At 46.3% G+C, this 144179-nt stretch overlaps 2 protein-coding genes across 2 annotated transcripts in view; one reads left to right on the top strand and one right to left on the bottom strand.

Moving 5' to 3' along the window:
* Nucleotides 1-17758, top strand: part of RASAL1 (RAS protein activator like 1) — a 270898-nt gene extending 253140 nt beyond the window's left edge. The window contains exons 18-21 of the mRNA XM_073554111.1: nucleotides 16599-16734; nucleotides 16813-16933; nucleotides 17162-17232; nucleotides 17324-17758. Of these exons, the coding sequence (XP_073410212.1) occupies nucleotides 16599-16734; nucleotides 16813-16933; nucleotides 17162-17232; nucleotides 17324-17445 (450 nt within the window). The 3' untranslated portion in view covers nucleotides 17446-17758. The remainder of the gene's footprint in view (nucleotides 1-16598; nucleotides 16735-16812; nucleotides 16934-17161; nucleotides 17233-17323) is intronic.
* Nucleotides 17759-35250: 17492 nt separating this feature from the next.
* On the bottom strand, nucleotides 35251-143900 carry DTX1 (deltex E3 ubiquitin ligase 1). The gene is made up of 10 exons (XM_073554110.1): nucleotides 143366-143900; nucleotides 142363-143001; nucleotides 124835-125525; nucleotides 58759-58820; nucleotides 55091-55252; nucleotides 53101-53162; nucleotides 52801-52959; nucleotides 44880-45041; nucleotides 44686-44775; nucleotides 35251-42040 (listed from the first exon to the last, which is right to left on the bottom strand). Exons 2-10 carry the CDS (start codon nucleotides 142616-142618, stop codon nucleotides 41813-41815), a joined length of 1872 nt encoding a protein of 623 aa, XP_073410211.1. The 5' UTR covers nucleotides 142619-143001; nucleotides 143366-143900; the 3' UTR covers nucleotides 35251-41812.
* Between the last annotated feature and the right edge of the window lie 279 nt (nucleotides 143901-144179).

Here is a 144179-nt window from a genome sequence, read left to right as displayed (position 1 = left end):
CACCTCCCACAATCCCTCTCTCTTGGCCCTGTAGTGGGGTGTATAAATGTAGACTAACTCTAAGGGGCACGCAAGTGAGTGGTCAGGACGCATTAAGCAAAGCATCGCATTAGCTAAGCATCTCGCAAGACAGTTACTCCATGACAGTTAGTCAGGACAGGAGTCAGGTAACCCACACTTTGCTGTATTTTTAGCCATGTGCTTTATTTTTATCCTCCTGTGTTCCCTTGCCATCCACATTCACCGCCCCATCTCTCCCCCATCACCACTCATACACATCAGCCCCTCTATGCTTTCCTCTCCCATGTACAGCTCCCATGCACTTCTCACCTTCCTGAAAAACCTCAGTCCATCTTGCCCAAACACATTCAACAAAAAAATCTGCTAACATTTCAAATAACTACCTGCTCTTTATGTTCTTACTCCTACTGATTTCAGGGGACATCTCCCCCAACCCTGGTCCACCATCCTCCAACCTCAACCCCTACCCTACCCCATATCAAAACCAAAATATTTTAATTAATATTACTTGCACTCCTTCATCTCCATCTTTCAATTGTGCCCTCTGGAATCCACGGTCTGTATGTAACAAGCTTCCTTTCCTGCATAACTACTTTCTGAACAACTCTCTTAATCTGTTGGCCCTCACTGAAACCTGGATTCAGGATTCTGATACTGTCTCTCCTGCTGCCATTTCCTATGGTGGCTTACAATTCACTCATTCCCCGAGACCCACAAACAGACCTGGTGGTGGAGTCGGCATACTCCTGTCCCCACAATGCACTTTCCAGGTCATCCCCCCAGTTACATCACTCTCATTCCCTTCTTTTGAGGTCCATACCATCAGGCTCTTCCGTCCCCTCTCCCTCAGCGTAGCGGTCATATACTGGCCCCCAGGCTCACCCACCCACTACCTTGACCACTTTTCAGCCTGGCTGCCGCACTAAATGTCCTCAGAACTACCAACTCTTATCCTGGGAGACTTCAACATCCCCATTAACAGCCCTACTTCCACATCTGCATCCCAGCTTCTATCACTAACCACCACTCTTGGCCTCTCACAGCTCTCAACCTCTGCGACACACAAAGACGGTAACACCCTTGACCTGGTCTTTGTCCGGCTTTACTCAATGTCCTACTTAAATAACTCACCGCTTCCCCTCTCTGACCACAACATTCTCTCCTTCACGCTCACAAATCCTCGCCCACCCCAGCACACTCCTACCTATCACACATTCAGAAATCTACAAGCCATTAACCCTCAAACACTTTCAGACTCCCTACAATCTTCCCTGTCCCCAATCTCCTCTTTTTCCTGTCCTGATCTGGCTGTTCATCACTATAACAACACTCTTACAACCACTCTTGACCAGGTAGCGCCCCTCACCCTCAGAACCTCCAAACACAGAGTAAAACAGCTCTGGCCTACATCGCAAACTCAATTTCTCCAAAGATGCTCTAGGAGTGCTGAACGCCGATGGAGAAAAACCCGCACACCAGAAGACTTCATCCACTTCAAATTTTTGCTAAGAACCTACAACTCTGCCCTATACCCTTGCCAAACAGACCTACTTCACCACCCTGATCTCCTCACTAGCCAACAACCCCAAGAAACTTTTTGACACCTTTCACTCCCTCCTCAGGCCAAAAGCACAAGCTCCTATCTCAGACTTTTGTGCAAATGACCTGGCCTCCCATTTTATAGAGAAAATAGATAATATCCGTCAGGAAATCCGCTCCCAACCACCAAGTGCTGTGACTCACATCCCTTCCTGCATCTCCCCTGGCTCACTTTCCACATTTGATCCCATCACAGAAGAAGAAGTCTCCAGACTCCTCTCTTCTTCTCGCCCAACTACATGCACTACCGACCCCATTCCCTCACAATTCCTCCAGTCTCTCTCCCCAGTCATCACAACTCACCTAATTACAATCTTTAATCTCTCCCTCTCCTCAGGCATTTTCCCATCCTCCTTCAAACACTCTATCTGTTGTGAGTTCATTTTTCCCTTCACTATTGAGGTCTGATGAACTCCCTCCTCTGGTGAAGGAAGGTAGTGAGGCTGATTATCAGACATCTGGGAAGCTAGATGATGACTGGGTGGCTGGAATTGAGGACTGGATATAAGGCTGCCGACGCCCTTCTTCCTGGCTGGTGATTTTCCTGCTGGATTCTTGGAGACCAGTCTGATTCCTGCATCTCAAAGCTAAGTTTTTCTGCTCTGCTTTGTACTCTTCAGTTTTGTTTTTTGTTTTGCCTTGTTTTTTGGGAGTTCTGCCATCCCCGGCCGGGGGTGAGCTGAATTCCATTTTTGTCTCTGATCTGTTGATCTTTTGCTCTGTCTTCAGAATATACCTGAGTGCTGATATAGTCTTTTGAAGCCTAGCGACTTCAGGGCCTGTTTTTCCTATCAGTCGGTTGGCTCATTTTTATAGGGTTTTTGCGGATGGCAGACAGCAGCTTTCCTATCCTGTCCTATGTAGTTAGCTTGGGCCCCATCATTTGCTCAACCTATCTTTCTATCTGTGTTAGTGTTTTCATCTTGCAACTGTAAAAGATACTATGGTGGGATTTCCTGTTCCCTCTGGTCTTGACGATTCTATGTCATTAGCCATTCAGGTGAATCGGCGTTTACGTGAACGCAAAACTACACGAGAGATGTTGCCACCTGTTGAAAAAATGTCTGAACCTATGCAATGTGATAGAGTTTTGTCTAGGGCGCAATGTCAGGAGTTCAGAAGGCGTAATAAGGTGTTTTTTTTTTGTGGAGATGCCCCGCATATTATTTCTGTCTGCCCTAAACGAGAGAAACGTTGTGCACACACATTTTCTGTGGGTGGTGTTCAACCTAAGTTTCTACTGGCAATTACTCTGATCTGCTCCCTGTCCACATTTTCCGCCAAGGCTTTTGTGGATTCAGGAGCAGCTCTTAACCTGATGGACTTGGATTTTGCTAAACGTTGTGGATTTCCTATGACACCTCTGCGGACGCCTATCCCTTTGAGGGATATTGATGCTACTCCTTTGGCAAAGAGTAAACCTCAGTTTTGGACCCAGGTGGTAATGTCAGACCATCAAGAAAATTGCAGATTTTTGGTGTTGCATAATTTGCATGATACCATTGTTCTGGGGTTTCCCTGGTTGCAAATCCATAATCCAGTTCTGGATTGGAAATCTTTGTCTGTGGTGAGTTGGGGTTGTCGGTGTGCCCTTAGTGATGCTCCTGTTTTCTCCACCTCTCCCCAGTCGCATGATGTTCCTGACTATTTGGCTGACTTTTATGATGTATTTAGTGAGAATGAGTCTGCGTCTTTGCCTCCTCATAGGAGTTATGACTGTGCAATTGAGCTGAACCTGGGGTGTAAATTCCCCAAGGGTCGGCTTTTCAATTTATCTGTACCCGAGCACAAGGCTATGCGATCCTATATTAAGGAGGCATTGGAGAAGGGTCATATTAGACCATCCTCTTCACCCTTAGGTGCTGGGTTTTTTTTCGTGGCTAAAAAGGATGGTTCATTAAGGCCTTGTATTGACTATCATGCCCTCAACAAAATTACTGTTAAATATCAGTATCCGTTACCCCTGATTTCTGATCTATTCTCCAGAGTTAAAGGTGCTTGCTGGTTTACCAAGCTTGACCTCAGGGGGGCGTATAATCTTATTCGCATTAAGCATGGGGATGAATGGAAGACTGCGTTTAATACTCCGGAGGGATATTTTGAGTACCTGGTGATGCCTTTTGGGCTCACTAATGCCCCTTCTGTCTTCCAGTGCTTCATGAACGATATATTCCGAGACTTTGTGGATAAATTTTTGATTATCTATCTGGATGATATTTTGATCTTCTCCAAGAATTGGGACACTCATGTGGAACATGTTCGGACTGTGTTCCGGATTTTGAGGGAGAATTCCCTGTATGTCAAGGGATCGAAATGCCTTTTTGGGGTACAGAGGATTTCATTTTTGGGATTTATTTTGTCTCCGTCAACTATTGAAATGGACCCGGCCAAGGTACAGGCCATTTATGATTGGGTTCAGCCCACTTCTTTGAAGGCCCTCTAGAAGTTTTTGGGTTTTGCTAATTTTTATCGGAAATTTATAGCTAATTTTTCTGGTATTGCCAAGCTATTGACGGATTTGACTAGGAAGGGTGCTGATGTGCTGAATTGGTCTCCGGAGGCTGTTTCTTCCTTTCAGGAGCTGAAGCGAAGATTCACTTCTGCTCCGGTTTTGCGGCAACCTGATGTCTCACTCCCGTTTCAGGTGGAGGTGGACGCTTCTGAGATTGGTGCAGGAGCGGTGTTGTCCCAAAAAGATCCTGTGACATCTAAAATGAATCCTTGTGCTTTCTTTTCCCGAAAGTTCTCTCCATCCGAACGTAACTATGATGTGGGGAATCGGGAACTGTTGGCCATGAAATGGGCATTTGAGGAGTGGAGACATTGGTTGGAGGGAGCCAAACACCAAGTCGTGGTCCTTACTGACCACAAGAATTTGATTTACCTGGAGTCGGCCAAGCGCTTCAATCCTAGATAGGCTAGGTGGGCCTTGTTTTTCACACGTTTTGATTTTGTGGTCTCTTTTCTTCCAGGCACTAAGAATGTCAAGGCAGACGCCCTCTCTAGGAGTTTTCTTGCTTATTCTCCTGTTGTGATTAAGCCTGCTACCATCTTATGCGAGGGGGTAGTTCTTTCTGCCATCTCGCCCGATTTGAGACGTGCTCTGGAAGAGTTTCAGGAGGAAAAACCTGAGCGTTGTCCCAGTGGAAAGTTGTATGTTCCTGACCAGTGGAGGAAGAGAGTGATGTCTGAAGTTCATTGCTCTGCATTGGCTGGTCATCCAGGTATTTTTGGTACTAGAGATCTGGTGAGTCGGTCTTTTTGGTGGCCCGCCTTGTCTCACGATGTCAGGAATTTTGTGCAGTCCTGTGGGACTTGCTCCCGGTCTAAACCTTGTTCTCGCTCTAGTGGCTTGTTGATGCCTTTGCCGGTGCCCAGGAGGCCATGGACCCATATTTCAATGGATTTTATCTCTGATATGCCTGTCTCTCAGAGAATGACTGTTATTTGGGTGATTTGTGATAGATTCTCTAAGATGGTCCATCTTGTACCACTCCCTAAGTTGCCATCTTCCTCTGAGTTGGTGCCCTTGTTTTTGCAACAGGTGGTTCGCTTGCACGGGATTCCTGAGAACATTGTATCTGACAGAGGAGTTCAGTTTGTGTCTAGATTTTGGAGGACTTTCTGTTCAAAGCTGGGAATTCAGTTGTCCTTCTCCTCTGCGTTTCACCCTCAGACCAATTGGCAGACGGAGAGAACAAACCAGACTTTGGAGTCGTATTTGAGATGTTTTATTTCTGCCGATCAGGATGATTGGGTTTCATTTTTGCCCTTGGCCGAATTTGCTTTAAATAATAGAGCTAGTTCTGCCACTTTGATGTCACCTTTTTTTTGTAACTTTGGTTTTCACCCTCGATTTTCTTCAGGGCAGGTGGAGCCTTCTGCCTGCCCAGGTGTTGACACTGTGGTGGAGAGAATGCACCAGATCTGGGACCAAGTAGTGGATAAGTTGTCTCTCTCCCAGGAAAAGGCCCAGCGGTTTTCCAACCGGCGTAGGACCGTTGGTCCCCAGTTTAAGGTGGGTGATCTGGTTTGGTTGTCATCAAAAAATATCGCTATGAAGGTGGCTTCTCCTAAGTTTAAGCCTAGATTTATTGGACCTTACAAGATTTTGGAGATTATTAATCCGGTCTCTTTTCGGTTGGCTCTTCCTGTCACATTTAAAATTCATAATGTGTTTCATAAGTCCTTGTTGAAAAGGTTTGTTGAACCAGTAGTTCCTGTGGTGGCACCTCCTGACCCTATATTGGTTGAAGGTAACATGGAATATGAGGTAGAGAAGATACTGGATTCCCGTCTGGCTAGACGGAGACTCCAGTATTTGGTTAAGTGGAAGGGTTATGGTCAGGAGGATAATTCCTGGGTCTCTGCCTCTGATATTCATGCCGAAAGATTGGTGCATGCCTTTCATCGGGCTCACCCGGATCGCCCTGGTGGCATGGATGAGGGTTCGGTGACCCCTCCTCAAGGGGGAGGTACTGTTGTGAGTTCATTTTTCCCTTCACTATTGAGGTCTGATGAACTCCCTCCTCTGGTGAAAGAAGGTAGTGATGCTGATTATCAGACACCTGGGCAGCTAGATGATGACTGGGTGGCTGGAATTGAGGACTGGATATAAGGCTGCCGACGCCCTTCTTCCTGGCTGGTGATTTTCCTGCTGGATTCTTGGAGACCAGTCTGATTCCTGCATCTCAAAGCTAAGTTTTTCTGCTCTGCTTTGTACTCTTCAGTTTTGTTTTTTGTTTTGCCTTGTTTTTTGGGAGTTCTGCCATCCCCGGCCGGGGGTGAGCTGAATTCCATTTTTGTCTCTGATCTGTTGATCTTTTGCTCTGTCTTCAGAATATACCTGAGTGCTGATATAGTCTTTTGAAGCCTAGCGACTTCAGGGCCTGTTTTTCCTATCAGTCGGTTGACTCATTTTTATAGGGTTTTTGCGGATGGCAGACAGCAGCTTTCCTATTCTGTCCTATGTAGTTAGCTTGGGCCCCATCATTTGCTCAACCTATCTTTCTATCTGTGTTAGTGTTTTCATCTTGCTTCACCGTCATTATATGTTGGGGGCTGCCTATTGCTTTGGGGTCTGCTCTGGGGCAGTTTAGTTTTTCCCCTTTCTGTCTTTAGGCTATATAGTTCTCCGGCTGTGATCGAGGGGTCTAGGGCACCGAAGGAACCCCCCACGGCTACTGCTAGTTGTTGTGGATAGGTTCAGGGGTCTGCAATCCGATAGCTGCCAACCTCTCTGGTTTTTCTGGACTTAGCTGGTATTTTGTTTTTTCCTCCTTCGGTGACTCATCATAACATCTATCATTACTCCATTATTAAAGAAACCTGCTCTTGACCCATCCTGCACAACTACAGACCAGTCTCCAATCTCCCCTTCATCTCTAAACTCTTGGAGCGCCTAGTCTACTGCCGCCTTACCTGTTACCTCTCCACTCACTCCCTCCTAGACCCTTCACAGTCTGGCTTCCGACCCCTACATTCGACGGAAACTGCACTCATCAAAGTGACCAATGACCTTCTGACAGCAAAATGTAACCGTGAACACTCTCTGCTCATTCTTCTCGACCTTTCTGCAGCTTTCGACACTGTTGACCACCGTCTCCTACTCCATAGGCTCCAGTCACTAGGCATTAAGGACACCTCTCTCTCCTGGTTCTCTTCCTATCTCTCTGACCGCTCCTTCAGTGTTTTGTTCGCTGGCTCCACGTCATCTCCTCATCCTCTCGCTGTCGGGGTACCTCAGGGCTCAGTCCTTGGCCCCCTTCTCTTCTCTCTCTACACGGTCCCAATTGGACAGACCATCAGCAGATTTGGCTTTCAGTACCATGTTTATGCTGATGATACACAACTATATACGTCATCCCCCGACCTTACCCCCGCTGTACTACAGAACGCCAGTGACTGTCTGTCCGCAGTCTCCAACGTCATGTCCGCTCTCTATCTGAAACTTAACCTCTCAAAAACTGAACTTCTTCTGCTCCCACCATCTACTAACCTCCCTAAATCTGACATTTCCCTCTCCGCGGGTGGCACCATAATAACACCCCGGCAGCAGGCACACTGTCTGGGTGTTATGTTTGACATCAACCTCTCATTCACATCCCATATACAATGTCTTGCCCGCTCTTGCCGCGTACACCTAAAGCACATCTCCAGAATTCCCCCTTTTCTCACCATGGAAACAACAAAAACCCTCACTGTAGCATTGATCCACTCCCGCCTGGATTACTGCAACGCTCTATTAATTGGCCTCCCCGCTACTCGACTTTCCCCTCTCCAGTCCATACTTAATGCAGCAGCCAGGGTAATCTACCTGGCTAATCGGTACTCGGACGCGTCCGCTCTTCGCCAGTCCTTACATTGACTGCCCATTTATTATAGGGTCCAATTCAAAGTTCTTGTTCTCACCCACAAAGCTCTCCACAGTGCAGCACCCCCCTACATCTCCTCCCTCATTTCTGTCTATCGGCCTAGCCGACCGCTGCGCTCTGCAAACGACTTTCAACTAACCTCTGCACTAATCCGCACCTCCCGACTCCAAGACTTTTTCCGCGCTGCGCCAATCCTCTGGAATGCTCTACCACAAGAAATTAGGACTATCCACACTTTGCACAGTTTTAGGTGCTCTCTCAAAACACATCTATTCAGAAAAGCCTATCACGTTCACTAATCAGTAATTTTATGTGCAAGTGTGAGTATGTAGCCCATTCACTATCTCTGTCCCCCACCTTCTCAAGATGGCTGGACCATCATTGTAAATACATCATTGTAAATACACACCTGTACTTTGTATCTCCCCCACCTCATTGTAGATTGTAAACTGTCACGAGCAGGGTCGTCTTATTTTACTTTAATTACTGTATTGTTAACGTTGTTACTTATGACTTGTGCTTTGAAACTGCTAAACTGTAAAGCGCTGCGGAATATGTTGGCGCTATATAAATAAAGATTATTATTGTTATTATTAAAAATTTGCAGGCATTTAATCCATCCTGGTGTGGGATATTAGATATTAGAGTACAAAGATTCCACATCCATGGTGGCCAGGATGGTTCTGTTAGGAGTGGCGGAAGGCACTAAAAAAAACAAAACAATTAAAGTGCCCTCGCCACTCGGGGTCCACCGTGCGGCAGGTGATATGACCGCTGCTAGAGAGGCAGAGCACTATGGTATTAATGTGTATGGGGTTAACTGCACCCGGAGTGCACTGAAGCAAGCTCTGTTAAAGACACAGAGCCGCAACCTTAAAGCACACAAAAACGCTGTGTTTGTTTAAGCCACAGAACAACAGCGACACGGTAATAAAGGGTCACAGGAGCAATCTTAAATGTCAGAACTACTCAGTCAAGACCTACCGTGAAAAAGAGGTGCGAGACGTCGCAACTGCGAACGCTCGAGGAACTGCAATCGCAGCGCGGTGTAAACGGAGCCTCAGCGGAGACACTGCGATATCGCTGGCGCGATGCAGGACGCTAGCTTCTGAGACAGGAATAGCTGGAGCTGCTACTGGCGGCTGCCCAATCACTCACACAATCGTATTATCAGAGGGAAAGGGTTTCTTAATAAGTCAGTCACCAGTCCAAGCATCCGTCACCATACATACAGCAGCAGTATGAAAATACTAGCGCATGGCATAGCAGCCATGCGCACCTTTTATAGAGCCCTGAGCTAAGCCAATGGGATCAGGAGCAGGACCTGAGCACCTGACCCCTGAACTCCAATGGGAGCTCATTCCAGGAGCATGCTCAGAAGCTGGCTGAAAGGACTTAGCCTCTGGAGACAAATGTGAGGATCTGGATCTCTGCATAAGTATGGCAGGATACAGATTCCTAACATTACCCCCCCCCCTCCTAAGGCCCCCTCCTCCCCGAGCCCTCCGGGCGAATACCCTGTGCCCTACGGTGGCATAGGGCTCAAACTCGTCCGAGAGCGAGCTTGGTGTCCAGGTAGGGGTTACAGTAACCCGAGACACCTGGAAGGCATCAGAGGAACCGAGGTCACCAGATTTCAAGAGGGACACGTGGGAGATAGTAGGAGCGAGAATGACAGAGGCACGCTGCCGCGTGTCGGCAGATGTCGCCACCCTCTGTCTAGGAGGTTTAGGCTGAGCACATACAGTCATGGCCAAAAGTATTGACACCCCTGCAATTCTGTCAGATAATATTCAGTTTCTTCCTGAAAATGATTGCAAACACAAATTCTTTGGTATTATTATCTTCATTTAATTTGTCTTAAATGAAAAAACGCAAAAGAGAATGAAGCAAAAAGCAAAACATTGATCATTTCACACAAAACTCAAAAAATGGGCCGGACAAAAGTATTGGCACCCTCAGCCTAATACTTGGTTGCACAACCTTTAGCCAAAATAACTGCGACCAACCGCTTCCGGTAACCATCAATGAGTTTCTTACAATGCTCTGCTGGAATTTTAGACCATTCTTCTTTGGCAAACTACTCCAGGTCCCTGATATTTGAAGGGTGCCTTCTCCAAACTGCCATTTTTAGATCTCTCCACAGGTGTTCTATGGGATTCAGGTCTGGACTCATTGCTGGCCACCTTAGAAGTCTCCAGTGCTTTCTCTCAAACCATTTTCTAGTGCTTTTTGAAGTGTGTTTTGGGTTATTGTCCTGCTGGAAGACCCATGACCTCTGAGGTAGACCCAGCTTTCTCACACTGGGCCCTAAATTATGCTGCAAAATTTGTTGGTAGTCTTCTGACTTCATAATGCCATGCACACGGTCAAGCAGTCCAGTGCCAGAGGCAGCAAAGCAACCCCAAAACATCAGGGAACCTCCGCCATGTTTGACTGTAGGGACCATGTACTTTTCTTTGAATGCCTCTTTTTTCTCCAGTAAACTCTATGTTGATGCTTTTGCCCTAAAAGCTTTACTTTTGTCTCATCTGACCAAAGAACATTCTTCCAAAATGTTTTAGGCTTTTTCAGGTAAGTTTTGGCAAACTCCAGCCTGGCTTTTTTATGTCTCGGGGTAAGAAATGGAGTCTTCCTGGGTCTCCTACCATACAGTCCCTTTTCATTCAGATGCCGACGGATAGTACGGGTTGACACCGTTGTACCCTCGGACTGCAGGGCAGCTTGAACTTGTTTGGATGTTAGTGGAGGTTCTTTATCCAACATCCGCACAATCTTGCGTTGAAATCTCTTGTCAATTTTTCTTTTCCGGCCACATCTAGGGAGGTTAGCCACAGTGCCATGGGCTTTAAACTTCTTGATGACACTGCGCACGGTAGACACAGGAACAATCTTTGGAGATGGACTTTTAGCCTTGAGATTGCTCATGCTTCCTCACAATTTGGTTTCTCAAGTCCTCAGACAGTTCTTTGGTCTTCTTTCTTTTCTCCATGCTCAATGTGGTACACACAAAGACACAGGACAGAGGTTGAGTCAACTTTAATCCATGTCAACTGGCTGCAAGTGTGATTTAGTTATTGCCAACACCTGTTAGGTGCCACAAGTAAGTTATAGGTGCTGTTAGTTACACAAATTAGAGATGCATCACATGATTTTTCGAACAGTGCCAATACTTTTGTCCACCCTCTTTGTTATGTTTGGTGTGGAATTATATCCAATTTGGCTTTAGGACAATTCTTGTTGTGTTTTTTCATTTAAGACAAATTAAATGAAGATAATAATACCAAAGAATTTGTGTTTGCAATAATTTTCAGGAAGAAACTGAGTATTATCTGACAAAATTGCAGGGGTGTCAATACTTTTGGCCATGACTGTAAGGTGCAAGCCTGAATAAATTTTTTCATGTCCCGAGCTCTATGGGGCCACAATACGCATCAGCCAACAGTTTTGAGACCTGCATATAGCCCCGATGGTGGTGCGTGTTAGATGCGTGTTAGAGCACCTGAGCCCTGAGATGAGGAGGGACAAAGGTCTCGATAGCCGGTTCAGACTCCAACCTTTGCGGGGAACCGGCTTCCGGAGAAACCGCACAGACATAGTGACAACCGCAGATGGATTCCGGGTCTGAGACTGTATTAAAGTTGGTGTGAGACACTTCCATGGGCTCAGGGGGTAGAACCACCGGCTCGTCTAGCTCAAGGGCTACAAAAAATTTTGGAGCCGAAACAGATTTGCGCTTGGAGTGAGCATGCTCCATACCGCGCTCCGTAAAATGGAGATCGATACGTGAGGAGACTGAGATTAGCTCTTCCAAGCTAGTGGGAATCTCTCTAGTAGAGAGAGCATCCTTCACATGCTCCGCTAGACCTCGCCAAAAAACGGGGATTAGGGCTTTGTCGGACCATTCCAACTCGGATGCCAGTGTCCGAAAACGGACGGCATACTGGCTAACCGAGAGTGACCCCTGAGTAAGGGCGAGTAACTGCAGGGACGCATCATGCGTGACCCGAGGACCGAGAAAAACTTGCCTGATGGCAGTTAGCAAGTTAGCCGCGGACCGAATCTCGGGGTCACCATGCTCCCACAGAGGCGTAGCCCATTCCAGCGCCTTGCGCGACAGTAGGGAGATAACAAAAGCCACCTTAGCCCGCTCCGTAGGGAATTGCGCAGCCAGCAGCTCCAGGTGTATCGAGCACTGGCTGATAAAACCCCTACAGGAGGCGCCATACCCAGCATATTTATCGGGCAACGGGAGGTGGGTAACTGTCAGTGCAAGGACGGACATAGACATACGTCCTACCGCATCTGTAAGTGCCTCCTGAACGGCAGCATCTATAGCCTACGCAGCTGCGAGAGACCTCTCAAGGGTAGCAAGACGAGCCTTGAGCTGACGCACAAGCTGTAACAGCTGCTGCTGATCTGCCATCTCTAGCCAGATCCTGGCGTTAGTATTATGTTAGGAGTGGCGGAAGGCACTAAAAAAAAATAATAATTAAATTGCCTTCGCCACTCGGGGTCCACCATGCGGCAGGTGATATGACTGCTGCTAGAGAGGCAGAGCACTATGGTATTAATGTGCACGGGGTTAACTGCACCCGGAGTGCACTGAAGCAAGCTCTGTTAAAGACACAGAGCCGCAACCTTAAAGCACACAAAAACGCTGTGTCTGTTTAAGCCACAGAACAACAGCCACATGGTAATAAAGGGTCACAGGAGTAGTCTTAAATGTCAGAACTACTCAGTCAAGACCTACCGTGAAAAAGAGGTGCGAGACGTCGCAACTGCGAAAGCTGGCTGAAAGGACTTAGCCTCTGGAGACAAATGTGAGGATCTGGATCTCTGCATAAGTATGGCAGGACACAGATTCCTAACAGGTTCCTTCTGGTAGAGGACATATTGCTGCTAGTTTATTCAATAGGTCAGTTGTGTCTTGAATGTAGCTGGATGTATCCTTTACCAGGGGTTTAAGAATACCCTCTACCCATTCAGATACCTGCTCAGTAAGGGAGCCCACACATGAAATAATCGGCCTCCCTGGATTTCCTGATTTGTGGATTTTGGGAAGCACGTAGAATGTCCCTATTCTTGGACTCTCTGGTATCAGGTCATTGCCTCTTATGGATCCGTCAGGTAGACCAGATACCAACTTGTTTAGTTCCTTGTAATAGTCCTGTGTAGGATCCGACTCCAATTATCTGTAGTAGCATGTGTCCATCAGTTGTCTGTTTGCTTCCTTCATATAGTCTGATGTGTTCAACATGACTATTGCACCTCCCTTGTCAGCAGGTTTAATGATGATTTCTTTGTTGGTTTTCAGAGACTGTATAGCCTTTCTCTCCTGGGCACTGATGTTGGATGCTTGTCTCCTGTTCGTGTCTATGATGGTGGATTTTATCAAATGTCTGAATGAGTCTATGTATTTATCCAAATGAGGGTTGCATCCCGGTGGAGGTGTCCAGTCTGACCTGAACTTTCGACACATTCAGTGCAGGAATGAATGTGTTGCATGGATTTATGTCTTTTTACATCAGTCAGGCTACTTTCACACTTGCGTTTTTTTGTTGCGCGTTTTTTGCGCACACAAACGCATGAAAAAAACGCATCATGCATTTGTGTGCGTTTTTTTGCATTTTTTTAAAAACCGCATGCGTTTTTTGCGCATACGTGCACATTACATTGCGCACGTATGCGCACCCATAGACTTTAATGGGTGTTTTGCTGTAAAAAAAACGCATTGCATGCGTTTTTTGGGGGCAAGTCGGACGCACAAAAAATGCAACAGGATGCATTTTGTGCGCCCGAGCAAAAAAACGCATGCGCATACAAACGCGTACGTGCGCATATGTATGCGCACATATGCGCACCCATGTTAAAGTATAGGGGAAAAAACACATGCGTTTTTTTTCGCTAAAAAGCAGGGCAAAAAAACGCAAGTGTGAAACCAGCCTTAAGGAATTTGCTCTTCAGACCTCCTGGGGTCATCACAACACAGAACTAGACCCCATCAGAGGGCAATAAAACTTTCAGGCTCCTTATCTATGAACTGCTCCAATATTTATGTTTAACCCTCTCCCATAATGACAATTCTGCTTCACATCACTTGTCTTATCTATTGCGTTATTTCTGTGCTGTCTTGTATATAAATATGTGATTCTTCAGATGTTGTATTAGTGCAGCCTGATGAAGAGACCTGAGTAGTCTCGAAAGCTTGCAATTTGTTACCATATTTTCAGTTAGCCATTAAAGGTATCAACTACTGAGGACTCTCAATCCTGAATATTCTTCTATATGATTCTATAATAATAATAATAATAATTTTTATTTATATAGCGCCAACATATTACGCAGCGCTTTACAGTTTAACAGTTTCAAAACACAAGTCATAAGTAACAACGTTAACAATACAATAATTAAAGCAAAATAAGACGAAATAACCTCGTGAGAGCTTACAATCTACCATGAGGTGAGGGAGATACAAAGTACAGGGGTGTATTTACAATTGTATATTTACAATGATGGTCCAGCCATCTTGAGGGAGTGAAGGATGGATGGAGATAGTGAATGGGCTACACACACACTTACACATAGAATGACTTTGATTAGTGAACGTGATAAGCCGCTCTGAACAAATGTGTTTTGAGGGAGCACCTAAAACTATGCAAATTGTGGTTAGTCCTAATTTCTTGGGGTAGAGCATTCCAGAGGATAGGAGCAGCACGGTAGAAGTCTTGGAGTCGAGAGTGGGAGGTACGGATTAGTGCAGAGGTTAGTCGAAAGTCGTTTGCAGAGCGCAGCGATCGGCTAGGCAGATAGACAGAAATGAGGGAGGAGATGTAGGGGGGTGCCGCACCGTGGAGAGCTTTGTGGGTGAGAACAAGTACTTTGAATTGGATCCTATAATGAATGGGCAGCCAGTGTAATGACTGCCGAAGAGCGGACATGTCCGAGTACCGATTAGCCAGATGGACGACCCTGGCTGCTGCATTAAGTATGGACTGGAGAGGGGTAGTCGAGTGACGGGGAGGCCAATTAATAGAGCGTTGCAGTAATCCAGGTGGGAGTGGATCAATGCTACAGTGAGGGTTTTTGTTGTTTCCATGGTGAGAAAAGGGCGGATTCTAGAGATGTTCTTTAGGTGTAAGCGGCAAGAGCGGGCAAGAGATTGTATATGGGATGTGAAGGAGAGATTGGTGTCAAACATAACACCCAGACAGTGCGCCTGCTGCCGGGGAGATATTGTGGTGCAATTGTTATCAGTGTACCTATACCCATTATTGTTGTTGGGTTTTTATTAGATTTTCTGTTCCACAAGTAGCAAATGTCTTGACAAGTCTTCAAACTGATAAAGCTGGGATGCCCAGATCTTTGGAGATAGTTTTTGCACTCTTTTGACTGCTTGTTCTTGGTTATAATAGCATTTCTGGTGTTCTCAGACCATTTTCTTTATCTGTGTAATTATCTCAGAGATGCGCCATTTCTGGGGTGGCTGCGGGCTAGTATTTGTAGGTGGGGGGGCCAATATCCATGGCCCCTTCCTAGGCTATGAATATTAGCCCGCAGCTGTCTGCGTAGCCTTTCTGGCTATAATATATAGTGGGACCCCACGTCATTTTTTTTTTAAATAAAACATTGTTCATTGATAAACATCGGCCTTGTCATTATTTATCTATCTATAACTATTCATAGATATATCTAAGATAGATATATCTATGTATTCTACCTATCTATCTATAGATCTGTCTATCTATCTATCTATCTATGGGCATTTTTAAAAACGGATCCGTCGAAAAACGGAAGTAACAGATGAAAAAACGGATCCGTCGCATCAGTTTTTCACAATCTGCGACGGATCCATCGAGCCGACGGATTGTGACTGATGTAAAGAAACTGATTCACTCCCTTCGCTGGTATTGTACAGTGCAGCATTTCAGTGCAGAAATTTCTGCTGCAAATACTCAACATATACACATACCCTGAGGCGGGATGAACACCTCCATATTTTCATGATGCCCATACTGGCCACAGGTCCAACACTGGACATTCTCATAAGATTTCTGAAACCGCAGGCACACGTTGCTAATTTTTTCCTTGCAGATTTGAAGCAGTTTCAATTCTGCAGTATGTACATTTTTTCATAATCAGGTAAGTTGAATCGCCCATTCAAATTAATAAGAAAAAACATTAAAACCGCATACAAACGCATGAATTTTAAACAGTGTTTTCCATGTCAAGAGATGCATTTTTGGTGCAGAAATGTCTGCTCCAAATACCGAATGTGTGCACATGCCATTTGTCTGATTTTGTCCTTTATTTGAAACTGAACAAAGGGTGCCCTTAATTGTGTCCTGACATAGTTTTCATTTTTGTGTCCTTTTTAACAGTCAGATATTTATTTGATATTTTTGTGTCTTATATTTTTCTGTATCAAACATAGAATTTATATATATATGTATATCCAAGTAGCTCCACTAAATACTTTATTTAAGCAGCTATCTCACAGCCTACTAAACATTCAGGGATTCCAATACTGTCGACCACAACTGTAGGTGATCAGATTGTATGAGACAAATTAAATATTGTTTATAATTTATTCTGCACAAACAGAATGTAAATGACCTGAATCAATGGCTGTCTGCAGTGCGCAAAGTCAGCTTATGTAACCAGCGCTTGTTGCCAACCTATCACCCTGGGGCCTACCGTAACGCACACTGGACATGCTGCCTGCAAAACGAACGTACAGGTAATAAGCATATATACAGTTTAACATATACTGCACATTCCTAGTTTTCAGATGGGTTGTACTTTGTCTGTTTTACAGTTCGTGGCTGCAGTCGTACACATTTGGCTGTAACTTTGGGGGACTGGAGTGATCCTTTAGATCCTGACGCTGAGGCTCAGGTTCTATATCGACATCTCCTGTCTGTAAAGGACATTCTCAGGTCTGCAAATACATCTACTCTTCTATTCTAACCAAAGATTGGCTTTACTTTCAAGTCAGCAATTGGTCATGCATGGTTTAATCATAATTGGTCTTTTATTGTATATCGCAACTATCTGCAAAATCATAGTAACAGTAATAGTAAAGTAGGCCGAATATTTTTCCAAGCCTGACGCTTTCCGTGCTGTCTGTGAAACGTTTGATCTTTGGATTCCTTTTTTTACATTAGGAATAAGTATTTGGATGGGGCACAATGTGCAGCTGGGGGAAAGCCAGAATCTATAGGTCACAATGACAAAGGTAGAGTATCATCTCTGTGATTATCCTGTTACTTCAAAGTAGTATCTTATGAGTAATGTACGTTTGTATCTCTCTCATTTGTCTCATTCAGGTACCACACCATCTTCCCCAGGTAGACGGTTGCTCACAGTGATTGAGGACTTAGAAAAAGCGCACCAGGCCTTTGAGAGGAGAGAGCGAGAGGACATGCCTAATCACGGCCAATGTGCCTAGAACTAGGGGCAAAACTGTAGTTGGTGCAGAGGTTGCCCTGGAGCCTCGGGGGGAGGCATAAGTTCCTTTTGACCCACAGGCGAAGATCAATTTTATTAAATACCCTTGATAGTTGGAGGCCGTGTTGGAGATTTTGCATTGGGTCCAACAAGCTTCAAGTTACGTTACTACCTTGACCACAGTTCATTATAACCTTGTTCTATATCTGAGTCCTTTTTATTGCTGATATCACTTGGCCAAGTTTCTGATTTTTGTACTTTTTTTGAGGTTCCTGATTCCGAACAATAAAATGTAAAAAAAAAAAAAATCAAACGATGCAGAAATTTTGCCCTGTTTTATGTGTATTCTATCTCAAGGGAGGACCACAAAGTCATAACTAATTTGCTTTCTTGGTGGAAATGGAAGTGAATTTTTCAGCAGTTTTGAACGTTGTCCCTGTAGGCCTGAGTCGGGCATGTTTTAAATACCATCATTTATCATTGTGTGACCAGCACTTTGCCACAACCTAGTTTTCTTTCTAGAGAGTGTAGCATATACATCACCTGCACTTCCCGGTGAGAGGTTTTATCTACAGTTGTCAGCTACACAAATGGCATCAGTCTTGTCAGCAGGTACCATAGCAAAGGTAGTTCAGCAATGCTAAGGAATTAATTTTAGGGATCTCGTACTGTGTCAATAAGGTTGGATAGTACCGTTCATTATGTATGCTAGTGAAAACAATTTCTGTTATTTCTTTAGGTTTTGCCTTTATTCAAGACGCATATTTTTCACAGTATAATTTTAGTCATGATATTCAGACAACTAACCATGAAAGTACAAACCATGAGTGTCACATTAGAAAAACATGGATACTTTTTTCCAGAAAAACCATTGCATCTTTCCATGGTTTTTGTTGCGTATTGCAATTCAGCTTCATTGAAGTGAATGGGACTGTGCTGCAATACCGCACACAACCTCTGGACAGGTGTGGCCCTGTTTCACAAAGTTCACACGAGCATATAAAAAAAATCATCTCATTTTCAACCAGAAAAGATAATTTTTAATTTTTCATCTGCATTGTCATCCATGTGGGACCAAATACAATGTATCTATAAAAATCGGATGCTATATGGATGATTCGTTAGGTATAGGATCCAATTTTTTTTCTGCCCACCCATAGACTTGAATAGATGAATTTCATCTGAAATACAGAAGAGACTAATGCATGTTGCGAAAATTTTCGTTTGAACAGCCCAACTGAATAACATTGGTCTGAGTGGGAAAATAGGGTGAGGCAGTGACCGGAGTCATATGTGAGGGTCACTATGTGCCCCCAGGATGCGCTCAGAAGCGTATTACATCCACTGGAGTGCCTTGTGGTCACAGTAGGGTGCCTGTGAGCCACAAGGCAGAATAAAAGTAAGTTTGAACCTGGTCAGGTTACAGTATTTTGACCAAGGAGCTTGTCCAGGAAAACCCAGTATGGGCTTTTATTTTTGAAACGGACTGCAGGAAGGTAGTGGGGTCCGGTCCAGAGTGGAGTGAAGGAAAAAAAAAACCCTGCAGGAAGAGTTTGGGTGTGTCAGCTTTTGTCTTTCAAGCAGACAGAGCAGTTGGTCTGCAGAGCACTCCCTGTGTGAGGCAACACAGGGCCAAGCAGAACCAAAGGGTCTGGCACACCTGCGTACACGGCATTTCGATCGCTCACGGCAACTGGTCCCGGACTGTCTTTTGTTTTCCCGACTGCAATCCGGAGGATACAGCGTGCTGTGCACTGTGTGAGTTTTTGGACATTAAACACGCTTTGTTTTGAACTTGCTTGGGTCACTGCACAGCGTGGACACTGAGGCACTACATATGGTGGAGAAAGCGGGCAATGTGAAGTGAGGCATACCACAAAGCGTGCTATATGTCGGTGATCAGGCCTGCAACACTGCAACTTAAGCCTGCGGACAAGATGAATGAAATACTAAGACAGTTGGCCATGTCTCAAGCACAACAGCAGGAGGTGCTGCAGTTGCAGTGGCAACAGCTGGAGCAGCAGCAATGGCAGCAGGAGCTACATAATCAGCAACAGCAGCAGACAACTGAATTGTTGATGCAGCAGATCGCGGCTATGTGATAGGCAGGTCCACCAGCGACAGCATTCCGGTCGGAGCAGAGGCGTATCCAGGGGGGGGCAGCCGGGGCAGTTGCCCCGGGCGCAGCCAGCAGGGGGGCGCAGTTGGGCTGCCTAATGCAGCGGTCCGCAGTGTCTCCCCCCGGCGGCTGCGTTCTGCCACCCCCCGTCCTGTGAGTCGGCTGTTCTCTGTGACGGCTGTCAAGCTGACAGCCAACGCAGAGAAGGAGGCCGCGCCGGCTCCCAGGCAGCAATTGTACTGGCGTCTATACAGACGCCTGTACACTTGAAGCTCAGACCGCCGGGTCAGAGCGACGTCGCAGCGTGATCATGTCATGTGATCACGCTGCTGACGTCACTCCCCGGCGCCCAGAGCAAACGCTGGTGGTAAGTGTGCTCCTCTGTGGAGCTGAAGAACCACCGAAGATGGGAGGTGGGGGGTTATTGAGTGGGGATGGGGGTTAATGAGTCGGGGGGTTAATGAGTGGGGGTTAAAGTGTGGGGGTTAATGAGTGGAGATGGGGTTTAATGTGGGGGGTTATTGAGTGGGGATGGGGGTTAATGAGTGGAGATGGGGATTAAAGTGTGGGGGTTAATGTGGAGATGGGGGTTAATGTGGGGATGGGGTTAATGAGTTGGGGGGTTAATGTGTGGGGGTTAAAGTGTTGGGGTTAATGTGGGGATGGGGTTAATGAGTGAAGATGGGGGTTAATGAGTGTGGGGGTTAATGAGTGGATATGGGGGTTAATGTGGGGATGGGGGTTAATAAGTGGGGGGTTAATGAGTGGAGATGGGGGGTTTAGTGAGTGGAGATGGGGGTTAATGTGTAGGGGGGGTTAATGTATGGGGGTTAATGAGTGGAGATGGGGTTAATTAGTGGGGATGGGGGTTAATGAGTGGAGATGGGGTTAATTAGTGGGGATGGGGGTTAATGAGTGGAGGGGTTAATGAGTGGGGATGGGGGTTAATGAGTGGGGGTACATAATGTGTGGGGGGATTTGGGAGTAGGGACAAGGGATTATTGAGTGGGGATGGGGGATACTTAATGTGTGGGGGGATTTGGGAGTAGGGACGAGGGATTATTGAGTGGGGATGGGGGATACTTAATGTGTGTGGGGATTTGGAGTGGGGATGGGGGGTACTTAATGTGTGTGGTGGATTTGGGATGGGGGGATTTGGAGTGGGGATGGTATTTAACGTGTGTGGGGAGATTTGAGGACACAAAATGAAGAGTATGTATGAGGGCATATATGAGGAAGCAGTATGGGGGATGGGTGCAGACAGTAAGGGGTGCGAACGGGTGAATGTATGTGGGCACAGTATGGGGAGTGAGGGTGATGGCATGTGTGCAGACACAGTATGGGGAGTCAGGGGTATGTGTGAGCAGACAGTATAGAGAGTGAGGGGGTAAATATACGAGGAGACAGTATGAGGAGGGAGGGGAATAGTGTGAGGCGACAGTATATTGCAGATATTTTTATTTAGGAGCATTATAATGACACTTCTATCTTTAAGGGCATCGTGTGGAGAGTTGCTGCAGAAGACCGGAGAATATGGAAGTCTGCTGAGACGAGATGTGGATGAGAAAACTCATCATGGGGTCGGGACAAGAAGGAGAAAAGAAGGAGAACGACTCCAGAGACGACGTCATATATAAGGTACCTGGATGTAAATGTTATTAGTGATACTGACTTATTCTCATGTTTTTATTTGTTAGGAACATTAAAGGGGTTCTCCAGGTTTGTACGGAGTCTGCTCTCATTCTATGTGACTGCAGACTTCTGAATTCTCACAGTGCTCACTGAACGCTGTCAGGATTCTCTCGTGCCGGTAATTTACATACCTGCGGTCACATGCTGACTAGACATGTGTGGCCTCACTCAATGATAATGAACGGAGCGAGGCCGGGCACGTCTAGTCGGAATGTGGCCAGAAGTATACAAATCACATACTTGTGCTGACATGACTGTACATCGGCAAGGGAGAATCCTAAATGTGTGCAGTGCATTCGTTGTGAGAATTCAGAAGCTGCAATGTAAGGACTCAGCTCTGCAGGTTCCAGTAGTCATCACACCGTCACTCATATGCGATTTTCATAGTTATGGTCTTGTGACAACGAGCTTTTCATCCTGCTTTCAGTTTTTTACTGAACATTGAGAGGATTAGGGAGAGCAGCTCGTGGCTACATGGCTAAGTGTGCAAGTCACATATGTACTTTTGGGGGGTGGGGCGCCGAACCAAATTCTTGCCCCGGGTGCCAGAAAGCCTAGATACGCCTCTGGGTCGGAGGCTCGGTACAAGGTCCCGTCAGCGCTGAGGAAGATGACGCCTGAAGATGACATGCAGGCCTTCCTCACCATCTGCGAATGCACTGTGGAGTGAGCGAGCTTGCCGGTGACTCAGTGGGCTGAAGTGGTGTCCAACTTCTTGATGGGTGATGTACAGAGGGCCTACCTGGACCTCAGTCGGAACGATGCCCTGGATTATGGGAAGCTGAAAGATGAGATCCTTGCCAGACTGGGGGTTAATACATAAGTGAAGGCCCAAAAGGTGTTTCAATGATCCTTTTCCGAGACTCGCCCTGCCCGATCTCGGGCCTGTGACTTGCTGCAATTGGTTAAAAAATGGCCCCAGCCAGAGACATTAACCCCATTCCAGATGGTAGAAAGGATGGTGGTCGATTGGCTGGAGAGGACTCTGCCAGCAGCCATACAGCATTGGGTGGTGCAAGGGGACCCAGGCACTCTGGACCAGGTAGTAGGGCTGATAGAGTGGTATACATCCACTCAGTACTTTATACGGGACACTGCTCCACTGCTGCTGTCACGTAAGGCCCCGCCAGCCCAGGAGCCTGGGAAAAGTCTATGACCCTCCATTGGGGCAAAACCGGACCGAGCTCGTACTGAGGGGGTATCTCGAAAGGAGTGACAACAGACCTGTGTCCCCTAAGTTGGTCCCAAGGTTCCCTCGTGCCAAAGTTGTTAAGTGTTGGTGATCCCAAGAGCCTGGACATGTATTGCCAACTGCCCCCTGACAACCGAACCCATGGACTGCGGGTGTACCTGCCGTGTATCTATCTATGCCCAGCCAGTCTGCACTACCACTACAGACCCTGCCGGAACCAAACCTCAGCTGTGTGAGGTACTCATTAATGGGTACCATACGGATGCTCTCTTGGACTCGGGGAGCTTGGTGACCCTGGTACACGGGTCCCTGGGTGCTGGGGACAATTCTAATGGCCGGAAGGTGGGGGGAAGTGTAAATACATGGGGGACCTCAGAGAGTACCCAACTGCGGAAGTCACGTTCTCCACCCTGTGTGGGGAGATAAAACGTGGGAGTGGTAAAGACTCTTCCGTATGGGACTGTATTGGAAAGAGACTTTCCCCTGTTCTAGTCCCTCTGGGAGATGAGGGTTAACCCTCTCAGGGTAAATAGTATTCCGGGCGCAGAATTCAAAGATCCCGAGTCAGGGATACCTGCCGTAGGATTCACCAACATAGGGACAGAGTGTAACCCCAATAAGTTTCCCCTGGAGGTATTGGTAGGAGAAGTTGAGCAGGACCCACTGATTCCTGAGCTGGAGATGTCACCTGGTAAGTTCGGGACTGCTCAGCTCCAGGATCCCACTATGACTCGGGCCAGGGAAAGAGTAATCGAGGTGAATGGGGTGGCTCAACGACCGGGTGCAGATAAAGCGTTTCCCCGGATGATGATCAACCAGGAGTTACTCTACAGGATTGCTAAAATCAGGGATGAGGTTGTAGAACAACTGGTAGTGCCCAAATCCTATCGTCGGGCAGTGCTCGACATGGCTCACACTCATGCTGGGAGGGCATTTGGGGGCCAAAAAGACGTTAGAGTGCATATTGAAGCGTTTTTTTGGCCTGGTGTCTACGTTGAGGTCAAAAGGTACTGCGATACAGGTCCGGAGTGCCAACTATCCTCACCCACCACGAACTACCGTAGTCCATTGATGCCTCTGCCCATTATAGAGGTACCTTTTGAGTGGATTACGATGGATCTGGTAGGACCAATAGTAAAATCCGCCCTGGGCCACCAGCACATATTAGTAGTTGTAGACTATGCCAACCGGTACCGAGGCGATACCACTCCTCGACACTTCGGCTAAACTAGTAGCCCATGAACTGTTCGCCATGTTCTGTCGCCTTGGGCTACTCAAGGAGATCCTATCCGATCAAGGAACTCCATTTACGTCTAAGGTGACCTGGGAGCTATGTAAGCTGCTCCAAATTAAACAGCTACGTACGTCGGTGTACCATCCACAAACCGAAGGGTTGGTGGAGAGGTTTAATAAGACCCTCAAAGCCATGCTAAAAAGGTGGTCGCCAAGGATGGGAGGGATTGGGACATGTTACTGCCCTATCTAATATTTGCCATCCGCGAAGTACCGCAGGAATCCTCGGGGTTCTCCCCATTTGAACATTGTATGGCAGGCATCCGAGGGGACTGCTGGATGTAGCCAAAGAGACGTGGGAACAGGAGCCCACTCCACATAAGAGTGTCATTGAGTATGTGGCAAATATGCAGGATCGGATTGCGGTTGTGAGGCCCATAGTAAAGGAGAATCTGTTGGATGCCAAGGCCGCTCAGAGCCGCAGGTATAATAAAAGGGCCAAGGTCAGGAACTTTAAAGAAGGACACCAGGTGTTGGTACTAGTACCCACCCCAGAGAGTAAACTCATGGCCAAGTGGCAAGGGCCTTATGAGATACGGGGGAAAGTGGGGGAAGTGAATTATAAAGTGTACCCACCTGGGAAAAGGAAACCAGAGCAGCTGTACCATGTAAACCTGCTAAAGGCCTGGAAGGACCCAGAATGTTTGGTCACAGAGGTAACTCCGGTCGTACAAACGGGGGTCCCTTTGGCACTGGCCAAGGACACAGCCGGGTGTGAGGTAAAAGTAAAAGACGCCCTCAGAAAACAGAAGCGACGGGAGACTTGAGCTTTGGTGCAGCAGAATACGGATGTATTCTCAGAGCTGCCGGGACGAACCTCGGTGATTCAGCATGACATTATCACCGAGCCCCAGGTAAGGCTACGGATGAAAGCATACTGAGTGCCAGGAAGTTAAATGAGGTGTCAAAATTTGACCTCTATCCAATGCCTCGGGTGGACGAGCTAATTGAAAGATTGGGAAAGGCCCAGTACTTCACCACACTCAATTTCACCAAGGGATACTGGCAGGTTCGCCTGACACAATTGGCTAAAGCATACACTTAGGTAAGAAGGAAGGATCATCAAAGCGCTGCCGCAAGAAGAATTCCAAAAATTGTAGAGGTTTCAGTGTGGTTTATGCTACGCGGTTTAGGGTTCAGGTGACCCCTTCATCAGGACATACCACAATTAATGTCATTCATTGTGGTATGTCCTGATGAAGGGGTCACCTGAACCCTGAAACGCGTAGTATAAACCACGTTGAAACCTCTACAATTTTTGGAATTTTTCTTGCGGCAGCGCAGGGATGATCCTTCCTTCCTACATAAGTGTATGCTTCAACCAGGTCCTGCACTGACTTGTGGATCTGCAGCAGCCGCCATTAATATATGTCTTTCACTCTCACCAGGTGAGTAGTTCTCTTGGTGGGCAACTCTGTGTAACGTTTGATAAGACCCTATTTGCGCTTTTGTGTCTCCCTCTTTTCTATGACAATTGGCTAAAGAGAAGACCGCATTTATCATGCCAGAGGAATTGCTTCACTATGTCGTCTTGTCCTTTGGGTTACATGGGGCTCCAGCCACATTCCAGAGGCTGACGGGCATAGTGTTAGAACCGCATCGGAAATACCCACCTTTCCCAGGTACAAGCCATGTTAGAGTCGCTCAGAATCGCGGGGTTAACAGCAAACCCAAAGAAATGCGTGATAGGGCTCACGGAAGCTTGGTACTTAGCTTACGTGATTGGCCATGGGGTGATCAAACCCCAAGTAAACAAGATCAAGGCCATCCAAAACTGGCCCAAGCCCTTAAGTACCAAACAGCTGAGGGCATTCCTTGGCATCATTGGTTACTACCGCCAGTTTATACCCAATTTTGCGGGGAAATCAGCGCCCCTAACGGACCTGTTAAAAGGGAAGAAGACAGTGATGGTAGGATGGAATCCTCAGGCGGAGGAAGCATTCCAGTCAGTGAAGTCGGCGTTGTGTGGACAGCCGGTCCTAATCAGCCCCGACTTCAATAAGACCTTTATTGTACAAACTGATGCCTCGGAGGTAGGTCTAGGAGCGGTGCTGTCGCAAGAGGTGAGCGGGGATGAGCATCCAGTCACCTACTTGAGCAGGAAACTGACTCTGGCAGAGAAAAATTATAGCGTAGTGGAGGACTGCTTGGCGATTAAATGGGCCTTGGAGTCCCTACGCTACTATTTGCCCGGGCGTCAGTTTCGTTTGGTAACGGACCATTCCCCCCTCGTCTGGATGAGAAACGCAAAAGAGAGGAATGCCCAAGTCATCAGATGGTTCCTGTCCCTACAAAACTTTAGTTTTTCAGTGGAACAAAGGGTGGGAATATCACAGGGAAATGCGGATGCCCTGTCATTGTCCCCCTGTATGATGGAAAATGTTCAACCCAAGTTTGAACGGGGGGGGAGGTATGTGAGGCAGTGAGCGGAGTCATATGTTAGGGTTGCTATGTGTCCCTCAGGATGCGCTCAGAAGCGTATTAGATCCGCTGGAGTGCCTTGTGGTCATAGTAGGGTGCCTGTGAGTCACAAGGCAGAATAAAAGTAAGTGACCCTGGTCAGGTTATTTTTACCAAGGAGCTTTTTCAGGAAAACCCAGTATGGGCCTTTATTTTTGAAACGGACTGCAGGAAGATAGTGGGGTCTGGTCCGTTTCCTCCAGCCCAGATCTTATAAGTGGCCTATGACCACAGAATGGAGTGAAGGAAAAAAATCCTGCAGGAAGAGTTTGGATGTATCAGTTTTTGTCTTGCAAGCAGACAGAGCAGTTGGTCTGCAGAGCACTTCCTGTGTGAGGCAACACAGGGCCAAGCGGAACCAAAGGGTCTGGCACCCCTGCGTGGACACCGCTGCACTACAATAGTCATGTGAACTTGGCCGTTTTATTTTTTTAATGATGTACAACTTCTTTCTTTTTCTCTACATCCTGGATTTTCTACATTTAGGTAACGGTTCACACAGTTTTTGGAGGTGGAAAAATCCACTTCAGGAAACACTCCAAATGTTTTTTTTCCTGAAGCATTTCTGAAACAGTTTTGAAGTGATTTTTTTAAGAGTTTTTTTTACTACAATGTTTTGTAGAGCCTTTTTACTTGACAGTGTTAGGTTTGGAGCAGATTCCATAAAAAATTCATCTGAATAGAGTGCCATGTTGAGGGAAAAAAAAGCAACTCGTAAAATGATTAGTACAGTGGATTTTCCATTAAATTGAATAGGAAGATAAATGAGAAAGACACTGCAGGATGACTTTTATATTGGGGGCTGATATAAGATATATAGTACAAGATAGTGCTCAGTGCACAGAGGATGAGATTTCTTGAGCTATGCTGCATTCTGCTGAGAGTTCAGTGATGTGAAACTGCAACTGTCACTCTATTGATGCATATGACACAGGATTATATTCTGCTGTATACTGCAACAGAGCAGCATTTGCAGTTTCACATCACTGATGTTTTCAGCAGGCAACAAACACAACTCTGCACTGCCATTGTCAAGAAGTGAAGGACAGTTGAGCACTGCTAGAACTCGCTAACAATGTAAAACCACAGCTATGGACAGCAATACTGGTGTAGATAGCAGAAGGTAAAATAGGCCAGACAAAAAGATGTACTGTAGCAGAAAGTGGACAGAAGCTCAGTTCAGCATAGGATGATTTCTACACTTTGCTCAATGAGAACTAAGAGAGGTGCGGAGTACACAGGAGAGGGTCTGCAGCACTGAGGAGAAGCAAAGGTCTGTCCAGTCTACTATATGAAGCTGGATATACAGAATGGCAGATGGAGATAACATAGAAACATAGTAAGGCCGAAAAAAGACATTTGTCCATCCAGTTCAGCCTATATTCTGTCAGAATAAATACCCAGATCTACATCCTTCTAAAGAACCTAATAACTGTAAGATACAATATTGTTACGCTCCAGGAAGACATCCAGGCCTCTCTTGAACCCCTCGATTGAGTTTGCCATCACCACCTCCTCAGGGAAAGAGACACAAAAATACAAGAAAGAAACTTTATGTTGGGCTTAGTCTTTGAAATAGCAATAAAATTAATTTACTGTGCTTTGGGAAAACAATGCAATTCTGTGAATAACCCTTTAATCTCATATTCCAATTTATCTTTATGACTGGGATTAAATGCCCAAAGGTTGGAGATAGATTCACAATTCGTCTTAGAGCAGATTTAAAGAGATTAGTCCTGTGCCAGCAATTTCTCATTTTGTAAGTTTTGGAGTTGAGCTGATAAAATATTTTGAATCTATCACCAGTATTTTCCTCTCACAAATATGAAGAGAGTACTCCAGTCCATAGATGATTAGGGCTCTTTCACACGTATCGAAGATACTTACACACGTAGACCCATTCAAGTGAATGGCTCTGTGCACGTGTCAGTGTGTTTCCACGGACTGTGTGTAAAACATGCTGTCATGTCCAGTTTGTTTTTCCAGTTTCATGTCCGTGTGTCATCAGTGTGACATGTATCGGCGACTGGCAAACAGTGGTACAGTTTGCGCTGTTCCCCGCTGAAGACCACTGTCATCATTCTCCCCTGCTCGCGCTGCGATTAGCGGTAGCAGGAAGAATGTGGAGAGTTATATTCAGCTTATAAGAGCGAGAGCAGGCGTCGGCTGATGAGAGTATTCATCAGCCGTGGCCTGAGATATAAATTTAAAAAACGGCGTGGGTTCCCCTTTATTTTTGATAACCATCCAGGCAAAACTGACAGCTGTGGGCTGCAACCGTACGCTGTCATATTTAGCAAAGTTGGTTATCAAGAATAGATCATTTAAAAAAAACGGCGTGGGCTCTCCCACTTTTGACAACCAGCCTTGTGAAAGCAGACAGCTGGGGGCTGGTATTCTCAGGCTGGTAAGTGGCCATTGATATTGGCCCCCAGCTTAAAATTGGCAGCCCGCAGCTGCCCAGAAAAGATGCATCTATTAGATATGCTAATTCTGGCTCTTTGCCCGGCTCTTCCCCCTTGCCCTGTGGCAGTGACAAGTGGGGTTCATATTTGTGGGGTTGATGTCACCCACAAATTAGTACTGGAGAGGCGTCTATAAGACACCTATCCATTACTAATCCTACAGTTGTATTTTAAATAAACACACAGCAAGTATGAAGTCTTTTATTAGAAATAAAACACTCATGTTTCCTTTTTTATTTAAAAATAACTAACACCATTATACTCACCTAATGCCTATCCCACTAAAGCCCTAGTTATCTGTAATAAAACAAAAATAAAAAGCAACAATACCCCTCATCTGTCCATCGTTCTGTCCTGCGCCATAATCCATGTCTGAGATAAACAGTTTTCAACTTGGACAGTGCCAAGATGCGATCATCCAGGCTAAGAACCACTGGTGAATGCGAGCACAGCATCAGTGACCAGCGGTGACTCATCACGGTTACTGCAGGTCACTGAGGCTGCATTCCCAGCCAGGCTGAACTGCGGTGACTTCAGCACCGTGAGAAAAAGTCAGTGAGTTCAAAGCAGATCACCATGAGAAATTTAAATAATTTAAAAAAAAAAGCGTGGGGACCCTTCTATTCTTGATAGCCAGCCTTGCTGAAACTGACAGCTGACAGTTGCAGTCCACAGCTGTGAGTTTTGCCTGGCTGGTTATCAATAAAACAGGGAAAACAATGCCTTTTTTTATTTATTTACAGCACAGGTGATGGCTGATGAATACTCCCATCAGCCGCTGCCCGCTCTCGCTGTTATCAGTTGAATACAACTTTAAACATTCACCCCTGCTATTGCTGATTGCAGTGCAAGCAGGGGACAATGATGAGAGCTGTCTTTAGCACCCGACGCCGGGAAACAGAGGGAACAGTACCACTGCTTCCCAGGCGCCGGTATGTGTGGTATTGATGTGACACACAGGCGCCACACGTATGCAACAAGTATTACACACATGGACACTGATATCTCTAGTACTGGTTTTTCCGGTACCGGAAATATCAAGATGCGTGAAAGAGCCCTTAAGCAGCAATTTAACTCTTAAAAAAATGTCCATATTTTCTCTCTGTTTCTAAATTGGTTCATGTCCAATAGCTGACCTTCCAATTTCCTGCCTCACTAGGGCCAGGAAATTGCATATTTAATTATTATTATTATGCATTTATATAGCGCCATTTATTCCATGGCGCTTTACATGTGAAAAAGGGGAAATATAGTCAAGTATAATAAACATGTGTAAGACAAGGGACACACAAGTACATATGGAGAGGGGACCCTGCCCGCGGGGGCTCACAGTCTACAGGGATGGGTGAGGAAACAGTAGGAGAGGGTAGAGCAGGTCGTGCGGTGGTTCAGTAGACCGAGGATCATTGCAGGCTGTAGGCTTGTCGGAACAGGTGGGTCTTCAGGTTCTTCTTGAAGGTTTCCGTTGATGGTGAGAGTCTGATGTGTTGCGGCAGAGAGTTCCAGAGTATGGGGGAAGCACGGGAGAAGTCCTGTGTGCGGTTGTGGGAAGCAGAGATAAGGAGGGAGTAGAGAAGGAGATCTTGAGATGATCGAAGGTTGCATGCGGGTAGGTACCTAGAGACCACAGATGTCACAGATGTATGGAGGAGACAGGTTGTGGATGGCTTTGTATGTCATGGATAGGGTTTTGAATTGGAGCCTCTGGGCAATGGGAAGCCAGTGAAGGGCCTGGCATAGGGGGGAGGCTGGGGAATAGCGGGGAGACAGGTGGATTAGTTGGGCAGCAGAGTGTAGGATGGACTGGCACGGAGCCAGAGTGCTAGAGGAGAGGCCAGAGAGTAGGAGGTTGCAGTAGTCGAGGTGGGAGATGATAAGAGCATGCACTAGTGTTTTTGTGATTTTGTGGTTGAGTAATGAGCGGATCCGGGAAATATTTTTGAGTTTGAGGCGACAGGAGGAGGCGAGGGCTTGGATATGTGGTTTGAAAGAGAGCGCAGAGTCGAGGATCACCCCAAGGCACCGAGTGTGCGGGACTGAGGAAAGAGAGCAGCCATTGACATTGATGGATAGGTCTGGTGGAGGGGTAGAGTGAGATGGGGGAAAGATGATGAATTTCGTTTTGTCCATGTTCAGTTTGAGAAAGCGAGCAGAGAAGAAGGCTGAGATAGCAGACAGACATTGTGGGATTTCGGTCAGTAAGGAGGCGAGGTTGGGTCCAGATAGGTAGATCTGCGTGTCATCGGCGTAGAGGTGATACTGCAAACCGTGGGGTTGTATGAGCTGTCCCAAGCCAAAGGTGTAGATGGAAAATAGTAGGGGTCCTAGGACAGAGCCTTGAGGAACACCAACAGACGGAGCGAGGTGAGGAGGTGGTGTGTGAGAGGGAGACACTAAATGTTCGGTCTGTTAGGTATGATGAGATCCAGGATAGGGCCAAGTCTGTGATGCAAAGAGATGAGAGAGTCTGTAGCAGGAGGGAATGGTCTACGGTGTCGAAGGCAAAGGACAGGTCCAGGAGAAGGTGGACAGAGTAGTGTCGCTTATTCTTGGCGGTTAGTAAGTCGTTAGTGACTTAAGTTAGGGCAGTTTCAGTTGAGTGATGCAGTCGGAAGCCAGATTGTAACCATTCAAAGAGGGACCAGGAGGAGAGGTGGGAGGACAGTTCAAGATATACATGCTGTTCCAGTAGTTTTGAGGCTTAAGGGAGAAGAGATATCGGGCAATAGTTAGACACAGAGGATGGATCAAGGGAGGGCTTTTTGAGGATGGGTGTGATTGAGGCATGTTTGAAGGATGAGGGAAAGACCATTTGTAAGTGAAAGGTTGAAGAGGTGTGTTAGAGATGGGATGAAGACTGTGGCCAAGTTAGAGATGAGGTGAGATGGGAGTGGGTCAAGGGCACAAGTGGTGAGGTGTGATCTTGACAGAAGGGTGGAGAGCTGATCTTCTGTCATGGTGGAGAAGCTGGCTTTTGCAGAACAGGGCTGAGCGGCAAAGAGGGGCATTGGGGCCTGCGGGCCAAAGTTTTGTCTGATCATGTCGATCTTCTGCTTAAAGAAGGAGGCAAAGTCTTCAGCAGAAATGAGAGGAGGGGGAGGAGGTGTTGTGGGTCGGAGTAGAGAATTGAAGGTGTTGAAGAGCTGTTTAGGGTTGTGAGACAGGGAGGATATGAGAGATGCGAAGTATCCAGAATTATCCAGAAGTTTTGTAGTCACCTGGTCACCTACCTGCATTAAAGGATATACACTTCATATGCTTTCTACCCTTTACATGTATGTAAATTTTGACCATGTGGCTACTTTTATTAGAGAGAAAAGGTAAGGTAATAGTAGCAATGCCAATTATTCTGTTCACATGCATTTTAAGCAATACAAACTGAACATTAAATATAGTAACTGAAAATGCTAGATCCTTAAAGGGGTTGTTTTTGGTTTACATATTCACGTGAATGTGAAATTAACTCCATTACTTGACAGCAGCCACTTAATGTAGCTATGGTGTTCTTCTCCATACATTACATACATCATCTGACTGCTGTTGGAGTAGATATCAGCTGATTAGTGGCAATGCTGGCTGTCAAACCCCCATCGATCATATATTGTTGACTTATTGTAAAAACGCAAACTCCTCTGATAACTCAGAAGACCCTATTAGTATATTTCTCCCAGGCAAGACAACCCTTTGATTAAAACATGGTTGTGAAGTCTACCAATTAAGCACCTTGCATTCGCAGTCCTAAAAGGTGCACTCATAATTTTGTGCATGCCTGCTTATATACAATGCAGTTTTTTCAATCACACATTATTCTGTTCATAATCCTAGAGAAACCATTTTTACGCTGTGTGTGCTTCAATACGACAATCAGAAAAATTTCATTTGCAATGGCATCAGAACTCCATGCACTTTATTCCAGCAGTTTCCAATCACCATTCAGTGGAAACAAGCAGCACGCTTGATGCACCTACCAGGTCTTGGCCCTATTGGCAGAAATGATTTACCACCGATCTCTTATGATTGATAGACTCTCAGCGATGTCCATTTCTACATTTTTTTTTTTTTTTGATGTCCATTTCTGTAGTAGGATGAGGTAGTTACTTCTGATTAACTGCTCACATGTGCCTTCTTGTTATCTTCAGAAAAGGTCAAAGGGTCCGTCAGAAGACTGAGGCTGTCCGAACCGTGGGCAGCTTAAATCAGGGCAGGCTTTCTCCTTACAAACTGTTATGCTGTGGCTTTTTAGAGAGAACATAGCTTAAAAATAATTTAAAAGGGGAGAGTCATCTGGGCGGCTCCTGCCAGTTTCTCCCGTCAACTTGGTACAGTAAGTCTCTCCTTATAGACAAATAGGAAACCTGTCAGTTTAGTATTGTATTACAGGAAATTTTGTGGCTGGCTCTTTTATGAGGCAATGTGGCTACCTACACTACTGTTCAAAAGTTTAGGGTCACTTTGAAATATCCTTATTTTTTAAAGAAAAGCACAGTTTTTTCCAATGAAGCTAGCATTAAATGATTCAGAAATACACTCTATACATTGTTAATGTGGTAAATGACTATTCTAGTTGCAAACATCTGGTTTGTAATGCAATACCTTCATAGGTGTATTGAGGCCCATTTCCAACAACCATCACTCCAGTGTTCTTATGGTACTTTGTGTTTGCTAACTGTGTAAGAAGGCTAATGGATGGTTAGAATACCCTTGAAAACCCTTGTGCAAGTATGTTAGCACAGCTGAAAACAGTTTGGCTGATTAGAGAAGCTACAAACCTGACCTTCTTTTGAGCTAGTTGAGAATCTGGAGCATTACATTTGTTGGTTCCATTAAACTCTCAAAATGGCCAGAAAAAAAGAACTTTCATGTGAAACTCGACAGTCTATTTTTGTTCTTAGAAATGAAGGCTACTTCATGCGAGAAATTGCCAAGAAACTGAAGATTTTCTACAACGGTGTGTACTACTCCCTTCAGAGGAGAGCACAAACAGGCTCTAACAAGAGTAGAAAGAGAAGTGGGAGGCCCCGCTGCAGAACTGAGCAACTAGACAAGTACATTAGAGTCTGTAGATTGATAAATAGACACCTCACAGGTCCTCAACTGGCAGCTTCATTAAATAGTACACGCAAAACGCCAGTGTCAACGTCTACAGTGAAGAGGCGACTCCGGGATGCTGTCCTTCAGGGCAGAGTGGCAAAGAAAAAGCCATATCTGAGACTGGCTAATAAAAGGAAAAGATTAATATGGGCAAAAGAACACAGACATTGGACAGAGGAAGATTGGTAAAAAGTGTTATGGACAGACGAATCCAAGTTTGAGGTGTTTGGATCACACAGGAGAACATTTGTGAGACGCAGAACAACTGAAAAGATGCTGAAAGAGTGTCTGATGCCATCTATCAAGCATGGTGGAGGTAATGTGATGGTCTGGGGTTGCTTTGGTGCTGGTAAAGTGGGAGATTTGTACAAGGTAAAACGGATTTTGAATAAGGAAGGCTATCACTCCATTGTGCAATGCCATGCCATACCCTGTGAACAGCACTTGATTGGAGCCAATTTCATCCTACAACAGGACAATGACCCAAAGCACACCTCTAAATTATGCAAGAACTATTTAGGGAAGAAGCAGGCAGCTGTTATTCTATCTGTAATGGAGTGGCCAGTACAGTCACCAGATCTCAACCCCATTGAGCTGTTGTGGGAGCAGCTTGACCGTATGGTACGCAAAAAGTGCCCATCAAGTCAAACCAAATTGTGGGAGGCATGGGGTGAAATTTCTCCAGATTGCCTCAACAAATTAACTGCTAGAATGCCAAAGGTCTGCAATGCTGTAATTGCTGCAAAGAGAGCATTTTTTGACGAAAGCCAAGTTTGAAGGAGAAAATTATTATTTCATATAAAAATCTTTTTTTTCGAACCTTGTCAATGGACTAGATTTTAAATTCATTTGACAACTCATTTGATTAATAAAAGTATGAGTTTTCATGGAAAACAAAAATGTCTGGGTGACCCCAAACTTTTGGACGGTAGTGTATGTTATGGAGGTGCTGAGTCTTTCCATTATAGGGCATCAATTGGTGTCATTGTTATGAGGAAATTGTGACATCTGAAATGATTGTCCTGGCAAAAATGTATGTATATATATGTACATGTGTATGGATTGGTTGTGGACTTATGTATGGTTGTTTTATCGTTTGTGATGGTGAAAAGCAAATCTCACCAGAGAAAAGTTGAAAAGCATTTTCTTTGTAATGCAGTTTCTTTTTTTGTCCTCTCCTGGGATTCATCATTGTTTTTGGCAAACAAATATAAGGCCTTCTAATACAACCATGAAAATAAGCTTCAGGCAAATAAGTAGCCTTTGCCTTGGGCCTGGCTGAATGTGGAGGGTAGACTCTTTATGGAGACAAAATCTGCCTTTGAAGCCTCCATAATATAAAAGGTTGACCAAGTTGGCAGAATGGAGCCTAGAGGAAATAATACATTCATTATTACAGTCCATCTCTTGCTCTCTATCTATTCCAGTGTGTACCCTAGCTCCGCTCCAGTCCTTTAAACAGAATAAACTACTAAGCAATTGATACAGTAGTCATGAATTCAACAGGGATTTTATTCACATTTGCAAGGACATGCCGAGCGTGGGTAGGATGTGGGGAGAGTGAGGTTTGCTCCATGCATGTCATGTTACACAGCACTCATAGAGGTGGCTATGCTGCAGAATTGTTTCACAGATAAGGGTGTAAACCCTCCTTTTAGTGTGAAAAAGACCAAGAAAAAACCAGTCTCCATTCTGCCATCCTCTGGGTGATCCCAAACACATTATCATGTTGCAATGATATTTGAAAGTAGTGCCATTCAGTATAACACATTCATATAACATCCACATGGTTACAGTTCTGCCATCTTTTATATTGTATGAAAGATAAGGAAAATAGATGCCAATATAATATTCTTAATAATCTTCAGATCCTGTAGATTCCGCTTTAGTCTTACATATATATAACTATATAAATGTACATAATTTTTTTTTACATCATCCTTCCATTTTTACAGGTTGAAAAATATAGATAGATATAAGCATTATTTAGAATTCCTGGATGCAAATAATTAGAAGTCAATGACTTTTAAGTCTGGAACCCATTGAGATCACGAAATATGGAGAAGCTTTTCCAGACCTTTATACTACAACAATCTTCTTCCTGCTTGCTGGGGTGGGTCTTTTTGCCTTAATTCAAGTTGACGAGGTTATTTTTCCCAGTCACTGAAGAATATTCCACTACCTATGAGATTGCTTTGGTCATTATTCATCTGTACTGTGATGATCCGTCCTATTAATTTTGCAACATTTCACTGAATCTGACCAGAATTATTTCTACTCCTATCCACAGTCACATCATCAGTATACATCAATGACCCAGTCCTTCTACCAGCCACGCTAGCGTTCCATAGATAACGTGGTATATATGTGGTATGATCATGAGCCCTTCCACTGTTTCTTTATATTCTACCTATTATCCTGGTAACAGGTCCAAAGAATCTTGTTTCAGAAATGGGCACATTTTTCAAACCTTTTCATTAGATCTGGACATAATCTGGATTTACACTCATGAAGACATCTCTCAATTGTAGACTTCCTCTCTTGCATTGATACCTTTTATGATGGTGATATTGAGAGTTCCCACAACCAACTACCAAATGTGAATGAAACACTTGGAATCAATGCCAGATCTTTTACTACGGTACTTAAACTGTCATGAAATAATGAGGTAACGGACCATGAAACTGCTTATCAGGCAATTGACCAATTACTTTTGCACCCAAAAAAGAGAATGAAATATTTAAAAATGCCTGTAATTTCTAAATGGTTAGTACGATATTTGTATATAAGCCCTTGGAGCTGAAAGTCTAACCCTCAGTCACATCCCGATGCCTTTGGATTCTATCCATTGTATCACTGTCCAAATAATTTTATAGTAGAAGGGTATTGTAATCCATCAACGCAAAAAAAAAAAAAATCTTTATCTTTACAAACATCTCCATGAAATAAATTAAAAAAAGACATATGTAACAGCTTACGCGTTTCGGACTAAGAGTCTTTAATCATAGAAATACTAAGTCTAGTCTATTTTATGGAGATGCTCGTTTAATAAAGATAATTTTTGCACAAAATATTTTTGCGGTGGTGAATTACAATACCCTGCTACTATCTTGACATTACTCGAGGACACCCATCTGTGCATCGTACGACTTATATACTGCCTGCATTTCTCGTATTGGTGGTGAGCTGATATTTTTTTTCTTCTTTTTGGTCCATATAATTTTTTTTGCAAGTGTGTATAATGAACATACCGAATACAGAAATAATATATGTACAAAAGTATCAGGGCACACGTTTTAATCAGGAAATTCAGTTTGTTCATTTAGGTCCATTGTCTCAGGTGTATAAAATTCAGGTATTAGCCATGTAGTTTCCTTTACTAACATTTGCGAAATAATGGATCTTGCTCCTGTAATAAGATACCATCATTTTACATGTCAGGAACCACAGTAACTTGTCCACAAAGTGGCAAACCACGTAAGGTTATAGCGTTCACTGAATCCTGAGGCACTCAAAACATAAGTTGCCAATGCTCTGATGACTCAATAACTTCAGAGTTACAAACATTCACTGACAGTAAGGCTAAGTTCACATTAGCGTTCGGCTGAGCTGCAGAGGGCTGTGTACTGCCTCCGTTAAGCTTTACCTACTTCCGCACATCTTCCGTTTAGCTCTGCCTACTTCTGCATGCGTCCTGCGTACCTATCTTCAACATTGAGTACGCAGGACATGCTGATGCGTCGTTTTGATGTGCCCACCTAACGCACAGAAACGCAACATGGACGCATGCAGAAGTAGGCGGAGCTAAACGGAAGTGTGGAAGTAGGCGGAGCTTAAAGGAGGAAGTACGCAGCCCTCCGCAGCTCAGCCGAACGCTAATGTGAAACCGGCCTTAGCGCAAAAACTCTGTGCTAAGATTATCATTGCATGGGTTTTCATGTCATCAAAAGACTAGAAGCTGCCTGAATGGCCAGGTCATATCTTTTACTGTAACCGATTTGTGCCTTTGTGAAATGTAAAGCATTAAAAAAGAAGCCCAAAAGACTGAACATGTGCACAGCAAGTTGTTTTTACATATAAAAGCATGTGTTGTTTTTAGTGTTCAGCTCTTTTTAAGGTGGGTTATGGAGGATACCTGCCTGAAAACATGGTGTATATACCAATTTTTGAATACATCTTTTTAGTACACTATTGTAACCCATAGTCATCTAATTTCTACCATTAATACTACAGTTAAACCTTGCCAAAAGACCACCTCCTTGACAAGACCACCATTGGTTGCAGACCAGATTATAACCAAATTGCCTTTTCTTCAGTTTCCTCATATACATTGCATACAGGCCAACTTCTTTGAGAGGTCCACCTCTATAGAAGTACATTTTTCAATGCAATTTTGGATGGTCTTCTCAAAGAGGTGTCATGGTACTTATTATAATACTGTTGAAAAGTGATATTTTATTTCAATGATACTTAATGGACCTGCTACAGCTTTCTTCAATATCAATTTTCTGAAATTTGAAAAGGTTGGTAAACATATACCTGATACCAGGTAGCACAATATATGAGGAGGTACTGATAAATAGTTAGCCAGGCCTTCAATATTTCCAGGAGACATAAATAAATCCCTTTGCTATATAAACAAGTATTAACGGCACATTAAAAGCGCATGCAGAAAAAGTGTCATTTTGACATTGTGATTACGAAAAGTCATCCATGTCAGGTGAACATTGGAACTTCAATAAAAATTTTCCAAAGGCATCTAGTTTTTGCAGGATAGTGCGCCCAAACACACAAGTCTCGTATTGCCCTGAAAAACTCAATGAAATGTGCTTTGAAATTGTTGATCATCCGCCATATTCTCCTGATTTGGCTCCATCTGATTATTTATTCCCAAAACTCAAAAAAATCATTGAAAGGATGAAAATTTATGACAACAGAGATGGTAATTAATGCTGTGGAGTTGAGGTTTGCAGAACAGGATAACATATTTTTTTATTTCTAAATTACGGTATTAGAATTACTTTTGGATGCACTAAATGTATAGCATTAAAATGTGATTATGTTGGATAATAAAGTGGTATTACTTAAAAAAACAGGTCATTTTTTTCTAGACTAGGCCAACTATATATCAATACCCCCAAAGTTTCTAAGTATGGACTCCAAAAGAAAAGGAATTTAATTATTTGCTGTGCAGAATAGGTAACTAAAGAGTTCAGCAACATTCTGGGAATGAACAGGAACATAATGAAGGAAGTGCAGAAAAAAATGACTTAGAAAGGACTCATAACCTACTGGAAAGGAGGCCAAAATATAGAATATTTCTCCAATAGAACAAGAACTCTAAATAAAAATCATGTCAAATTTAGTGATAATAGCCTTGGCCCTATAATAAAGGGAGGCTCAAGACAGGGGCTCTCTGCTATCTTACTATTTGACAACTGTGTGAAACTTCCTGCTTCTGTGCTGAGAGATACCACTGTGTGGGGAGAGACCGAAGTGTGCAACATGGAAACTCAGGAGAGGTGCTGCTATCCTCATGCTGGATGTAGGATGGATGCGGAATGTTACACAGCAGCAAAAAAACAAATAAAGAGAGAACAGCAAGGGCCTCTCCTAAGCCTCTGTTCACATGTTCATTTTTCATTTCTGATTGTTCTGCTTAAAACAGGCAAATGATACAGATAAATGGAAATAGCATCCTGTGTATTCATGTTTCAAAAGGAAGCAGAGCTGCACTATTGAGTTATATAGGGTCCATCTGGTTTCCTTATGTTGTTCATTTTTAGAATGTAATGAGGAATCCTGCATATAGAAGGTTTCTGCTATTCTAAAAATAAGCAACAAACAGAAAGCAGATGGACGTGATATCAATCAATGGGACCCTATGCTTTCATTTGAAGCAAGAAAGCACGAGATCTAATTCTGTTTATCTGTTTGATAGTCTATAACCGGTAAATGTTCATAGCAAAGCGGCACCCACCCTATAGCGTAAAACATTGCTTCTTTATTAAAGTCCTTTAACACATGCAGGCGGGTTGGGAGTTTGCAAGGTGCAACCAGATGATGTCCGTTTCACGTGTGAGTACTCTTATACGAGTCTGAATAGGTATTCATTTTTTAAAGGAGTTTACTAAAGAAGCAATTTTTTACTTTATTTGGTGAGTGCCGCTTTGCTTTTCTATGAATATTTATTGTTGCTTTTCCATGTATCAGACTATGGAGCGCCACCATATATTTTGGCTTTCAGTATGGTTTGAATGTGACATTCTGTTCTCCACCCATTTTTATTGATAGTGCCGAGTGCTTTCTTTTTCATTTGGAAAAGATAAACCAGCATGTGAACAAAGCCTTAGTGATGTATCTGTGGTTGTCTGTGTAAGATTCAGATAAATCCATTGCAAGAAGCTTATTTCATTGCTGTATTATACACAGGAACATCCTATTACATGCCTGATAAATTACAATATTCTGTTTGAGGTTAAAGAGATTGTCCACCACTTTTACATTAATGACCTATCCTTAGGTCGGTAGGATAGGTCATCAATGTCTGATTGGCTGGGGTCCGTTATCAGGCACCCCCACCGGTCAGCTGTTATCAGTGTCAGCGGCAGCGGCTGCTGGCCGGAAGTACTTGCCTATCGAGCTTCTCTGTCTACTTGCTGAGGCTTGGTACTGCACATCCACCTCCTATCCAAATCAATGTAAGGCAGATGTGTCGTACCCTGCGGCCACTACAAGTAGACTGAACAACTCGGCAAGTGAGTATTTCCAGTTGGTGGCTGCTGCCACCGATAACAGCTGATTGACGGGGGGTGTCTGATGTCGGACCCCAGCCAATCAGATATCAATAGGTCATAAGTGTAAAAGTATTGGATAACCTCTTTAAATTTAGGCTTCTGGTTTCAGTTTCAACCATGATTAAGACCGGAGTGTCGAAACGTGTCGGTTGGTAGCTCTCTGGGATGTATATGTTGTCCACATTGTGCCTGTTTTTATGAATTTTTTTCCATTAAAGACAAAGTTTTATATTTTTCTACGCTGGAATACCTTTATCTTTCATTCTTTGGAACTTGCACACCCAAGCCCAGGCGGCTCCGTGCCTGGAACTCATTCTTGGAAAGAGACTGCAAATGGTGAGCTGGCTTCTCCCGTTCCCTATTCCTTTTTTTATATACTGGTTTCAGGTGAGGTACATTTTTATCTGAGTGCCGTTTTACGGATTTAATTTTGGTGAATTTATGAGTAAAATAGCTTAAATAATTCTAAAATATTCTACAGACCTCTTTAAATGGCATACTATACAAAATGATATTGATGCTGACTATAGTACATGATGTATTCTGTTTAACGTTTAACAAGATGACATTTGCTACATTTCAATCAAGGTAACCCAAAGTATTCCCGCATACTGGCTTGCAAAAATATGCCTTATTGCTCACAGATCAGGACCTGGATGTTCTAAGCATCTCTGAGGAGGATATCCCTTCATAGTTCTGACTGTACATCACACAGACCTCACACAACATCTCTATTGATCACACAGGAGATGGAGGCAGGAGGCCCTTGGTCTCTTCTGTAAAATGATAACAGGAGGGAAGCGTATGACCTGTTATTATAGTATTCTGCTACTAAACAGAAGCCAACGCATTATATTTTTCATAGGCTAGTGGAGAATGGGCCACCATTAACCTGATTCTGTGATACACAAAGTCTATTATGTCTCCCCAACATTCAGTGAATCGTCACCACCTGCTAGAACAACACAAAAACATCATGCTTTATAAATGGATGCTCTGCAACCGATGCTGCCTCTGGATCCTAGGATGCTGCCAAGAATAATTCCATGCTCAAACTACAATGTTGGGTATCTTTGATTCTCAGCAGAAACCTCAATCAATTTTTGCACTTTACCTACAGCAAGGCGGTATTGTTGGGGTTCCCATTTCTGCTGGATTAAATCCCCCTGGAAAAGCAGGAGAGAGTAGCTAGCAAAACAAAGATGTCAATGTGCCGCAATTGATGCTGTTCACTCCGTATTTATGAAAAGGTCCAGAGCTCAATAGGGCAATGCTTTTTCTTCAGTCACTCCCTGCAAAGTAAGTTCAGCTAGAACATTGTCTAAGTAGTTAGGATCAGGGTATCCGTGCCCTGTAAGGTTGGACCCAAACTCAGTCTTGTGATGAATCTCATTCCACACTACTGTGTTCGATTCCCCTGTCGTACTTGAGGTACCAATAGCAAATATCAGGCGCCGATCCCATGCTGCCACCAACAGTCGTAAGACCTGGAATATATCACAGAGATGACATTTTACACTGAATTTATGGCAATTCATTAATGTTGCTCTATGGAGGTCTTTTTGCTAAATAAACTGTAACAATGAAAATAACCATTAAGCTTTATGATGGTTCTGAGAAATCTACTGAAGTAATAGGATTTATGAAATCTTTGTGAATTACACATATTTTTATTTATAACTAGTTTGGACGATTAGTGCTGATAGCTTGTACATTCTTGGATCCTTTGGTCACCACCCCCTCTAAAGAGGACCAGTCAAGAGGTCAAAAGTGTCCAGGTTTTGCTCTTATTTTATTCCCACTGCTCCCCCGAGTATTACATTTTTAGGGTTTTTTGTTTTTTTTTTACAGCCACCATACCATAGATGTCAAACCCCAACCTGAGGGCCAAATCTAACCTGCAGTGTAATTATATTTGGCCCATAAGAAAATACCAAATCTCTACTAGAACTGGCCCATTGGTAGCTAGAGCATGCACCACTAATGCTACAAATCCTGGGTTTCCATTCCAGCACGCTCCCTGGTTACTACACGGCTTCTACAACACTCCCCTTGTAATGCACTCCCCAGCTATGACGCACTTCCTGACCGGCATTCACCTGAGCCACAGTTACCTCCTCATCTCCCTACATCAGCGTGCACTCTCCCATACATCACAGCATGCATAACTCCAACTATCCCCCATCTCCTCCACAAGCTGGGCACTGGTATGCTATTATTTATTTTAATATTCTATTTGGTCACGTATTCACCATTTTGTTTTGTTGTACATTGCTTTCATTCTCCTATGCATTGAGATTTTTCCCTTTTTGTTCCCTCCCCACCATCTTGACGTTGCGATTATTATTGTTTCAGTGCTATTTACGTATTTTTGATGTTCTCTACGACCCTATATTTCCTTATATTTGAGATTCGCCATACCCTTTGCATCCCCCATGTGAGGTAGCGCTGTCATTTAAGTAGGGGATCACTCGCTTGGCAGCCACAAAATCAGATCCGGCACAGGTTTTCCATAAACCAGTATAGTCGATGAGGTTTATTAAACATCATATACCAAGACCAGCAATATATAAACAGCATAGCGTCCATGACAGAGCTTCACTCTGTTAGCAATGTCCAATCCGCAGGCTTTTCAGCCTCACAGTTATATCTCACCCCGTCAGTGTTCTCTCATGGCTGCTTCTCCATCCTGCAGACATTCATTCCCTCCAGTGAACTCTCAGGCACTTGCAGCCATTACTCACAGCGTACACACGTGCTGTCAGGCAGGAAGCCCCATCTCAGCGGATCCTTCCACACTGGACCAATCGGGTCCAAGCATTCACCACATGTGACCTACCCTGGCCACATTATATGGTCCATAGCCATGCCCACCGGGTCACATGACTATGACCTCATCACAGGTCCTTCACACACACATATACACTTTACAATAGCATTATTAAACACACCCCCTGGGTGGGTTTGTAGGTAACTAGTCCCTGACACATTGAACCTGCACCTCAGCAGTATCACTGCTGATTAACACACACATAAATCTCCATCTCAAGGCCACCCACCTTGAGATACATAACGGCCATTCAGTATCTTGCCATTCATCCACTCTCCTGGGACATCCATGCAGCACCCCCTAGTGGACATAGTGGTCACTACACCACACCCCGGAAACTGCTGTCTACCATCCCACAACCCTAACTTCCATTACAGTACTGGCATTCTCTCTACCCCAGCCCCAGGCAGATTCCTCCCTAGCCCATTTTTTACTCTTCCCCCCTTTTCTTTCTGTCTTGATTAATATTATAAATATAAATGTTGGCCCTTGACTTTGTCCAACTTTTTAATTTTGGCCCCCTGTGTATATGACTTTGACATCCCAACACCGGTTCCAGAGATATGGCTCTTTTCATTCAGTGTTAATTATCATGATCTTTATTAAGGGGGTGTAATATAGGGTAATTATGCAGAGAAACCTAAAGACACACCCCAGAGAATTTTACAAGCCATGCCCCCTTAGTAAAGACAAAAAAAATTTGCACTGAATAAAAATGCCCATATCTGCGGTACTGTATTGTGTATTTAAAAAAAGTAAAGAAGTAAAGAAAAGAGCAAAAACTGGACACTGTGACTAGGTGATATGTACGCCTCAAAAATGTGTATGTTGTTGTAATGTTCTATATGTAATCTATACTCTTTGCTATTTCACATGCCCTTGACTAGAAGAAGGAGTAAGGCTCTGTTATTATCTGATTTGTTGAGTCTGTTTGTAATGGAAACCACGAATGTCTGACAGATTGGCAGCAAGAGGGACACTAGTGGCTCATGACGAACCCCACTGACCCACTGGGGTCTAATGAGTTCTTCTATCACTTTCTTAGAAAAAATAGTGTTGTACGCAGAGCTATTTTTCAGGTGAAAGGTGATGGATTCTGCAATGGTGTGTGGGTCTCTCTGCATTCACTTCTCCATGAGGTAAGGATGGGTGTAGCAGGTTCCCATTCTGGAGACAAGTGAAGGTTCCAGTAGTGTGACCCCACATCAGATACTTCTGATATTATATTTATGGCATAGTCACAGCATATAAGGTTGGATTGATTTTGCTTTACTATGCTAAATAATTTTCTTGGTTTCTCACCTTCCTTCCTTTGTCATTATCTGGCAAGTAACAGTGACGTGGAAATCCTCGGGCTGTGAACTTCCTCCCTGGGTTCGGATGTTCAGGCCCCTGGAAAGCAAAATAATATTTTAAGTGATAAGAAACAATAACTTGTGGACCAAAATAAATGACCCCATAATTTACCCAAAGAGCTGTAAATTACTTGCTCATACCTGCATTCCACTTGGAATATCATACACTATGCGAATCGTCTTGTATTCAGGATATCCTGGAAGTGCGTGAGGGATGACATGAAACTCCATCTTCCCTGGTGGTTGTGTGCCTGTTTTCTCCCCATAAATTGCTTTACATGTGGGACACTGCAAGCTGCCATCCTGGGGAGAAAGTATCAAAGGTTCTTTATATAATGTAACAAACAGAACATAGTAAAGCTATAACCTGAAAGATACAATAGGAGAGAACACAAAGCGAAATTGTCCGTCAACTTCATTAAAGAGGTTATTAATCGTATCCGTATGACGGGCCATCAATATTCAATTGGGAGAGGGACCGAATATTGGCATGCCCATTGATCAGCTGTGTGAAGGGGCCGTGCTGCTCATTTTAGTTAGCAGTTGGGCAAAGTTTTACAGTGTTATTCCATTTAAGTGAATAGGGCAATATTGCAATATCTTGTATTGTAGTTATGAACAGTATAGCATAAGCAAGAATGAACCAGTCTGCAAGCACTAAAGAGTCTGCAGCGCTCACAGCCCCCCTTCAAACACCTGATCGTCAGAGGTGACGAGAGTCAGACACCCATTGTGTAAGCTGGGAATTTATAAAGGCTGGATAGCCGCTATAAAGTACCAATTTACAATTGAACAGCAATCTACAGTAATTATTAACAGGTAAAGAGGACCTTCCACCAGTTTCAGCACGTTAAACTGGCCACATAATGGAATAGTGGCTGCAGAGCTGAATGAAACACATTTTTTATTTTTTTATTTTTCATCTTCTTTGTGGAGATATTAGCTTGTAAAGATTTTAGTTTAATCTCCACTATAGCCCACGGAGTGTTAAAAGATATTCTTATCCTTCAGTGGGGGCGTTTCCTTTTTTCCTGCATAACACTGACCAATCATAAACAGGCAGTGTCATGCAGGAAAAAAGGAAATGTCCCCAGAAAAGGTCAGAACTGGCTTTCTCTGTGTGATTTGGTAAGACATGTAATAATTGTCACGCCACCCGCTGCCACGCTCCTCCCACTGTGCCGCTCGCAGCCGCATCCTCTGCCCCGCCTCCCGAACACCGGCTCGCCCACCTCACCCGGCGCGCTCCCGGAAGGCGCACGCATCATCCTGCGTCTTCTCCACCGCCGCCGCAGCCGGCCTTCCGTTCCCGTCGGGTGCGCCTGCGCACTGCGCGCCAGTAGTCCTGTTCCCACTGCTCCACCCCCTGGCCCCTCCTGACCCGGAAGCGCTGCCTGCAGCTCTATATCTGGTAGTCTCGCCTCCTGCCCGGTGCCTGACTATCAATTGTGTCTAGCACGGCTGATTCAGGTCCACTCTGCCCTGCACTCCTCTAGCCTAGCGCTCTGTCCTGTTCTCTCTGTGTCCCAGTGTCTTCTTGTGATTGCTCCCTCTGTTCTCTCCTAGTGTCTGCCTCGTCCCTGGTCTCCAGCCCGTCGCCGCAGTGTCTACCTCTGTCTGCCTGGATCCGTTCCTGCCTAGCATAACCCTCTGCTGTCCTCCCGCAACCCTTGTGGCTATCTCTGGTCTCTCTCTACTGTGTCCCCGGGTATCAGCTTCCGCGGCGATAGTCTCTCTGAGGCTTGCCCCAGACGCTCCCTGTATAGGGGGTGGTCCACTTGGCCAGCTCGCCTCGAGGAGGTTCGTTGTCGCGGTCCTGCGGGTTCACTTCCGGTTCCCCTCAGTCCTACAGTATAACAGTATAGTCAGGCCATGGACCCGACCCCAACCCAAAAGGAGCTCCTATTCCTAAGGGAGAATCAAGCAAGGATAATGTATTTCCTTAAGTCCATGGAGTCCCGCTTGTCGTCTCTACAGGCCTCTGATCCTGGGACCGCCTCCCAGCTGGGCAGTCTCCAACAGGAGCTGGCTCAGCAGCGAGACACCCAGGCCCATATATTGAATTATATGGCTTCCATAGATAATCGTCTCCTTGCCCTGCAATCTGTGGCCTCGACCCCGGCCCAGACGGCGGTATCCCATCCGCCGCCCCGTTTGGCAAAACCCCCGCGTTATGGTGGCGATTCTAAGTCGTGCAGGGGTTTTTTAAATCAGTGTCAGCTCCATTTTGAGCTATTGCCTCAACAGTACCCCACCGACAGAGCCAAGGTGGCCTTTGTCGTGTCCCATTTGGAGGGTGAGGCTTTAGCCTGGGTAAACCCCCTCTGGGAGCGTGATGACCCCTTGGTCTCCCAACTCTCCACCTTCCTCGACTCTTTTCGCAAGGTGTTCGACGAGCCGGGTCGCGTAGCCTCTGCCACCGAGTCACTTTTTAACCTGCAACAGGGCACGCTCTCCGTGGGTCAATACGCCATTCGCTTCCGTACCCTGGCCTCCGAGGTTGGATGGAACAATGAGGCCTTGGTAGGAGCTTTTTGGCGGGGCCTCTCAGGTCGAATTAAAGACGAATTGGCGGGACGGGACACTCCATCCTCGTTGGAGGATCTAATTTCCCTGGCTATCCGCATCGACTTGCGCTTCCAGGAGCGTTCTCGAGAGGCCGCCAGAGATAGGAGGTTTCCTCGTGTCCAATCCGCTGCCCGCAGTCCACCTCGCTCACGCCCTGCTCTGGCGTCGGCATCTCCCGCACCTGAGCCCATGCAAGTAGATCGCCTCAAGCCGGTGGAGCAACGCCGACAGGAGAGGTTCACTCAGGGTCTTTGTCTGTATTGTGGGAGTGCATCACACTTCTTGCGTTCCTGCCCTGTGCGTCCGGGAAACGCCTCCGCCTAGGACAGGTAAGAGAGGCCTCCCTAGGTACCAATGACTCCTCTCTACCCTTGACTCTTTCTGTTCTCTTGCATCTAGGTCCCAAGCGTTCCTCCGAGTGGGCTTACATAGATTCAGGTGCGGCTGGAAATTTTATTCAGCTAGAGGCAGTCAGGAGGCTTCGTATTCCGGTCAGATCCCTGGAGACTCCTCGGCAGATTGCGTCGGTTGACGGTCAACCCCTGCGGGTGTCCGTTACGCAGGTCACCGAAGAATTGGACCTTCAGGTCGGAGCCTTGCATCTAGAGAAGATTGCCTTCTATGTGCTGCCGACCCTATCACACACTATCCTGTTGGGTCTTCCTTGGCTAAGAAAACACGAGCCAACCTTGGACTGGCGGTCTGGTGACGTCGTGCGGTGGGGACAGTTCTGTCACAGAGGGTGTTTGCTTTCCGTCCAGCCAAGTAACTCCCCTCGTTCAACATCGGTATCCCCAGATTTACCTTCGGCCTATTGGGCCTATGCGGAAGTCTTCAGTAAGAAAGAAGCAGAGACTCTGCCCCCTCACCGTCCCTACGACTGTCCTATCGATCTCGTTCCCGACTCTACTCCACCCCGAGGTCGGATTTATCCGCTGTCGCCGTCAGAGACCCAAGCCATGTCCGAATATGTTCAAGAAAACTTGGCCAAAGGCTTCATTCGCCCGTCTTCTTCGCCCGCGGGTGCGGGTTTCTTCTTCGTCAAGAAGAAGGACGGGACCCTTCGTCCCTGCATTGACTATCGGGGACTCAACGATATTACAATTAAAAACAAATATCCGCTCCCTCTCATCCCGGAGCTATTTGACCGTCTCCGAGGGGCGCAAATCTTTATCAAATTGGATTTGCGTGGAGCCTACAACCTAATCCGCATCCGTCCTGGAGATGAGTGGAAAACGGCTTTCAACACTCGCGATGGCCACTATGAATATCTGGTTATGCCTTTTGGCTTATGCAGCGCACCCGCCGTGTTTCAAGAATTTGTCAATGATGTCTTCCGAGACCTTCTCTATTCTTGTGTGGTGGTGTACCTGGATGATATTCTGGTATTTTCCTCGGACCTGTCTACTCACAGAAAGGACGTCCGTCAAGTCTTGTCGTGCCTGAGAGAGCATCGTCTCTATGCCAAACTTGAAAAATGCGCCTTTGAACAGTCTTCTCTACCGTTTTTGGGCTACATCATTTCTAATACTGGTCTACGGATGGATCCGGGAAAATTGTCGGCCGTATTAAACTGGCCGCGTCCCCAGGGAGTGAAGGCCATCCAACGATTCCTGGGGTTCGCCAATTATTACCGGCAGTTTATTCCACACTTTTCCTCCCTGACCAGCCCTATCTCCGCTCTGATCCGTAAGGGGGCTAACCCCCACTTCTGGTCACCTGAGGCCGAAGACGCATTCCGAACCCTGAAACAAGCTTTTGCAGCGGCTCCCGTACTCCATCGCCCAGAGGCCAACAAACCCTTCACCCTGGAAGTAGATGCCTCTGCCATCGGAGCCGGTGCAGTACTTTCCCAGACGACACCCTCTGGACGACTGGTCACCTGTGGCTTCTTTTCAAAGTTGTTCTCCACCCCGGAGAGAAACTATACCATTGGTGATCGAGAACTGCTCGCCATCAAGTTGGCCTTGGAGGAATGGCGGTACCTCCTCGAGGGAGTGGTCCACCCCGTCAGGATCTACACTGACCACAAGAACCTGGCGTACATCCGGACAGCGCAGAGACTCAACCCCCGACAAGACCACCATGCCCTATCCAGATCCTTTTTGGTTACCGACTGTGAGGAAGAGCCTTCGCACATCGTGGATCCTAGCAAGGTCATGGTGGTTGCTCCTGTAAACCTGACTTCATTGCCCCCGGGTAAGACGTTTGTTCAAGAGGACAATAGGAGGCGAGTCTTACAGTGGGGTCATGCCTCCAAGCTAGCTGGCCACGGCGGTCTCAAGAAAACCCTCTCCTTCATCTCTCGTTATTATTGGTGGCCCTCTCTTGCTCAAGATGTTCGAAGTTTTGTCGCCTCTTGTCCGTCTTGTGCCAAGAATAAAGTTCCCCGACACCTACCCGCTGGTCTTCTTCACCCGCTCCCGGTTCCTTCAGTTCCCTGGCAGCACATTGCGTTGGATTTTATTACCGATCTACCTCGGTCTTCGGGTCACACAGTCATCCTCGTGGTTGTAGATCGATTTTCCAAAATGGCCCATTTCATCTCCCTGCCTGGGTTACCCTCCGCTCCTGAACTGGCGAGAATTTTCATTACCCATGTTTTCCGGATTCACGGTTTTCCTCAGCATATCGTTTCGGATAGAGGAGTTCAGTTCACCTCACACTTCTGGCGAGCTCTGTGTAAACGCATGGATGTCACTTTGGACTTCTCCTCAGCCTACCACCCCCAAACTAATGGTCAGGCTGAGCGCACGAATCAAATTTTGATAACCTATCTTCGCCACTTCTCCAACGCTCACCACAACGACTGGTCCCACCTGCTCCCGTGGGCCGAATTTGCCTACAACAACCACACCAACGAGTCTTCGTCTAAGTCACCTTTCTTCATCGTCTACGGGCAACATCCCAGTGTACCTCTGCCGGTACCCCCTGTCTCGGGTGTGCCGGCAGCCGACCTTCTGACCGAGAAGTTCTCCAGGGTCTGGCAGGAAACCAAGTCTGCACTTGAACTAGCGCGGGATAGAATAAAGAGGCATGCAGACAAAAGGCGTCTGGATTCTCCGTTGTACCATCCCGGAGATAAAGTGTGGCTGTCCTCCAAGTTTGTTCGTCTCAAAGTCCCCTCATATAAGCTAGGCCCTCGGTATATCGGGCCTTTTGAGGTCATAGCCCGCATCAATAACGTTGCCTACAAGCTAAAACTCCCCGCCTCGCTACGAATCCCCAATTCTTTCCACGTGTCCCTCCTGAAACCTGTCATTTTTAACCAGTTTCATGCCTCTGTTGGTCACTCTCCCCAGCCAGTCTCTGGCCAGGATGTCTTTGAGGTCCAGGACATCCTGGCCGTAAAGAGATCTAGAGGGAAGACCCTCTTCTTAGTTGATTGGAAGAGTTTTGGTCCCGAGGAGAGGTCTTGGGAGCCCTGGCAGAACATCCAGGCCCCCCGCATTCTAGCTAGGTTCCTTGCCAGTCTCAAGAAGAGGGGGCGTAAGGAGGGGGGTACTGTCACGCCACCCGCTGCCACGCTCCTCGCTGCTCCCACTGTGCCGCTCGCAGCCGCATCCTCTGCCCCGCCTCCTGAACACCGGCTCGCCCACCTCACCCGGCGCGCTCCCGGAAGGCGCACGCATCATCCTGCGTCTTCTCCACCGCCGCCGCAGCCGGCCTTCTGTGCCCGTCGGCTGCGCCTGCGCACTGCGCGCCAGTAGTCCTGTTCCCACTGCTCCACCCCCTGGCCCCTCCTGACCCAGAAGCGCTGCCTGCAGCTCTATATCTGGTAGTCTCGCCTCCTGCCCGGTGCCTGACTATCAATTGTGTCTAGCACGGCTGATTCAGGTCCACTCTGCCCTGCACTCCTCTAGCCTAGCGCTCTGTCCTGTTCTCTCTGTGTCCCAGTGTCTTCTTGTGATTGCTCCCTCTGTTCTCTCCTAGTGTCTGCCTCGTCCCCGGTCTCCAGCCCGTCGCCGCAGTGTCTACCTCTGTCTGCCTGGATCCGTTCCTGCCTAGCATAACCCTCTGCTGTCCTCCCGCAACCCTTGTGGCTATCTCTGGTCTCTCTCTACTGTGTCCCCGGGTATCAGCTTCTGCGGCGATAGTCTCTCTGAGGCTTGCCCCAGACGCTCCCTGTATAGGGGGTGGTCCACTTGGCCAGCTCGCCTCAAGGAGGTTCGTCATCGCGGTCCTGCGGGTTCACTTCCGGTTCCCCTCAGTCCTACAGTATAACAATAATGCACACATCAAGTCTCGCAGATCTTATTGCCAACACCTACCGCAATTACAGGTGGTGGTGGGGAGGAAAGCAGAGCTTTGTGTCTTTACAACCACCAGTCCAAATCTATCCAAGCATCTGGTAATAATGCGCTGACTGGCAAAGATCCAGAGCTGTGTATGTGACAGGCTGCAGCGCTCAGCTCATGTCACTAACAGAGTAGGGGGATGGGAAGAACAACAGAGCTAACAGTGCTGTGAGAGGAGAGATGTAGTGTGTCACATACACTACTCTGGATCTGTGCCAGCTATCAGGGAATTATTCCCTGATACGTGGCATATATGCAGAGAGATGTTTTGTAGGGCACACATCTCCCCCATCCTCTACCCCTTTTAGTGCTCCATTTTTAATCACAAGAAATGCCGTCAGTGAGGTATGTGTTACCTGAGGAGAGGAGCAAAACTTTGTGTCTTTCCATATCACAAAGAGAAAGCCGGGTCTGACATTGTCTGGGGTAATTTCCTTTTTTTCTTTTCTTCTTCCATGATGTTGCCTGCTTATGATTGGCCAACGACGTTCAGGGGGGAAAAAAGCATCTCCATTGCCGAATCTCTGATAATGCCCCCTTAGTTATAGTGGAAGTTAACATATTAGGTGCCATAAACTTTATAAGGTTTATTCTATGATGTGGCCAGCTTAACATGCTAAAACATGTGAAAGGATCTCTTTAAAGGGTGATCTCACTTCATTATGAGGAGGTGAGTGGGGAAGCCACTTCTACAGATTCTTGCTGGCTCACGTGCGTGAACGAAAGGTATCACACGCCTGTCTTGTTAGTTAGAATAGGTCAGGCGCACAATATCGCACATGCAAGCTGGATGATATCTCTAGACATTGCACTCATCAATGCTTGATATAAAGTGACAGGAGCTGGATTATCCCTTTAAGAATATAAACAGCATTATTTAGCAATCTTGCACTCAATGCATTCTATTGCTATAGGGACCCGTAAACAGTTTCTTGATCGCAACACTCCTAACAGCTTACAGTGCAATACTCTCTTGTACTGCATAGTAGGCAAATCTTTCCCGAAGAAACATGTCCAATGCTGACCGTGAAGACTTCTTCTTTTCTAGAATGGAAATCCTTAGGAAAAGCTTTATAAAACACTGACCATGCAGAGATTGGGGCAGGTAAACTGTGTATTTGGACCATTAGTAAGTGATTACATGGAAGCAAAGGAGAAGGAAGCGAACGTGAACAATAAATGAAAGAGGGACTTACCTTATTTCCATTATTGTACATGGCTAGCAAACATAGGACATGGTACATATGATTACATTTTCCCAATTTCCCAACCAAGTCAGCACGGATTCCTTTATGATTTAGAACACCCTCGTAACCCGAAGCAGTGACCAGACGTTCCATACAAATAGTGCAATCCTAAAAAGAACATATAAAGGAAATGAAAACTAGCATTATGCATATAAAAATGTCTTCCTAGTGAATATTGAAGCTAAATGTTTCCCGAGTACCTAAATCCCCACGGCACAGAAAGATTTGTAACTGCTATACAACACTCACCTCATCTGGCGGCGACTTTATTTTCTGGATGTATCTTCGCACTACTTCTTCTGGGTTCTTGCCTACGTTTTAAGAAGGATCGTTTCAGTCACTTGAGTTTCTAAATCATTTCCTAAATCAAATATATATACAATTCCATACTCTGTTCTGCTTGGGTGGTCCTGGAACCGAGACCCCTTCCAATCTCAAGAATAGGGATTTGGGTGAACCTTTTCAGTAGTCACACGTGTGCACCTCTGCTCGGTTCATTGCAAGGTTAGCACTTTAACATTACTTTGGCTAATGTAGCCACAAAAATGGGTATTAGTCCTCATTCAGATTTCCATTTTACATGTGCAGATTCTATCCTTGTTTTTCGCAGCTAAAACCCATTATAGTATATGTAGCTGTGCACATGCTCCTGTTTTTTGCAGACTTTGAGACATGTCTGTTTATCATTCAAGTCACTGAACACAATTACGCATACAAGTCTATAGTCCCGATTTATCAAACTTTTCATGCCAGAGCTCCGGTGTAAAAACTTTGAAATGTTGCATAAATTAGGTGCAACTGTGACAGTTGCACCAAAATTTTGTAACTTTTGACGTTGTTCTGTCCAGCCATATAATTGCTGTCTAGAAAGTGTAGTCATATTTTTTTTTTCTCCATTATTACAGACATTGAATTTTTTTGTGTGTATTAGGCCTTACTATATTTTATATTGTAAGGTAACAGCACCATCTGCTGGCGGTTCTAGTTTAATTTGCAATGTATTATGGGAAGTTCCTAGGGCATTGTGGGGATTGTTCCTGTTGCATTTTGGTCTTATTATGACACTGTGAATGGAACAGCAGCCATTGTTCCTCCATGCTTCTGAGGAGAAAACGCACCACTCATTTTTCTTCATGCTCCTTAAACAGCCTGCTCTAAGCATAGTTGATAAGCACTATCTATGTGTTACAGTCCCGTGCTTATCAATACGTTTGCTGTACTAAGTAGGTAATCATCACCTATGTATTACCTCATGTTACTGTGTATTGCAGTCTATCTGTATCTTATGCACCGTGCAGTTATATATTCTGAAATGCTCCTGTTATTGCATCCTATAGTTTCACCCTTTCCTGTCATGTCTGCAATCAATAAAAGAAGGTTACAACTTACAGCCTCTTTTTCTTAAAGAAGACAGGGGGTTTAGCCACATGTCTCACTATACACCGTGCTAACGTGTATGAGGAGAGTATAGACGTATTCATGCCAGCTTCTCCCAGATTTGATAAAATTGGGAGAGATGGGGTGGTATTGGGGCATTGGGTTTTTATACTAAACCTGAGTATCTACTGGACATCAGAAGTACTTTATTACCATTTTGCACAACTGCTTCAGGAATCACAGAAACAACAACAGCAGAAAATCCACACTTAATCATACGGATCTTGGTGCCAATTACCCTGCCAGTCTCTGTACAGCCTGGCTGGTCACAATGATGCCTTGTGCCATGACTGCTGCAGCCAGCAATGGTCACATAGGATGAGACATCATCACAGGTTCCTGGGTTATACAGAAATTACGTAAGTGAATGACAGAAGCACCAATGTAGGTGAATATACAGTAGTATTATTTTTTTATATGAAGCTTTAGAAAAATTGTTCTGTTTAACAATTGCATAATGCACAGCAAAATCTGCAAAAAATTGAATTTGTGGCAGATTTTGACTTGTTTAATAAATTTGATAGGAAAATTCGACAATCAATCCAAAACAGATCTGCAAAATGAGATGATATTTTGTTGATTTAAATCTTCACCATGAGTCAATTTCTGTGTAGATGCCACCCAGATTTTTCCAGATGGATGGGATTTAGTGAAATCTCTGCCACTTTGCTACTGAAATATATTGTGCATTTTCAACCTTTGTGAACATACCCTTAACAATCGCTGTCACCATCATTACACAGTGTATTTCGAACAACCCATACCAACGCTATTTCTCTACAGCCACATTTTTGCCACCTACTTTTCTTCAGGTGTTTCTTTTTGGTCTTTCGACAGATGCCACTGATGCCGCTCACAGGTTTGATATCCTCTTTGTTGACAGGAGGTGGATGCAGTATAGGTTTAGGGGCTCTGGTTAAGCACACAGGTAGCCCCGCCGCACACATCAGAATGCCAGTCATTCCTGACAAAAGAAGAACAGTTGGATGAGTATGACCTCCTAGTTGCCTCCAATCCCTGATGTCATGGCCAGTGTCTATAACTTACAATCCTACAGTCACCACACAAATTATTTAATACCTTTTCTCACAGGTTTATGTTTTGGAAGGGGCAGGCAGGACAGAACAGAACATGAAAAACTACTATTCTCGGGAAAGGTGAGGTCCAAATGCAGAAATTATATGCCAAAAGTGTATATGTGTGGATAAAATGAAATGTTGGTATAAGTTACTTTGCAGTTAAGCTGTGGACATATATACAGTATTTTATTATGTATTTTTGTGTATGACAACTTTGCAGAGTAATGATTTTACCATATCCTGTAGAAAGTGTTAAGGCACTTAAGGGTGTTGTCTATGCTTGAGACAAAAGTCTGAAATCACTCTATGTGTTGGTAGACTGCCGAATCATGACATCGTACAGTGCGCAGACTGTCATTAATTCCCGGTGTGAGATTTGCATACTTGCAATCACATGCCCACTAGTTTCATCCAAAATCTCTCAATTCACTTCTATTGAGAGAAGCCGAGCAAGTTTATTTGGCATGTGATCATAAGTATACAGATGACATAAAAGTGGATTTGTGACCGCCGTTACCAAGAATACCAGGGAATCAAGACAGCATGCACACTGCACAATTATACCATTTGGCGGTCTGAAGTTACAAAGAGCAACTGCAGACTGTTGTCCCAAGCCTGTACAACCCCGTTAAAATGTGTGATATTTCTGATCGACACAGCCAGAAGACCGACAAGACTGTAGATAACAAAGAGAAGGAAACTCACTCCAGAGTTAAGCATACAAGTTTAATTAGGACATCAGGTTTTCATGAGCTTGAATACGATATATAGCAGTGTTTTAGGCGTAGTCCTTCTTCACGCTTATCACCTAATTACTCCTCAAGCATGGGTTCAAAAGAAGGCAACAACAAGAGCTGTCACATTTGCAGCACTGATAATAACAGTATGTAAGGATTATTATATAGGGACACGCAAAGCAGCCATGGTTAAAGCAGATCTGTCACTAGATTTATCAATACAAACTGCATACATTATCAAAAAAGATCTCTAAAAATAAAATGAGGCTGATGTACTGTTTTTGAAAATCCATGTCAGGGTAGTCTCACACATCCAAATAATTCCGGTACCGGAAAAAACGGTACCGGAGGTGTCCATGTGGATACGTGGTATCTACGTGTGTCAACCGTGTGCTGCACGTGTGCTGCATCAGGAACACACGGACGGCCGCCGGGGAAGAAGCGCTACAGTAAGCACTATTCCCCTGGTGCTGAACGCGGCTGTCATTCTTTTCCTGCTCTGCCGGCAACAGCGAGCAGAAGGGAAGAATAAATGAAAACCCAACATGGGGTCCCATTCTGCTTGTGAACCAACCTGGCAAAACTATCAGCTGGGGGCTGCTATTTTCAGGCTGGTAAGGGGCCATTGATCTTGGCCCCGCCAGCCTAAAAACAGCTGCCAAGAAAAGGCGCATCTATTAGATGTGCCTATTCTGCAGCTTTGTAGGGTTCTTCCCTCTTGCTCTGTAGAGGTGGCAAGTGGTTTTATAAGGGGTTAATGTCACCTTTCTATTGTAAGGTGACATTAAGCCCGGATTAGTAATGGAGAGGTGTCAACAAGACACCTATCCATTACTAATCCTAGAGTTATTGAAGGGTTAAATAAACACACACAATAAGAACAAAGTATTTTAATAAAAAATACAGTACATACAGTGTTTAAAGCTTTATTATACTCCTAATTCCAAATCAATGCCATCGTTCTCCTGTAAAAAAAGTATAAATAATAAACCATCAATATCCATACCTGTCCGACCATCAGTCAAGTCCCACGGCGTAATCCATCTCAGGGGTTAATCAGTTTACAGGCGAAGCGCTGCTATTGTGACCGCTCCAACTGTACACTACTGGGGAATGAATGGAAGCAGAGCGAGCAGGCTCAGTGACGTCACCACTAGTTACCGAGCATGCACCGGCTGCTTCCATTCATTCCTCAGTAGTTTACAGTCAGATCGGGTGCATTAGCAGTGCTCTGCCTGTAAACTCATTAACCCCTGAGATAGATTACACCGTGGGACTTGACTGATCGCCGGACAGGTATGGATATTGTTGGTTTATTATTTTTTACTTTTTTACAGGAGAACGATTACGTTGATCTGGACTTAGGAGTATAATAATGCTTTAAACACTGTTTGTACTGTATTTTTTCATTAAAATACCTTGTTCTTATTGTGTGTGTTTATTTAACCCTTGAATAACTCTAGGATTAGTAATGAACAGGTGTCTTATTGACACCTCTCCATTACTAATCCAGGCTTAAAGTCACCTTACAATAGAAAGGTGACATTAACCCCTTATGAAACCACTTGCCACTGCTACAGGGCAAGTGGGCAGAACCCAACAAAGCTGCAGAATAGGCACATCTAATAGATGCGCCTTTTCTGGGCAGCTGTTTTTAGGCTGGGGGGCCAAGATCAATGGCCCCTTACCAGCCTGAAAATAGCAGCCCCCAGCTGATAGTTTTGCCGGGTTGGTTCATAAACTGAGGGGGGTCCCCACGACAGATTTTCATTCTTTGTTCTCTCCTGCTCGCTGTTGACTGCAGAGTAGGAGAGAATGACAGCCGCGTTCAGCACCAGCCGCAGGGGGAACAGCGACTTACAGTTGTGTTTCTTCCCTGGCGCCCCGTTCGTGTACATGGAAGACAGTGTTAACTGTTCTCCGTGTGCCGTGTTCGGCACGTTTTGCGGACCGTGCGCTTCTACAAACACTGACATCTCATCGTGTTTTGCACATGGACCGTGTTTCTGTGAAAACACGCTGACATGTGCAGAGACACATTAATTTTAATGTGTCTACATGTGTCAGTGTCTCCGGTACGTGAGGAAACTGTCACTACATGTACCGGAGCCACTGACGTGTGAAACCGGCCTCAGAGTGACTATTTAATTCTGATAATATAGTGATCTTTTTGTAAGTCAAGCTATAGATTAAAATAGCTCATGAGTACAAATGTATTCAATCACTGCCCACCCAGCCTGACATCTGCAGCTTGTACTGGACAGTGTGAGATCTCAGCATCAGGAGACACTCAGGAGCTGTCAATCAAGGTAGGTGGGAGGAGATTGAGTTTAAACTTCCCAAAGGATTATACACATATTGTAGAATTAAGTATCAAATTAAATACATCAAAGTCTAAAAGATCTATAATAATGTATGCAATTTATATTCTGATTTCTGAGGACAGATGCACTTTGAAGATAAATAAACACAATGGATTCTCTGCACACAAAGGTTCTCTTCTTTATTTTAAACAGTAAACTCTATGTAAGAAGGCCTTGCCTCAGTTTCACAACAATATTCATGTGTTAAGTGCAAAGAAGAATTGTCTTCACAGATATAGCCTAATTTACTTCTTAGATAATAATCAAGGCAGCAACATTTCTTTAGCTTACCTGCCAAAGCTGGATGCACAGGACCTGTTCCATTTAGGTTCTTTACAGGCAGAGCTGGAACGCTGCAGAGAGATACATAACATGTTCAAGTATGTAAGAAAAACTCTACAGTCTTCAGTGAGGGATAACAGAGCAATTTCAGTTTAATACAATTGTGAGTATCTGAAATGGAACAAAAAACTAAACCTGTGATGTGCCACCCACTAATTATAAATGGGCGGCACCTCTTCATTAAATTTTACTGGCACTATACGTACTAGAACTTCCTCTCCTTCAAATCCCAGCATGCATTGTTTTCTCTTGTCTGTAAGGCTGGCTTCACATTTGCGTATGGAGGAGCTGAGGCCGTCTGCATACTTCCTCCGTGAAGCTCTGCCCACGGCCGCACCTCCTCCGGTCAGCTCCTCCTACGGCCACATACTTCTGCATGCGGCCTGCATACCCTATCTTTAACAATGGGTACGCAGGTCATGCAGATGTATGCGGATGAAGCCGCATGTGTCGTTTTGACGATGCGGCGACCCACATCAAACGCATCATGTTGGAATTTTATGCGGGCGCCGCATACATCCGCACGCCCTGCGTACCCAATGTTAAAGATAGGGTACGCAGGCCGCATGCAGAAGTATGCGGCCGTAGGTGGAGCTGACCGGAGGAGGTGCGGCCGTGGGCGGAGCTTCATGGAGGAAGTCCGCAAACGACCACAGCTCCTCCATACGCAAATGTGAACCTAGCCTAAGTAGTTTGACAGAAATAACAAAGAGACAAAGACCCACCCCTGCTTTATGTAATCTGACTCTTCAGCTAACGACAGATTATACTTGACAACAGGCAGTGGACACTGAATGTTCAGCACTTTGGAGTGTTTTTTCAGGAATAAAGGCCCTTTTACATTTAGCGATGCACCAGCAATCCGACCAGCGATCCGACCCGGTCAGGATCGCTGGTGCATCGCTAAATGATCGCTAGTGAGCTGTGACACAGGCAGACCTCACAGCGATGCAGCGCACGATACTCACCTTTTACACACAGCGATCCTGGCATCCTCCCGCCCGCCTCCACGCGTCGCTCGTCGTCACAGCAGGAAGCCCAGCAGGAAGCGCCAGACGAGAAATGGAGCCGGACATTCTCGCACGATCAGCGATGGACAGCGGGGGAGCCGGTCGGAGGTAAGTATCACACATAGCGATATCGCTAGCGTTATTGCTATAACGTCACAAAATCGGTGACGTAAAACCCCCTTAAGACAACATAGTTATAAATATAGTGATTTGCAGATTAGCACGTTATGTAGCAAATTAGATCAAGATGTCTGAACGAATCGTGACCATTTAAGCTCAAATCCAACCTATCTGCACACATGAGAAACTACTTTACATTTTATGCACTGCAACATTGGCACACACGGAAGCAGAGCACCATCCACTGTTTAACTAGGCAGTGCCAGCTCATTCATTCTTATTCTTACCTAAGATAAAGGCAACTTGGAGCATAAGTCTAAAGGTTCTTTTTTTTTTTACTGACCCTTTTTGGATCAAAAACAGACATGTCTAAAAAAAAAAACCAGACACATGGATATGCACATAACTTAATAGGAACATTTCCTATCCTTGGCTAATGCAGATAGAACACTAAACATATAAATGGGGTCATATGCCAGTTATAGTACTGGTGTCTTCTTATTAGGCACTCTCAAAGAGTATAGTTTGGGTGCGACCCTTTGCCCTGTACCCCATTAAGGTATGCCCCTTCTTGTTCAGCCTCAAGACACTTTCATTACTTTGCAGATGTCCTTGCAGACAGGTGTCTTCTCCATTCATCTCTTCTAGGCTATGTCTCTACAAAAGTCAGTAACAAAACCTCAAAACTATTGAATGAAAATTCAATATACCATCAATGCAAAAAAAGCTTTGCGCTAATCTTTAGTAATCTATTTAGGTCTTCAACAGCGGCTGAGGGCATTCTAGAGCTGCAGCAAATGCTAACCAACTACTGCACCCTCTAGAAAATAAAAGTGGTGACTCTACTTACCCCAAATGCAATGTGATTTTCATGGTATTCTGGAAGTGGAAATGTACTTGAAAGTCAAGCGCGCTAAAAAGTTGAAGACGTAACAGCGGTCCGCACTGAGGAGTGCTGATTGCCTATATACCTGTGTGGAGTCACCTAGCCCCCCCTTAGTCTGACATCACATAATGCGTAAAGCCAGCTTCCTGACAAAGACACCACCTGCTCACCCCATTGATAAACAAGGATTATGGGAGATTAAGGTCTGAACACTGGAGCCTGGACACGTAACGGATACACACTGCTATTTATAACCATCTTATGAGCAACTGATGGAAATTGCTTCTCAGGTCAGAAGTCAGGACATCCTTTTGTTCTTGACAAAATATTTATTATCGACTCTAAGGCTTCATTCACACATTGGTATAACACGTCCATGGGCTGACAATTGTTTTTCTTGGACAGCACACTGACTCCTAAGTTTCATTGAGCCATACCCACATCAGTACTAAAAACGGGTCAGCGTCTCCAACACTCGAAGCATGTCCTATTCTCTCCATTTTGCTGGTCAGCCTTTACAGTCTATGGAGATCCATGAGACAAGGATGAAACTAGGAGGACATACTGTGTATTTCAGAGGTCCATCCTAGTTTCATCTGTTTTTAACTGACACGTTGATAAGAGTCAATGGAAAAAAAAATATTCAAGCAGTCTACCTACTTCAGTGAAAAACGAGGGATGAGAAAAAAACGATTGGAAAAAGGAAGCAACTAGGATGATTCCTGAGAAGAATCAGTCCATTTTTCTTGGATGGTAACACTCACACTGAGATATGAATCTAGCCTTCAGGGCAGATTAAACTACAGTATATGATGCCCATATGACATACATCACTGCTGATATATTATGGATATTGCACAATAACCTCCAGGTGAAAGGGCATAGGCCAGATGGCAGCCACTGCAGTAAAGAGATGAAGGGGGTTCACTCCATATATCTTCTGTTTTCACATGCAAGTAATAAGACAGGTAAAATTACTGTAATGTTCAAACATAGTTGGTTTACCATAGTTCAACATTTCTGCAAGATAAAATCCAGAACGGGTGCACCTTTTCCAACGAACATCGCTTCACATTCTGCTTCTGAATGCAAATCTTGGAGGGATAAACGCTAGCACTTTTCTGGATGCCCCATCTCTTTTATGTTCCAATGACTGTCTTTGAGTGTTTTACACTAGACTATATGTGCATGTAGCTCTTTAAATACAAGTCCAGCAATACCTTTATATGGCCACTCCGTTCCTCCATTAAGGCCCTGTCACACACAGCGAGATCGCTGTGTGTGACATGAATCAGCGACCTCCCCCCCCGCCGGGTATTGCTGATCGTGCAGCAATGTCCTGGGCCATTTTTTGTTCGTTGGTCTCCCGCTGGCCAGCATGCATCGCTGCGTGTGGCAATGGGAGACCAACGATCAGCGAGCTACCAGCGCTGTTGTGGGAGAGAGGGTCCCCATCGAGTGTCCGGGTCGGAATCAAGGGGACCGTCACCTGGGTTCCCGGGGGACAGAGTTCAGGGACGGACCGTGGAGACTGACAGGTGGACTGGGGGAGGAGCCAATATAAAAGGGGCGGGGAACAAGAGTCACAGTGAGTCAGCAGAACGAGACAGAAGGAGCAGGAGATTGTGGGAGCGACTGAGAGCCACAACGACTCATCGGAGCCAGGAAGGAGGCCAGAGACAGGACAGATACTTCCCCTGGACATTAGTGGAACGGCGCCGAGACGACCGTCCGAGAACCGCTGCCCCGCGTCGACCAGCGGCCGCCGCTCTCTTCCAGCCCGCGGCCTGCCCGCCGTCACCAGCGGCCGCCGCCACCTTCTTCCAGCCCGCGGCTGCGGCCTGCCCACGGTCACCAGCGGCCGTTGCCGCCTCGCTCCTGCCCGCGGCTGCGGCCTGCCCACGGACACCAGCGGCCGCTGCCGCCTCACTCCAACCTGCGGCTGCAGCCTGTCTCCAGCTGCCCGCAGCCGCTCTGCCTTCACCCGTGGTCGCGGCAAGCCCAGTGCCGTCGGCGGCCACAACTGTACCGCTCCGATCCGTGGCAGGGGCCGAGCCTCTGCTTGCCTCGGATTCCCCGTCACAGCTGCTAGCTGCACAGGTGGCCTGTCACCCGCCACCCTGCATCGCTGCCGCTTGCCCCCGTCCAGGGGCTGCAGCCTACTCGTCCAAGGACTCCTCTGGGGCCTGAGGTGCCCCAGCACCACAGGAGCGGCGGAACGCTCGAAGACTACGCCAACTCTTCAGCAGCTGGGCCCAGCGGCTGCTCCGCTGAAGAACCACCGTCCAGAATGCCAAGGGACGTCAGGACGGCTAAGTTGAATATATAGTTAAGGACCCGTAGTCGGCCATACCGCAGCCCTATAGTGACCGGCTCTCGCCGGATGTAGTTGTGTTCTACTCTGTTTGTGTTTACTGGTATTGAGCCCTGCAAGGGCAACCCTTGTTACCCCTTTTAGTCGGTCAGGCCGAGACTGAGGAAAGTCACCTCTAGGCCTATAAACGTTATTACCAAAAGCACCAAACCGTCTCGCGACTCGTCACTGTATCCTGCGTACCTGCTAGTACCACATTTAGCGTAGTCGGCAGGATGCAGTCTCCGAGCGCGGACAACGAGGGCCCCCGGCCCAGCATTTCTTTGGGGGCCATGCTAAGCAATCTACCCAGGTTCTCCGGCAGCAATACTATGCTGTGGAATTGGACGGAGCGAATGCGTGGGTTATTCAGGATGCATCCGCTTACCCCTGAGCTAGAGGCAGAAGTGGCCCTGATGGCGTTGGACGGGGAAGCCCGGGATACCGTAATGTTGAGGCCCCGGGGGCAGCGAAACACTTTCGTCAGGGTGTTACAGATCTTAGAAGAGGCCTATGGGGACCCGACCGATGTGGGGGAACTGAGACCCCAGATGTTTAGACGCATGCAGAAAGAGGGGGAAACAGTGACCCAGTATATTTATGTTTTGCAGGAACTGTTTTTAGCCATTGAAAGGAAGGATGGAGTCGGTGTGGGGACCATGGACGTAACATTATGTGACCTGTTAGTGACCGGGTTACGAGACACCCTGACAAGACAGGCTTTGCGAGAGCGGGTGCGAGTAGACCCACATCTGACCTTTTCAGATAAAGGGAAGGAGGCACGGGTTCGGGAGCAGGAGCAATAGGTGACGGTCCCCGTGGGGATGGCTCAAAGTATCGAAGCATCCGTAAGTGCCCTGAGCGAACCCCACTGGGTACAAGAGGTGAAGCAAGAGATACAGAGTATTAAGGGTGAACTGGCCGAAGCCAAGAAAGCGGCCACAAGGAGTCGGCCACAAGGAGGGATGAACCATCGCGGCCCCCACCCAAGTCTGTCCCCACGACCATTTGCCTGTTACGATTGTGGAGAATTGGGACGCTCCGCCCGAGAGTGCCCACGTTCCAGGGGGAACTTGCCCCGCTGGCCAAGAGGAGCAGAGAACCCTGAGCCGTGGGGATGCCGCCCGCAACTGGAGCCCATCACACGGGGTGGAGGAAGTCACGAAGACCTGGTCACGCGGTGCCCAGTGGTATGGGCAGAGATCGAAGGCCGTGCTGTGCGATACCTAGTAGATACGGGATCGCAAGTAACGACCATGCCAGAGACTTATTTTCGGCAGCATTTTCCCGAAGCAGTGAGACCTCAGTGGGGGACCGTGATAAAATTGGTAGCCGCCAACCAGCTACCAGTTCCTGTCGTCGGAGTAGCCTAGATGCAGATTTCGATAAGCGGCAAGTAGCTCGGCCGCTGGGGAGTGGTCCTGACCCAGGGAGACACAAACAGCAAACATCCGGTTATTCTGGGTATGAACATACTACGAGAGTTCGGCAACCTCCTCCTCAATGAACCCACACAAGAGACTCTGAGCCACTGGGGTTCTCGCACGGCCCAAGGGCAGGTCTTCCAGCGGTTGGTGCAGGAGGCGCGAGTGCTCCAGGAGTGCCAGGAGGGTGAGGCGCTGGGCCAGGTCATTGCACCAGCGGCCCCCCCGCTCGCGCTTCCTCCAGGGCAGAAGGTGGTAGCTCTGCCGATCCGCGCCCAGATGCCACTGGAGGGCGTGGAGGTGCAGGTGGAACCATGTTACTCGGAGCGCCTGCACCCTGGCATACTGGTAGCTCGCTCCCTGGCCACGGTGCGGTAGGGGACCGTCCTGGTGCGTTGTGTCAACCTGGAAGACCAAGATATCGCCCTGAAGCCCCGGGCCGAAATGGCCAAACTAGTGAGGTCTGTGGAGGAGATGTTGCCGGACCCCGTGGTCCAGTTGAGGGTGCAACCCGAAGATCCCTGGGCAGTAACGGTACGAACCCAACAGACTGCCGCATCCTAGGCTCAAGAAAAAGGTTGAGTCATCCTGGAGAAAATGCTGGCTGAACTTTCCGGCCTAGCACCAGCCCAGCTTCTCCAGGTAGAGACACTTCTTGGACAATTTTACAGTGTCTTCGCCAGCCACGAGGACGACTTCGGATGTACCACGGCCATCACGCATGGGATCCCCATGGCAGGAGCGGCCCCCATCCGGGAGCGATATCGGCAATACCACCACAGCTATACCAGGAAGTGAAAACCCTATTAGCCCAAATGCTTCAGAAGGGGTTCATACGAGAAAGCCAGAGCCCTTAGGCGGCCCCCATTGTCCTGGTTCGTAAAAAAGATGGCACTCTGCGGTTCTGTGTGGATTATCGAAAGTTGAACGCCTGCACCATCAAGGAATCGTATCCACTGCCCCGCATAGAAGAATCTCTGTCCGCCTTGGGGAACGCGACGTACTTTTCAACTGTAGACCTGGCCAGTGGGTACTGGCAGGTGCCGATGTCGGAGGAAGACAGAGCCAAGACGGCATTAATCCTTACCATGGGACTGTTCAAGTTCAATCGGATGCCGTTTTTGCTGGCCAACGCCCCAGGAACTTTTCAGCGGTTGATGGAGCGGTGCCTAGGAGACGTCAACTTTGAAGCCACGTTGATATACCTGGACGATATTATCATCTATTCCGCCACGTTTGAGGACCACCTGAGGTGGTTGGGGCAGGTGCTCGGCCGGCTGCAGAAGTACAGGTTAAAGGTAAAGCCCCAGAAATGCCACCTGTTCCGCACCCAGATCGAATACCTGGGACATACCATCTCGGCAGAGGGTGTCCGACCATCCCTGGAAAAGGTCACTGCCATCCAGGGGTGGCCTACCCCCGAGGCGGTGAAGAATGTGCGGGCCTTCTTGGGGTTGGCCGGTTACTACCGTTGGTTTGTGAAGAATTTTGCTTGCCGAGCTCGAGCCCTGCAAGACCTGCTGAAGGGGGCCCCCGCCGGGGCGAATGGACGGAAGGTCCAGTGGCAGCAACCGCAAGAGGATAAGTTTCAAGATCTCAAAGCTGCTCTCTCGGACGCTCCGGTATTGGCGTATGAGGATTTCTCTCAACCGTTCATCCTGCATACCGAGGGGAGCCTCCAGGGACTAGGAGCTGTGTTGTCACAGGTGCAGGACGGCCGGGAGAAAGTGATCGCCTACGGTAGCCGGTCGCTGCCCGACTCAGAACGCAACCCGGACAATTACAGCTCCTTTAAGCTCAAGCTCCTCGCGGTAGTGTGGGCAATGACAGAGCGGTTCGCAGAGTACCTGGCGGGCTCTGAAGTAGTAGTGCGGACCGAAAACAACCCGTTAGCCCATTTGGAGAATGCCAAACTGGGGGCCCTAGAACAGCGGTGGGTGGCTCGGATGTCCAAATTCAATTATAAGATCATCTACAAACGGGGAGCTGAAAACGTGCACGCCGACGTGCTCTCCAGAATCCGACACACCACCCCAGGAAGAAGTCGAGACGACGAGTTAGAAGCAGATGAGACACCGTTCGCCCTCACCACCGCCGCGCCTACAGTCAACACGCAAGAAGCGCCTCATCCGGGATTCCTAGGAGGGATGCTGGAACAGCCCTGTGACAAATGGATTCAGCAGCAACAGGAAGATACAGAAGTTGGACTCCTGCACCGATGGGTGGCCACCGGTAAATTGCCCATGGGCTCACAGAGACAGACTTTGACCCAAGATATGTTGCTGATGTTGCGCCAGTGGGAAAAACTAGTCAACAAAAAGGGACTTTTATATCGAAATGCCATGTCACGAACCACGTCAGCTACGATATGGCAGGTGATCGTGCCCGGAGCCCACCTCAACCAACTGGCCCGGGAAGCCCATGAGAAGGGGGCTCATTTTGGTGCTCAAAAGACTTTACAATGGTTGCAGCAGATAATGTACCACCCACGCTTGCACGCTGCTGTAGAAGTTTGTCAAACCTGCCGCCCGTGCGAGCTCGCAAAACCCCCCGCGCAACGAGCCCCGGTGCAAACTATTGTAATATCAGCCCCTCTGGAGCTTCTTACGGTGGACTATCTGACCATAGGTCCGGCCTATCAGGGGTATGAACATTGTCTCGTTATGGTGGACCATTTCACTAAGTTCGCCGTGGTCACCCCCACCAGAGACCAAACAGCGGCGTCGGCCGCCTATGCGATTTGTAAGAACTTTATTCAAGTGTATGGCTGTCCACAACGAATACATTCGGACCAAGGAGCATGCTTCCTAGGAAGAGTCATGGAAGAACTACAACATCTATACGGTATCAATAAGTCTCGGACTACACCATACCACCCGCAGGGAAACGGAGCCTGCGAACGATTTAATCGGACACTGATCCAAATGCTGCGTACCCTGGAGAGCGACCGAAAGGCCCGCTGGCCTGAATACGTCCCTGAGCTGGTGTGGGTATATAATAACCGGGTGCACCGGGTGACTGGTTACATCCCCTACTCATTGCTGTTTGGATGGGAGGGCAAAGGAATCACGGAAGTGGAGTTAAACCCGGAGGAACCTCTACCCCGGACCGGAGTATCCTCGTGGGTCCGAAACCACCGGCATCGGCTGCAGACCCTCCACCAAATCGTCCATACAAAGCTCCAGGATCTAGAACACCCGGGGGGGGAGCGCTGCCCCCACCAATTGACTTCCAGGCTGGGGATCGGGTACTCGTACTAGATCAGCGCCCCTAAAACAAGTTAGAACCACGGTGGGAGGAGAACCCGTACCGAGTGTTGCGCCGGATAAGCCCTGACGGGCCTGTGTATGAAATACAATCGGAAAGAGACGGTGCACCTCTCACTCGTACTGTGCACCGAAATATGTTGTGCCCCTGTGCGTCCACTGATCCCATGCGACCCGAGTCGATCACTCAGGTCCCCGACCCCGTCAACGGTCTGGGACCTGGATGACGAAGAGGACTTCCCAGCCACATCCGCAGGCCCTCCAAGTAATGACATTACAGCAGACCCAGTCAGTCTGCCAAAATCGATCAATCCACCACCATCCACCACCCCAGAAAGCTCCACCCCGGTTGAACTTAGACGCTCCGAGCGGTCAACAGCTGGCAAACCCCCTGAACGTTACGAACAGGACCAGTTCATATGGCGACAAGAACTGTCGTCTCCAAAGACTAACTCGAGTCTACTAAAGCCCTCGCCCAAGGACTGGCGAGCATACAGGGTGGAGGAGTGTGGGAGAGAGGGTCCCCGTCGAGTGTCCGGGTCGGAACCAAGGGGACCGTCACCTGGGTTCCGGGGGAAACTGTTTCCTGGGGACAGAGTTCAGGGACGGACCGTGGAGACTGACAGGTGGACTGGGGGAGGAGCCAATATAAAAGGGGCGGGGAACAAGAGTCACAGTGAGTCAGCAGAATGAGACAGAAGGAGCAGGAGATCGTGGGAGCGACTGAGAGCCAGAACGACTCACCGGAGCCAGGAAGGAGGCCAGAGACAGGAGAGATACTTCCCCTGGACATCAGTGGGACGGCGCCGAGACGACCGTCCGAGAACCGCTGCCCGGCGTCGACCAGCGGCCGCCGCCTTCTTCCAGCCCTCGGCCATGGCCTGCCCGCGGTCACCAGCGGCCGCCGCCTTCTTCCAGCCCGCGCCTGCGGCCTGCCCGCGGTCACCAGCGGCCGTTGCCGCCTCGCTCCTGCCCGCGGCTGCGGCCTGCCCATGGACACCAGCAGCCGCTGCCGCCTCACTCCAACCCGCGTCTGCGGCCTGTCTCCAACTGCCCGCAGCGGCTCTGCCTTCACCCGTGGTCGCGGCAAGCCACTGACCCGCTCCGGATTCCCCGTCGCAGCTGCTAGCTGCACAGGTGGCCTGTCATCCGCCAACCCGCATCGCTGCCGCTTGCCCCCGTCCAGGGGCTGCAGCCTACTCATCCAAGGACTCCTCCAGGGCCGGAGGTGCCCCAGCGCCACAAGAGCGGCGGAACACTCGAAGACTACGCCAACTCTTCAGCAGCTGGGCCCAGCGGCTGCTCTGCCGAAGAACCACCGTCCAGAACGCCAAGGGACGTCAGGACGGCTAAGTTGAATATATAGTAAAGGACCCGTAGTCTGCCATACCGCGGCCCTATAGTGACCGGTTCTCGCCGGATGTAGTCGTGTTCTACTCTGTTTGTGTTTACTGGTATTGAGCCCCTGCGAGGGCAACCCTTGTTACCCCTTTTGGTCGGTCAGGCCGAGCCTGAGGAAAGTCACCTCTAGGCCTATAAACGTTATTACCAAAAGCACCAAACCGTCTCTCGACTCGTCACTGCATCCTGCGTACCTGCTAGTACCACACTGTAAGCAGACGCATGGAGCTGGTATCTAAGGTAAATATATGGTAACTAAGATTGTGCGTCACTTAGTTACCCGCTGTGTACCTTAGATACCTGTGTGCTCGCGCTGGGAGTTGGTATCCAAGGTACACAGTGGGTAACTAAGTGACGCGGGCGCTTAGTTACCCGATATTTACCTTAGATACCAGCGTCCTCGCTGGTCCTGATCGCTGGTGAAGCTGCCTGTTTGGCAGCTCACCAGAGATCATGTAGCGAGGCACCAGCAATCCTGACAAGGTCGTATCGTTGTCAGGATCGGTGGTGCATCGTTTAGTGTGACGGGGCCTTTACTGAGAAATAAGCGTATAAATTGATATGCAAAAAAGGTTGAAGAGCTATATGTAGATCTGAAGCCTCTATCACTCCATGTCTATTCCTCCTCACCCAGTGCCACCTCCTTCTGTTTAAAAGGAACCTATCAGCAGGATTGTGCACAGTAACCTACACACAGTGTCAGGTCGGCGCCGTTATACTGATTAAAATGATAGCCCCCCACACACAGGCCACCCCGGAGCATGAGCATATATAATTAACGCAAAACTGAAAATAAAGATTAAACAACAACCACAAGACAGATTGCATCAACCAAGGTATTATTATTATTATTATTATTATTAATTGTTATAGCGCCATTTATTCCATGGCGCTTTACATGTGAGGAGGGGTATACATAAAAACAAGTACAATAATCTTAAACAATACAAGTCATAACTGGTACAGGAGGAGAGAGGACCCTGCCCGCGAGGGCTCACAATCTTCAAGGGATGGGTGATAATACAGTAGGCGAGGGTAGAGCTGGTCGTGCAGCGGTTTGGTCGATCGGTGGTTACTGCAGGTTATAGGCTTGTCGGAAGAGGTGGGTCTTCAGGCTCTTTTTGAAGGTTTCGATGGTAGGTGAGAGTCTGATATGTTGTGGTAGAGAGTTCCAGAGTAGGGGTGATGCGCGAGAGAAATCTTGTATGCGATTGTGGGAAGAGGAGATAAGAGGGGAGTAGAGAAGGAGATCTTGTGAGGATCGGAGGTTGCGTGCAGGAAAGTACCGGGAGATGAGGTCACAGATGTATGGAGGAGACAAGTTGTGGATGGCTTTGTATGTCATGGTTAGGGTTTTGTAATGGAGTCTCTGGGCAATTGGGAGCCAGTGAAGGGATTGACAGAGGGGAGAAGCTGGGGAATAGTGGGGGGACAGGTGGATTAGTCGGGCAGCAGAGTTTAGAATAGATTGGAGGGTGCGAGAGTGTTTGAGGGGAGGCCACAGAGCATGAGGTTGCAGTAGTCAAGGCGAGAGATGATGAGGGCATGGACTAGGGTTTTTGCAGATTCTTGGGTGAGGAATGAACGGATGCGTGAAATATTTTTGAGTTGAAGTCGGCATGAAGTGGAAAGGGATTGGATATGTGGTTTGAAGGAGAGATCAGCGTCAAGGATTACTCCGAGGCAGCGAGCTTGTGGGACTGGGGAGAGTGGGCAGTCATTTACTGTAATTGAAAGGTTCGTAGGGGGGGTCACGTGAGATGGGGGAAAGATGATGAATTCTGTTTTGTCCATGTTGAGTTTCAGATATCTAGTGGAGAAGAAGGATGAAATAGTGGACAGACATTGAGGGATTCTGGTTAGTAGGGAGGTGATATCTGGTCCAGAGATGTAGATCTGTGTGTCATCAGCATAAAGATGATACTGAAAGCCATGAGATTCTATGAGCTGTCCCAGGCCAAAGGTGTAAATAGAGAACAGCAGGGGCCCAAGGACTGAACCTTGTGGGACTCCGACAGATAGGGGGCGAGGTGAGGAGGTGGTGTGTGAGTGGGAGACGCTGAATGTCCGGTCTGTTAGGTATGATGAGATCCAGGAGAGGGCCAAGTCTGTGATGCCGAGGGATGAGAGGGTCTGTAATAATAGGGAATGGTCCACTGTGTCAAAGGCAGCCGACAGGTCCAGGAGGAGGAGGACAGAGTAGTGTCGCTTGCTCTTGGCAGTTAAGAGGTCATTGGTGACCTTAGTAAGGGCAGTTTCAGTGGAGTGGTGTGACCGGAATCATTTTAATCAGTATAACGGTGCCGACCTGATACTGAGTGTAGGTTACTGAGCAAAACCTGCTGACAGGTTCCCTCTACCTAACAGTCTATATGCTGTGCGATTTCAGGAAAAGGATTTGTCAGTGAAACAGAAGGAGGCAGCGCTGCGTAAAGAATAGAGCTGGAGTGACAGAGGCTTCTGATCTACAATAAGTCTTCAGCATCATGAGTATATCAATTTAAGTACTGATTTCTTAGTAATGGAGGAAAGGGCTGGCCACATTAAGTAAGGTATTTCAGGACTTGACTTTGAAAGAGCTACATTCACATGTAAATAATTTAACAATGAAATCCTGCTGCCTGTTGACAAATTCCCTTTAATTTGGTAGGTTAGTAAGAGAACAAGTAGTAATAATGGAGTCATTGTTATTTTGGCTAGATGGGTGGCGGTATGAGAACCAGGCTGGATCTAAATTTGCACCATGGATGGTGGGTAGTGGTGATATTAGAGACAAGTGGTTGTATCAATTATATAATTATTCCTACAGTAATATGGAGTTGTCTTTGCCATTCAGGATTTAAGTTGATCACTAAGCAGACCAGTTACCAGTACGGCAATAACAACTGACAGTAGCTTTACACAATTACAGTGTGGTGAAATTTCTCTAATGACAGTGCAGTACATGCTTTCAGCTGTACGCTGTACAATAACACAAATATTCTTACTGGATACAAGCTATTTCATTGTGATTTAAAGGCATTTGGAATATACTAAGGGCTGATTCATCATTGTTTCACTTTTCATGAGTATGGTAATTTGCTCTTTATTAGTGTCTTTAGTATATATGTGGCACCCCAGGAGTTCGGTTGCCACAATGGCCTTGCCTCCCTCCAGAGGGGAGTGATGTCATGCCTGGAAGCAAAGAAGGAATCCCCTTACCAGGTAGTTACAGCATACAATACAGTTCCTGCTCCAGGCCAGCAGGGGGAGCTCGAAACCCGACTTCAGGGAAGCTGCTCTCTTTGGTCAGGAAGAGGAAGCTAGTGGAGGGAGTTAGAGCCTAAACAAGGTTGAGAGAGGACATGCAGAGAGGAGCTGGAGTTAGGAGCTCCATCTGAGCTCACTCCAGGCTTGAGTGCCAGTGACCGGGCACCGGAGCCCGAGGCTATGTGGGTAGTAAAGCCCCGGCAGCAGAATCCAGAGAGCAGAGGAACGCAGATCCTCTGTCCCCTACTGATACTTGACGACACAGCAGCATGTGTGAGCCGGAGATGCCAGACAGGAGTGACCCCTGAAGCAGGCTCCAGCTGCCTGTCATGCGAGTGGAGTTCTACCTAAGCATCAGACAGAAAGAGGGACTTGAATAGAGTAAACAGCAGCATGTACCTCAGAGAATAGCACTAGAAATGAGGCCTCAGAACCCACCTGACTAAGGAAATTCCCAAAATGCTTCAAGGCTGAGGGCTCCAGAACCATCTGTAACCTGAGCCCCGGACTGTACCTGCATTGCTCAGTAAAAGGTAAAGGAAACTGCACCCTGCTGTGTCTTCCGAATCATTACTGCATCACACTCACTATCCTCACCTTTAACATCTACATCCAAACTGCCCAGGGATACAGCTCTACCTGTGGAGAACTCAACCATCTCTGCTGCCCTGTCACCATCCCAGAGGTTCTGCATAGCAGCGTTGGTCCCCTGACCGAATACCACAGGTGGCATCACAAACACTTTATTATCCCTTTTTCACTATCCCTTTTCTTGGACGCCCAGAGCCACGGACCAGGTCACGGCTGCTGTGACACTTCCCCTTTAAGAAGCGGCCCGGTACCGAGTATCCCCACTGCCCTGGTGGGTGATCCATCTTGGTGTCACGAACAGGATCCGTACCCCGGCATTGCTGGGTACTGTGTGCCGTAGATTTTGATGGAACTGCGTGAATTGCTGCCATTACAACGCCACACGACGCTCGGGAAGCAGAAGGGACGTGCCGTCGTGGGCGGAGCCTGAGAGAAAGTGTGAAAAGAGAAGGACTGCGCGTGCTCAGACACCAGCTGACAAAGAGCAGGGAACTGAGGCCTGGGACCCTGGCGTGCACTGTTCATCCCACCGACAGAGCAACAGCCTGTAAGTAAGCTAGCGGAAACTCAGAGCCTGGCTAAGATTCACTAGGGGGGGAACGAAAATGTCCAGCACAGGGGGAGATCTAGCTGCCCACGCAGCCGCAGCCCCCATAGTGCCACAAGACTCAGTAGCAGGCGCAGCTGCAGCCCCCATAGTACAGCAGAATCCAGCGGCTGACACAGCTGCAGCAGGATCTGGAGACCGCCGCTGCAGTCCCTATAATGCCGCTATCATATATACCGAGAGCAGCCTGGCTACCAAAGTACTCAGGGGAGTCACATACCCTGGGCGATTTCAAGGAGAGTCTGTGTAGTTTGTTTGACGTGTACCCCCTTTCTGAAAGCCAAAAAGTAAGCATTCCAATTGGACAGTAAACTGGTGCAGCTCAAAGAGAAGTAAAGTCCTGGCAGGACACTGATAACGGAACTGTTAAGGAGATCCTGGCCAGGCTCAAGGACACCTTTGACACCCGCACTGCAGCAGAGATAAAAATGAGATTCTTTGGGTGCAAACAAAGGGTGCAGGACAGTATACGGGACTATGCCCTTAATCTTCAGGAGGTGCTGCGGGCCAAAAAGCAGATTGACCCAGACAGCGCACAGGATGGAGACAGATTGTTAAAGGAGCAATTTATTGAGGGACTCCTGTCCAGCACCCACAGGACACAGCTGCGCATCATGGCCCTACAAAACCCTGACCTGAAATTTGCAGACTTTAAAGATAGGGCTATCCGGGTGCTGCATGAACCAAATGTCAGCCGCCCAGCGCCCCCTAGGAGCCCAGCAATTACATACCACCAAGAGGCGGCATCCTTCCCTCAGGCCCCTGTTGAGGCTAATGCACAGACCCTGGATAACGATCGATTTGCAAAACTACGTCTTCAGGTCCAGGAGCTGACCAAAAGTGTGGCTGCTCTAGCCAAAAACGTGCAATCCATGTAAGTGCCCCCGAAGGAGAAGATCCAGTTGGCTTCCATTCCAGATGACGTCCCGTGGCAATGGCGGAAGAGGATCCCACTGATCAGAGGGAGAGGCAACGATCGCTATGACCAGGACGGACGACCCATTTGCCACCGCTTCAGCAAAGTGGGGCACATCGCAAGATTCTGCAATTTAAACGAGCAACCCCTGAGTAGGACGACCAGGCCCCCAAAGCTGGCAAGCCAAGTACGTCGGAGGACGACCGGTCCTCCCAGTTGTCATTGACGGCATCCCAATGAACACTTTACTGGACACCAGCTTGACGGCATCCCAATGAACGCTTTACTGGACACCGGCTCTCAGGTGACGACTATGCCATATATTCTTTTCAAACGGTACTGGGCTGACTCTGAAATTATTCACGGCCCAGATAATGAGCTGACAGTAGTCGCCAGTAATGGTCAGCCTTTGCCACAAGTGGGGTATAAAGAGATGACCATTAAGGTGGGGCGAGTAGAATTAAAAACCCAAGGCCTGATAATTGTAGACATTGATCGACGAGAATGTAACCCAATAATGACCTTAGGTACTAATGTGGCAGAAAATTGTCTTGCTGAGGTTATTGTTTGTTGCAACAAGTAGCCGAAACTGCTGGTTCCAGTGAGCAACGGGTCCTGCAAAAGGAGATCAAGGCCCTGATGCAAAGACAAAAGGTAGAGCTATCTGGTGGAGAGGTCGGCAGTGTCAGAGTGAGTGATTCATTCCCCATTGCAATACCCCCAAGGAGTGAAATGTTAATTTGGTGTCAGGCAGCCATAGGCCTCAGGGGAAGAGATTACCAGGCTCTGGTAGAACCAGTGTACTCTGATAGTAGGCCCACTGTCCTGACCTCCAGAGGGGTAGTCGATGTCCACAAGAGGAGGGTACCTGTACTCATTTTAAATTGTGGGGAGGAGGTAAAACTACCCCGGGATGCCACCGTTGCTAAGCTGTTCACTGTCAATAACAACGCAATCCAGACAGCAGAACCCTTGGTCTCGTCCGACCAGGTGGAGGACAATGGCTCTGCAGAACAGCTAGAGGATTGGTGTCAGAAGCTGCATGTAGGTATTGACTTCACTCCTTCACACCAAAGTAATGGGGTTTACCGGGTGGTTCAAGAGTATGAACAGGTATTCAGCAAATACCCTTTAGACTTTGGGCAGGTAAAAGGGGTCCAACATCATATCCCCACTGGAAATCAACCGCCCATTAAAGAGAGGTACCGGCCTGTACCCTCAGCTCACTATCAATGTGCCAAGAGTATGTTATGGGAGATGAAGGAGGCTGGGATAATCAGAGACAGTTGTAGCCCCTGGGCAGCTCCGTTAGTCCTCGTTAGAAAGAAAGATGGCACAATGAAGATGTGTCTTGACTACAGTCGAATTAACAGCATTACCCACAAGGACGCCTATCCATTACCTAGGAGAGAAGAATCACTCGCTGCACTGAGAACCGCTAACTATTTCTCTATCTTGGATCTCACAGGTGGGTATTGGCAGGTTCCCGTGGCAGAGGCAGACAAAGAGAAGACCGTCTTCGCGACACTAATGGGCCTCTCAGAATTCAACTATATGCTGTTCTGGCTTTGCAACGTGCTAGGAATGTTCCAGAGGTTGATGGAGTGTTGCCTCAGACACAAGAACTTCGAGACAGTTCTGTTGTACCTGGATGACGTCATTGTCTTCTCCAAGACCTACAAAGACCATTTGGAGCACCTGTCCAATTTTGTCCTGAAAGTGAAACCGTCCTAATGCCACCTCCTGAAGCCCAAGGTGCAGTACTTAGACCACGTAGTATTCATGGAAGGCGTGGCACCAGACCCCGACAAAATCACTGTTAAACAGGACTGGCAGAGGCCCAGCAACATTCATGAAATACATCAGTTCCTTGGGTTGGTAAGCTACTACTGAAGGTTCATCAAGGGCTTCACTGAAATAGCCGCACCCCTGCAAAACCTTCTCGTGGGCCAGCCCAAGAAGGGCAGGAAGAAGAGTCCTACGTTTGACTGGAATGATGAACTAGAAAGATCCTTCACCCGGTTGACGTTGGCTCTTATGAGAAATGAAGTCCTGGCTAACACAGACTATGATCAACCATTTATACTGTATACCGATGCCAGCAACGTGGGATTGGGAACAGTGCTGTCCCAAGTGCAAAAAGGCAGAGAAAGAGTAATTGCCTATGCCAGCAGGAAGCTTCAGCCCATTGAAAGGAACCCTGACAACTACAGCTCCTTTAAACTGGAGTTTCTTGCCATAGTCTGGTCTGTGACAATGCAATTCAAACACTACCTGGCTTCGGCGAAGTTTACCATTTTCACGGGCAACAATCCGTGGACTCACTTGGAATCTGCAAAGCTAGGTGCGCTGGAGCAGCGATGGATGGCCCGGCTGTCCAACTATGAGTTTACTATAAAGTACCGGGTGGGGCGTAAGAACGCCAATGCTGATGCGCTGTCCAGAATGCCCAACTTACCAGATGGGAAAGAAGATCAGGAAGAGCTAGAAGAACTTGAGTTCTCCACCGCCCTGGAGCAGTCCAGTGCTCCCTCTGTGTGAGTGACAAGTGCTATGTTAAGCAAGAAGCCACGATGAATCTGTTGCCCCACCATGAGTGGGCGGAGACACAAGATAGCGACCCAGCAGTCCGCCTGGTAGAAGAGTTACTGACACAAGCTAACTCGCGCCCAGGTCCAGATGCTCCACAAGAGACCCAACACTTGTGGAAGGAAAAGGGTAGGCTGTTTATCTATGAGGGAAAGCTGTGTTGGAGGAGTGTCAATGCCCAAACTCACGAACTGGTCTGGCAGGTGGTAGAACCGAAGCGAGATGTGCCAATGGTCCTGGAAGCGTACCACGATAGAGCAGGACACTTCGAATGGAAAAAGTTGGAGGTCCTACTTTGTGAGAGATTCTACAGGGTTGGTATGAGGAAGGCCATTGAAGTGTGGTGCAGAGAGTGTGGACCATGCAACCTGCGAAGGAAGGACCGTAACAGCCAGCGAGCCCCGTTACAGCCAATAATCACCAAACAGCTGCTTGACCTGGTAGCCTTGGACCACGTGAAGTTGACCCCAAGCCATTCAGGCTATGTCTATGCCCTCACCATCATTGACCATTACTCAAGGTTCCTGGTAGTTGTGCCAGTGAAAGATCAAACAGCAAAGACAGCGGCCAAAGCATTTCAACAACACTTTTGTCGACCGCACCGTTACCCTGAACAAATGCTTACCGACCAAGGCCCAGCCTTTGAAGCAGAAGTGTTCCAGGTGTTCTGTAACCTGTACGGCTGCCAGAAAATCAGGACGACGTCCACAGAAAAATGGCCTGTGTGAGAAAATGAACCAAGTGGTAATTGACCCATTGAAAACCTTGCCCCTGTAAGAGAGAAACCTGTGTCCAGAGAAGTTGCCGGATCTGGTAGATCTCTACAATCATATCCCTGTAAACTCCACCAACTGTACTCCAGCCTACTTGATGAGAGCAAGACCTGGCAAGTTACCCATTGACTTGGACATGGGAGTCTTAACACCTGAAGTAATATCACCAGATGCAGATTGGGATACAGAGTGGCAGCAGCAGTACCGCAAAGTGCAAGAATGCGTAGAGAAGAGTCTGGCCCTGGCAAGACAAAAGCAAGAAATAAATTATAATCAGCACGCCCCCGCAGTTCCCTTGTCACCTGGAGAATGGGTACTCAAAAGGAAGAGACGAGTGCAAAAATCAGACAACCAATGGGAGGCTGAGCCCTATGTTGTTTTACCTTCAGACTTCAATAACACCAAGGTGTGCCTCATCAGCAAAGATGGAGGAGAAACCTCAGCAGCAGTGTCAAGAGATCATCTAAAGCCATGCCTTGACCGACTGAAGGAAGAGATTGAAGACAAAGACATTCTTCAGCCAGTAGAAGGAGTGGAGGAAAAGATCAGCACTGTACTCGGTGAGATACCTTCAAATTGGACAAGAGTGAACCAAGCCATAGTTGTGCCCATCTTAACCTTTCTCCAGCTGGAAGTGCCAGAAAGAGAAGCGATTCAAGATCAGCCTGAAGATCCGCAAGCTCAAGTAACAGAAGCCACATCTGCAGTGGAACGCGAACATCTGCCCCCTGCTAGCGGTGAATATGTCAGTCTAAGAAGTCGCAGAGGGCTACTGCCCAGCTTACCAACAAACTCACTAGACCAGGCTAGATCTTTACAGGCACCTGTACTGTTTAAATCGTCGTTTAGTACTAAAGGTCATGTTCCAGCCTGGTATAAGGACTAAAATATAAGTGCAATGCTAATGTAAATAGTTAAAAATGTTTATAATTGCAACTGTTAAGTACATGAGCCTACAGAGACTTACTGTATGAACTTTTAACCATTCTTGTTTTCTTGATTATATGGACGATTGGGTCACTGGACTTGTAGTGACCAGGACAATGATTGTAAATAGTTAGCACCAGTGACTACAGAACAAAAACAGTCTGGTGTGACCGAAGAAGTATTCCAACCTGGTGAACACTAATGCCCTGTAGTCACGCCCAGGGCCTATGTTGGGGGTTGGAGACGGGTTCCCCCATATTGTACTTTGTAGAGTGAAAAGGACACCCCATTTCAGGACTTTGCCGATGTTATGTATCTATTGTTAGAATCCTGTAAAAAGTTATGTTTTATTTCTTTTATGTTTCCTCAGTCCGATAGTACTGAATTGTACTAGGGGGAATAAGGAACCCCAGGAGTTCAGTTGCCACAATGACCTTGCCTCCCTCCAGGGGGGGGAGTGATGTCATGCCTGGAAGCAAAGAAGGAATCAACTTACCAGGTAGTTCCAGCATACAACACAGTTCCTGCTTCAAGCCCAGCAGGGGGAGCTCTAAAGCCGACTTCAGGGAAGCTGCTCTCTTTGGTCAGAAGGAGGAAGTTAGTGGAGGGAGTTAGAGCCTGAACAAGGTTGAGAGAGGACGTGCAGGGAGGAGCTGGGGATAGGAGCTCCATCTGAGCTTACCCCAGGCTTGAGCGCCAGTGACTGGGCACCAGAGCCTGAGGCTGTGTGGGTACTAAAGTCCCGTCAGCAGAATCCGGAGAAAAGAGTACCGCAGATCCTCTGTCCCCTACTGTTACTCGAGGACACAGCAGCACATGTGAGCCAGAGACGCAAGACAGGAGCGACCCCTGATGCAGGCTCCAGCTGCCTGTCATGCGAGTGGAGTTCTACCTAAGCATCAGACAGAAAGAGGGACTTGAATAGAGTATACAGCAGCAAGTACCTGAGAGAATAGCGCTAGAAAGGAGGCCTCAGAACCCACCTGACTAAGGAAATTCCCAAATTGCTTCCAGGTTGACGGACTCCAGAACCATCTGTAACCTGAGTCCTGGACTATACCGGCATTGCTCAGTAAAAGGTAAAGGAAACTGCACCCTGCTGTGTCTTCCGAGTCATTCCTGCACCACACTCACCATCCTCACCTTTAACATCTTCATCCAAACTGCCCTGGAATACAGCTCTACCTGTGGAGAGCTCAACCATCTCTGCTGCCCTGTCACCATCCCAGAGGATCTGCATAGCAGCGTTGGTCCCCTGACCGAATACCACAGGTGGCGTCAAAAAAACTTGATTATCCTTTTTTCACTATCCCATTTATTGGACGCCCAGGGCCACGGCCAGGTCACGGCTGCTGTAACACTTCCCCTTTAAGAAGCGGCCTGGTACCGAGTACCCCCACTGCCATGGTAGGCGATCCATATGCACCTTATTCTTTATAAGATTGGTGCCATTTTTTAAGTTGTCTTTCTGAGGACCATCCACAAGTTTGAGTATGTTAAACTGGCCACATCATGAAACAGTGATTGCAGAGCTCAATGAAACATAGTTTTTATTCTTTAATTTCTCCTCTCCGATGTGCAGATATTAGCTTGTAACTTTTAGGTTACAGTTTATGATAAGCCCAAGGAGGGGTTACCAGAGATTCTTTTCTGTGGTGTCTACTTCTTCTGCAGTATGAGGCTCACCAATCATAAGCAGGCAGCAACACACAACTCCTTGAAGGAGTCCGAAACGCCCGTCGGGGTGGACGCGCAGGACCGGGAGTGAGTATGAGCCATAGGGCTAGGGGTCCCTAGATGTCACTGTTACAGAGATTACTCCTGAAGGTGGAGATGCCCATGCCTCTTTCCTCACTATGCTCCTAAGCAGCACTAGTCTGAACATACAGCTCTGGCAAAATTTAAGAGACCACTTCCAAATTTTCAGTGTGTCTGATTTTTCTCTTTATAGGTATATTTTTGAGTAAAATGTAAATTGTTCTTTTAGTCTATAAACTTCTGACAACATGTCTCTGAATTTCCAAGCAATAATTATTTTTGTTTTTCTGAAAAGGAGAAATGGTCACAATTAAAAAACAAAACAGTGCTTTCAGAGACCTCAAATAATGCAAAGAAAACAAGTTCATAATAATTTAGAAACAATAATACTAATTTTTTAACTCAGGAAGAGTTCAAAAATCAATATTTTGTGGAATAACCATGATTTTTAAAAACAGCTTTCATGCGTCTTGGCATGCTTGCCACCAGTCTTTCACACTGCTTCTGGCGCAAAAATTTAAGCAGTTCTTCTTTGTTTGATGGCTTGTGATTACTCATCATCCTCTTGATTACATTCCAGAGGTTTTCAATGGGGTTCAGGTCTGGAGATTGGGCTGCCCATGACAGGGTTTTGATTTGTTGGTCTCTTAATTTTTGCCAGAGCTGTATATGGGGAAATACAAAACCAGACAGACAGAGCAGAACTGAAACACAACCATACAACACGCCCTCAGGAAAATACACAGACATAAATTCTACAGTCCGAGAGGCAACAAAGTAATATAAAGACAACTAGGGGAAAAGGCTTAACCAAACACTGCTGGCAACAACTTTGGAAATAACCAGTAGTCCAGGATGTGTCCACCTCTCCTAGACCAGTATAGAGAAAACTATTGCTGGCATCCTCTGATCAGTGGAGTCATCTTAAATAGGGAAAGAGCAGATGTAGGGGAGTGGGTCCAGGAAAGAGGACCGACCGTGTTTCTGGGCCGGAACTAAGAGGGCTGTCACCCGTGTTCCCGGGGGGTACGATTTCAGGTCAGGACCGACCTTTGACCAGGCAAAAAGGGGGCAGGTCGACTATAAGACAAGGAGTACACGTAAACAAGGGGAACTTGGCGGGAAGAGTCTGCACGTAAGGAGAGCAGCCGAGAGGGCGTCTCCCCTCAGACGTGAGTCAGCGCTTTCCTGTCAGGAGCGAGAGCACCCGACCTGACAAGGTGAACGGCCCGTACTGCGTGACCGAAGCAGAAGCCTCTCCCAGAGCCGCTACAGAGCGGGCCCATGGTGCATCCTCAAGCGCATTGGACAGCGCTTCCCCACGGGCAGCCTGCCTGACGCCACCTGTCCCGACAGACTCGGAGGGAGGCACCGCGGCTGCGGCCCCCTCCCCTGGATCTGCGGCCTCCTCCGCTCCTCACCGTGGCTGTGGCCCCCTCCCTGGGATCCGCGGCCTCCGCTCCCCACTGTGGTATCCCCGGCCTCAGGAGAGCAACGCGGGGCCTGTGTACATCCCGCGCCACTGGAGCGCAAGTACTTCCAGACCCTCTGGCAACACTTTCTCGGCTTGGCACGTCGACTAAGGCACCGCCAGGACATTCCCCGCACACCACCTCTGCAGGACGTCAGAGACCGATAAGTGACTCACTGTTGTTTGTTCTCCTGTCTAGCCCCCAAGGATCCCTAGCTTGCCACACTGTGGCCGCAAAACGGTCACCTCTTGCCCCGTATTGTTTATCCTGTTTGACATTGTATATTTGTATTTCACCTCCCTGCGTGGAGAACTTGTCAGTTTTATCCTATATATTCATATAAAACTTGAGTTTAACCCTTGCTCTGCCTCCTGCTCGTCACTGCATCCCGCGTACCTGCTAGATACCACACAGACATGACTTGTTCTTCTGCAGCATGTGACCACAGACAATCAACAAGCTATGTTCAGGAAAGATTTAACTCTTTCTAAACCGCCTAGGAGCTACAGCTCTAGAAGTCGATGCCTGAGTCAGTCTGTGCTGACCATAACTATCTATGCAGGAGGATTATCTGAATATGTGGAATCCACAGACACTGATGCCGTCATACCAGTTGGAGATGTTTGAGACAAAATCCTTTTGACACTTTCCTTATGCAGATGTTTTAGACAGATTCATGAAATACAGCTTTAGTTAAAGCCCCCTTTCTTTCTTTGTGTTTTTCACTCCAGTCCCTGCCTAAAGTAAGGTTTCGGGTAAAGTTTTTAATTTGGCGCATTTTTAGACTAGAGTGACATGCTTTAAAAGATGTGTGACTTTTTAGTGAAAATAGCTAAAAAAATAAACAGCATTTTTTTATTTTATTTTGCACCAAATCCACAAATTGCATGCGCCAACTTGACAAATTTGATGCAAAAAAACATCAGTGAATACCACATGATAAATAAAGAAAAGGGGCTTCAATAAGGCTATGTGCACACGTATGCAGAAAATTTCTGCATGAAAACCAGACTCTTTCCCAGAAAACGCACGTTTTTTGCTGCGTTTTTTTCCAGCGCGTCCCCAGTCTCATAGAAAATAGCTAGTAATGCGGAATTTTCCATGAAATTAATGAGCATGTTGCGTTTTTTTCCACGATGCGTTTTTTTCACGGAAAAAAACGCATCAATATGCAAAAAAAGTGCGGCATTCATTAAAATGAATGGGATGCTTCTTTTAAGCATTTTATTTGGTAAAACCGCAAAAAAAACGCTTACGTGTGCACATACCCTAAATCTCAAATGATGAATCAGGACCATAAAGATTGGGTATATTTAAAGTTTTTCCGGGGACAATCTATGCTGGCAACTGCTGGCAGTTTCAATGCTTCACTTCACCTCCCGTCAACAGAGCAGCTCTTCCTCATCCGGTCTGCTCTGTCACTGCTGAAATAATGGTGGCTGACAGCCGGTTCCTGGTAGTTAGCATGGATGTGCCGGCTGTCAATCAGAATGTCATTGGTAGAGGCGCTCTGTCAACAGACCAGAAGAGAAGACACTGCTTTGTTAACGTGACGCCAGCAGAAGCCTTTAATTCTTAGCGCATGCACAACATTAAAAATAGTCCCAGATATCCTTTTTAATCAACAGATATTAGGCCACGACGCCATAGACTATCAGTCAAAACCATTACACCACCAATTGCCTAATTGTACCAGGGACTGGATATATGTCATTTCACTCTAAGGGTATATGCACACGATCAGGAATTGGCAGCGGTGCTTTGAACGCAGTACATGTCCGCTGCATCCAAAGCGCTGTCGGCTATTCAACGCAGGTGAATGTGTTCATTGAACCGTGCAGAATCACAGCGTCCAATACATTGTACGGGTGAAATTCATCTTTCAGAGGCTCGGATCTCCACAAGATAAATAGACATGCTGCAGTCTGGAAAGACGCGCCGCATGTCCGTCTCCGTGGGTAATCAGCGGGTATCTCTGGACGCATAGTGGGCATGGGATTTCTTGAAATCCTATCCACTATGCTGTAACATCTGGACACTGCGGGTTGGACGCTGCAGGAGTACGCAGCGTTCAACTCGCAGCGTTTACTGATCGTGGGCACATACCCTTAGGCATTGAATAAGTGATATTCTACTAATAAATAACTTATGTAACACTAAATGTACCACTAACTACCATGGACCTCACAACTAACAAGCATTAGATCAATGGGCTGAAAATCTTCAGGTTTACTGTAGTAGTATGCAATCATGGTTTTGATGGGTCTATGGTTAGGTATCATACTTGATCTTGAACTGAATAGCTTGCAGATCATGTAACTACAGTGGGGAAAAAAAGTATTTAGTCAGTCAGCAATAGTGCAAGTTCCACCACTTAAAAAGATGAGAGGCGTCTGTAATTTACATCATAGGTAGACCTCAACTATGGGAGACAAACTGAGAAAAAAAAATCCAGAAAATCACATTGTCTGTTTTTTTTTCATTTTATTTGCATATTATGGTGGAAAATAAGTATTTGGTCAGAAACAAAATTTCATCTCAATACTTTGTGATATATCCTTTGTTGGCAATGACAGAGGTCAAACGTTTTCTGTAAGTCTTCACAAGGTTGCCACACACTGTTGTTGGTATGTTGGCCCATTCCTCCATGCAGATCTCCTCTAGAGCAGTGATGTTTTTGGCTTTTCGCTTGGCAACACGGACTTTCAACTCCCTCCAAAGGTTTTCTATAGGGTTGAGATCTGGAGACTGGCTAGGCCACTCCAGGACCTGGAAATGCTTCTTACGAAGCCACTCCTTCGTTGCCCTGGCGGTGTGCTTTGGATCATTGTCATGTTGAAAGACCCAGTCACGTTTCTTCTTCAATGCCCTTGCTGATGGAAGGAGGTTTGCACTCAAAATCTCACGATACATGGCCCCATTCATTCTTTCATGTACCCGGATCAGTCGTCCTGGCCCCTTTGCAAAGAAACAGCCCCAAAGCATGATGTTTCCACCACCATGCTTTACAGTAGGTATGGTGTTTGATGGATGCAACTCAGTATTCTTTTTCCTCCAAACACAACAAGTTGTGTTTCTACCAAACAGTTCAAGTTTGGTTTCATCAGACCATAGGACATTCTCCCAAAACTCCTCTGGATCATCCAAATGCTCTCTAGCAAACTTCAGACGGGCCCGGACATGTACAGGCTTAAGCAGTGGGACACGTCTGGCACTGCAGGATCTGAGTCCATGGTGGCGTAGTGTGTTACTTATGGTAGGCCTTGTTACATTGGTCCCAGCTCTCTGCAGTTCATTCACTAGGTCCCCCCGCGTGGTTCTGGGATTTTTGCTCACCGTTCTTGTGATCATTCTGACCCCACGGGGTGGGATTTTGCGTGGAGCACCAGATCGAGGGAGATTATCAGTGGTCTTGTATGTCTTCCATTTTCTAATTATTGCTCCCACAGTTGATTTCTTCACTCCAAGCTGGTTGGCTATTGCAGATTCAGTCTTCCCAGCCTGGTGCAGGGCTACAATTTTGTTTCTGGTGTCCTTTGACAGCTCTTTGGTCTTCACCATAGTGGAGTTTGGAGTCAGACTGTTTGAGGGTGTGCACAGGTGTCTTTTTATACTGATAACAAGTTTAAACAGGTGCCATTACTACAGGTAATGAGTGGAGGAAAGAGGAGACTCTTAAAGAAGAAGTTACAGGTCTGTGAGAGCCAGAAATCTTGATTGCTTGTTTCTGACCAAATACTTATTTTCCACCATAATATGCAAATAAAATGAAAAAAAAACAGACAATGTGATTTTCTCGATTTTTTTTTCTTAGTTTGTCTCCCATAGTTGAGGTCTACCTATGATGTAAATTACAGACGCCTCTCATCTTTTTAAGTGGTGGAACTTGCACTATTGCTGACTGACTAAATACTTCTTTTCCCCACTGTATATTATGGTGGAGATACAAAAAAAAAGCACAAAAAAGAAAAACCTAATTACAGCATAAATCTTTAAATCCAACTGATCTTGCATTTGCCTTAATTGAAATGTAAAATAAATGCCAAAGTGTTATAACAGTTATTTCACAGTGCTGGGTGTTGTGTCAGACCAACGTCATTCTTATTTTATACAATTATCTTTTTCAAGGTACGGTAATAGTTGAAAAAGCCTATGATGCTCAGCTATAAATGTGTGCTACGAGAATTTGATTCCTATAATTTCTGCTCTGTGGAAGGGAAGGGACAACCATTCATTGCACCCCTACAGATAGAGAAGCAGGGGTGACATCCACATATTATGTTTTTCACCAACTTATCATGCTGACTGTGGGCAGAAAATGCAAAAAAATTCATACAAAAATTTCATACAATTCTGACACTACATAAAACTACTACATGGAGTTTTAATCTAATATTCTACGTATGTAATATATTTAGAGCTGACTCAATTACATGCATCCTCTGGTTTTACATAAAACAGTAACGTTAGCTGGATAGTAAATGTAGCTGGTGGCTTTGTTTTCACTGTGCATCAGACCTGTCATTTCCTGACCTTTTCTTCTTACACATAAGATGGCCACCAACTTAGCTTCTGTATGGACACTTGGTATGGTGACATCATAAGAGGGTATAACAGCCCTGCTTTCCAGCATCCATCTTGTTAGTTCCCTGAAACCCCAGGAAACACCAGCTATCCTGCGAAACGTTAAGTCGCTTTTTCACAGTTTAAAAAAAGCAAACACAAAACAGTATATCATTGTTGTGCACTGACAACAGATGTACTGTACACAGTGATCTGATCTGGGTTTTTTTTACTAGTATATTAGTGTGTAGCATATTAACATAGTTATAGCTGCACTGCAGAGAGGAAAATTTACATTTGATTTATTATTTTATTAGAGCCTATTTTTTTTAACTTTTTTTTTGTGTTTTTCTTTTGCACACAATTCTAACATGTGCCACCCTGTTTAAAAACAGGGTGGCACATGTTAAGGAGCTGAAACTCCTAAACCCTTCATCCAATTTTAACGTGGATACCCTCAAATGAAAGCTGAAAGTCTGAACTTCAACTGCAAAACATAAGCCACGGAGACACCATCACATGTTTCTCAACGCAAGCAATGACTAACCAGGTCTTTCCCCGGGAAGGAACAACCACGGGAAGGGCAGTCTCCAATGAAGGAAACCACCAATGCCAAAATATGGTATCCATCCACAGACAGCTGTTTCGGGGTATTGCCCCTTATCATTGCTTGCGTTGAGAAACATGTGATGGTGTCACCGCAGCTTGTGTTTTGCATGTTTTTGCATATTTCCCATAAGGGATGGGGGCATTGCTCTAGAATCACTGCGTTGAGAAACATGTGATGGTGTCTCCGCGGTGGTGGATGTTGATTTCCATGAGTTCATTCATCCTCATTTTTCACATGAACTTCAACTGCATCTGAGTTGTTTTGTTTAAAATTCATTGTGGTAATGTCTAGAACCAAAATTAGAAAAATGTTGTCTCGGTCCAAATATATATGTATTCTATGTGTATATATCTATTCTTTCTATTCTTTATTAAACATGTCAGTGTGATTTTACTATATCGCAAACTGAATTGCCGGCTTTTGTTAAAGGACACCGATGCATATTTCTCACAAGTCACACGTCTGGTCCGTGTGTAATCCGTATTTTTCTCGCCCCCATAGACTTGCATTGGCGTTTTATGGGCATAATACTGTAACAATTGCAGCATGCTGCGATTTTCTCAGCACGTATAATACGGCCGAGAAAAAATCGGCTGATGGGAGCTGCCCCATAGATTAACATTGGTCCAAGTGCTATGCGATTTTTTTCTCGCATAGCACTCGGCCGTATTTCTCGCTAGTGTGACTCCGACCTAAACCAGACTGTTCAGCCAAACTGAGCAATCGTGGGAGAAGAGTCTTGGTGAGAGAAATAAAGAAGAACCCCAAGATCACTGACGCTGAGCTCCACAGATGCAGTAGGGAGATGGGAGAAAGTTCCACAAAGTCAACTATCACTGCAGCACTCCACCAGTCCGGCCCTTATGGCAGAGCGGCCCGACGGAAGCCTCTCTTCAGTCCAAGACATATGAAAATTCCTTATAAAATTTGTTACAAAACACATGAAGGACTATGAGAAATAAGATTCTCTGGTCTGATGAGACGAAGATAGAACTTTTTGGTAATAATTCTAAGCAGTATGTGTGGAGAAAACCAGGCACTGCTCATCACCTGCCCAATACAATCCCAACAGTGAAACATGGTGGTGGCATCATCATGCTGTGAGGGTATTTTTCAGCTGCAGGGACAGGACAACTGGTTGCAATTGAAGGAAACATGAATGCGGCCAAGTACTGAGATATCCTGGAAGAAAACCTCTTCCAGAATGCTCTGGACCTCAGACTTAGCCAAAGGTTCACTTTCCAAGAAGACAATGACCTTAAGCACACAGCTAAAATAACAAACAAGTGGCTTCAGAAAAACTCTGTGACCATTCTTGACTGGCCCAGCCAGAGCCCTGACCTAAACCCAACTGAGCATCTCTGGAGAGACCTGAATATGGCTGTCCACCAACATTCACCTTCCAACCTGACGGAACTGGAGAGGATCTGCAAGGAAGAATGGCATAACACCCCCAAATCCAGGTGTGAACAACTTGTTGCATCATTCCCAGGAAGACTTATGGCTGTACTAGCTCAAAAGGGTGCTTCTACTCAACACTCAGCAAAGGGTCTGAATACAGAGGGTGGTTATAAATGGTATATTCTCTAACTGGGTCGCTGTGACCAGTGGGGTACCGCAGGGGTCGGTGTTGGGGCCTATTCTCTTCAACATATTTATTAACGATTTGGTAGAAGGTTTGCACAGTAAAATATCGATATTTGCAGATGATACAAAACTATGTAAAGCAGTCAATACAAGAGAAGATAGTATTCTGCTACAGATGGATCTGGATAAGTTGGGAACTTGGGCCGAAAGGTGGCAGATGCAGTTTAACAATGATAAATGTAAGGTTATATACATGGGAAGAAGGAATCAATATCACCATTGCACACTGAACGGTAAACCACTGGGTAAATCTGACATGGAGAAGGACTTGGGGATCCTAGTTAATGATAAACTTACCTGGAGCAGCCAGTGCCAGGCAGCGGCTGCCAAGGCAAACAGGATCATGGGGTGCATTAAAAGAGGTCTGGATACACATGATGAGAGCATTATACTACCTCTGTACAAATCTCTGGTTAGACCGCAAATGGAGTACTGTGTACAGTTTTGGGCACCGGTGCTCAGGAAGGATATAATGGAACTAGAGCAGGTACAAAGGAGGGCAACAAAATTAATAAAGGGGATGGGGGAACTACAATACCCAGAGAGATTAGCAAAATTAGGATTATTTAGTCTAGAAAAAAGACGACTGAGGGGGCGATCTAATAACCATGTATAAGTATTTAAGAGAACAATACAAATATCTCTCCGAGGATCTGTTTATACCAAGGAATCTGACAGTCACAAGGGGGCATTCTCTGCGTCTGGAGGAGAGAAGGTTTTTCCACGAACATAGAAGAGGATTCTTTACTGTTAGGGCAGTGAGAATCTGGAATTCCTTGCCTGAGGAGGTGGTGATGGCGAACTCAGTCGCAGGGTTCAAGAGAGGCCTGGATGTCTTCCTGGAGCGTAACAATATTGTATCTTACAGTTATTGTTAGGTTCTTTAGAAGGACGTAGATCTGGGGATTTATTCTGACAGAATTTTATAGGCTGAACTGGATGGACTGATGTCTTTTTTCGGCCTTACTAACTATGTTAGGCTGGTTTCACATTAGCGCTTTTTAAGCGCACGCACGGCCGGGGGTAGCTCCGCCCCCGAGCCGGCTCTCTGCCCGGCGTGCCCGCCCCTTGCTTGTAGCGCCGCCTCCTATCGCACAGCGGCGCCTGCGATCGGCGCACCCTATCTTTAGCATAGGGTGCGCAGATCGTGCGCAGGCCGTGCGCTAGTTGCGCTTTGACCTGCGCTGCGCACTTTTGACGGTGCGCCGTGCGCGCCAAAATCAAACTTTTCGGATTTTGGCGCGCACGGCGCACCGTCAAAAGTGCGCAGCGCAGGTCAAAGCGCAACTAGCGCACGGCCTGCGCACGATCTGCGCACCCTATGCTAAAGATAGGGTGCGCCGATCGCAGGCGCCGCTGTGCGATAGGAGGCGGCGCTACAAGCAAGGGGCGGGCACGCCGGGCAGAGAGCCGGCTCGGGGGCGGAGCTACCCCCGGCCGTGCGTGCGCTTAAAAAGCGCTAATGTGAAACCAGCCTTACTATGTTACTATGTATGTTACTTAGGACCATGTGATAATTCAGTTTTTCTTTTTTAATAAATTTACAAAAATTTCTACATTTCTGTTTGTTTTTTTCAGTTAAGATGGGGTGCAGAGTGTACATTAATGAGAAAAAAATGAACTTTTTTTGAATTTACCAAATGGCTGCAATGAAACCAAGAAAAAATTGAAAGAGGTCTGAATACTTTCCGTATCCACTGTATACCTAAATAGGGGATATTAAGTAAGGAATTGACCAAACTTTTCCTTCAATTTTTTTCCCTAATTTCCTCCTCTAAAACCTAGGTGCATATTATGGTCCGGTGCGTTTTTTAGTCCGAAAAATACTGTATGTTTGAGTCCCCACGCCTGCATGTCTCGCGGCTGTTCAATAGCTGCAACACATGCCTGCTTGGCAATGCCTACATGTGAGACATGCAGTTGCGGGGACTCAAATATGTTTGTCAAGTGCACCTAAGACACTCAGATAGCACCTGAGCATGCTCAGATAATGCTTTATCCGAGCATGTTTTCTTCATCACTACTGGAGAATTATCTGATTTCAGTACGGAGCTGTCTCAGAAGACCAGTACTGTCCATATTATTCAGAATATACTGCAATATCAGCATCCCTCTCCATGTAATAAGCCCCTGGACTGACGCTCACTGTATATAGGTTACTCTGTGCTGTGTAACAATAGAGGGGCCTTTGTTGCCTGCGGCGTGAGCGTGGATGAAGTCTGTTGCTATGAGCAGCACCTGAGCTCAGTTACCATGGCAACAAGCAAGAAGATGTTCATCCCGGTCTGTGCAGCCTCCACAATGTGTGGATTTACTGGACTGTCATCGAGATGTCACTACACATATACAGGCTGCGTTCTAGCACAACACGCACTAACTTTCTGCGTCATCTATAGAGCTTATACCAAATGTAATGTTATTACCATTCCCGTATAGGACAATGCTCCATCCAGTCCTAGAAATTCTCAGAATTCCCCACCTAATAATATTACTAAGCGCTTCCTATAATAATATGCAGACCCCTTGCAACTGGAAAGGAAAAATATTACTTATTTCTGTGATGAAAACATATAATGTGCAAACTGGTCAGTCAGTGACGTCCCACAATTCGGCAGAACTGGTTGCCATTGTGGGGCCAATGAATTGGGGCACTCCGCCCCAGGCAGAGTTGCCAAACCTACTTTTACATGTCTTCTAGAGAGCTGGACCACACGTCACGGAAGACATAAACCAGGCACATTTTAAAAACTATACCTCCATGTATTTAATGTTAGGACGATACATTCACTGTGAGCTACACTGAGAAGCTGTATACAGACACTGTGAATGCAGCTCTGGATGTGACTGAAGTATAACATATGTGACAGCAGAATAGTGATTGCAGCTCTGGAGTTGACTGGAGTATGGAACATGATGTAACAGCAGAATAGTGACTCCAGCTTTGGATGTGACTAAAGTGTAAGGCATTATATAGCAGCAGAATAGTGACTACAGTGTAAGACGTAAAATCATAATAATGACAGCAGCTCTATATGTGACTGAAGTATGGGACATGATGTAAAACAGAGCAATGAATGCACCTCTGGATGTGACTGGAGTATAAGACACGATGTGACAGTAGAATAGTGACTGCAGATCTGGATGTGACTGGAGAACAAGACACAATGTAACAGCAGACTACAGCTACACTCCTTCCTCCTGTGGGTCCCCAGAATCCCGGCTTGTCAGTCTGACTATTATTTAAATGTGTAAGAGTCAGTGATAAGCGGTCATAGAGGAGCGCTTAGGAAGCAACCCAGGGGCAGACAAGGATGTCAGGTCTCCACCGCAGCTCCAGCAGAAAACCTCCAATGGAGGATAGGTGCAATGAGAAAATGGAAACGGTCTTAGGAGCGCAGGAAAGAGACTCAGACAAGAGATGGGTTTAAACCACAACGCATTTCGACGGAGGATCCGTCTTCATCACGTGGAACTCCGTCGAAACGCATTGTGTTTATACCCATCTCTTGTCTGAGTCTCTTTCCTGCGCTCCTAAGACCGTTTTCCATTTTCTCATATTATTTAAATGTAGCTTTTTTCCTTTCAGGCCAGCAAGGGTTAATGTCAGTTTTAAGAGTTAATGTCAGAGGTTGAGTTGCTGGTCAGCTGATGTGGGTGATGACGACTCCCACCATCCTTGAAATAGTCACCTGACGCATCAGCTGACTGTTGGTGATAGAGTTTTCTATGTGGACCAGCCTTGCAGTTGCAGCTGCAGCTCTTTGGTGTCAGCACTGAATCTGCTTCTTCTGTGGATTTCGGGGTCCCGTTTCCGTGTCCTCTGCGGTGTGGAGCTTGGCAACGGAGCCTGGAGCAAAGTTTTGCGTATTTAACTTGTCTTTCTCGTGCTTGTCACTATCCCCTATGTTTGTACTATCTGCAGTGGTGAAGCTAGCACCCTTGCTGGCTAGTGCACTAGCAAGGGCATTGTGAGATGACAGCGAGGAGGTACGTGATGGCGGTGGGGGGAAGGACCCGCTTAGGACGTTAGGGGAATGCAGGGACAGGCTCAGGTTGGAGCTCAGGAGGTGTCCCATTCCTCGTGGTGCAGCAGCTTCAGCAGGTGTCTGGGTTCATGATCTCGGCCCATGTCTTGGCTCAACTGGAACCCAAATATCTCTCCCTGACAGGTTCTCTGGAGGGAGAGATACATTTTTTTGTCTTTAAGGAAGCCTGTAATTTATACTTCAGGCTTCGTTCTCCTTCTTCAGGGAATGAGGAACAGCGTGTAGGGATTATAGTCTCCCTTCTCAAAGGTGATTCTCAATCCTGGGCCTTCTCCATGCCGAATGATTCACCATCTTTGCGGTTGGTGGATGAGTTTTTTGTGGCATTGGTACTGGTATATGGCGATCCTGTTGACATCTCCCTGGCTGAGTCTTGACTCCGTAAGATCAAGCACGGGGGCCAGCCTGCTTGATCCTGCTCTTAGGAGCCAGTTTTGTCAGGGTCTGTCAGCTAGGCTTCAGGATACTCTGGTGCAGTATGCTACTCCTGGGTCGTTGGAGGCCACTATGGCCCTTGCAATGTTGGTGGATAGATGCCTCCGGGAGAGACATACACCGAATCTACCCCCTGTTGTTCTTTCTAGAGAGGAGGACACACTGGTGCAGACGGACGAACCTATGCACGTGGGAGGAGTCTCCTCTCAAACTGGTTGGCTTGCGGTTCGCCATGGGACGGGGGCATTTTTCTACTGTGGTCTTTCGGATCATTACATTAATGTCTGCCCATCTTGTGCCAAAGTTGGTACTTCATCACCAAAGCCGCGTTCCCCTGTTTGTATGGAGGGAGGCGACCAGGGTGTGTACATTTCCTCCACCTTCACGTCTCAGTTTTTGGATTTCTGCTGAAGTGGTGGTTAGTGGGGAGACTGTGACGCTACCGGTTCTTGTGGACAGTGGAGCTGGGGTCAATCTGGTAGATTTTCAATTTGTTCAGACTCATGATCTGATTGGTAGGAAGCTGGCGAGAACCATTTCCATTCATGCGATTGACTCTGTCCCTCTCAGCCAGAGGAGTCTGACCCAAGTCGTAGACAATATTAACCTGCGTATAGGAACTCTTCATGAAGAGTCCCTGTCGTGCTACATCTTGGAGGGTATGCCTACTCCCATCGTCTTAGGCTTTCCATGGCTGAAGAGACACAATCCGGTCATAGATTGGCAGTGTAGGGAAATAGATAGCTGGGATCAGTCTTGTAAAGACTGCTGCCTGGGAGCTACAGTCTCTCTCGTCCTTCTCGAATCTACCCCTTCTTCTCCAGTGGAAGTAGCTAAGGTGCTACCAGGGAATAGGGGCAAGATTCAACCCTCACCACAAGTAAACCCTGAGTCTTGGGGTCCTCTCAGGAGGAGGGATCGGGGGGCGGTGGTTCCCTATAAATATAGTGAGGGTGGACACGGTGACATGGGGGGATACTCTGTTGTTTGTTCATCAGGAAGATTATCGTCTGTTGGCAAACGCACGAATGGAAATAAACGTTCAGGTCCGGACCTGTGTGTGAATGAGTACGTGTGGGTGTCCACTAAAAACATCAAGTGGAAGTACGCATCTGGGACCTGGAGGTCTAGGGTGATCGGGCCATATCGGGTGTCGGCTGTTCTCAGCCCTAGGACCTTCCAGTTGAAGTTACCCCCAGTAATGCAAGTACAGAACGTATTACACAGATTGTCACTCTGAGATTTGTGGTGCCTCCGGAGCCTACATTTTTTCGTCACAATCGGGCTGCGCTTACCGTAAACCTGAGTATCAGGTGACTGCGGAGGTGAAAGGGGGGGTACTGTCACGATTCAGGTTTGGATTCGTGGCAGCTCTGGTTCCACTATTATTTAAATGTAGCTTTTTTCCTATCAGGCCAGCAAGGGTTAATGTCAGTTTTCCTTGCTGGCAGCTGCAGTGTTGCTGGTCAGCTGATGTGGATGACGACCACTCCCACCATCCTTTAAATAGTGACCTGACGCATCAGCTGACTGTTGGTGATAGAGTTATTCTATGTAGACCAGTGTGCAGTTGCAGCTCTTCTGTGGATTTTGGGGTCCTGTTTCTGTATCCTCTGCGGTGTGGAGCTTGGCTGTGGAGTATGGAGCTAAGTTTTGTGTATTTACCTTATCTGTCTCATGCTTGACACTATCCTCTGTGTTTGTACTATCTGCAGTGGTGAGGCTAACACCCTTGCCGGCCAGTGCACTAGCCAGGGCATTGCGAGGTGACAGTTAGGGACAAGATACGTGATGGCAGCGCGGGGGAGGACCCACTTAGGGCATTAGGGGAGTGCAGGGACAGGCTCAGGTTGGAGCTCAGGAGGTGTTCCAGCCCTCGTTTCCTATTGTTATAGCTTCCTTTCCCCTTTTCCAACCTGTTGTGTGTGTGTTGTGCCGTACGCTGGACCGACCCCTATTGGGTCGTGACACTGTTAGTATGTTTATACTTTGCATGTCAGTCCACTTGCAGTACAAACTTTGGATCAAAAAAAGAAAAATGTATGTACAGTAGAAAAATTTACACATGGTTGGAAATCCAGGCCCGGTGTCTCAATTTCGACAGTATCGAATCACAATCTTCGACCTGGCCATCGGCTCTCTTGAGCTGAGTGTGACAGCTGAATAGAAAGGAAGTACATGGCCACCCAGGCTTAAAAGGTAGCCCGACTGTAACATCTCTGCCGGCATCAATGTATGGCTTCTCATCCCCCACCAGACAGATACACCAACTTACTCACCCCTCCAGGCCATGCAGTGAGTTCTGCCCTCTACTTGCTGTATGCTGCGAGCTCCATGTCCTCTGCTTGCTGTGTGCATACTTTCTGGCTGTATGCTTAGGGCAGCCGCACGTACGTACCCTTCCTGATACTTAAAGAGACAGTGCATGCATTCCTAATGTGTCCCCAGACTATTGCTAAGAGGCACTTAGTAATTAAGGCACCTCCACCAATGGGAAGGGGCCTGAGCAACAGTCTCTTTCAGTCTGTGAACAACTACTGAGTTTCCAGGTCCTGTCTTGTTTCTTTTGTTTGCTCCTGTGTCCACACTGGGGGCTGCAACCCAGGCCTGAACCCTGAATCTGTATCTGTCCTTTCCTGGTTCCGCCACCCTGGAGGCTGGGTATCTAGGCCCGAATCCTGAACCTGAGTCTGTCCTTGTCTGAATTAGGAATTATCCCTTTTTCAAATAAACTTTATTAAACATTTTAAACATACAAAACTGGGATAGGATAGGAAGTTAGGTAAAATAAGGAAAAGGGGTGGGGTACTTAGCTTTGATGATCTTTATTGGGGAACAAAACAAGGGGAAAGGGGAAGTCAGAGGGAAAAGGAAAAGGATAGGACCTATCCCTGAACTTGTTTGTATCCACGTCTGGATCTTTCCCTACCCTGTTGTCTGTCCCTGCTCCTATTCCTTAAACTTGAAGTGTCTGAATCTCCTTATATCTCTAAAGACCTGCAGTGTCTGTACTGACACTTCTTAAAAATTCTGCTGTATCTGAACCAGTAGTTATCTTTATTCTGTTGTCTCTGTACAACTTTAGTGATCTTTGTGTACACTTGCTAATTCCTTGTAAGTACCTGTGTGAATCTGGTCCTTTCCGTTCTGTTCGTACCTGTCCTGGTATTGATCTAGTGTGAACGCTAGCTTGTCTGTCCTGTGTGTACTTGTCCTTATTATTGTCCTATGCTTGACTTCGTCTGCGGTTTCCTACCTGACCACATCTTCAGTTTCCTGCTTGACCGCGTCAGTTTCCTTATTTGTCTGCACCTGTGGCTCTGCATCTGTTCTGTACTTGCGGCTCTGCATCTGTTCTGCACCTGTGGCTCTACATCTGTTTCACACCTGCGGCTCTGCGTATGTTCTGCACCTACGGCTCTGCATCTGTTCCGGACATGTGGCTCTGCATCTGTTTCGCACCTGCGGTTCTGCACCTGTAACACACCTGCGGCTCCTTGTCTGTAAAGTCTGAACTGGGTCCTATCTGTTCTTGTATTCGAGTTGTATTTGTCTGTATCTCAGTCCTTCCTGAAACTGTTCCTATCTGAACTGGGTCCTACACGTTCCTGTTTTCTAGTCATACCTGCCAGTGTTCCAGTCCTTCCTGAAACTGTTCCTGACCATCCAGTCTGAACTGGGTCCTACCCATCCCTGTATCCTACTTGTACCTATGTCCTAGTCTTTCCTGTAACTGTTACTGTTACTCCAGTCTGAACCGTGCTCACCTGCCTTCCAGAGTGTCAGCCATGCCCGCCTGCAAGCCAGAGTGTCAGCTGTACAAGCCTGCACTAGTCCGTCTGTACATTACCTGTGTCCGCCAGTACTTGCTTGTCGATACATCAGCTGAACCAGACTATGTGGCGCCCCTGAGGGTTCAGTCGCCACAGAGGTACTGCACCTTATTCAGAGGTGTGGTATTCCGCTCTCAGGTAAGGAGGGGACACTACCTAGAACCAAGACACTTGCATCCAACACCAGACCTCTCAGGCACAGGAAGGGACTAGGTAGCAGGTGTGGGTGGAGAAAGCAGCAGGGGGAGCTGAAGGAGTGACAGTTAGAGGGAAAGTATTCAATTAATGCTGGGGACTTGAGCAGTGAGGAGCTCAGCCCTGGACCAGCAGACAGCGAAAAGAGAAAGGAAAGACACAAGAACAGAAAGATAAGCTTCAGTGGAAGAGAGAAAGAAGGGGTCCTAGGGGCACGGTAGTGAGGAATCCACCCGTGGGGCCCGAATCCACGCCAACCGTAGTCGGGTGGAGGGATCAGGTCACAGTAGAGGACTGGCCCCAGACTAGTGGAGAAACTAAGGACTCACTAGCTAGGACTAGCTAACCGGAGGTTGCAGTATCTGCATGTGCTGCAGCCACATCCAACACATTCGCTGAAAAGGCAGCCAGATAGGAATCAGGGAACCTAAAGCACGTCACCCGACAACATTCAAGGCTGCTGGCTTGGGACACTGTGTGTGAAGGCGCAGGGTAGGAGCGGTGGGAGCCAGCGCAGTGAGACGGCCAGGAAAGGAACATCTGAAGGAGGTTCTTACACAGTGTACCCCAATTTACCTGAGAGCTGTATGGACCACCGACCCTGAGGATACAGCACTTTGGCTGGGGATTGTAACATCAGAACTGTGAGTAAAAGCTGTGAAGACTGCACACTGCTGTGTCCTCCAATTCATTTACTGCGTCACTTACCCTGCACTACAACCACGATCATCACCATCGTATCACACTACAACTGCCCTGGGGATTAGCTCTACCTGTGGAGAGCTGTAACAACTCTGTTGCATCACCATCAACCCCAGTGGTCTCCTCAAGCAGCGTCGGCTAACATCTCCTATTTGCCGAATACCACAGGTGGCATCACAAACTATCTTTTATAAACTTTATTCCCCTTTTATCATCATTTTTCACTGGACGCCCAGGGCCACGGACCGGGTCACTGCTGCCGTGACACATCCCCTTAAGAACTGGCCCAGTACCGAGTATCCCCACGGCTCTGGTGGGCGCTCCATTTTGGCGTCACAAACAGGATCCGTACCCCGGCATTGCCGGCTACTGTGTGCCAGAGACTTTAGTAAAATTGTACAATTGCCGCCATTGCTGTCCCACACAGTGCACTGAAGGGTGTGTTGTGGCACCCCCAGGAGTATGGTCGCCACAGTGGCTTTGCCTTCCACCAGGGGAGGGTAATGCCAGGCTTGGAGGCAATGATGGGTCTCTCTCGCAGTCAATCTATGCATGCAACACAGTTCCACTCCAGACCAGCAGGGGGAACTCTGAACCGGAATTAAGGGGAGGAGTGCTCTCTGAGGGCCAAGAGGAAGGAGTGGTAGTTAGTCTGCGGATGGTGAAGTGTGCAGACGTGTGGAAGGAGCGCTGAGATAGAGTTGAGAGGAAGAGCGCATCTCCTGTAAGAGCGCATAATCTGGAGCCTGGTCTCCACGGCTGTATGGACACTGATGGTCCTACAGCAGACACCAGAGGAGTAGAAGGCTGTAAATGCAATACTCCCATCTAAGACTTGAGGGCACAACAGCAACACGGATAGTGAGCCGGGACTTAGGAGTGAGGAGTCCCTGGAACAGGCTGCAGGTGTCTACCGTACAAGTAGAGGGACAAAGGCTGCGGCGCACAAAGCGAGCCGCGGCAAATTTTAGGCCATGCCCTGACCACACACATTTCACAACTAGTCACACCCATGTCCATGCCCAACCACACCCATTTAGCACTGCTGATCACACTGAATGGTACTGAGGGCACAGTGGCTAGCATTATGGGCACAGTGGCTGGTACTGTTGGCACACTGACTGGTACTGATGAAAAGAAAGAACAGAGAAAAAAAAGAAAACAGAAAGAAAGAGAAAGAAAGAAAGAAACAAAGAACGAACAGAGAGAAAGAAAGAGGGGACAGAAAAAAGAACAGCGAGCGAGAGAAAAAAAGAAAGAAGGGAAAGAAAGAACAGAGAGCGAGAGAAAGAAAGAGGGGAAAGAAAGAAAGAAACAGAGAGAAAGAACAGAGAGAAAGAAAGAGGGGACAAAAAAGAACAGAGAGATAGAGAGAAAGATGGGAAAGAAAGAACAAAGAGAGAAAACAAACAGAGAGAAAGAAAAACAACAGAGAAAGAAAGAGAGCAGAGAGAAAGAAATGAAGAACAGAGAGAGAAAGATTAGTGAGAAAGAGGGGAAAGAAAGAGAAAGAAGGAACAGAGCGAAAAAAAAGAACAGAGAGAAATAAAGAGGGGAAAGAAAGAACAGAGAGAGAGCAAGAGAAAGAAAGATGGGAAAGAACAGAGAAAGAAAGCGAGAACAGAGAGAAACGAAGAACAGATAGAGAAATAAAGAGGGAAAAGAAAGAGAAAAAATTAACAGAGAGAACGCAAAAGAAAGAAAAGAAAGAACAGAGAGAGAAAGAAAGAGAAAAAGAAAGAGGGGACAGAAAAATAATAACAGAGGGAGAGAGAAACAAAAAGGGGAAAGAAAGAACAGAGAGAGAAAGAAAGAGAACAGAGAGAGAGAAAAAGAACAGAGAGAAAGAAAAAGAACAGAGAGAAAGAAAGATTAGAGAAAGAAGGATGGGAAAGAAAGAACAGATAGAGAAAAAGAAAGAAAGAACGAGGGGAAGAAAAAAAGAACAGAGAGAGAAAGAAAGAGGGGAAAGAAATAAAGAACAGAGAGAAAGAAAGAAAGAGGGGAAAGAAAGAAAGAACAGAGAGAGAAAGAAAGAGGGGAAAGAAAGAACCAGCATAGGTTGCGATGAGAGCTAATGACAGTGCTCTCAGAATTAGCCCAGCCATGGCCAGTCTAAGGCTAGGTTCAGATTTGCAGTATCGTCTGCAACCGCAAAGGCATGCAAAAACGCATGCAAAACCATGCATGTGTTTGCGGTTGCAGACGATAGGCAAATGCTATTTCCCGGCAAATTTTGAATTTACACAAGCCACGCCCAATTGGTGTGTCTTTTATGTAAATTCATTCGTACGCAAATCGTACACATGTCGTTGCGCACGCTTGTGTTACCATAGCCAGTAATGCTTTTTTTTACGCATGTCATCCGCATGCGGATGATTGCGGATATTTGACACTGCAAAACCTGCAACATGATGCATTCGCCGAAATGCCGCAACCGTAGGCAAACGCACCCGAACGCATACAAACGCATGTCCCTGCGTACCCCATGTTAAAGATAAGTACGCAGGACGCATGCGGATGTATGCGCATCAAACGCTGCGGACTCAACCGCAAATGTGAAACCGACCTTAGACTGCAGTAGATGGCCCCTAGTACAGTATACAATTTTTAAACTCCCCCCTCCCCATTTCCAACTTAGCCATGGAACAAACTGTACCAAAACCACATAATTGTAAGCAAAATTAGAAGCATGGCTTTTATGGATAACACTTGTGCCTGTGATAGCCTATGGGGCAATTTATACAGTGGGTATGGAAAGTATTCAGACCCCTTTAACTTTTTCACTCTTTGTTTCATTGCAGCCATTTGGTAAGTTCAAAAAAGTTCATTTTTTTTCTCATTAATGTACACACTGCACCCCATTTTGACTGAAACCCCCCCCCCCCAGAAATGTAGAAAGTTTTGCAAAGGTATTAATAAAGAAAAACTGAAATATCACATAGTTATAAGTATTCAGACCCTTTGCTCAGACACTCATATTAACCCCTTCACTACCAAGGGTGGTTTGCACGTTAACTCCCGGGCCAATTTTTACAATTCTGACCACTGTCCCTTTATGAGGAAATAACTCTGAAACGCTTCCATGGATCCCGGTGATTCTGACAGTGTTTTCTCGTGACATATTGTACTTCATGTTAGTGGTAAAATTTCATTCAAATAACTTGCGTTTATTTGTGAAAAAAATGGAAATTTGGCGAAAATATTTAAAATTTTGCAATTTTCCAACTTTGAATTTTTATGCCCTTAAATCACAGAGATACGACACACAAAAAACTTAATAAATAACATTTTCCAAATGTTTACTTTACATCAGCACAATTTTGGAACCAAAATTTTTTTTTGTTAGGAAGTTATATGTTTATATGGGTTAAAATTTGACCAGCGATTTCTCATTTTTGCAACACCATTTTATTTTTACGGATCACATCACATTTGAAGCCACTTTGAGGGGTCTATATGATAGAAAATACCCAAAAGTGACACCATTCTAAAAACTGCACCCCTCGAGGTGCTCAAAATCACATTCAAGAAGTTTATTAACCATTCAGGTGCTTCACAGGAATTTTTTTGAATATTTAAAAAAATTGAACATTTAACTTTTTTTCACAAAAAAAATACTTCAGGTTCAATTTTTTTTATTTTACCAAGGGTAACAGGAAAAATTTGGACTGGAAAAGTTATTGTGCAATTTGTCCTGAGTACGCTGATACCTGATATGTGGGAGGGAACCACTGTTTCGGTGCATGGCAGAGCTCAGAATGGAAGGAGCGCCGTTTGACTTTTTCAATGCAAAATTGGCTGGAATTCAGATCGGACGCCATGTCACGTTTGGAGAGCCCCTGATGTACCTAAACAGTGGAAACCCCCACAAGTGACCCCATTTTGGAAACTAGACCCCCCAAGGAACTTATCTAGATATGTGGCGAGAACTTTGAACCCACAAGGGCTTCACAGAAGTTTATAACGTACAGCGGTACAATTAAAAAATCATATTTTTTCCACAAAAATGATCTCTTCACCCCCAATTTTTATTTTCCCAAGGGTAACAGGACCCTAAAAGTTATTGTGCAATTTGTCCTGAGTACGCTGATACCCCATATGTGGGTGTAAACGACTATTTGGGCGCATGGCAGAGCTCAGAAGGGAAGCATCGCCATTTGACTTTTTTGTCTGGAATTGAGATTGGACACCATGTTGCGATTGGAAAACCCCTGATGTACCAAAACAGTGGAAACCCCCCACAAATGACACCATTTTGGAAACTAGACCCCCCAAGGAATTTATCTAGATGTGTGGTGAGAACTTTGAACCCCCAAGGGCTTCACAGAAGTTTATAACGCCCGGGCGTGAAAATAAAAAAATTGTATTTTTTCAACAAACATGATCTTTTAGTCCCCATTTTTTTTATTTTCCCAAGGGTAACAGGAGAAATTGGACCCCAAAAGTTGTTGTCCAATTTGCCTTGAGTACGCTGATACCCCATATGTGGGAGAAAACTACTGTATGGGCACACGTCAGGGCTCGAAAGGGATGTAGTGACGTTTTGGAATGCAGACTTTGATGGAATGGTCTGCGGGTGTCATGTGCGTTTGGAGAGCCCCTGATGTATCTAAACTATTGAAACTCCCCACAAGTGACCCCATTTTGGAAACTAGACCCCCCACGGAACTTATCTAGATGTGTGGTGAGCACTTTGAACCCCCAAGTGCTTCACAGAAGTTTATAACTCCCGGGCGTGAAAATAAAAAAATCATTTTTTTCCACAAAAATGATATTTTTGCCCCCAATTTTTTATTTTCCTAAGGGTAACAGGAGAAATTGGACCCCAAAAATTTCTCCTGAGTAGGCTGATACCCTATATGTGGGGGTAAAACACTGTTTGGGCGCATGGCAGAGCTTGGAAGGGAAGGAGCACCATTTGACTTTTTCAACTCAGAATTGGCTGGAATTGAGATCAGATGCCATGTTGCATTTGGAGAGCACCTGATGTGCCCAAACAGTGGAAACCCCCCCAAATATAACTCCAACCCTAACCCCAACACACCCCTAACCCTAATCTCAGCCCTAACTCTACCTAACCCTAGCCCTAACCCTAGCCCTAACCCTAACGGGAAAATGGAAATACATTTTCTTTTAATTTTATTATTTTTCCCTAACTAAGGGGGTGATAACGGGGGGTTTGATTTACTATTTATGGCGGGTTTTTATGTTTGGCAGCTGTCACACGCTAAAAGACGCTTTTTATTGTAAAAATAGTTTTTACATCACCACATATTGAGAGCTATAATTTTTCCATATTTTGACCCACTGAGTCATGTGAGGTCTTATTTTTTGCGGGACGAGTTGACATTTTATTGTTATCATTTTCGGGCACTTAATCGTTTTTGATCGCTTTTTATTCCGATTTTTGGAACGCAGAATTAACAAAAACCAGCGTTTCATGAATTTCTTTTGGAGGGTGCGTTTACACCGTTCCGCGTGCGGTAAAATTGATAAAGCGGTTTTATTCTTCGGGTCAGTACGATTACAGCGATACCTCATTTAGGTTTTTTTTATGTTTTGGCACTTTTATGCAATGAAAACAATTTTATATAAAAAATAATTATTTTTGCATTGCTTTATTCTGCGAGCTATAACTTTTTTATTTTTTTGCTGATGATGCTGTATGGCAGCTCTTTTTTTGCGGGACAAGATGATGCTTTCAGCGGTACCATGGATATTTATATGCGTCTTTTTGATCACGCGCTATTTCACTTTTTGTTCGGCGGTATGATAATAAATCATAATTTTTTGCTTCGTTTTTTATTTTTATTTTTTAAGGAGTTTGCTAAAGGGGTTAACTAATGGGACAGTTTTACAGGGAGGGCCGTTACGGATGCAGCGATACCAAATGTGTGTACTTTTATTGTTTTTTTTTTATTTCCAAAAAATGAATTTATTAGGGAATTTTTTTTTTTTTATTTATTTAGCGATTTTTTTAAAATTATTTTTACACTTTTTTTTTTTTAAACTTTATTACATTGTCTCAGGGGGGACATAACTGTCCTGTGACAGATCGCTGATCTGTCACATCACAGATCACTGTGACAGATCAGCGATCTCTCACAGGCATAGACGCAGACTTCCTCTTGCCTGCGCTTTGCAGGCACTGAGGAAGTCAGCTCCCTGCAGGCCCCCGAAGGTCCCCGTCGCCATCTTGGATCCGGGGACCTGCAAGGAAAGAGCCCCCCGCAGCAGCACTGCACATTGCACTGCTGTGGGGGGCTCAGGGAAGCACGGACGGAGCCCCCTCCCTGCCGATGCTTCCCTTTAACCCCGGTACACCGCGATCGTGTTTGATCGCGGTGTGCAAGGGGTTAACGTGTCGGGGGCGGTCCGTGACCGCCCCTGACATATTGTGTCGGGTGTCAGCTGTGATAATCAGCTGACACCCGGCCGCGATCAGCGGCGCTCACCACGTGGGTGCCGCAGATCGCTATGACGTAATATTCCGTCCATGGGACTTAGGGCCCAGGTCACATGGACAGAATATTATGTCCAATGTAGGAAAGGGGTTAAAGTCACATGTTGTCCGTTTCCTTGTGATCCTCCTTGAGATGGTTCTACTCCTTGATTGGAGTCCATCTGTGTTTAATTAAACTGATAGGACATGATTTGTAAAGGCACACACCGGTCTATATAAAGCACCCGTTACACATGATGTCCCAGTCGATCCCACCAACGGTCCGACATGATGGGATCGCTGGGACATCATTACACAGCCCCAGCGATCAGGACCAGTGACGCTGGACGCTGATTTCTAATGTAAACGTCGGGTATCTAGGAGCCGCGCGACTCCTGGATACCCGCTGTTTACCTTGGAAACCAGGGTGTACGCCAGTTTCCAAGGTAAACAGCGGGTATCCAGGAGCCGCGGCTCCTGGATACCCGATGTTTATATTAGAAACCAGCGTCCAGCGTCACTGATTGCTGGTCTCTCACTACCACACGCAGCGATGCGCGCTGGCCAGCGGGAGACCAGCGATCGAAAAACAGCCCTGGCCGATGCTGCACGATCAGCGATAACCGGCAGGGGGCAGGTCGCTGATCCCCGTCACACACAGCGATCTCGCTGGCGAGATCGCTGATGTGTTACAAAATCAGTCATCTCGCTAGCGAGATCGCTGTGTGTGACGAGGTCTTAAGACCTCACAGCTTACAGTGCATGTCAGACCAAATGAGAATCATGAGGTCAAAGGAACTGGACAAGGAGCTCAGAGACAGAACTGTGGCAAGGTACTCAAGTAGTCAAGGTTCCTAAGAGCACAGTGGCCTCCATAATCCTTAAATGGAAGACGTTTAGGACCATCAGAAGTCTTCCTAGACCTGACCGTCCAGCCAAACTGAGCAATGGTGGGAGAAGAGCCTTGGTGAGAGAGGTAAAGAAGAACCCCAAGATCACTGTGGCTGAGCTCCACAGATGCAGTAGGGAAATGGTGTAAGGGGGTCAGGGCTTAGCCTCTTTTAATGTTGATGCTACTACTTAAATAATTGCCATATTTGTATGTGTCGTATTTTCGTATCTTTGTACTATATGTAAGATGGGGACAGTGCAGTTAGGGAAAAGGGCCACTACATGGGGCACTGAGTACACTGCATAGGAAGGTTTAGTTGTAGGACACTTAGAGGTTAAGTCTAGAAGGGGTAGCTGGGGAATAAGTGAGAGAGATTTCCTGTATATAGTCAGTGTGGGGCAGACCCCTGTGTGTGCTCAGGAGGCCTCTGGCCTAAGCTGCTTAGCTACTGTTAGGAGTCAGATTTCTGCCCTTACTATGCAGGAATCTAGACCCTCACATTCTGCAGTCTCCTGCTCATTGTCTACTGCAGAAGATATGGCAGAGCAGATTGCCTTGCAGCAACTCTCTCCGGAGGCTAAGTCCTTCTTTCCGTCTTCTGAGCGTGCTCGTGAAACGAGCTCTCATTGGTGTTCGGGAGTCAGGTGCTCAGGTCCTGCTCCTAATCCCATTGGTTCAGCTCAGAGTTCTGGAGACTTCCGGAAGGTCCCGTTTGCTATAAAAAGTGCGCATGGCTGTTCCGCCATGCGCTAGCATAGTCATACTTGCTGCTGTGTGTATGTTGATGGATACATGATCTGGTGAATGACTCATTTGAAACCCCATTCCTATGATATTACGATTGTGTGAGGGAATGAGTTATAGCCAGTATTAGCACCAGTGCGCCATTGCTCCACAAGCACACCTGCTAGCGCCTGCGTTTACTGCAGTGTTACCCTGCGGCATTCTCTACGCCGCGCTGCTGTAGCAGCTATAGTGTGCGTTCACGGTTGCAACGCTGTTCACACAAGTATTTACGGTAGGTCTAGACGGATGTAGTGCCGTCATTTATAACTACTCCGGTGACCACTTACCGCTTGTGTGCCGCTGAGTCCCTGTGTCTCTAACAGGCTCAGCATTGTTACATTTATCATTTGTATTAGCAGCTCTGTGAATTCAACAGAGATTGCTTAAGTGCACCTGGGCGATATCTAACCCTGTGCACACTACCGCCAGATTGCTCTGCCTTCACCTAGCAGCGGTTTTAACATCTACTGCACGGTGGACCCCGAGTGGCGAATGCACTTTATTTATATTTTTTATTTAGTGCCTTCCGCCACTCCTAACAGCTACCACGCAACATTCTGAAGTAGAAGCCCAGCCATCCAAGGAAAGAGTGGGAGTATTAAGGAAGAAGAGAAGTGTAAAGAGCACAGTATATGCAGCAAGGTAGTGACGAAGTTACAGAAGAAGTTTGGGTACAGAAGAAGTAGAGTGGGCCACAGTGAAAGTGTGCAGGCAGGATAACCGTAAGGGGGTGATCAACCCAGTAGATAATATTTCCGTGTCTGCGCTGAAGTCGACTCCAGGGAGATAAATACAAGTGACATTTTCACTGGGCTCCTCATCCCATTATATCTTTGTGGCCTATTCCTGTGAAGCAGAAGAAGTTAGGGAAAGATGAAGAACAATGTATTGCTGGTACTGTGACATGTGTGCTAAAAGTGTTATGGATTTGCTGTGTCCTGAAGAGAATAAATCTGTTATGTTTAAAGTTGCTTTGGACTCTGCCTCCTGTCTTTTGAGTGGAAGGAAGAACGGGGGACACCGCAGGGAAGAAGCATCTGACAGCACAGTGAGTATGGATTGTGCTGAGATGACTACAACCCTCCTGCTGTTTTACAATGGGAGAAAGTTCCACAAAGTCAACTATCACTGCAGCCCTCCACCAGTCGGGCCTTTATGGCAGAGTGGCCCGACAGAAGCCTCTGCTCAGTGCAAGAGATATGGAAGACTGCATAAATTTTGCTAAAAAAAACACATGAAGGACTCCCAGGCTATGAGAAATAAGATTCTCTGGTCTATGAGACAAAGATAGAACTTTTTAGAGATTCTAAAAGGCAAATATGGAGAAAATGAGGCGCTGCTCATCACCTGCTCAATACAATCCCAACAGTGAAACATGGTGGTAGCAGCATCATGCTATGGGGGTGTTTTTCAGCTGAGGGAGCCGATTGGTTGCAATTGAAGGAAACATGGATGCGACTAAGTACAGAGCTATTCTGGATGAAAACCTCTTGCAGAGCGCTCTGGACCTTAGACTTGGCCAAAGTTTCACCTTCCAACAAGGCAATGACCCTAAACACACAGCTAAAATTTCAAAGGAGTGAATTCAGAACAGCTCTGTGACCATTCTTGACTGGCCCAGCCAGAGCTCTGACCTAAACCCAATTGAGCATCTCTGGAGAGACCTGAAAATGGCTGTATACAACGTTCACCAACCAACATGACGGAACTGGAGAGGATCTGCAAGGAAAAATGGCAGAGGATCTCCAAATCCAGGTGTGAAAAACGTTTTGCATCATTCCCAAGAAAACTCATGGCTGTACTAGCTCAAACGGGTGCTTCTACTCAATACTGAGAAAATGGTCTGAAAACTTATGACCATGTGACATTTCAGTTTTTCTTTTTTAATAAATTTACAAAAATTTCTACATTTCTGTTTTTTTTCTGTAAAGATGGGGTGCAGAGTGTACATTAATGAGAAAAACATGAACTTTTTTGAATTTACCAAATGGCTGCAATGAAACAAAGAGTGAAACATTTAAAGGGGTCTTTCCATATCCACTGTATATCCATGATTTCGAGGAGACAAGGCTGATTTTGATCTGAGGGTTGAAACAAAATTAACCAAGCAAGTCTATGAGTCCATAAAAAAAAATCAGACTGTTCTGGGTGACATCCAAGTGTGGTCTGATTTCCATGGACTGTCAGAAAAGAGAAGGTGCAGAAACTTTTTTTTCTTTCAATGTACAAGAAAAACTGATGACACTCAGACCACACTCTGATCAAAGTCTCATCAAAATAATTGGTGCATTTTTCTCATACTTGAGAAAAACCTATGTCTGAATGAGGCCTTCCAGCTTAAGGTAGTGTCACACTTAGCGATGCACCAGCGATCCCGACCAGCGATATGACGCGGTCAGGATCGCTGGTGCATCGCTAAGTGGTCGCTAGTGTGCTGCCACACAGGCAGATCTCACCAGCGACATAGCAGGGGTCGGGGGTCGCTACTTACCTGTCAGACGAGGCGATCCTGACGTCCTCCCGCCCGCGTCCACACGTTGCTCGTCGCCGCAGCAGGAAGCTGACGACGAGAAACGGCCCAGGACGTTCTCGCGCAATCAGCGATAACCAGCGGGGGAGCGGTCGGAGGTAAGTATCAGACACAGCGATATCACTAGCGATATTGCTATAATGTCACAAAATCGGTGACGTTATAGCGATATTGCTAGCGATATCGTTTAGTGTGACGGGCCCTTTAGAATCTGACTACACACTAAAGGCCCCTTTACATTTAGCGATGCACCAGTGATCCGACCCGGTCAGGATCGCTGGTGCATCGCTAAATGATCGCTAGTGAGCTGTCACACAGGTAGACCTCACAGCGATGCAGCAGCGACGCAGTGGACGATACTCACCTTTCACACACAGCGATCCTGACGTCCTCCCGCCCACCTCCACGCGTCGCTCGTCGGCGCCAGCAGGAAGCGCCCGACGAGAAATGGAGCCGGACATTCTCGCGCTATCAGTGATGGACAGCGGGGGAGCCGGTAGGAGGTAAGTATCACACATAGCGATATTGCTATAACATCACAAAATCGGTGACGTTATAGCGATATCGCTAGCGATATCGCTATATGTAAAACCCCCTTAAGGCTCATTGTCAATAGATCCCACATATGAATAAGCTGTATTCAATGACAACATAATGTGAATTAACACTGCCCCACTGTTCCCAGGTGTCTGTTGCTTTGAGAAACAAGGTTGCACATGTCAGATTTTAAGACAATTGATCCTTTGATCAGTCAGGAGCTCTTGTGTCTGCTTATTTCCCTCTACTTATGATAATAACATGTTCAATCACGGGATTTCTTCTTGTTAGCAGTGCAGGCAGAAGAATGGAGCTCCAGTCACTAATAACAATCATTAATAAAAGAGGCATAATAAGGTTTTTTACATAACAAAACAGTTGGAGATTAAATCTTTTCAAATTTCCATATCGTACTGGAAAGGAATGGACAGACTGGAGAGAACTGGTGTTGGATGACCCTAAATAGTGAAAGCCCATGGGCCATTGCTCATTTCCCCCTCCCTGTAATCTAGTCCTGGTTTTACAGTACGTGGTGAGTGTTTTATAGATGCTAATTTCCAAATTGGGGAGAACCCCAAATAAACCCTCACTAGAAGACCATAAAATGAAACTTTTATTTGGATCTGATTTTAATTTGTGTTTGGCAGTGTTTCAGATTTTACTATTAGGCCGGGGTCACACTAACAAGCGCAAAATACGGTCAGTATTTTACATGCGTAATACGGATGAATGGCCCCTAAATAGTGCTCCGTATGTCATCCGTAATCAAGGTGTGGTCGCGTATTTTGCGCATGTCAGCATCCATATGTAATCCGTATGGCATCCGTATGGTGAGATTTTCTCGCAGGCTTGCAAAATGGACATATAATGGAGCCCTATGGCAGGTTTTATAACACAAAAGAAAGAATAGATATAGACACATAGAATGTGTGTGTATATATATATATATATATATATATATATGTATTCTATGTGTCTATATCTATTCATTCGTTTCTTTATTAAACCTGTCAGTGTGAGTTTACTGTATAGCGCACTGAATTGCCGGCTTTGCTAAAAGACACTGGGTGCGTATTTCTCGCAAGTCACATGTGTGGTCCGTGTGTAATGCGTATTTTTTGCGCACCCATAGACTTGCATTGGCGTACTACGGCCGTAGTACGCTGACAATGGCAGCATGCTGCGATTGGCACGGAGCGTAGAATACGGATGAGAAATATACGGCTGGTGCGAGGGACCTCATAGAGAATCATTGGTCCGTGTGTAATGCGTGCTTTTAGCGCCTCTCACTCGCCCGTATTCCTCGCCAGTGTGACCCCGGCCTTAGGCCGGGGTCATACTTGCGTATGCAATGCAAGAAACTCTCGCATCAACACCCAACACTGCCAACAGCACTCGGACAGAAGTGAATGGCTACATGTATTTCTATGCAGCCGCACACTCTGGTCCCAAGTGCCAGCAGAAGTGCCGGGTACTGATGCAAAAGATTCACGCCAGTTTCTCGCATTGCTCTCGCAAGTCTGACCCCGGCCTTAGTGTTTTATCAGTGATTTTCCTTTGAAAAAATCCTAAACTTTTCCTAGAAATCACAATGTTAAAAACAGACTACATCACTGACGATTGTTCATAGACTAACAGATATGTATGGGCATGTCTCCTTGATTTTTTTATGGACACATGGTCCCCCAAAAAGGACATATGAACAGCTTCACAGATTATAATGGGCATGTGCTCTCTCCGGTAAAAATACGTATAGTACACTAAAAACAATTAGCTGAATGAGACCTAAGTGTCAGAAAAGCTGCATGCAACTATCGCTGATCGTCCATGTAGCTCTTTCATTAATATCTACATGTTGCAACTGTTGCGAACAGTTTGTATGAAAGTTCGTTCATGTGAACATTAATACTAATACAAATCCTTTACATTATTGCAGTCAAAAAATATTGAATCACTTTTATAGCCAAATCTAAAGATGCTCTGGTGTTAAAGTCAGCAGATGATCTCAAAAACTCAAAAAGAGGACCATGTAAGTCACGCAATTTTATCCAACCCACGAAGACACAAACAAGCAAGTGACATCCTAACAAAGGGACAGCAGGACTCTATTACAATAATTAGGTGGATATGGAGCTATTCCACATTCAAATGAGGAGTATCAGTAGTAATAGATACAAGAGAAGAAACAGGCTCAGAAAATTAGATCATCAAGTGGCCCTACTCATAATCAGTAGGGAATGGGAACAGAGCAAGAAATGTCTACATAGAGTACTAAAGTGGATCACATCAAGAGTGAGTAATACACATGTACGCCATTATACAAAACCGCTAAATGTGAAATGCTTTTTTAACCGTTGGGCACTGCAGTACTGAGTTAGAAGATCCATTTAGATTGCTTTTGTATGATCCTTTCATCCCAAGTTCCCTGGTGAATGTGTAGTCTGACCTATTCTATTTTTGTGGTCATGGCTGGGCTGAGCAGACTGTTACGTCCAGCTGGGTCACATGTGGACTTGTGGACCTACTGTGCCATAGGACCACGCCTACCCAGGAATCAGCATAACTAAGCGGCTATCTTGATGTTCACTGGGGCCCCTAGTGGTGAGATCATGCTTGTGCGGCAGGTAACCGCCAGGTACCACTCCTGGGCAGAACCCATTACTACAGCTGCTGACCCCATGGGTCAGATATGCTGACACTACTTTAGAGCTTACTTGAGACACATCGGTCTAGGATTCAGAATCAGGTATGGGTCACTCATGGGTCAAGGAATAGAGTTCATCCACTGGCCGCACGGAGACCAGGGGACTTCGGGAACAGGGCTGACTGCTCTGGGACCAGGGGACAAAGTTCAGGCACTGGCCGATCTAGGACAGGGTGTGCTGTTCCGTCTAAGTTATGCTTATATGTTTCATAGACTGTATTATTTTTCATGCTGTGTATAATCTAGTCCTGCATTTGCTCTGCTGCCACCTGCTGGTCCTTTTTCTGTGTGGCAGCCTGCAGCTAATTAATTCTTTTACATGCCTTTCACTTCCGGTTCAGAGGTCACTCCTTCTCTTCCTCCTTCCAGCCATTGTTTGTTTCACTTTCACCTGGGAGAGACATGCTTGTACAGAGCTGTGAAAGGCATCAGTTTTTCGACAACACACTTCGTTGCTCACTCTTTGTTGTTAACACTCTGCATTTCTGGAGAACCTGTTGTATTACCAGTCATACGCTGTATGTCCAGATTTCCAATTAAACAAGTCTGGACTTCACAATCCCTGGTGTGCATCATCTCTCCGGACGCTGAGCAACCAGGTCCTGTCTGCCCTGCATTAAGGAAATGAAGGTAGGAATCTCTCCCAGCCCCTATTCACCAGCCACATCTTCATTTGCCTCATGCGGGGACAGAACAGTCGAAAAACTGCCTTGAAGCCCGGCCAGAATTACCCTTATTTCCCTATCCACATGCCTGTGCTCTGCCTGCTCACATACTGCAGCCCTGCCCTGCTAAGAAACTGTCTGCAGCTTCACCCCAGACCGCATTGTGTATAGAGACTCTCTGTATATTATACAACATCGCTGCAGATTGTCAGACGGCAAAACCCCACGATTCTCCAAAAACAGCTTGAGAATCTCGTCAGGACATCTTAACTAAGCTGCACTGCGATTTTCAGCCCCCAATTCAAAAGTTTAGATTCTTAAAGAGACAGCGCACCTTAAATCAAAATGGCCAAAAAAGACTCTGCATTGTCTCCCGCTGCTGAAACAGAGCAAATACAACCCAATACTGCCCATTATGAAGAGGGGGAAGCAGAGCCAGCTTCAGAAACAGGTCAAGACTCACGACCAGTACGCTCCCTTAAGCCAACGTTAAAGGTCCTCGAGAACTACCGTTCCACGAAGGATGAGTTCAATGACAACCTGGATGACCTATGGGAACGAGTCACCTCCCTCATGTTAAGCATCCAACGCCACAAAAATGATGCAGCGAGTCTACAGGACACTATAAAACGGCTAGACACAGCCCACGGAAGATACAAGAGATTGTCCGCAAGGTACGCCTCCTTCCTAAAAGACTCTAATATTGATGAAGCCTCATCAGAGTTAAGCAAAGCAGATTCCACAGACAGAGAAAGGAACGCCGCTGTGCAAGATGCCATAGATAAAGCGGAACTCCGTATTGCTCATCTGCAAGAATCAAGATCCCACAGGGCAGGCTCATCCAGACACTCTTCTAGGTCATACAAATCATCCTGCTCAAGGACTTCACAGAATACTAGAGGTCAGTTTAAACGCAGAGCGATCCAAACTAAGATGTTCCTATATAGAAAAGAAAGCAGAGGCAGAAGCCAAGAAAGCAAAAGCAGAGGCAGAAGCCAAGGAAGCAGAGGCAGAAGCCAAGAAAGCGAAAGCAGAGGCAGAATCCAAGAAAGCAGAAGCAGAGGCAGAAGCCAAGAAAGCAGAAGCAAAGCAGAAGCAGAGGCCCAAGCAAAGATCCTTCAAACAGAAACAGAGGCTCGGGCAAAGATTCTTCAAACAGAAATGGAGGAAAAAATCACATTAACTGAAGTAAAAATATTCGAGCAAGCATTGAAGCAAAACCTCGACCCGATTTGCCTACCACCACTAGAAGAAGAGGACCCAGCCATCCATACCAGTGATTACGTGCAGAAACAGATATCTGCAGCACACAACTTCTCCTGTGACGTTCAACCCAACAATGTGGAAACGTCCAAGTCAGCCCAACTTACGGTGGCAGTGTTACCCACAGCATCTGGAGAGACCCAAGACCAACGCCATAATGTGTCCCCTCAGGAGCAGCAATCATCACAAGACGCACTCCAGTCCATCTCCACAGTTCAAGCCGCAGTCATCGAAATCTCCAGAGGTTAAACCACAGCTCAACCCTGCAGCAACATCATTCTACCTGAGAACAATTCACCCTTCCACGCCACACAGCTTTTACGCCCGAGGGGCAACAGAAGCTAACACGGTAACAAGGAGTGAAGGATCAAACATGTCCAAGTTTGCCAGGCTTACGGTGAGCAAAGGTCTAATCAACACCAGCCTCTCAAAGTTTGACGACTGTGCAGAGAACTACAGAGCCTGGAAAGCAACCTTCAAGGCCACCATTGCTGACCTCGATCTATCCGCAGAAGAGGAGCTGGACCTCATGGTAAAATGGTTGGGTCCTGACTCCACAAACCGTATCAAGAATCTTCGGACCGTCTACGTGGGGCAAGCTGAAGCAGGTCTCGCTGCTGCCTGGCTGAGACTCGAAAGAACCTATGGCAGCGCTGAAGCCATAGAAAAGTCCCTATTCAAGAGACTGCAGAATGTTCCAAGGATCAACCTTAAGGAAGTCCACAAGCTTCTGGACTTAAGTGATCTGCTTATGGAGCTGGAACTTGCAATAACAGACCCTCGTCTGTCTGGATTGTGCTACCTGGACACCGCCCATGGGGTGAACCCAATCGCCTCAAAGCTGCCACATAGTCTGCAAGAGAAGTGGGCAATGTGCGTCTCCAGCTACAAAAGGTCACATGATGTCACCTTTCCTCCGTTCAATCAGTTCTGCAAGTTTATCAACGAACAGGCCCAAATGAGGCACGACCCTAGCCTAGACTTCTTGGAGTCTAACAGTACAGCTCCAGCAACACCGTCATCTAGGTATGAAAGCGTCACACATAGACGCAAGGACTTGAGGAGCACTGTAAGTGTCAGCAAGACTGATCTGCCACCACCTGCGGTACCCGCTAAAAAGCAGTACACTATTCTGTCAGGAGATAAGTCTTTCAATCGTGAGTGTCCCATTCACAAAAAACTACACTCATTGAACAAATGTAGAGGCTTCAGGTCCAAAACCATGCAGGAGCGCAAGAAAATCCTCAGCGAACCTGGGGTATGTTTCAAGAACACATGGCCAAGGACTGCAAATCTGCGATTAAGTGTGAAGAGTGTGATAGTGACAAACATCCATCAGCTTTGCATCCAACCTCAGCCACCAGTGATCCAGCAGTTGCTGTTACCTCTAGTCCGGCTACAAGCCATGGCGGGGAGCCACAGAATAACACCAAGTCTATCATGGCTGTCTCCTGCTCATGCTCAGAGGTATGTGGGGAGAACCAAAGTGATAAATGCTGTGCCAGGATATGACTAATCAGAGTTTATCCAGAAGGTCAACCAGAGAAGGCAGTAAAAACGTATGCCATCATTGACGATCAGAGCAATCGATACCTAGCTGGACCTAAGTTCTTTGAAGCCTTTGGAATCAAGGGGCCAGCAATGCCCTATACTCTGAACACTTGCTCAGGCCGCATAGAGACTAGCGGCAGGAGGGCCCAAGGTTTCATTGCTTCTCCTGTCAACGGAGGCGTAGAAATACCCCTACCTACGCTAATCGAATGCGATCAAATACCCAGCCAAAAGGATGAGATTCCTACCCCAGAAGCTGCGTTTCACCACCAATACTTAATGTTAGGCGTCGGGTTCCTGCAGCTGCACAGCAGGAATCCAGAGCCATGCAGCCAGCGGTCTCCCATTCCCCTCCCACCTCTCAGGGACCTGCACAGCAATCTCGGCAATCCAGACGCCCTGCTCAGACCAGTTCTGTGGGTCTGGTTGTTGCGTCCACCTCTGGACCAGCAATAGTAGCACAGCCTGCTCTGCAGCAAGCCACTCCGGAGGCTAAGTCCTCTCGCCTCGCTACTGGGCATGCTCACGAGACAATCTCCCAGTGGAGATTGGGAGTCACGTGCTCAGGTCCTGCTCCTGATCTGATTCGCCCATCTCAGAGATCTGGAAGGTCCCGGAAGCGCACGGCTATAAAGGGCCCGCATGGCCGCTTGTATAGACTCTACTTGCTACCTGTGTGAATGATGACGGATGCATGTGCCTGCGAATGACTCATTAAGACTCCCCTCCCTCTGATATTACGTGTGTGGATAGGGACTTAGTATTGGAGTCAGCGCCAGTCAGTGGCATGATACAGGCCACAGTGCATATCTTCACCTAACTAGCATCCGACAGTGCGCCTCCTCCGGGCACTGTCGTATAGCGGCAGTGTCAGTCGCCACGCTGCAATCAGCAGCATCTGTGGGCGTCCGCGGTAGCAACGCCGCTCACACCCTCTGCTTTGGGTTCAGCGCCTGTGACCATATACCGTGTGTTAGGAACGGCGGAACGCACTAAATAAAAATAATAAAGTGCGTTCGCCGCTCGGGGTCCACCGTGCAGTAGGTGATATAAACGCTGCTAAGTGGTGGCAGGAGCAATATGGCGGTAATGCACACAGGGTTAAACGTCACCCAGGTGCGCAGAGCAATCTCTGTTAAGTCACAGAGATGTAAAAAAAAACCAAATACACAGACTGAGCCTGTTGAGGTCACAGTACTCAGTATAAATACACACACGGTATCAGGTCACAGGAGTAGCCCAAGGCGGCGGCACTACGTCCGTCTAGACCTACCTGTGTGCGGCGTCGCAGCTGCGGACGCTAAGGAGAGCTGCTACTGCAGCGCGGCGTGGACACTGCCGCTAAACGACAAAGCTATGACGCAAGCGCAATGTCAGACGCTAGCAGCTGTGGATGTTGCAGCAGAGGAGCGCTGGCGTTGATTCTAACTCAGTCCCTTACCACATACGTAATATCAGAGGGAAGGGGTTTCAAATGAGTCATTCATCAGAATCATACATCCGTCCTCATACACACAGCAGCAAGTATACTAGCGCATGGTGGAACAGCCATGCGCGCCTTTTATAGCAGCCGGGACCTTCCGCAAGCCTCCAGATCTCTGAGATGGACCAATGAGATCTGGAGCGGGACCTGATCACATGACTCCCGATCTCCAATGGGAGATCGTCCCATGAACATGCTCATTAGGAGGACAAAAGGACTTAGCCTCAGGAGAGATTTGCTGCAAGGCAATCTCCTCTGCAATCTCCTCTGCAGTAGCTAAACAGCAGGAGACTGCAGAATGTGAGGGTCTGGATCCCTGCGGAGTAAACACAGAATTCCGACTCCTAACACCGTGCGTGCAGTTCTCTGAGACCTGTGAGTCCAACAGGCTCAGTATTTACGTTTATGTTCTAAGCGTCTCTGTGGAGATAACAGAGTACGCTCTGTGCACACCGGGTGACGTTCAACCCGTGTGCGATATACCGCCATATTGTGCGTCTGCCATTATCTAGCAGCGGTGTAACACCTACTGCACGGTGGACCCCAAGCGGCAAACGCACTTATTATTATTTATTTATTAGTGCGTTCCGCCGTCCCTAACACTTAAGGCACCTAGTCAGCGTTATCCCACCTATGGACACGGATGCAGAAATCCTACTTCTGCTTGGCAGAGACAATTTAAGGATACATAAGGTCCGCCAACAGTGCATTGATCCTGACTATGCCCCCTACGCACAGAGACTTGACTTGGGGTGGGTAATCATCGGAAATGTGTGCTTGGACCGAACAAGAGTCGATTCCTTTAAGACCTACGTACGCCAAGGCGGACTAACTGCTTTTTGCAAACCATGCCCTCATCACTATGAGGTAAAAGAGAAGCCTCCAGATCCTGTACAGCTGCCTGATGTCATTCCTTTTCCCTATGCAGACGACTTGGGAAGATCAGTGTGTTTCATACAACTAAAGATGACAACAAAGTAGACCCGTCAATGGAAGACAAGGAATTTGTCAGGATAATGGACAATGAGTTCCTTAAGGACGAGACTAATCGCTGGGTTTTTCCCCTACCCTTCCGAGCTACCAGGGTAAGACTCCCGAACACTTGTGAACAAGCCTTGTCCAGATTCAACTCTCTCCAGCGCACACTTAGCAACAAACCGGAGATGAAAGAACACATTGTCACCTTTATGAGCAAGATATTCTAGAAAAACCATGCGGAGCCAGCGCCTCCCTTAAAGGAAAATGAGGAATGCTGGTACCTACCCTCATTCGGAGTATATCACCCACGGAAACCTAAGCAAATTAGAGCTGTCTTTAATTCAAGCACCAAACATCAAGGCATATCTCTCAACAATGTCCTCCTCACGGGTCCTAATCTTACAAACAACCTAGTAGGAGTGTTGATGAGGTTCCGGAAAGAGCCCATCGCCATCACCGCCGACTTTGAACAGATGTTCCACTGTTTCATAGTCAGAGAGGACCATAGGAATTTCCTCAGGTTCCTGTGGTACAAGGACAATGACCCCAGCAAAGAGATAGTGGATTATCGCATGAGAGTGCACATATTCGGGAACAGCCCTTCGCCCGCAGTGACAACCTATGGCCTGCGGAGAACTGCACAAGAAGTAGAGTCCGAATATGGAATAGACGCCAGAGACTTTGTATAGAAAGACTTCTACGTAGATGATGGACTAAAATCTCTACCCACAGAAGAAGCGGCGATCGATCTTCTCAAGAGGACCCAAGGTATGCTGTACTGAGCTAAGCTTAGATTGCACAAAATTGCTTCAAACAGCCTGGCTGTCATGAGAGCCTTTGTGTCAAGTGATCACGCTCCAGGATTCAAGGACATAGACCTGGGACCAGACTGTCCGCCTGTGCAGAGAAGCTTAGGCTTGAGGTGGAACCAGTCAGTCGACACCTTCAGTTTCCAAATCAACTGTGCAGACAAACCATTCACTAAACGTGGTGTCCTGTCAGTGGTGAATAGCTTATACGACCCACTGGGATTCGTAGCACCAATAACCTTACAAGGTAAATCCCTTCTAAGACAGCTTTCCGAAACCGTCAAGGACTAGGATGCCCCACTCCCTCCTGATAAGGAACCAAAATGGGAAACCTGGAAGCAGTCTTTGTGTGTATTGGATGAAATCCATATACCAAGATGCTACGCCAGAACCTCACTTGCTGCTAGCACTAGGAAGGAACTCCATGTGTTCTCGGATGCATCCACGGAAGCCATTGCAGCAGTTGCCTATCTGAAGGTGACGGGACCCGACAATCAAGGTCACATTGGGTTCATCTTCGGCAAGGCTAAGTTGGCTCCCAAGCCTGATCACACTATTCCCAGGCTTGAACTCTGTGCGACCGTGCTTGCAGTAGAACTTGCAGACTTTATACAGCACGAGCTGGACATCAACATAGACGACGTACAATACTACAGTGACAGTAAGGTTGTCTTAGGTTACATCTACAACCAAACAAGGCGCTTCTACGTGTACGTCAGTAACCGCATCGAGAGAATAAGGAGATCTTCCAAGCCTGAACAATGGCACTATATCCCATCTGAACTTAATCCAGCTGACCATGCCACTATGTCTATAAGGTCCTTTGCTAACTCTTTTTGGCTTTCAGGCCCTAAGTTTCTGTTGGAACAGAAGGGAAATGAATGTGTCCAGGAAGTCATCAGCATCCAGGATCTGGATGGCGATCCAGAAGTCCGCTCCGAGGTCAGTGCTTTGGCCAGGAACACCAAAACAACCTCCAGCCTCGGTTGCCAGCACTTCAAACGCTTCTCCAATTGGACGAAACTTGTCAAGACTATAGCAAGGTTAGTCCACATTGTGAGATCTTATCACAACTCATGTGGAGACAAAGACTGTCACTTTTGGCAGATCTGCCATAAATCACTCTCAACTGCGAACATTCCGGTAGGATGAACCACGAACAGAACACTGCCCTAGTACTTTGTCCACTGGATTACCATTGGGTCGGAGATAGTTTGGCCTAGTGCGGCTTCTCCGATCCGAAGATGGGTTTTCTTTGGATGGTCTCAGGAACTGTCTGTCATCAACCTCGTTTTCAAGTTATTATTGCATTGCATGCATATTTGTGTTTGTTTTCTAGGTTATTGAACTTTACTTAAAAACAAAAACAAAACATTAATATAGTGAAAATGGAATTTCAGATGGGGAGTGAGCTGTTCCGTCTAAGTTATGCTTATATGTTTCATAGAATGTATTATTTTTCATGCTGTGTATAATCTAGTCCTGCATTTGCTCTGCTGCCACCTGCTGGTCCTTTTTCTGTATGGCAGCATGCAGCCAATTAATTCTTTTACATGCCTTTCACTTCCGGTTCAGGGGTTACGCCTTCTCTTCCTCTTTGCAGCCATTCTTAGTTTCACTTTCACCTGGGAGAGACATGCTTGTACAGAGCTGTGAAAGGCATCAGTTTTTCGACCACACACTTCTTTGCTCACACCTTGTTGTTAACACTTTGCATTTCTGGAGAACCTGTTGTATTACCAATCATACGCTGTATGTCCAGATTTCCAATTAAACAAGTCTGGACTTCACAATCCCTGGTGCGCATTATCTCTCCGGACGCTGAGCAACCATGGTCCTGTCTGCCCTGCATTAAGGAAACGAAGGTAGGAATCTATCCCGGCCCCTATTCACCAGCCACATCTTCATTCGCCTCAAGCGGGGACAGAACACAGGGGACAATGTTCAGGCACTGGCTGCTCCGGGACCAGGGGACAAGGTTCAAGAACAGGCTGCTCTGGGACCAGGTGACAGGGTTCAGACACTGGCCGCTTCAGGACCAGGAGACAAGGTTCAGGCATTGGTTGCTTCGAGACCATGGGACGAGGTTCAGGCACTGGCTGCTCTGGGAGTAGTGGAGAAGGTTCAGGCACTGGCGTCTCCAGGACCAGTGGACAAGTTTCAGGCACTGGCTGCTGCAGGACCAGGAGACAAGATTGAGGCACTGGCCACTCCAGGACCAGAGGACGAAGATACAGGACTGGCCACACCAAGGCGAGGATACTACAGACACAGGACTTGGCACACTGGAGCCATCTTATAGGTGTACTACTTATGCTAAATGCTCCTCAGCTGCAGGCTGAAAGCATTTATTATAATGTGCGTACTGCCCCTTTAAGAACGGGGAAGCACGGACATGCACTTACTAGGCGTGCCGCCAGACTGAAGTGCGCACACAGAAAGCGAGAAGTAGTAAAGGGGACACGCCGGGAGACAACACCGCGGGGATGGGGTGTTGAATAAGCTGGTGTCCTTGTATGGAGGGGAAGGGCACTGAAGACAGATTTACCCAAGAATTTAACATTTTGAAAATGAATAATCAGTCGTGACAAGAGAAAGAAGCAGATTTCTCTTATGAGATATTTTACAAAGTTTGTTATTTTCACATGTATTATTGATTTATGACATAAAAATTTAAATAACTGTTACACTCTAAGGTCAGATACCAGGTCAGTCAAAAAGCCAAGTTAGTCGAATCTGGGTTAATTTTTTTCACACACAGATTTGGTCAGTGAAAAATATTGCTCATTTGCACTGCCCTATTGAATAACATTGTTACGCGTGCTGTCTGTTTTTTCACAGATAACACTCAGACCAAAATTATGCTCATGTGAACCTGCCCTAATGAGCAGAACACTCAACAAATCTTCATTCTGATCTCTCACTGGCTGCATATGTCTAATAACCATTTATATGGTTACACACCTTGCATCCACCACATTTGAATATGAATGGATATTCTTTCAATCAGTTTATTTTAGGAAATAACTATGCACCTGTCTGTGAGAAGATTGAGATCTCTAGGATATGTAATCAAGGACCTTAAAGGTAGCGCCGCTTCTAGTTCACTATCAAACGGAAGTACTGTATATTCCAGTGAAAAGTGTTCACACTATCACAATGGGAAGTGATTCCTCTATCACAGTGGGAAGTCATGTATCACAAAGGGATCTATCACAGTGCGAAGTTGTCAGGACTGGAACCCAGCAGCTCTTGTGCACCAGGCAGCAGCTCTACCCTCTGAGCTATTCAACTCGCTGGACTGTTCTTTGCAAACCCAGATAAAAATACAGTTAGGCCCATATATATTTGGACAGAGACAACATTTTTCTAATTTTGGTTCTAGACATTACCACAATGAATTTTAAACAAAACAATTCAGATGCAGTTGAAGTTAAGACTTTCAGCTTTCATTTGAGGGTATCCACATTAAAATTGGATGAAGGGTTTAGGAGTTTCAGCTCCTTAACATGTGCCACCCTGTTTTTAAAGGGACCAAAAGTAATTGGACAGAATAAATAATTGTAAATAAAATGTTCATTTCTAGTACTTGGTTGAAAACCCTTTGTTGGCAATGACTGCCTGAAGTCTTGAACTCATGGACATCACCAGACGCTGTGTTTCCTCCTTTTTGATGCTTTGCCAGGCCTTCCCTGCGGTGGTTTTCAGTTGCTGTTTGTTTGTGGGCCTTTCGGTCTGAAGTTTAGTCTTTAACAAGTGAAATGCATGCTCACTTGGGTTGAGATCAGGTGACTGACTTGGCCATTCAAGAATATTCCACTTCTTTGCTTTAATAAACTCCTGGGTTTCTTTGGCTTTATGTTTTGGGTCATTGTTCATCTGTAGTATGAAACGACGACCAATCAGTTTTAAACAAAACTGCATCTGAATTGTTTTGTTTAAAATTCATTGTAGTAATGTCTAGAACCAAAATTAGGAAAATGTTGCCTCTGTCCAAATATATATGGACCTAACTGTACCTGTGTTGTTTCTAACTGTCCACCCTGAGTTCCTGATTGCCTCCACCTCGAGTTCCTAATTGGCTCCACCCTGACTGAATACCCTACTTAAACCTGACATTGCACTTCCTTTCTTGCAAGATTATTGAGCTACCAGACTTTAGTCAAGCTTCCTTTCACCAGCTCCTTCATTCCAAAATTATACTGCTGCTAAGATGTACCGTCCACTGGCTATTCCTGATTACGCTAACTGCTGATCCTTTAACTATATTGCTCCTCCTGTGTACTGACCCCTGGCTTTTCGTGAGTACTCTACATTCCAGTACTGTCCCTATTATACCATTACTCCAACCCAGGTCAGGCCATAACAGAAGTGTTTTCACTATCACAAGGTGAAGTGATCTCTATATTACGGTGGGAAATGATCTCTCTGTCACAGTGGGAAGTGATCTCTCTACCACAGTGGGAAGTAATTTCTCTATCACAGAGGAAAGTGATATACATTACAGAAGACACTGAAGCATATATACATCACAGGAGACAAATGGGGCATATTCATCACAGGAGGAGCTGGGGGCATATATATTGCAGAAGACGCTGAGGGCATATACAAGACAGGAGAGGCTTGGGATATATACAGATCACAGTAGATGCTAGGGGCATATATACATCACAGGAGGACTGGAGGCATATATACATCACATGAGGGGCTGAGGGCATATACATCACAGGAGACACTGGGGTATATACACATCACAGGAGACGCTGGGAGCATATACGCATCACATGAGGGGATGGAGGTATATAAGCATGGAGGGGCAAGGGCATATGGCATATCCACATCGCAGGAGGGACTGGTGGCTTATATGTATCACAGGATGAGATGGGCATAAAGACATCACAGGAGGGACTAGGGGCATATAGACATCACAGGAGTGGCTGGGGGCATATAGCCATCAAAGGACGGGCTTAGGGCATATAGATATCACAGGACAGGCTGGAGGCATATAGACATCACAGGACAGGCTGGGGCTGCTGGGGCTGTTGTCATGGTTGGTGGGACTAGAGCTTGGAGCGCAGAGTGTGCTGACCACAAGGTACTTCAGTGTGCCGCAGGGTTTTGTAGTGAACGCTGCATGCCGGCAGTCTCAGGAGCAATTAAAGAACCCACAGCCGGCAAAGCGTGGCCACTGGCTCTAACACTGCAGTCCCAGGGAATGCCGAAAAGGACCATTGGTCCGCAAACCAGTGGGCCAGCAGTTCCCCACCACTGGTCTAGGAGAATGAGGTGTGTGGAAACCAAAAGGGTCCAGCTTCGTACTAGTCAGCAGAGATACATAACATAACTGCACAGCCAGCATCTGATTCATACTGCACATGGCTCGGGATATTCAAAGTCTTTAAAATTTATGTTGAGGAACATCTTTCTGAGCTTGTTCTACAAACTTTAGATGCAGTTGTTCATAGATTGGTGAACCTCTGACCATCTTTGCTTCTGAGAGACTCTGCCTCTCTAACATGCTTTTTTTTATACATACACACTCAGGTAACTTACTTTAAAACTGAACCTCCAGCAGTTTTTCATTAGTGCCACTTACTTTTCCAGCCTTTTCTTAACCTTGTTACAACTTTTTAGAAATGTGTTTCTGCCATAAATTTATAACCAAGTTAATTTTTTCAAAAGAAATAGAGAAATGTCTAACTTTCACCTTCTGATCTGTGGTCTATGATCTATTGTGCATTAAATACGGCTATAAGAGATTTCCACATCATTGCTTTCTTGTTTTTCTTTAAACTTTACACAGCTTTCCAACTTTTTTAGAGTTGGGGTTGTATGAATAGATAAATAATAGAATTAAAAAAATGAGAAACCAGTGTTTCTTAATGGCAGAGCAAAAAAAATGCAAATATAAGCCAAAGATTAGCAATTAAACCACACAGACTGGGAGATGTGTATTTGGTACCAAATTGTGTCTTAGTATGAAATGTGTAATGTTTACTACTGACTTACCCTGCAGGGATAGATGCCCTACTGCTGCTCCCACTGGTTCTTTGAACTCCTGGTCTGTTCAGATTGTTCTGTCCTGGGTATGGTGCTGGTCCCGGCACACTCTGACTACGAGAAAATCCTGATCCATTTCTGATTCCTCCTGTAGGTCGACCTCCTTCCCCTGATCTTCCCCAACCTGCTGCCCCTCCAGAATATGTATTACTCTGCCTTATTCCAGATGGGTGCAGTGGAGGAGCAGGTGGAGGTGGCAAGTTAGGAGGAGGCCCAGGAGGAACCTTTACTTTCTGTGATGCTAGGATAGCATTAGACGCTGCTCTGGTACTGTTGACTAACAGACACTGAGGGCAGGAACAGGGTAATCCAGAGCCAGACCCTACAGGCCAAGACTGAGACTTAGGTATGGATCCCATTGTCAAGGGATAAGCAAGATCCATGCGCCTCCTCAGGCGCCGCTTACGATGTGTCTGCCGGTTGACTTGACACATGCTATGGAAATGCACCAGGTAACAGAAACCAAGTGTAGTGAGGTCCAGCCAAGGGTGCTGCTTCTCATAGGCATTCTGAATAGCAATGCAGATTTCTGTATCATAAGGAGTCCAGGAACCGGCATCATTTTCCCATTCCCAAACGATACCTTTGCCTGGAGCAGAAGATGGTTCAAAAAAACTCCGTCTTACTGGACGGACAGTGCCTGTGGAAAAAAGGAAAGATGTTATAGAGCAATGCAACATATTTCTAAAAAGCCCAAAACTACTTTAGTGCTGAATCAATATTTGTACGAGGTACAAGGGTACAGAATGATCGGGTTTGTAGTGTAGCAGTCAGATGAACACCTATCATTTATATAATAGGCATTTTATAATGACCAGTGCTTGATGGCGATGTCAATGCCAGCCAGGAAAACACGGTGACTTTGCACCAAGCAGCAGATTAAAAGAACAAAAAAAATCCAACACAGGGTGACATAATGACAAATGATAAAAGTTGACTGCCAAGTTTATGTCTGCTGATTTACCCTTCTGACCTCATAAAGGTGTCCCCGCAGTGATCACAAAGGTGCCCCTGCAGTAATGCGCCAGCTATGTCCATCAGATAAAAGGGCAAATTCTGAGGGAAAATGTCACACAGATTGTTAATAAAATCTACTGATTCCAATAAATTGCAGGATGAAATGACAAAAAAAGGTTACCATATCCACCCTTCAAACTCTCAGGCCGTGTTTAGACAGCCATATGAAACAATGGACTAGTTATGTGACTGGTCCTATGTTCACTTGGACCACTGGTGTGCACTGACCCATAGATTAAATGTGGGTCACTATATTGTTCATTCTATACACAGACAGCACACTATCCAAAAACATGTATATGTGAGCGAGGCTGAAAGTGCGCATCGGACACCACACTGACCTAATGATAACCTATAGGCTGGTTTACACCAGTAATTTTTCACACAAATCATGCACTAGTCTGGTCTGTTTCACAGAACACTGCAGTCAATAAAAAGCAGCCCCTGCTCACTCCGAGATACACGGGCTGCACAAGGAGCCAATCATGGCCGCATTTTACAGATGTGATTGTCTTGTTTCGTTATATGACTGCTTAACGCCCCATAAAGGGAAAATTACCATCAGTAGCTGAAAGCTATAGAGAGATGTATCAAAATTAATACATAGGAAAATTAAAGTAGCTCCTTATGCAACCAACTGAATAACACCTCTCATTTTTAGCGACCCTTTAGAAACTAAAGGATGGTACCAGACTGATTGTCAACTACTCCACTTTATCAATGTACTAGATTTGCTACATCTCCCCCTATGACTGATACTAAAAAAAACATGTAAAGGGAATCTGTCAGCAGGATTTTTGCTATGTAATCTGAGAACAGAAAGAGGTTGGGGCTGAGACACAGATTTCACATTTCAGTGATGTGTCACTTATTAGGCTGTGTGCTGTTGTTTCCATACAATGAAGGTTTTATCGCCAGGAGATTATCTCCCCCTCCTCTGATAAGCAGCTTTCTGTCAGTAGACAATGTACAAAGAAAGCTAAGGTATGGCTGGGGGCAACTTTCTGAGGTCTGTTGCATTCTACATCTAAAAACTCTGATTGTGTCACAAGTGCTGCACCGAGTAAACTCAGTGGTACATCGCTGGAATCCCTTTCTCTACAATATGCTGCTCTCAGATGATGACAAATTGCCTTTAAATGGGTCAAAGCCTAAAATGTGTCCAGCTAAATTAAGCAAAATCATTTTGCTTCAGGCACAGGGGGTTCAGGCAAATTTCTTGGCAAAGTTTGTGTCAGCAGAAGGGCCCATATTAACAATTTAAACCTTTAACAAGCTGCATTGATTTATTGATTTGTTGCCTACACACTGTTCAAAATGTGAGAGAATGAACGCGTGTAACATTTTACTAGTTCAAAATAATAATAATATTCACAGTATAATATATCTAGGTGATACATTAAGTTACCATTTTTTTTTTTATACACCAACATTTGCTGTAAAATTACAAGTATATAGAAGCCAGCTTTCCCTTTCTTGCCAAACGCTCCCTCCCTCTCCTCTGACTCTGCAGGTCTGCGGTCACAACAACAAGCCGATAATTAATAATCCTGTTGGGAGGTGTGTTTTATGTGCAAGATGAATCTGTCCCCAAGGGCCATCCAACCTAAAGAGTCCCCGGGCAGGAGAACTGGCTCCAGGAGGCCTGTGTGGTTCAGTGACTGTATTGTGTTACATACAATGCTGTGTACACTGGTGCATGCTGAAGGAATAACCCTTTAACTGGCTTCTCAGTCTTACAAGTATGTCAACCATAGTATGTTAGTGCATAACTGTACAGCTAAGGCTACTTTCACACATCAGGTTTTCGGCGTCAGGCGCGATCCGGCGTCGTGCCGGAACGCCGGATCCGGCAAATGTTTAGTAAAACCGGATGTGACGGATCCGGTTTTCTGCCGGATCCGTCTTTTTCTTGACAGACAAAACCGGATCCGTCTCATCCGGTTCATCCGTTTTTCTATCCGTTTTTCGACGGATTACGCCGGATCCGGTTTTTAAAATTGACCCTTGTGGCCTTCCGAACGGGATTGGCTACTGGAAAACTATATATAGCATGTTCCTACAGCCCTTCTTTGACAGGTTGTAGAGGAGAAAGTGCAGGTTGGAGAGAAGAGCAAGTTACTGGCGAAGATGGATGTTGTCATTGGAAATATTTTGAAGAATTTGGCGGATTTTACAGCGGAGGCGAATCGTTTGAGGGTGATTGTTCTGGAGAAGGAGAGAGCGAGACAGCAGCGCATCAGGCATCGTAGACGACGTTTGTGGATCCACCCCATCACAGCCAAGAGAATGACGCGTGGGGTCTATTCTACACTATGCATGGACCTTCGACGAAACCCGGATAAATTTTTTGGATATGTTAGGATGAAAATGGAGAATTTTGATTACTTGGTGGAGCGCATTGCACACCTCATAAGAAAAGCGGACACCTATTGCCGCTTCTCTGTTTCACCCGCAGAGTGTCTGATGGTGACTTTAAGGTAAGCCACATTTATTGGATGTGATCGCATCAGAGCACACTTTCACTGCAATCTTGTTGGTGGTAATTTGTATCTCCAAGTGTTAGGTCAGTTTTGGTATGTAATGCTGTGATTTAAAACTAATTTATTGTTTGTTAATTCCCCACAGATTTCTTGCAACTGGAGAATCCCTTTCGTCACTGCATTTCCAGTACAGACTCGGGATTTCCACCATATCTGGAATAGTGAAGTACACATGCCGTGCACTGTGGACTCCTTAGCTGAAGAGTTTTTACCAGAGCCCACAACAGAGAGGTGGATTGAAATTGCTGACAAGTTTCAACAGATATGTCAGTTTCCCAACTGCTTGGGCGCTGTGGACGGGAAACATATCCGCATTGTAAAGCCAGCTGGATCTGGATCGGAATATTTCAATTACAAGAAATATTTTTCAATTGTCCTCATGGCCATCGCTGACGCGGAATACAAATTTATTGCGGTTGATATTGGGGCCTATGGCCGCTCCAATGACTCTCAAGTTTTCAAACTGTCTGCCATGGGGCGTAAACTGTATGGAAACACCTTCCAGTTCCCACCACCTAGACCGCTGCCGCAAACATCTGGTCCACCTATGCCATTTGTCTGTGTAGGGGATGAAGCCTTCCAGCTGTCAGAACACCTTTTGAAACCGTACTCTAGCAGAGGATTGACAAGACCAAAACGCATTTTTAATTACCGCCTCACAAGAGCAAGAAGAATGGTTGAATGTACCTTTGGTATTCTGACAGCCAAATGGCGGGTCCTATTGACTGCGATCAACCTCAAGACAGAAACTGTGGACGAGGTGATCAAAGCGTGCGTGGTACTCCACAATTTTGTTATATGCAAGGAACCCATTTCCATTGAGGACACCTCTGAAGAAACCACCTTGCAAGATTACCATGACATTACCACTAGAAGTTCTGTGACGGTTTCAGTAATGAGGGACAATTTTGCACTATACTTTATGTCACCTCAAGGCAGAGTACACTGGCAGGATGACAGAGTGTGAAAGATTTGTGCCCTAACCAAACTTGTGTACCTTCTGTACCAACAGTATATACCTTTGCCAACCAAAGTTGGCTATCTTGTCATGGTCTCTATTTTTAGCTTTAGGCCACAGGTGTGTACCTGGTTGTGTTTTATGCAAAGTATTTCACCTTTTAACAAAAGTTGTGTACATTGTTCGGAAATCACCAACAATAAACACAACTTTTTAGGTGAAATACTTTGCTTCAAACACAACCAGGAACACAACTGTGGCAAAAAGCTAAAATTTACCCACAGTTATATACCTAGTTTTGAATACCATTTCACCTTTTAAATACCCTGTATTTAACCTTTTTCGCCGCAGAAAGAAATGACAGACAACCAGTGTAAAATAATTTAACTTTTATTGAAAAATGTTTTTTTTAGTAAATTTTTTTAAAATTTTAATAAACATGTTTAATAAAAATTTGAAACTATAAAACTGAAACCATAAAACTGGTCATTTTTATTTAAATACACACATTATAATTCTGTGTAGTGTGTGGTGGAAATACTGCTGTAGGGGCTGCGGGACACTTCGACACTGGGAGTGTGGAGAGAGGACTGGGATCGTTGTGGGGAAGGAACAGTTAGAGGTGAAGGTGTGGAAAAAACTACTGAATGGGTGGACATGTGGGAAGCAGAAGAGGTGGTGGGTGGTGGGGTGGAGGGTTGGGCAGGGACTGTAGGAGCAGATGATGTTGATGGCAAGTTGTATGGGGAAGGAGTTTGGTACGGGGCAGGTTGCTGGAAGTGGGGAGATGTCTGGTACGGGGCAGGTTGCTGGAAGTGGGGAGATGTCTGGTACGGGGCAGGTTGCTGGAAGTGGGGAGATGTCTGGTACGGGGCAGGTTGCTGGAAGTGGGGAGATGTCTGGTACTGGGGAGGTTGCTGGTACTGGGGAGTTTGCAGGTACTGTGGAGGTTGCTGGTACTGGTGAGGTTGCTGGTGCTGGGGAGGTTGCTGGTGCTGGGGAGGTGGATGGTGCTGGGGAGGTGGATGGTGCTGGGGAGGTGGATGGTGCTGGGGAGGTGGATGGTATGTAATAGGAGGGGGAGGATGGAAAGTGGCTGGAGGTGGATGGTATGTAATAGGAGGGGGAGGATGGAAAGTGGCTGGAGGGGGTGTAGATGTAATAGGAGGGGGAGGATGGAAAGTGGCTGGAGGGGGTGTAGATGTAATAGGAGGGGGAGGATGGAAAGTGGCTGGAGGGGGTGTAGATGTAATAGGAGGGGGAGGATGGAAAGTGGCAGGAGGGGGTGCAGGTGGAGGAACTACTGTGGTGGGAGGAGGAGGAGGAGGTTGGGAGGTAACTTGCTGGAGAGCAGCGTGGCATGAATGCATTACATGCATCTGCTGGGCAGGAGAGAGCGTTTCCATGCGCTCCACAACAGACCTGAAAAAGGTGTGGTTTGGCGAAGATCTTGCTTCTGAATGCATGGTTTGCAGAAGTGTCTTCACCTCCAGAATGCTGGAGTTGATCTGCTGATAGCCTGCGGAGATTTGCTCTGACAAGACTTTTAGACAGTTCTGGAAAGATGCATTCAGATGCAAGAACTCTGGCGCATAAGTCTTTTCCTGACCCCTCTGCCGCTGCCGCCCAGTACCCGCAGGTGTACTAGAGGCGGCAGGGGCAGAAGGGTGGGGTAAAGGGAAAGCGATCTCCTCACCAGCAGCTTCATGTAATGTAGGCGGCCACGATGCTCCTGTGCTGGTGGATGGGACAGATGGGTCAAATGTGTGGGAAGGCTGGGAAGGTGCAGATGTACCGGGGCGGTCGAAGTGTCCCTCGGTGCCGGTCTCCTCAGGGATCGCCTCAGAAGGGTCCAATCGTGCCGGCTCCCGAGTGCTGCTCACCGTGCTGTGGAATAAAGAGAAAAAAAAACAATTAAAATACTGACATGGTATGGCCCTGGCTGAAAAAAAAATTTACATCTAACATTTTTTTTCACATGTGGTGTGTAATATTTACCTTCTGGTGACCATTGTTTCCCGGAGGAACGACAGGGCTTCTGCGTACTTGTACTTGCTCCTGCGTCCTCCAGATCCACTCGGGGCCCGCATCTCTTTATTGAACTCCTTCTTGAAACGATCTCTCACAGACCGCCACCGATTCACAATTCTGTTCCCTGAAACGAGAAAGGAGTGGTTAGTATACAACATCAGTGTTTCCCAAACTCCAGTCCTCATGGTCCCCAGGGGTCATGTTTTCAGGATTTCCATAGTAAATAGAAATCCTGAACACATGATCCGTGGGGACCACGAGGACTGGAGTTCGGGAAACACTGGTTTAAATCAAGCAACCGGTACTGTATATACTTACGCTCTGTAATCTGGGCCCGAACATCGAGGTCCTCCCAGCGGCCCACAAGGAGCGAACAGATTTCCTCCCAGAGTCGTCGGGTAACGATCAGGTCAGCGTGGCGGCGGTCAGCCATATTCCAGAGTGGCTCCCTTTCTCTGACGAGATCGATGAGGCGGTCCACATCAATCCCTCCATCCTCAACGTCAGAGTCGGGAGCACGCTGTGAAGGCTGTTAAAGAAAAAGACAAAAATAACATAATTAGCCTCCACAAAAGAAATGAAATAAAAAGTGCAAAAAAACAAAGCAAAAATATTTATACTTACACGCTGGTGACCGCCGCGTTGCTGTCGCCGACGACCCTGGGAGGCACTGCGAGCACCTCTTGGCCAAGCACCAGATTGGGAAGACTAGAGAAGAAAACAAAAAAAGTTATGTTTTGGATGTAGGCATTTGTTTGCTGTGTGTGGTCTGCAGAACATTGTCTTCTATGTGTTGTGTGTAGTGTGATGTTGTGTTTCTGCGTTTGATGCAAAAAACTTACGAATTGTGAGCCCACTCCAGGTGTCTGTCCACCCCTTCCTTCTTCTTCTGGGAGCTCCTCTTCATCTTGTGATTCCTGTTTTGAAATAAAAGGCCATGAATAGACATATATTACAGAGAAGATGGATTTTGGAAATAAAAACTTACCGTCAAACGCTGACGATGCGAGGGAGGGCTCCCAGAAGATGATGTGCTGTCTTCCTGGTGGCCACACTCCATGCCTGTGGGTGGTGTTCCAGCTGCTGCCATTGCTGCTGCTGCTGCATCTATTGGGCGGCTGTTGAATAAAGAGAAACAAAGGGCCAATGAATATCTTGATATTCAATAGCCCTAGTTTGGAGGAATGGGTGATTTGATAATTACCGTCTCTCATCTGCTGCTGGACTCCCCTCCCGTTGTTCAGCATGCTGCTCCAATTGGGGTGGTGCTGATGGTGCTGCTGCAGATGTCTCCTGCCTTCTCCTGCGCCTGGTTGCTGTCTTGGGTGGCATGTTGGGTGTGGCTGTGGGTCCCACTGTCTTGCTTTTATATATGTCTTGTGGGCAGAGCTACTGAGCATGCTCAGACCAAAAAACCGGATCCGGCGCATTGCGGCGCTCATAGGCTTTCATTGTGTGAAAAAGCCGGACGCACCGGATCCGGCGTGTCCGGCTTTTTCGCCGGAGACAAAAAACGTTACAGTAGACGTTTTTTCCAGACGCCGGATCGCGACACATTGCGACACATTGCCGGATCCGGCGAAAACCTGATGAAACGCATGGCCATCCGGCGCGATCCGGCGCAAATGCAAGTCAATGGGGGGGAAACCGGATCCGGCATTGCATTTCGCCGGATCCGGTTTCTGTCAAAAGCGCCGGATCGCGCCTGACGGCGAAAACCTGATGTGTGAAAGAGGCCTAATGGTAAGGACTGAGAAGGGGGCACGAAAGTAAGAATAATGGAGTCGCTATGTGGAAATATTGAAATAACCACACACCGGCTACGCACAGGCACAGGCAAGCATTTCTGTGACTATATGCTCGGAGGCAACACAGAAGGGCACGGCGGGCCACAGTTTGTGCACCCTGTGGCGCCCCTGAGGGTTCAGTCGCCACAGAGGTACTGCACCTCCTCCTGAGGTGTGGTACCCCGCCATCCAGGTAAGGTGGAGACACCTGACCACGCTCCAACACCTGCATCCTACACAACTTAGTAGTGTAGCAAAGCATCCTTTGGTGGCTCCCTGCTTGGAACACGAAGCGTGCTGGGAGGCGGGTGGAGTTTAGTCTGCACTAAAAGAGCGGGAAGAGTGTAGGATTTAGTCAGTTTGTCACAGGAGTCTGACGAGGTCAGTCTGTGAAAGAAGATCCCCTGAGAGGGATGGATGAAGGAAGTGCTGCAGCCGACCTCAGTGACCTGGGTCCGCTGGCACAGGAAAGGAACATTGATAGAAAGCCTGACTCTCCATAAGAAGGAAAAGGATTAGTACGGAACGTGAGGAGAAGAAGAGAACTAAGGATTAGGGTTAGAGGAGAACCCTTCCCAAGTTCTAAGCGCAAGGACGGGGTCCGGTCCCCGAGGTTGTATGGATACTAATGGTCCTGCAGCAGACACTCGAGGAATAGAAGTTGTCACCACTTTATTCCCACACAAGACTTGGGGGCACAACAGCAACGTGAGTGAGCCGGGACTAGGTAGTAAGGAGTCCCCGAAGCAGGCTACAGCTGTCTGCCGTACAAGTAGAGTTCATAGGAACATCTGACAGGAGGAACTCCAGTGTAACTCAGTACTGTGAGTACTTCACTCTTGGCGCTAAGAGGGAGACATTCAGAAAAGGCACATGTTGGCGGAATGGTGGAAAGGAGTACTTCATCTTGCCTGGAAGTTGGCTGAGCTCCTGACCCGGAGGACACGGCACAGATGCGGGTCCCTGTACCACAACAGACTGTGAGTAAAGCTTTGGAACTACATGCCCTGGTGTGCTCCACTTATTCCTGTGTCAACCTGCCCGGCACTGCTACATCCCCTGCGCCTGACACTGCACCATCTACGTGTCACACTTCACCTACTCTGCCCTGGGACTACAGCCCTGCCTGTGGAGGGCTATAACATCATTGCTGCACCCCACCATCTGTCCCAGAGGATCTGTCTGCAGCGTCGGCTTAACATCTTCATTGCCGAACACCACAGGTGGCGTCACGACTCATTCATAAACTCTAATCATCATAAGCACACTGAACATTCCCCTTTTACAATTGGCGCCCAGGGCCACGGGCCGGGTCCCAGCTGCCGTGACATCTCCCATTGAAGCTCATCGGGCCCGGTACCGAGTACCCCCACAGCCCTGGGAGGGTGACCCACACCCCATAGACAGATCTTATAGATTTTAGGTTACACTTAAGTCCATTGTCCAAGGGACAATGATTGGTGGCAGGTACGGACTGGGGCTGAAATTCAGCCCTGGCATTTGAAATCACACAGGCCCATGGTGTCCCCGTCCCCAAGAACCAGGTGGGATATACTACTAATATTACCCTGGATGGAGGAAAGGAAGATTTACTACAAGACCAATATTTCTAACGATACCCGTGGCCTGCTGGGGTAAGTGATGGAGTCAGTGACTTTGCACTCCATCACAACTCTTAACAGTATGAGGGTCTTGAGAACACCGATTGTGTTAATAACGCAGCAAACAAGATGGCCCCCGACCAGGCAGGCCCTTCTGGTATTTGCCAGAATTGCCAGATGGCTAGTCCGGCCTTGATTGGTGGTCTACAAGTGTTTAAAGAACTATGTCCAGGTAAAAACATGTATGTATATATATTAAAAGTGTAGATGAAGGTTTTCAATATCAAATTAAAAGCAAAAAAAATCTGAATTGTGACTTCATTAAAACAGTAGCATGGGCATATATAAAAATATCAGACGCATTTCAAGTCTGGCTGACCAGGGGTGTAACTATAATAGGTGCAGGGGTTGCAATCAAACCTGGGTTCTGGAGCTTTGAGGGGAGCTAAAGGTCCCTTTGCCATATATGAAAATACTATTACTATTAAAGACTTGTTTTAGTTGGGGGCCCCAATGGAGATTTTGAATTGGGGTCCATGAACTTCAAGTTAGGCCACTGTGGCAGACTCTTAGACGTAGAGGTATGTACCGTGTATTGCCCCTAAAGGCAAATTATCTGATCAGCATTTGGGACCTTATTGTAAATTAGACTACAGCTCAGTTGACAGTAGCGCTGACGTTATCCAATCTCTTTTCTGCCTATCCCACCCTATAAAGAATGGATTCCAATCTTGGGACCAATTCTATTTGACTGTGGTGGAAACATGGAAGGCAATATAGATCTTAAGAGATCGAGCCTACAAAAATTTCCCCCTACTTGATCACTCTATATTTAGGAATTCTACTAATTTTTAGAGCAATATTTGAAATGTCACAGAAGATGAAAAAATCTGGAAAAATACATTACCGATACTCCTATTAGCAGTATACAGTGATAAAAGATTCTAGTGCACAATGGATTTTAGCACACAGAGTACATGATTTGGGTTTTTAATCATTTTATATAAGAATAAGTATGATGACAAATATTTCCTTATTTCGATAACGTCTGCGTGCAAACATGCCGTCTTGTGTTAAATAGAAAATGTCAATGCTGGATTTATTGTTCTCAGACAAGCAACAAAACATCCAAAATTACTCTATAGAAACGGGAATGAAAACATAAGATTGAGATGATTACTGAGAAGCAGTATGCTGGAAACATGCAATAAAAGAATTTTCTGGGACCCTATCTTTAGGATGGACCATTAATGTTTTTACTGGTAGGTATCCTACCTTTAGGCCAATGTTCAGTTTGGCAAGAATATGGCAAATATGATCTTCTCGATATTTACTCAGTCATAGATATTGGTAACACAGCATAGTTCCTTCACTATGGCTTAGAGCTTTCAGTTAGACCCCTGATGAGCACTGGCAGATATACCGCATGTGCAGCCGATGCGGCTGCACCAGGCCCAGAGGCGGAGGGGGGCCCCTGCAGGATAGCTAATAATGAGGGCAATCTGGCCTGTTTATCCATCCCCGAGGCTCCGGGGGGCCCTTCACGTGCGGCGCGGCTAGATGATGTCATCATTCAGCGCCGAGGCTGTGCCAGAGAGAGGAAGCTGCCGGCGATGGTGATGCTGCGGGAGAGCGTGTGGAGAGATGAGAGATGCGGAGAGGTGAGAGGTGCTGTGTGTGTGTGTGTTTGTGTCGGTGCGGGAGAACGTGCAGAGAGGTGAATGGTGCTGTGTGTGTAGGTGGAGGAGAGGGCAGTGATAGGGGAGAAGTCAATGATGGGGGTGGTGGGGGAGAAAGTAATGATAATGGCAGATGAAAGGACAATAATGGGGGTGGTGGGGGAGGAGGAAATGATGACGGTGGTGAAATGGGCAATGATGGGGGTGGTGAGAAGAAGGCAATGATGGTGGCAGTGGGAAGGACAATGATGGGGTGGTGGGGGAGGAGGAAATGATGGAGGTGGTGGTATGGGCAATGATGATGGCAGTGTAAACGACAATGATGTGGGTGAAGGCAATGATGGTGGCAGTTGAAAGGACAATGATGGGGGTGGTGGGAGAGGAGGAGGAAATGATGGAGGTTGTGGAATGGGCAATGATGGGGTGGTGGGGGAGAAGGCAATGATGGAGGTGGTGGTGGAAAGGGCAATGATGAGGGTGGGGGGAGAAGGCAATGATGTTGGCGGTTGAAAGTACAATGATGGGGGTGGTGGGGAGGAGGAAATGATGGATGTGGTTGAATGGGCAATGATGGGGGTGGTGGAGGAGAAGGCAATGATGGAGGTGGTGGGGGAGAAAGCAATGATGGAGGTGATGAAGAGGGCAATGATTGGGGTGGAGGAGAGGACAATGAGTGGTTTGGGGGATTGGGTTGAAAGAAAGGAAGATTTATAATAGATATAGGAACAGGGGGAGGGGGAGGAAGACGTTATTATTGCTTATTATGTCTAACACAGTCCCTTAGTATATAGTGTACTTGCATATTATGTATAGCGCCATCCCTCAGTATATAGTGTAGTCACTTTTTATGATGCCGTCCCTTATTATATAGCTTCCTCTGCTGTTATGTACAGTGCTTTCTCTTACATAGTGTATTCTTGTTATTTTCGTTATTCACAGCTCCCTCTTTTATTACACAGTTCCTTCTCTTGTTAGATATAAAATTACTGTTGATGGAGGAGCCGGTGACCAGACTACCAGTGTATCAGCTCCACAATTAGAAGAGAAGCTTTCCCATGCTCCATCAGCCATCATTGCATTATACAGCTAACAAGACATAATGCTATGTAATAAAAAACAGGGCTCTGTATAATCCAATATGTAAGGGACAGTGCAGTATATAACAAGAGAGGGCATTGTATAATAAGGGATGGCAATATACCTAATAAAGGAGACTATGTAATATACAGTGCCTTTCGAAAGTATTCGGCCCCCTGGAACTTTTCAACCTTTTCCCACATATCATGCTTCAAACATAAAGATACCAAATGTAAATTTTTGGTGAAGAATCAACAACAAGTGGGACACAATTGTGAAGTTGAACGAAATTTATTGGTTATTTTAAATTTTTTTGGAAATTCAAAAACTGAAAAGTGGGGCATGCAATATTATTCTGCCCCTTTAACTTAATACTTTGTTGTGCCACCTTTTGCTGCGATTACAGCTGCAAGTCGCTTGGGGTATGTCTCTATCAGTTTTGTACATCGAGAGACTGAAATTCTTGCCCAATCTTCCTTGGCAAACAGCTCGAGCTCAGTGAGGTTTGATGGAGATCATTTGTGAACAACAGTTTTCAGCTCTTTCCACAGATTCTCGATTGGATTCAGGTCTGGACTTTGACTTGTCCAATCTAAGTCTACTTTCACACTTGCATTTTTTTTGCGCTGCGTGCGCATAAAAAACGCATGATTTATGCATTTTCTTGTTTTTTGCGCATGGTTTTTGCAAAAAAAGCATGCTTTTTTGTGCTGATGTGCGCATAACCATGCGCACGTCAGCGCTCCCATAGACTAATGTGTTTTTGGGTGAATTTTGTGCGCATGCATTTTTTGAGACAGGTCGGATGCACAAAAAATGCAACAGGATGCATTTTGTGCGCCTGGGCGCACACTACAAAAAAACGCATGTGCATACAAACGCATATGGCATCCATGCCAATGCGCACCCATGTTAAGTATAGGGGAAAAACCGCATGCGCATTTATGCGCAAAAGCGCAGCGAAAACGCAAGTGTAAATCCAGCCTAACACCTGGATACGTTTATTTATGAACCATTCCATTGTAGATATTGCTTTATTTTTAGGATCATTGTCTTGTTGGAAGACAAATCTCTGTCCCAGTCTCAGTTCTTTTGCAGACTCCAACAGGTTTTCTTCAAGAAAAAGAAAAGTCAAAGATGCTATAGGATTTTTACAGGATGAAAATGATGAAATGGTAAGACAGGATGTTGAGAAGGCCGAACTTTTAAATTCCTATTTTGCATGTTTTCTCTCAGAAAGTACATGTAACATCAACTGTTCTTCACTGTCCTATTAAGGGAATAGAAGAATCCAGGATATCTATAAACAGAAAGATAGTGAGGAAACACTTAGCTAACCTAAATTAATTCAAGTCTCCAGGTCCAGATGAATTACACCCCAGAGTGCTGAAGGAGATAGCAGAAGAAATTTTTGAACCCCTCTCCATAATCTTTGAAAATTCTTGGAGAACAGGAGAAGTCCCAGAAGACTGGAGAAGAGCAAATGTTGTTCCTATCTTCAAAAAGGGGAAGAAGGTGGACCCAGGCATCTATAGGCCGGTGAGTCTGACTTCCATACCAGGAAAGATCTTTGAACAAATTATTAAATAACATGTATGTCAGTACCTGGATAAGAATGAAGTGATTAAACAGAGTCAGCATGGATTTGTAACTAATAAGTCATGTCAGACTAACTTAATTTCCTTCTATGACGGAATCACGGATTGGGTGGATCAGGGAAATGCTGTAGATATAGTATATCTTGACTTCAGCAAAGCATTTGACAAAGTATCTCACACAATCCTTATTGAAAAAATGACTAGGTATGGAATGGACAAGGCAACTGTTAAGTGGATTCATAACTGGCTTAGTGATCAGACCCAAAGAGTGGTCGTAAATGGCTGCACATCCAGTTGGAAGAATGTCTCAAGTGGGGTACCACAGGGCTCTGTCCTGGGCCCTGTATTGTTCAACATCTTTATCAACGATTTAGATGAAGGAATTGAGGGTAAACTGATTAAATTTGCTGATGACACAAAGCTAGGAGGGATAGCTAATACTAGAGAAGAGAGAGAGAAGATTCAAAAAGATATAAATAAACTGGAGCAGTGGGCAGCAACTAACAGAATGTTTTTTAACAGGGAAAAATGCAAAGTACTACATCTGGGCAATAAAAATGAAAAAAGCATATACAGAATGGGAGGAATAGGGCTAAGCAACAGCACTTGTGAAAAAGACTTGGGTATACTAATAGATCACAGACTGAATATGAGTCAACAGTGTGATGCAGCAGCAAAAAAGGCAAATGCAATTCTAGGATGTATTAACAGAAGCATACAGTCTAGATCATGTGAAGTCATTATTGCCCTCTACTACTCTTTGGTCAGACCTCATCTGGAATACTGTGTCCAGTTTTGGGCGCCACATTTTATAAAAGACATCAACAAACTGGAGCAAGTTCAGAAAAGAGCAACCAGAATGGTTACCGGTCTGCAAACCCTGTCTTATGAGGAAAGGTTGCATGATTTGGGAATGTTTAGCTTGCAAAAGAGAAGAATGAGAGGAGACTTAATAGCTGTCTACAAATATCTCAAGGGCTGTCACATTGTAGAAGGATCATCTTTATTCTCATTTGCACAAGGAAAGACTAGAAGCAATGGGATGAAACTGAATGGGATGAGACACAGATTAGATATTAGATATTAGAAAAAACTTTGACAGAGTGATCAATGAGTGGAACAGGCTGCCACGAGAAGTGGTGAGTTCTCCTTCAATGGAAGTCTTCAAACAGAGGCTGGACAGACATCTGTCTGGGATGATTTAGCGAATCCTGCTTTGAGCAGGGGGTTGGACCAGATGGCCCAGGAGGTCCCTTCCAACTCTAATACAAGATTTGTGCAGTGTACAACTGATTGTTGTCCTATGGACAGTCTGTCCCACCTCAGCTGTAGATCTCTGCAGTTCATCCAGAGTGATCATGGCCTCTTGGCTGCATCTCTGATCAGTATTCTCCTTGTTTGAGATGAAAGTTTAGAGGGACGGCCAGGTCTTGGTAGATTTCCAGTGGTATGATACTCCTTCCATGTCAATATGATCGCTTGCACAGTGCTCCTTGGGATGTTTAAAGTTTTGGACATCATTTTGTATCCAAATCCGGCTTTAAACTTCTCCACAACAGTATCACAGACCTGCCTGTTGTGTTCCTTGGTCTTCATGATGCTCTCTGTGCTTCAGAACCCTGAGTCTATCACAGAGCAGGTGAACTTATACGGAGACTTGATTACACACAGGTGGATTGTATTTATCATCATTAGTCATTTAGGACAACATTGGATCATGCAGAGATCCACAATGAACTTCTGGAGTGAGTTTGCTGCACTGATAGTGAAGGGGCCGAATAATATTGCACGCCCCACTTTTCAGTTTTTGAATTTCAAAAAAATTTAAAATAACCAATAAATTTCGTTCAGCTTCACAATTGTGTCCCACTTGTTGTTGATTCTTCACCAAAAATTTACATTTGGTATCTTTATGTTTGAAGCATGATATGTGGGAAAGGGTTGAAAAGTTCCAGGGGGCCAAATACTTTCGCAAGGCACTGTTTATACCTTTATGTATGTGTGGATATATGTGTGTGTGTATATATATATATATATATATATATATGTAGCTTTGTCACCATAGGAGAGGGGTCCAGACACATTTCTTGCACAGGGGCCACAAACTGTCAGTGTCCGCCCCTGCTGATGAGCACACATTTACTAAGGAATGGCGCGAAGCTTAAAGGCGTTTTCAAGAACTTTTTTGCAATGGGGGGAATGCTTTAAACTAAATAAATAACAAAAACACTCCTTTTTTTTATCCACCACTCCCCTGGTCCTTGCCAGTCTTTGGGTAGTACCCTGTAGCTGATCACACGTCATCTACCTGACTGGCATCAGTGGTCTCATGGAGTACATGCCGGCATCACCGCTGAGGCCAGTGATTGGCTGCAGCGCTCACATGGGTAGATTGCAAACAATTAGCAGCAGAGCAGTGCGCAGAGACCAGCTAGACAACACAGGAGCGTCCGGAAATAATATTTGTGTTTCTATTTTTGCAAAAAAAATAATATCCTGGACAAACCCTTTAATGTCCTAATGAACCCCTACAGAGGGCAGTGTGTTTAGGAATAACCGAGTCCCAGAATCGGCATTTTTTTAAAGACTATTGAGAATCCTATTAATTAACAGGTATTTTAGATTACATATACATACTAGTATAAATTGTTAATAGCTGCGATCACAGTGCCCATAGGGACTGAGGGACTATGAGTGACTTGGAGTCCTTATTAATGGGCATGAACATTTTAGAATCACCATATAACTAAAATAAACTTGATTTGGGTCAATAAATTACATATGGAGAGCACTTCCATTCCTCTTCTATTTTTCAGTAGTTGATCAAGTGGCTATGGGCTTCTTTTGGCCATGGCTCCCGGGCACAGCCTTAAAGCAGTCCGCTGGTGACTCTGGCTGTAATCTATAGAAACCTTATGGATAGGTTTTTAAAAAAATGTTCTAATTTATTTTTGTGTCAACATGTATATTCAATACTGTGAGATAGGAGGAAGCAGCAGAAGCACTAATTCTACATTTTGTTTGATGCCATGTCTAAGGTTGGCCTCTTAACATGCGTAGGGGAATTTTGAAATTATCTATATTGTTCAGAGAAATTAAACTTAAAAATAACAAATACATGGGAATATGTGAAACATGTTGTACACAGAGCAATATGTATCCCTTACATGATATTTCAGCTATTACCTGTGTCCTGGCGGTACTGATGCATAGTCTGGAGATCAATGACGTATGGCGCTAGCTGTGTGTCCACCTGTCCTAAGGCCACTCGTCCCCTTCCATCTTCTCGCAAGGCATTCTCGATGTGATGACATACCGTTGCAGTGTAAGGTCTCCACCGTCCATGCTCGTTCAACCATTCCCAGACCACAACTCTTGGAGGAGCTCCTTGACCGCCAAAATTTTGACCACTAACCGATTGAATAATACCTGGTCGTGACATGGCAGACAGAAGAAGGAAACACGGGCTCTAGAATTTTTCACTCCAGTATTAGGTAGTTATATGGTGGAACAAGTGGTTGGAGTGGAGCAGAAGTTTGCGCTGACGACACCTAGGAATCGTGATGAAACAGCATTGTCACAGCTGCTTTTCACGTGTGGCCCAAATGCAGATTAATATATTAAACCAATAACGGCAGAATTTCCCATCTTTATCGGATAAGTCAATACCCCTAGGCATTTTAACACCAGTTATGAGTCTGAGGAAGAGGCTGTGGCTCTGCCTCATGGGCAGCCTCCAATGTCCTCCTATACACAAGTCCTGGAGGTCAGTTGTCAGCTCTTGAGGCCAGATGTCCATAAGCAATTACTGGAAGAGGAGGACATCTGCAAAAAATAAAAATAAAAAACAGATTAGGAAAATGAGGTGGTGTATTTGTTGTCTCATGCATTGTCACACCGGTATACTCTGTACAACCTCGGCATACTAAACACATAGGACTTGGCTTCTCCCAGGCAGTGAGGCTTCCCTCCATACTGGGCTCATTTCATGGTTTTTAGATTCCTTGTCTCTATGCAGACACAAGTGTATAGAAGCAGAAAATATCATGGGCTAGTCTTCCCAATACAGCAGTATAGCTGCCTTCTACCAGATCCCAACACACATGAAATCAGGCCATGCATGCAGAAGGGCGATGGTATATAGCCATCCATCCATCCTTCTCCCATCACCATCCATGGTTGTACTCACTGTCCTCTCCTGTCAGCAGACCACCTCCTGACCTGCCTTGTGTGATGTCCCCATGGTGGGCAGCTTGGGGTCTCCCTGTGGGTGACAGCCTCTGCCTCCTTTGCTGGGTGTGCTTCTGCCTCTGTATGCGGCTATGGCTCTTGCTTAGCGACAAGTGTGAAGAGGTCGCAGTCCCGGCTTCCTTGCAGGATCGGTGCAGCCTTCAGGTGGAAGCAGGGCACTGTCTCCCGGAGGGTGGGGTGAGCAGAGGCAGTGACCCCGGAGCTGGCGCGGTGGGCACGGGATCCGGTGCTGCAGCCCCCCAGCCGTGTGTCATCAGCTCAGCTGCAGGATCGGGCTGCGGGGACCAGACATGATCGCCTCCTGCTGCTGCTGACAGTGTGTGCTCTGTGCAGGAGGACCCGCAGTGTCATATCTATGCACATACATCGGAGGGCTGCATGATCATCTCCAGGAGACACGAGCCCATGGTCTCCTGCTGTGACACAGAGAGAAGCGGGGCGGCACTGCAGCCATTACATGCTGCCATGGCAGCACCCCCTTCATTACTGGGAAATGCAGAGTGGTTAGTACCTGGGCTGCTGCGAGCAGTGGGGAGCAGACACACCCCCTCTAGTCATGGTTGGAACAAAGGCAGGGTCTCTGCTGTGCAGGAGCATGGGGACAGGTAATAAGCCCCAAAAGAAGTGATGCTGCAAAGCCCCACAGACTAGTATGGCTTAGAGTCAATAATTATTAACATAAATAACTATGTTTAATTAAGAGCGGGATAACTGATAAAGAAAAGTATCTCCAATACAATAATATGAGGGCA

The sequence above is a fragment of the Dendrobates tinctorius genome, unplaced genomic scaffold, assembly GCF_039654945.1.
Source record: "Dendrobates tinctorius isolate UK_male_01 unplaced genomic scaffold, ASM3965494v1 ptg000206l, whole genome shotgun sequence".
NCBI lineage: Eukaryota > Metazoa > Chordata > Amphibia > Anura > Dendrobatidae > Dendrobates > Dendrobates tinctorius.
This window is presented reverse-complemented; position numbering and strand designations above follow the sequence as displayed.

What these genes read in the sequence shown, in the direction of transcription:
- DTX1 (XM_073554110.1), bottom strand. Translation starts at nt 142,618, where the DNA reads ATGTCACGACCAGGTATTATTCAATCGGTTAGTGGTCAAAATTTTGGC. An exon ending in TCAGTACCGCCAGGACACAG is followed by an intron (nt 125,526 to 142,362) that starts GTAATAGCTGAA and finishes TTTTTTCCACAG; the next exon opens with GCACTGTCCGTCCAGTAAGA. An exon ending in TGTACAATAATGGAAATAAG is followed by an intron (nt 45,042 to 52,800) that starts GTAAGTCCCTCT and finishes CTTTCTCCCCAG; the next exon opens with GATGGCAGCTTGCAGTGTCC.